General features: G+C 41.3%; 1 protein-coding gene and 2 long non-coding RNA genes across 11 annotated transcripts; 1 reads left to right on the top strand and 2 right to left on the bottom strand.

Moving 5' to 3' along the window:
• Positions 1 to 74,289: 74,289 nt before the first annotated feature.
• LOC102900805 lies at positions 74,290 to 94,802 on the bottom strand. Of its 8 annotated transcripts, XR_006594941.1 has the most exons (6): positions 94,375 to 94,802; positions 89,355 to 89,419; positions 89,000 to 89,144; positions 80,364 to 80,556; positions 79,444 to 79,656; positions 74,290 to 74,648 (listed from the first exon to the last, which is right to left on the bottom strand). It is a non-coding gene; the product is annotated as an uncharacterized LOC102900805 (long non-coding RNA). The 8 variants fall into 8 exon arrangements; XR_006594935.1 differs by lacking the exon at positions 89,355 to 89,419 and having other exon boundaries at positions 79,444 to 79,810; positions 94,375 to 94,796; XR_002741179.2 differs by lacking the exon at positions 89,355 to 89,419 and having other exon boundaries at positions 94,375 to 94,773.
• A 16,605-nt stretch (positions 94,803 to 111,407) lies between these two features.
• On the top strand, positions 111,408 to 130,065 carry LOC109498125. 2 transcript variants are annotated; one of them, XR_006594948.1, is made up of 3 exons: positions 111,408 to 112,828; positions 124,660 to 124,844; positions 126,158 to 130,065. It is a non-coding gene; the product is annotated as an uncharacterized LOC109498125 (long non-coding RNA). The 2 variants fall into 2 exon arrangements; XR_006594947.1 differs by lacking the exon at positions 126,158 to 130,065 and adding an exon at positions 125,891 to 125,952 and having other exon boundaries at positions 111,492 to 112,828.
• A 184-nt stretch (positions 130,066 to 130,249) lies between these two features.
• On the bottom strand, positions 130,250 to 130,493 carry SMIM2 (small integral membrane protein 2). Its single transcript, XM_006944347.4, is given in 2 exon segments — positions 130,250 to 130,288; positions 130,290 to 130,493. Coding segments are annotated over 2 exon segments (243 nt in total).
• Positions 130,494 to 144,179: the final 13,686 nt, after the last annotated feature.

Raw genomic sequence — 144,179 nt, 5'->3', positions numbered from 1 at the left:
CAAAAATGAGAAGCCAGTGAGTGCCCTGGAGATAGGCTGGGGGAAGGGGAAATCAAATTGTGGGGCCAAGTGCATTGGATTGTTTCTCCAATCTTCCATATCAGAGAGTTTGTTCCTTTTCCTCTGAGGAGAAGGTCAGTGAAGGAGATAGAAGCAAGGACGTTCTTCTCATCCTTTCCCTCCTAGAAAGTGGGTGGAATCTCTCATCTAAGGAAACACGAGGAATGAAAAATTGTTGCTTCTTCAAGCAAACTCTTTCACCATACTGTTTCCAGGGATTGAGGCCCATGCACTGCTATTGAATTGTGCCTGGGGAGAACACTGTAGATTCTTTTCTCTATTCTAAGCGTGGCAGTGTGGCTTGGTGGTTAAAGGCATGGAGTATTGAATCACTGACCTGGGTTTGAATGCCGGTTCCACTGGGTATAGGGCCTTCAGCAAATTTCTTTGTCTCTCCAAGCCTCATTTTTCTCAGTCAAAAATAAAAATAGTTATCTCCTCAGGGGGTGGTTGTGAGGACAGTGACTAACACTTAGTATGTATTTTATATGTTAGTCAGCTATTGTCCTGAACGTAATTTCTTCTAAGCAAAGCCTCTAGCAAGCACATGATGAACCAATTGCAAGGCCTAGTTTAAGCTCTGAGAGGTTATTGCTTACAGTATTTCACTCTGTGGTAGATAGGAAGAAACGAGGTAACAAGTTTAGACCTGGGAAGGCATAGGAAAGGTGAGCTGTGTTTGCCAAACAACCCTGCCAAAATGCTCCTTCCACATTCCCTCTCTTCCATATCATAGTTTTTTCTTCTTTCCCTGTTCTCCTCACCTCTGCCCGTCCCTTCACTCTCCTTCCCTCCCCTCTCCCCCATCCTTCCCTGCTCTTTTGCCTCCCTTTCCCTTTCGGGAACCTGAATTCCAGCCTTGGTAACCATTAATCTCATCCAATACAGTAAAGCAAACAAACGTCCTCCATTGTTCCTTCCTGATTTAATTATTGTAGGACCAGAATGTAACCTCTTCCTCTGGGAAAAACAAAACAAAACACACACACACATACATAAAAATTCAGAGACAAAGTTTTGGGCTAGTTTCATTGTTTTCAAGAGAAGGAAAGGAGGAGACTCATGTGGAGGAGACACTGGGAGGCACTGTGTGGTTGAGCCTGGCAGAGGCTCTAGGTGTTAGTTAGGTCTTAATTTGAATCCAGACTCAAAAAACATTACTTTCAAAAAGTCTTGAGAGTTTGGGCCCACAAAAGTCTATGTGAAGAGTGACTAGTTGAGAAAGAATTTATGATTTTCCAGGATTAAAGAAGAGTAAAATTTCAACTGATACCTTTTCTGTCCTACTGTAGGATATCTTTGTTCTGTCATAGTCTTGGACCAACCCAAGCTACTTACAAGAGTAGACATTTATAATTTCTTGCCTCGCCAGCAATTCGACTCTAGAAAGGGAGCTCAAAGCAGCTGAGGGAATGTTACTCTTCACCACAGCAGGCTTTTAGGTCTGCTTCTGAGTTAAATCAAAGCCTTCTAGAAGACTCCTTGTAACTATTAAGCATGACTATTAAAAAATAATTTATCCTTGGGGTGCCTGGGTGGCTCAGTCAGTTAAGTGTCCGACTCCAGCTCCGGTCATGATCTCTCATGGCATGTGAATTCAAGCCCCACATCCAGCTCTGTACTGACAGCACAGAGCACGGAGCCTAGAGGCTGCTTCAGATTCTGTGTCTCCCTCCCTCTCTGCCCCTCCCCCTCTCATGCTCTGTCTCTGTCTCTCTTTCTCTCAGAACTAAATAAACATTAAAAAATTTAATAAATTTTAGGAAAAAAAATTATCCTTCACCATCAAATGCAGAAACAGTATGTCAATTTCATTATCATACAAGCATAAGTGACCCAACATAGCCTCCTCATTTCTTTGGAAATCATGTCCTATCTAGTCTGTTAGGGATATAAGTGTGAAAAAGAAGAAGAGAGCAATTGCTGTTTAATTGCCTGGCTGCCAGGAACAGAAGGGACTGAACTAACATTTAATGAGCACCTGCTGTATGCCACCTGTTTTGCATAGCTTATCTCAGCTAATCCTCACAAGCACTTTATGAGGTAGATACGTCTTATTCCCATTTTAAATGGGGACATCGTGGCTCACAGCGTTTTGTCAAAATACTATAGCTAGACAAGCAGAAAGTGAAGGGGCCAGAATGTTAACACTTATCTCATTGATGCCAAAGTCCTTGAGCTTCCCAGTGTCAAATGGTGCTCGTCAAAGCAGAGTGGAGTGTGGGCTCCAGTCCTGAGCTGGATTTCCCAAAACAATGAACACCTTCCCGGAATTCATAGTAAAAGTCTTTCCATTTACTGTGGTTGAACTATTTGCAAAATTATCAAGCTGGGCTCAGTTGTCCTATATGTACGTGTGCTGGTGCAGCTGAGAAGATGAACAGGTTACTGAGGTTCTTTCCGCCCAGATTATTACTGAAGTCTGTTCCTTCATTTGCAGCTCAAATCCTGCATTCCAAGTCTCAGACCAAGCTTGGGTTTCCCTCCCTTCCTTAGCAGCTGCCCTTTTGCTTGAAGTGAGATGATCCCAGATCTGGTTGCTGTGCGTAGTTCCCTAGTCATGCTTCTTCTTTTTTTTTTTAATGTTTATTTATTTCTGAGACAGAGAGAGACAGAGCACGAGTGGGGGAGGGGCAGAGAGAGACGGAGACACAGAATCTGAAGCAGGCTCCAGGCTCTGAGCTGTCAGCACAGAGCCCCACGCAGGGCTGGAACTCACAAACCGTGAGATCGTGACCTGAGCCGAAGTCGGTCGCTCAACTGACTGAGCCACCCAGGCGCCCCCCCAGTCATTCTTCTTACCCACAGGCACATATAGCTGTTGGATGTCCTAAATCCAGGAGTCCTGAGTGTTTGGAGTCTTATTACCTCTTCAGTAACATCATTCAGGAAATCCTCAGTGTATTCATTCCTAGGGCTGCTGTGACAAATTACCCCAACCTGGGTGACTTAAAACAATAGAAATTCATTCTAAGTTCTGCAGGCAAGAAGTTCAAAATCAAGGTATTAACAGGGTTGTGTTCCCTCTGGAGGCTCTAGAGAAGATCCTTCCTTACCCCTCCCTAGTTTCTGGCAATCCTTGGTTTGCAGCTACGTCAAACTAATCCCTTCCTCTTCTTCGTGTCTCTGTGTCTCTGTCTTTCCTCTTATAAGCACATCAGTCTTTGAATTCAGTGCCCATTGTAATCCCGTATGACCTGATCTCAACGAAATACTTCTGCAAAGACCCCATTTGTGAATAAGATCACATTCTGAGGTTCCAGGCACATCTAAATTATTTTTGGAAGGGAAGATACTTTTCAACCTACTGTACTCAGGGACCTTTCTGACACTCACTGCCCAGATTTACCGTACAGGTTCACCTGGTGGTATTAAGGTATCAACAGCAAAGCTTTGGTTTGTCCTGGATTCCAGACTAGCTCAAAAAGACCCTGGGCACCATATTAATATAAAGTGCTATTTCTTACTGTGGAGATTACAACAGAACATTTGCTGGGCTCCTGCTTGGTATAAAACAGGTGATAGGCTTAACTTGCTTTGAAGGCTAGAACATATTTTACAATATCTGATATATGGTCCATTACACTTTAAAGCAATAGAAAAAATACCCTAAAGATGCTGAAAATAATGCATAAAGCTCATATGGCAGTCAAAGAAGAAAGACATCAATTTAAAAGATGATAGAAATAGCGTTTTAAAAATTGCCTTGACCAAAAAAAAAAAAAAAAAGGTAATGAATTATAAATTGTGCTTGCCAAAGTACAGCTCTCATAGACCACCATGTATATGGTATTTTTTTCCAAGTTGAAAATGAATCAGGGGGTTGAAGTCACATGAAAGGAAGGTTTTTTTTTTTAAAAAATTCAGTTACATCTAAATTGTAGCAGTTTCCACCCACCCTCGTATACAATGCCAATGGAAATTCTGACAAGCTGGTCAACACATGTCTAAAGGCGGAATCAAGGTTTTATACTACACAGCTGAGTTATGTTGGAGAGAAAGCAAGGACACTTTGCTTATTATCCTCCATTAGCCAAGCTAGATTTATAGCTCCAAACAGCAGTCACGAAAACCTGGAGAGCAGACCGGGAGCTTGGATTGATGCAAATCACTTCAGTTCAAATAAACCTTAAGAAGCTTGCTGGATATAATTGTTATAATAGCCTTAAAAATATAGCTTCACCAAATGTTTTTTATCTGAAAAGAAGTGAGCCAGACTGGAAACAATCTGGAACACCCTACTTTTGCTATATTTACCTTTTCCCATAAGAATGGGAGGGCTCTGAACGGGGCTGTACAGGGAACTGGAGAGAATATGTCCCTCTCTGAATCTAGAGATTTGCAAAGAAGTGGGAGATGCAGATATTGCTAAACAGGCAAAGGGCATGAACACTTTAAAGCCTGTTTCAAAATTGTGCATGCTTTTGGACTATTGGGCTTGTCTAGCAAGCTAGATTAATGCCTTAAACAATGTCTGTCAGGAAGCACCATAGATTAGTTAACAGCATGGACCTGAGAACCACACAGACTTGTGAATAAGTTCCTCCTATGTCTCTCTGAGTAAAGAAATCAATTTCTCTGCCTTTCATCATATTGAAATCAGGGCTTGTGTGAGTATTATATGAAGTTATTATGTGGCGCAAATAAGAGAACATATGCAAAATGAATGGCACATAGTAATTCTTCAATGAATGTTAGCATTTGCTAGAAACTCTTTCCTCAATTGTTTTATTCTACTTTTGTAATATACAGAGGCTACTCTCAAAAGACTCCGTTGACTCAAATGCAATGTAAAAATCTCTTTTCAGTGGGATTTGTACAGCAAAATGCATAGGCACGTTGCCCAGAGGTTTGTGTTCCTGGCGTTGAGGTGCACTGAACTGTTATGTAATGGAAAGCGCAACGCATCCAGAGTTAGCAGATCTGCACTGGAGTCCTGCTGCCACTAAGAAGTCAGCTCTACCTCTCTGGGCCCATTCCTCATCAGCAAATGGAGCCCTTCCAGCTCCAGAATGCTAGGTCTGAAGCTATAGCTAATATGACAGGTGAGAGGGCATAGACTTGAAATGAGAACAGAGTGCCAGTAGGGTTGGGATATGCGCAGATAGTAAAGTTTAAGAAAAAAAGGGGGGAGGCAAAAGAAGAGGAGAACCAAAGGGTCATCCCCATGAGGGATGAAGAAAACAAACAGATGAGGGAAAAAGTGGGAGAAGGGGAAGGAGAGTGGAAAGAAGGAACAAGAAAGAGGGTAGAGTAAGAATTTCTGTTCTGCTTGGTTATGGAAGTGCTTCGCGGTAGCTGGATCCTTATAACCTGACTGAGAGCTCAGGGTTGGGGCTGACAGTAGGCGACCAGCCAGTCTGAGGTGTCCTTGTGAAGTAGGTATGCTTGTACCTTTCCTTTCCAGGAATTAGGATGTGGAGATACCAAGTTTGTCCAAAGGGATAAGTGTGGGATCAGATCAAAAAGAGGAGAACTGAAACGTTCTTAGAAAAGGAAATGGAAAACAGATGGGAGGAAATTGTCACAGAAATAATCCAAAGAAACTTGCCTGAAATGAAGAACATAAGAATTTGGACAAAAGGGTTGTTCAAGCCCACAGCAGCACAATAAAATGAAAGAGACAGCAAAGCTCACGGCATCCTGAAATTGCATGACATTCATGAACAATGAAACAGATTTAAGTTTCCAAGAGGAAAAAAACAGATCACATGGTAGGTTGGGAATTAGAATGCCATTAGTCTTTCAAGGATAACGTTGAAAGCTGGAAAACACTACAACAATGCCTTCTCTTCTGTAAGAGACTAATTTCTGACCTACAGTTCTATACCCAAACACTCATTTAAGCATTTTCAGATGTAGTCAGTCTCAAACTTTACTCTCCAGTTTCTTAGGAAGCAACAAGATAATGCTCTACCTTATTAAAAAAAAAAAAAGGAAAGAAGGAAGGAGGGAGGGAAGGAAGGAAGGAAGGAAGGAAGGAAGGAAGGAAGGAAGGAAGGAAGTGGGGAAGGAAGGGAGGAAGGAAGGAAGGGGGGAAAGAAGGAGGGAAGGGAGGGAGGTAGGAAGGAAAGAAGGAAACATTCAGGAAATGCGGGCTGGATCATAAGAGAGAAGAAAAGGGAATTACCAGTCTGTTGGTGAGGGTAAATCCTCAAGAGTCCTAGAAACAGTGAAGATTGGAACAGGAAGACAAAGAACTGAAGGAAGGTTGTGGGAAGGAGAAACTGAAACTGATATCACCTGATGCATCTGATCACGTTGAGTAGCTATTTGCAGTTCAGGTGGAGATTTGGAAAAGGAATTAATGAAAAATAAATAGAAAATGGAATAAATACAAAGCAAAAAAAATAACACATGAGAGGGGGAAGAGTTGTCTAAGAAAAGAATGTGAACATATTGATTACATGTTCAGGTCTGAACATTTTTCATTGTATTATAATAATATAAGCATTAAATGCTTCTTTAAACACAAATTGTGCTATGACTATTTGGGGAGGATAAATGAGGGGAAAGCATGTGTGTTGAGGGCGGCTTAGGAGAACTAAATTCCACATTCCAATTTGGGAATTCAATATATAGTTTCTAAATGTTGGAAAATATCCAGAAATAGATAGAAGCATATTATAAAAGTAGATGTCGAAGACCAAACAAACAGAGATAAAAGAGTAGTGGGGACCCTTGGGGAGCTGGAATCTGGGAAGAAATTACTGCTTTTTCCATTGTTATTGTTTTGAACCTTGTAATTTTATTTGAGTTTTTAAGTCATATGCATTGATCACTATAATGAATATAAAATATAAATTCACTATATGAATATAAAATATAAAATCACTATAATGAATATAAAATATAAATTTCAAGTGTATTTGGAATGTAGAGAAAAACATGTCTCACTGTGATGACAGATGTGAAAACTCAGAAAATCCCTAACAGATGAACATTATGTCTTCACTTTACCAGAGAAATTGTGCAAGTTGACATAGTTACCAAATGACAGAGCCAGGGACCAAACCCAGTGTTTCTGATTTCATATTCAGGCTTCTTCACAATACCTTCCTGCTTCTCATTATATTTTACCTTAAATTTGCCACATTGCTTTAAAAATCACCCACACAGTGGCAACTAAAACAAACAAAACCCCTGAATATACAAAATTACATTCTTCATTAGTCACGTCTGAGCTAACTGAACAGAATCTAATGTTATCTTTGGTCTCATTTGCACCCTCCGTTTGGCGACACTCTGAGGAACAGAGATGAACGTTTAGGTAAATAGTAGGTACAGCTTTGGGGTCTAAAGCTTTTCCTATCAGATAAATGCTTCCATTTAGACCATCCCAACACACAAGGAATAGATTTTATTGCCCTACAAACGTCCTTAATCTGATTCAGTGCACCTGGGAAATAACATTTCTATTTGCTCTCAAGCCATGATTGCAGTAAACCTTAATGATGTACCAAATGTGGGGTTTGACAGTACTATTTTGAGTGTCCCCTATGCTATTGGAGCACTCTTCCAGATTTATTTTACCCAGAAGCTGTGAACTTTGATGAACACTTGGTTCTCTTGTATTTGATAGAGCCATTGATAATACTGCCTCCTTCCGCAAGCACAAGGCTTCACTAGCCTTCTCCTTGATAACCAGGTATCTTTGGTTTCCTTCAGCCCTAGTTCCTGGAAGTGTCATAATAATGTCTGCAATTTGCAGAACGCAATGGCAGCCCCAGTAAAATAAGCAAAATCTAATTATGTCAAAATTGGACCTTGCCTGAAGTAGGATGATTGGTTTTCATTCTGTATATTATATGAGCACCTACAACGATGGTAAATGTCAAGATGTTTCTTGGAAAACTTTACAAAAAAGAAGAGTTAGTAGGGGAAATGTAGACTGACTTACTATGTATCTGATCAATTTGATCTTTCTAGTCTAAGTCCTTGGGTTTTAGGTTTATGAACCTTTGGAATTTTCTGCAAAATGTGCACGAATGTGCATTTTGAAAAAAGATGTTCCATAATTTTCACCAAGATTGTAAAAGAGGTTCATAACCCCTGAAACGTAAAGAATCATTGTTTTACGCAAAGAAATGAAATCCATGTGTCATTCTTTAATTAGATTCTTCTTGGTGGAAATATAAGGATTTTTAAAATAGGTACTAGTGAATTTTCAAGAGATAGTACTAATTATGCCCTTTATTATTATTTTCTTAATTCTTTTCTATTTCTGGAATTATGAATCTTGAAGTTCATCTGAGACAAATTTCATGTCCTCTCTCACCTCTCTCCCCCAAATTTCTTTTTTTTTTCTAGCGTTTGAGGATTCATGTGAGATTACCAATAAAAAGTACTTTTTCTTGTGGCTTCCTAATTAAACTTTCTACTTCTTTCTCTGGGTTGCATACTGGACATATTTAATAGAAGAGTGAAAATCTCAAGCGTTATATGATTTGGTGATGTCATCAATGTCACCCTTCTCATCTCCTTGTCTCATTGTCTCCTTGTCTCATTGATAGGAAGGAGCTTTTGTGCCATCTTTGCTAGAGCTCTCAAAAAACATTTTCCTTGCAGCAACTATAGAAATATAAAGGGTCAGTTCAGTGATAGGTGTGTGGCCTGGCATCTTGCACTTCCTTTTTAATATCCAAGTGATTTCATCATTGTTAAATATAATTTCTAATAACCTGGAAGCATGACATAGCAGATGAGCCGCCGCACTGTGGAATCACTCTTAAGCTTTTCCGGGTCCAGAAACTAAATTTTAATAGAGCATCCAGGCTTATTCGTTTCTTAGATATCAACTCATGCTAACCAAATTAGTGAAACAGTAAAGTATAAATTAGATGCAAGTGTAATTATTTGTCAAAAGCGGAACATATCTATCAGTGTCTATTACACTTCTGTCTACTGCTTTTTATACCCACTTCCAGGAGTCTGAGAAACAAAAACAACTAATATTGAGACCTGGGTGTAGAATTACAACAGAGGAGACTGGCTATGCAAAAGTGAACATTCTTGCCTCCACCAAAAACAGCTCTCAGAGAGGAGTGGTTTTATAATTGGCTTGGTGACTCTTGGGCCAGATCTCCTACTTTTGTAAACTGGGTCTGCGTTTTCTTGCAGTAACCTCTTAGGTGAGATATTTAGCCTTTTTGGGTTTCGTGTGCCTCAACGTTTAGTAGAACAACAGTATCTATTTCATAAATTTGAAATAGATAATGAATGTAATGAACTTAGCATTACGTTGGTAGATAGCTAATAAATTGCATCCATAGACCCCTCTTTTCCCTCTAACCCTTATGTGTTTTCCTTTCCTTTCTTCCCTTCATTCTTGATAAACTACATCAATTTTTCCCTGAAAAATGAGAGATAAAAAAGTATCTGAGAAATACTTAGTGTTGTTTTAAACATATGGTTTGAAAATTTTACATAAATGACATTGTGCTCCAGATCTCATTCTGTTTCATACATTTCTCATGTTACTATGTGTGAATTTCGTTTATTGCCTCTGACAGTTACATAGAATTCTATCATGTCTATAAACCATATTTTATGTATCTATTCACTTAGTGATGGATACAGGTGGCTTCCATTTCTTTGCTACTCCCAAACAACTCCCTGATAAATCAAGTATGTAGTTCCTTATGAATGTGTACACATTTCTTCTGAGGTACATTTCCAGGGGCAAAATTGCTGGGTCATAAATACATATGCTTACAGACGGTGGACCTGGAAGGACAGAACATACTTTTTTTTTAAAGTTTTTAATTTCAGTATAGTTAACATACATTGTTTCATTAGTTTCAGGTGTACAACATAGTGATTCAACAATTCTATACATTACTCAGTGCTCATGGTGATAAGTGTATTCTTTAATCCCCATCACCTAATTCACTCATCTCCCAGCCCACCTCCCCTCAACCATCAGTGTGTCCTCTATAGTTAAGAGTCTGTTTCTTGATTTGTCTCTCTGTTTTCCCCCTTTGCTCGTTTGTGTTTTAAATTCCACATGAGTGAAATCATATGATATTTGTTTTCTTTGACTAACTTATTTCACTTAGCATTATACTCTATAGCTCCATCCGTGTTGTTATAAATGGCAAGATTTCATTCTTTTCAATGACTGAGTAATATTCTATTGTGTGTATATATCACCTCTTCTTTATTCATGTACCTATGGAGGGATACTTGGGCTGTTTCCATAGTTTGGCTATTGTAAATAATACTGCTATAAACATAGGGGCGCATGTATCCTTTCAAATTAGTGTTTTTGCATTCTTTGGGTAAATACCCAGTAGTGCAACTACTGGATCATAGGGTAGTTCTCTTTTTAATTTTTTGAGGAACCTCTATGCTGTTTTCCACAGTGGCTGCACCAGTTTGCATTCCCACCAATGGTGCACAAGGATTCCTTTTTCTCCACATCCTTGCCAACACTTGCCGTTTCTTGCGTTTTTATTTTAGCCGTTCTGACAGGTGTGAGGTCAGAATATCTCATTGTGGTATTGATTTGCATTTTGATGAGTGATGTTGAGCATCTTTTCTTGTGTCTGTTGGCCATCTGACCATCCGTATGTCTTCTTTGGAGAAAATGTCTGTTCATGTCTTCTGCCAGTTTTTTAAGTGTATTATTTGGTTTTTCGGGTGTTGAGTTGTGTAAGTTCTTTATGTATTTTGGATAATAACCCTTTATTCATTAGGTCATTTGCAAATATCTTATTCCATTTAGTGGGATAGTTTTTAGCTTTGTTGATTATTTCCTTTGTTGTGCACACAGGATAATCAACAGCTTTGTTGATTATTTCCTTTGTTGTGTGTGTGGGGTTTTTTGTTTTTGTTTTTTTTTTTGTTTTTTGTTTTTTGTTTTTTCTTTATGTAGTCCCAAATAGTTTATTTTTGCTTTTATTTCCCTTGCCTCAGGAGACATACCTAGAAAGATGGATGTATGGCCAATGTCAGAGAAATTACTACCTGTGTTCCCTTCTAGGATTTTTATGGTTCCAGGTTTTATATTTAGGTTTTTAATCCATTTTGAGTTTATTTTTGTATATGGCATAAGAAAGTGGTCCAGTTTCATTCTTTTGCATGTAGCTGTCCTGTTTTCCCAGCACCATTTGTTGAAGAGACTGTCTTTTTCCCATTGCATATTCTTAGGATAGCACACACTTTTATATGTATTTTCCAGGAGAGTAGGGAGGGGAATGGAATTGGAGATGGAAATGAAGGGAAAAGGAATAAAACGAATCAAGGATTTTTCTCAGATGGATGCTAAAAGTGGGCCTTGGACTAATGACAAACAACTCAGTCCTGTGTATCTGAGATCCTTAAAAATGATATAAAAAAAAAAGACTGTGGCTTAATGCATTATCAGTATAAGTGCAATGCCTACTACAATGGCTTAGCATCCTCCTCTGTGCTCCAGGGCCAGGATGCCAGCCTTCTACTACCTTATTAAGATGCTACAGAAAATCATTAGATGATGTTTGTGAGACCCTTAAAACTCTTGAGACTCAGGCTCTTTATGAACAACAAAGACTTGTTACTCTGCATTGACACCTGTCAGAATTTTAATAATAGATCTCTTTGTTAATCAACATTGAAGATAATTATTCCCAATTAGCCTATCAATGTGTCTTAGAAGTATATTGTTTTGACAATTTCATCCAATCAAAGATTGGAAGGGGATTAAGTTATAAAATAAATAAATCATGGGAATAGAAAGTACAGCATAGGAAATATACTCAATAATACCAGAGTAACTTTGTATAGTGGCCGAGGGTAACTACACTTACCATGGTGAACATTTTGTAACAGATATAATATTATATGTCAACTACGCTTCAATTAATTTCTTTTAATTACACTCATAGATGGCTATGACATTAAAAAAAAAAAAAAGGAATGGAAGCTCATTCAAGTAACCGTCTCTGCCAAAACATTGGAACACTTAAGCCTTTCATTTTCAATAGCACTTTCTGGTTTTTCATAGGTCCAGTGCTAAATGACAAGTATGACAGCTTTTCAGATCTGGATAAGGTGATTATTTCTTCCGTAATGAGGAGAGAGAGACCTGGAAATGTGGCTGCAATGATTTTCTTCAGAACTAATAATAAGAGAACTGAGTAAAATAGAGGAATCTTCTCTGTTCCATGTCCACAGGCTGCTCAGCCCTTTAATTCAGAATAGGATTATTTTAACATTAATAGTTTAGGACATAATAGACAAGTTAATTAAATTAGCTCACTTTGCTCAAGCTATTATAATGTGGATCCATTGTTACTTTTGGTAAAGCATATCACTGTAACTCTTTTACAATTTAGAAGCCAGGAGTATGCAATAGAACAGTACATTTAGAAGTAAACACCAGCACAGAATTTTTCAAACCTCTCCATTTTATTGAATTGAGTTTTATTTAATTTTTTCTCTTCTTTTCTCTTCACCATTTTTGGATCTAAAATATTTGTATTCCTCAAATCTGACCTGTATGTGTTCTGTTTATAATATTTAATAATAATTATTATATTGCATTACTGTATAATAATATTTTATAATAATTATTGTGTTGTAGTCCATACAATAATTATCCCACGTATTCCAGATAAAGGACATTTAATGTCTTTTATTAAATGTAGGTGGCAAAGAGTTAATTTTATGCATCAATACCATTCTTATTCAGATATCTTTATCCAAGAAAGGCAACGCTTCACTTGTAAAACCTTTATGAGCGTTAACTGTACTTATACCAGAGGCGAGGAAGGGGACTGGGGACAACAATTTGTGGTTAAATCCAATCTTTTAATCCGGCTGTTGGGAGTTGTTTGTGAAATCCCTGTCCTCAGAGCTTTGCCTCCTTTTAACTCTAATTAATTGTATAGTCATTGATTTAGGGAGCTGGAAGATTCACCTCCCCATATAAGGCAGTTCCTGAATTAGAATCCTTTGAAAGGGATGTTTGACACCTCACATAGCTGCAACCTTTTTAGTAGCAGGTAATCACCGGGATAAAAGCACCGGTTACATCTGATTTCACCTCTGTTCCCCCTGGAGCGTTTGCTTCCATATCCACTATTGTTTATTTGTAGTAATAGCCTCATTTTCCAAATCTAATCTAGCCTGATCCCCTTTTCTGTGGCAAAGAAAATGTAACTTGTAAAATAACATCTCCATCACGACCTTCAAAGAGTATCTTCTGGGCTTGAAAGCATACTGGAGGTCCTGTGTGTTGGTTCACACAGCTCGACAGGAAGTCTGCACTAAATTTACCTCCCTGTTACACCAGGAAATACATCCCAGAACATTCATCAAATTGTCACCTGCCTTGTGTCATTTAACCCTAAAGAAGAGACTGTACTGTTCAGAATAGAGACACCTTAATTCTATAGTTAAAAGTTGGAATTTGACACAAAAATCAACTTTTTCTCTATCTAACAGTTGTGGTGAATGTTGAGAGAAGGTACAGTTTTGTATTTTGTTTTTTAAAATATGATCCAGCTATTCTCTATAAGCGAAGCATTGACAATCACCCACTCGCTTGGCCAGCACTCCGCTTTGGGTCATCTGAAGTTGATTACCACCGTCCTTGGAGGGTGGTGTGAAATGCCAATGAAATCGTGAACTAATTCAATGACATGCCTGTTGTTCCAGTTATTTAGGCTAGTGGTTTTCTGAACAGGAAGCATTTCACGTATTCCCAACCATACTAACTGGGAAAATGTAAGGATTAGACCCTTTGTTGTTTATCTCTACATCTCAGCTGTCATACCAGGACGCAAGACCCGCAGGGTCTTTTGATCACGAGGGAACTTGTGACCATTCAGAGAAGGCTAAATTAACTATTGTTAGGTCACAGGGGTTTGGAAGCTAGAGCAGATTTGGTGGCATTTGTGGTATTGCCTCTGTAGAACTGATAGCCTATAGGTGGAGCTGCGAGTGAACGAATGACCTTCTAGGTCCAGTCCTCAAGCTGACGTGGTATTAGCACAATCTGCAGGCACTCACGGTCCCTCAGCTCCAGGTCAGCCTGCAATGCTGGCGAGGGGCCTGGGCTATTAGAAAGCTGCTGGCTCAGCCTGAAGGCCCAAGCACAGATAAACAAGGGAGAGGCTCCTTGCCTTGAGAGTGTTAAGTACTTGAGTGCTAACAGAAGCTGCCATTTCCTGGATTTGGTAGAGATGGGCAAGAAAGGCTACTCTGGAATATAAGACACCAAAGACTCAGCACCTGATGAGGATAAGAAACGGGCCAAGTCACAGGAAGACAAATACTTCATGACAATCACTAGTGTGAAGTATCTAAAATAGTGAAATTCACAGAATCAAAGAGTGGAATGGTGGTTGCCAGGCGGCAGGCAGAGGGGAAGCGGGGAGTCGCTAGTCAGCGGGTGTAAAGTTTCACTGAAGCAAAATGAATAAGCTCTAGAGACCCGCACACCAATACTGTGCATTTAAACATTTGTTAAGAAGGCCGATCTCGTGTGAAGTGTTGTTGCCACAGTAAAATAATATTCAAAGCATAGAACAGCAGAGCCAGATTTGTCTATGCTTATTTTGTATCCTTATCAACCAGTCGTGAAGCATGACCCCGGCCTGAGGAACAGCCAATAAGAAAAAAGATGGTTCACTTCTCAGAATAAGAATTCTCTGCCTTCAGAGAAGGCTGGTTGCCTCTTTAGCCCACATCCCTATTGTGAAATGCTTTTCTCGTCTACAGAACACTGTGGTTTACAGTTTACCTGCACCTTGTTATTGTTTCTCTCCCTAATAACCCACATTTATAATTTCTTCTAGAAGGGCTGCATTGATGGAGATGGAGTGTAACACCTGAAATAATAGGATTTTACAGGAAATAATGTAAATGAAGCCTTTGCCCTTAATGACCCATAATGAAATGCTCTTGTTACCAAGCTCTGCAGGCGAACCCAGTGCAGGTTGCCATGGAAACGCCCAGCTGCGCCTCCACACTGTTGCTTAATGATCAGTGTGATGTCAGGCTCTTGACATAACCACAAGCTTAGACAAATCTTTCCAGCCACAGTGACAGTCCACTCGGGATTTCAGTATGTCTGGGTGAGGGCTCCTGTGTCCAGGTATAATTAAAATACATTCAGACCTATGATTGGAAATGCTTTCAGCAGAGAATTAGGTCACCTTTTAAATTCTCCATTCACTTTCATTTCTCCACGCGAGTGCCCAGTTGGAAGCAAGCCAGAAACAGGGTAGCCACAGCGCATTACTGAAGATGACGCTTCACATGCCTGTGTCCAGGCTTACCCTTTACCCTTTGCGTGGGTGGGTGAGTGGCTGGTCCACGCTGGTCCACACCAAAAAAAAAAAAAAAAAAGACACCACGAAGACCTTTTTGTCCCTTTCCCCCATGTTCCCTGCATTTACCTTCCACCACGACTGAGCCTGAAATTCTATTACTCATTACTTTGATTTAGACAACAAAGTCAGGCCCTTTTACCCCGAATGTAATTCTCAAAGCCTATTATCTAGAAGGAAAAGACAGACCCTAGGGAATCTGTCCTTTCCTTCCCTCCTTTTATTTCTTTCTCCCTTCCCCCTTTTCGCTCTCTCTTAAAACTGTTTATTAGGTGCCTGTTATCTGCCGGGCAGTTACCAGAAACACAGGATGAGTAAGGTTCAATGCCTGTCCTCTAGAAGCCCACAGGTTATTAGACAGGGACATGGCATGTAAGCAATGCATAAACTGAAGAGACAGAGGTGTGCACAAGGCCCAGATGGAGACATGTACCTGAGAGAGAACAGGACAGGCTGCGAGATGAGGTGATGTTTGGGCTAATTTTGAAAGGAAATCAGTGGGACTAAAGTGAGGTAGAGAGACACTGTGAGACAAGAGTGAAGGTATGGAATGATCTTGGATGTTTGTGGAATTGCAAGCAATTCAGAATGGCTAGAGCTTTGGCCATTTGACTATACCTTGCAGGCAAATAGAAGCTCCTTAGGGTTTTAGGGAGAGAAGGCAGAGAATTGCAACTGCCATTTAGGAAGATTATCCTTCCAGAAAAGAAAAGCATGAACTGGGGAAAACACGGGGGCAATTAGGAAGTTATTGAAACACTGAGGCTATAGAAGATATCTATTGCATTCTGTCTTGTTTTAATATATATATATAATAGCATCTGTCTTTTATATATATTATATATATATATATATATATATATATATATATATATATATACACAATAGCATCTGTCTAACATCTGCCCTCAGCCCCTGGCCCACCCTCACAGGAGAAGTGGATGTATGACCAAAACCCAGCCTATTATAGTACCTTGTCACTGTTTGCTGTGATTGGTCCAAGGATGGCCACATGATCCAAGCAGCACCAATGAGATTTCTCCCACAAAATTTCACATATAGACTTCTGGACATAGGATTATTATTTTCTTTCTTTCTTTTTTCTTCAAGATGAAAGGATGTAGCTTTTGGCTTCCAGAAACCATCTTTCCTGATACCTGGAGAGGGCTCTCTGATCATTAGGCCAATAGATAGAGAAAAATGCACTAAGAGATGGGGAAACAGAGATTTGTTGATATTGTTTGAGCCGCTAGAATCTAGGACAGAGACCCAGCTGTGTCTAAAGTCAATATACCAACGAAATTTCCAGTTACACACGCCAGTAAATTTCTTTAGGCTTGAGCCAGCTTGAGTTAGTTTTTTTGTTACTTGTAACTGAATGTTTCTTGAGGAACCAGGTAAAAATGATGAAAACATGAATAGAAGCTGGAGAGGCTGGAGAAGGTGGTTTCAGTGAAATTTCAGTAAAGTTAACTCAAGGATTGGAGAAGTGGGCTGAGTGAGACATGCTGACAGAGGCACCTACAAAGTCCTTGGGACACAGAGTTTGGGCCCATTAGCCATGGACCTCCAACTCCTGAACAACCAGGGTTGTGAAGTTTCTGCTTTGGCAAATGGGTTGGTGAATAACATTTCTTCTTTTGATGGAGACTACTGTCACCTGTGGAGTGGCCAGATTTATAGGAAGGTTAATGTTAATGTTGAGTTGATTCTGTCTTCATGTCTCTCACTGGCAATGGTTCTATTTGCCAGGTCCTTACAGAATATATTTAGTGTCTCCTTTGGAACATCCTTCTCATATGTTAGTAAGACATTTGCATGTCTCTTACATCTTTACAGTCTCGACATCCTGTCTCTAGTTCCTTTCCATTGTACTTCATGGGACATGGTTTGGGTGGTTTTTAAAGTGGTGCTTATCAGGGGCGCCTGGGTGGCTCAGTCGGTTGAGCGTCCGACTTTGGCTCAGGTCATGATCTTGTGGTCCGTGGGTTCGAGCCCCGTGTTGGGCTCTGTGCTGACAGCTCAGAGCTTGGAGCTTGTTTCGGATTCTGTGTCTCCCTCTTTCTCTGCCCCTCCCCTGTTCATGCTCTCTCTCTCTCTCTGTCTCAAAAATAAATAAAATGTTAAAAAAAATTGAAAAAAAAAATAAAGTAGTGCTTATCAGTATGTAAAGTTATCTTATCAACTATTTGTTTATCTCCTGTTTTCATTAAACAGTCATCTCCATATGAATAGGGACCTTGTGTGTTTTGCCCCTCATTTATCCCAAGCACCAAAATCAGTGACTTAAACAAAGTTGGCACTCTATAAACATTTCCGGGTGTATAGTTTCTAGTTCATCAATGGATGTCTCATTTGTCTATGTCCCAACTAATAGGCAGTGTCCAATGCAAAGTACAATATTCTGATATCAGTAGAAACTGGAATGGAAGGGGGTGGTTGCCAATTTTATCTGAATCCATATATGCATATAATGCACCCCAACACTTCACTGGTTTGGGGGGAACTACATCGTATCATTACCCTACACCAGTCATCTAAAACCATTAAGTCTTTTTAATGAAACAGTTGCTAAGCCATATCTTTCCATTCTATAGTGGCATTGCTAGTTTATTATATTTTTTGGTCCTTAGTTGAGAACTTCACGTATATCCCTGCTAAAATTTAGCCCAATGAATGTCTGCATGTTTTTTTTTTTTTCTTGTGATTCTGTTGTACGATATTTAGTCTCCAGGCTTTCTATGATTAGCATAACTAATGAGTCTGACTGTAGGCTTCCTGCATCATTTATGTTGCTATCTCCAAATCCTAGCTCATGACCCGTGACCAGAGCATACGCAGTTAAATGTTTACTGGACAAACTCGAAGACATACCTTCACTATTTTTCAAGCTTTAATTAAAATGTAAGAAAGGTTAGATATTTTACCTGTCTTCTAGAAACATCTTTCTTTTGGTATCTATCTCTCAATTAATCCAAATATATGTGGATTCAGCTCATTTTTCTCCTTCTTTTTTGTCATAAAGTTTCACGGTGTTTTGCTGTTATCAAGATACACTGCACTTACACTATAGAAACAATTTCAATGAAAAATTAGTTTAGACTGACATAGCTTGATATTAAGGAACCTATACTGGCTTCTGGTGATTGCCAATTCCCTCTTCTATAGGTGCCTCATTCTCCCTCTTTGGGAAGAATGTCCCGCGAGCCCTCTTGTGGACACTGACTGGGGGTAAGAATTTATAAAAGTTAATTGTGAAACTGCATTGACCTTTCAGGTTTCTGCAGCAGATCAGAATTCATGGGGGGAAGTTGGAGTAGAGAAACAGCTACAAAAATGCCGGAGGGTATATGTATGTGTATATATGTACATATATGTATGTGTGTGTGTGTGTGTGTGTGTATATATATATATATATATATATATATATATATATATATACATATATATGTTTTTTAATGTTTATTTATTTTTGAGGGAGAGAGAGTTGACGGGGGACAGGGTGGTAGACAGAGAAAGAAAAGGAGGCAGAGGATCCCAAGCGGCTCTGTGCTGACAGCAGAGTCCGATGTGGGAGTCGAACTCAGGAATCAGGAATCATAAGTTCATGACCTGAGCTGAAGTTCGACACTTAACCATCTAAGCCACCCAGGCACTCCCCCCACCACACCCCCCCCCCCGTCAAGGGGGCATATTTTTAAAGCCTATTATTAAACTATAGAAATTTTCATTTTGTTTAGAAAAAAAATCACACATGCGTGTCTATTCAAAATGTACCCGCTGATGATTATAATCAAGGATGTTCAAGATGGTGCCTCTGTCCTTTCTTTCATATGAAGATTATTTCTGGCAGACCGCTCATCCTAGAATTGGGCAAGAGGATCTGAACGGAGAAGGCAGGAAGTGGGGATGGGAGCTTACTGTGTTCCACACCCCTGTCTAAGGCTCTATTTGAGTTGAGTACGTTGGTTACATAAGCACCACTTTTTCTCTGTGTCGAGGTAATGATTCTGGAACACTATGAAGGACTTTTCTTAGATTTCAATGTCCTTTAAAACCAAAGAGCATACGGCACTAAACCAAGCCAATAGCCCCTTTCAACATAAAACAGTTTGGTCTTTCTGTATCGAGTACTTTCATCTAAAATCCACTGGCATGAAGAGTCACATTTCCTTGAAATGTACAGGGCATTTATTAACAACCACAGTATCTCCTACATGATTTATGGCTGCCTTTTCTCTGTGGGTTTTGGAAAGAAGAAGGAAATTCAGATTGGGCTGTGTATGGGCCAATTCAATAGGCTTGTAACATCATTTTGCTAAAGCTAATTTGAGGAGGTTGTTACGTTCCTCAAATCTGTGGTGGTTCGTATACATCTCTGCCATCACATTCCTACTCTCTATAGGCTGTAAATTAGGAATGGATAAAAACGCAGACAGATTACAAAGATGTGTTTTTCTCATATAGAGATGTTTTAGGCACTCTTAAGTGCTTTACTGAAAAACGTTCCCCAAACTTTATTTTTAGCTTTGTAAGGCATGAGAGAGTTTCTTGCCCCTCATCCGCCTACCCTCTATCTCTCCCCCTCTTTATTTCTCTTTAGAAAATTCTCAGAAAAGTACGAACCTCTTAGGGTCACAATATCATTATAAAGTAAATTGCTACTAAAAAAAGTGAAGTGGTAACCTGACAGTCTTAAAGGGTCCCTGCTCTATCCTATATGTTGAATCAATTGCTGGAAAATAAGCTATAGGATAGCTTTTATTGTTTTATTATTATTATTTTTTAATGTTCTATTTTTATTTTATTTTTGAGAGAGAGTGAGACAGAGCATGAGTGTGGGAGGGGCAGAGAGAGTGGGAGACACAGAATCCAAAGCAGGCTCCAGGCTCTGAGCTGTCAGCACAGAGCCCAATGTGGGGCTTGAACCCACGAACCATGAGGTCATGACCTGAGCCAAAGTCGGACACTTAACCGACTGAGCCATCCAGGCACCCCTAGGAGCGCTTTTAATTAATGTAATATTTCACAGCCCTTCTGGGGACAGAGACTGAGTGTGGCTAATTCTCATAGTATGGTCCTTAATTGTACCAAGTACCTCAGTGCCTACTATTTGAATACAAAATGATGAATAATAATAATAGCCCCATTAACATTTGTTAACTGATGTGTTTATGGATTCAGCCAAGTCCCTCTTGGTTCATTACTTAATTTCACTGCTTCCCCATTTCTCCACCAGATGGCAGAAGAAGGGCCTGATTATTGAGTTTGAGATATCTTTGATTCTTAGATATTAAATATGAGATGGTATTCAGAGGTAGGAAAGAATGCTCAAATATGTGGCTATAATTTTATTTTTATTATGCTTCCTACATGGAAATGTCTTGAAATACAGAAAGGATTGTGAAGAACTTAGGTGTTAGGTTGGAGGTTAAAAGTTAAGCAAGAGATTATAGACCAAGGAATGTGTTGATATTCTTTCTGGTATCCTTATAAAGTAGGCAACAGGGCCAAGGAAATTACTCAGTGAAGATTCTTCACTAATCTTGCCTCTGCACTTGGAAATGTAAGTAGGAAAGACGTACGGATATAAGATATCTCTTGGCCTTACGGGGATTGCATTCTCTACTCCTATATAGCATTCATTTTGAGGATAAACCCTTAAAATTCATCTCACAAGATAGTTAGAATGTAGAAGGAAATAAAAAGAGTTAGCCAGGGACCAAGAGCCATCAGCAGACAAAAGGAAGGGTTTGAATCCTTACAATTGATAAATGTTTAATATCTTGGCACTTGCAAGTATTGCCCAAGTTTATTTACCAGTTCTTAAACAAACTGTGGAAAATATTGTATTATCCCCCTACAGAAGAATCTAAACTGGAGATTTGAAAAGGACAGTGTTTCAATCAAAAACCAACTTTATTGAACCCCACTCTCGTTGGCATGTCCTATCCACGTTTGAAAACCAAAGCATTGCTCATGACTTACATAGTCTGTCTTTTGAGATAAGTAGCCATTAGATTACAGTTTAGACAAAAAGGAAGTGAGTTGAAAGAGATTGTTTTGAGAATATTCTTTTTGGGTAACAACCTGTATGCTAGAAATGTGAAATTAACTTCAAGGCAGTGGTTCTAAGATTTTTAAATCCATATGTGAGAAGAGTATTTTAAGAAACACACACATATTTATGATATTTTATTGCTCAGCCACTGTTTTCTGAGGCTTTGGCTTTTAACCTTTTCTAGTCACCATGGCAACAAGGACACAAATACATCCATACCATGAGCTGGATCTATGAGGAAGAATTTCCAACTGTATACATAGTATGAATATTTGACCTACGCATTACAAAGAGAATTTGATGTAATTTTAAATACAGTAAATTGTCTGAGTGAGTCATAAACTGGAAATAGTGTACATGGTAGGAAAATGTAGTCTCATAAATGAACCAAGGGAAAACAGCGTTGGATTTCTCCTCTCTAGAAACTCCATCTTGCCTTCCCACATCTCCCTTTCTGATGTAAAGAATGTCATGGGAAACTTGAAGAAAATCATCCTAAGACCTAATTTTTCTCCTTTTCAAAATCCAAGCCTAAAATAAATGATTTCTTTTTAGGCAAATCGTAAACCTGTAATCGGAGACATTGGTCTTGCAAAAACACTGCAACTCCAATTACTGGCTGTAAATTGCTTTCCTAAAAATCCTTCTAAAATATTCACTCTGCATTCTGAAAGAGGAAAATAGATGCTGAAATTTCACCCCTTTAAGCTTCAACTACTGGCTAAGGGGCTCCTCACACAAAATCCCATGAAAACAGGGATGGGTGCATAGCTTTACAATGGAATAAATTCTATCCTGGACTTTGTATTCAAAGTCTTAGGAAGAAACAGATAAGGATAATATCAGCAAGGAGGTGCATGCAGCATAGCGGGGGTGGGGGGGTGGGGGTGTGGGGGTGTGGGGAGGTGGGGGTGTGTGGGGGGTGGCGGTTTCTGGGGTAGGGGTGAAGAGCCACATGAGAGAGGCAGGGAGGTGTGAATGCCAGAGACACAAAGGGAAGCCCCAGCAGGGGGCCTTGAACTGATGCTTAATAAATGCTTTTTGATTTGACTGAATGATCAAAGTGTGGTGTGTCAGGCCCCCTAGTACTATTGCCTACAAATGCCTTTGGCAACCCACATCTTGGTTGATTTCAGGGAATAGGACTGTCCAAAGAGATGCCTTCCCCGCCCCCTGCCCCCCAGCTCTATGTGAATGAGAAGTGACACTTCCTGCTTTCGCCACATTTCTCCATAGGAAGCCTGTATTGAGCACTTGCCCTGTGAAGAGCAGTCTCGAGTGTATTTTTGAGATTCTGTGGAGGTTGCTGCAACTCAGCACCTCAGTTTTCTGATGTGCTGAGTTGCAGCAACCCCTACAGAACAAATTAATAATAAGTAATAACATTTATGTACAAAGTCGGACTCATAACATTGTGTGATGCTTAAGAAAAGATTTTATGCAGCCATGGTAAAAATTTCAGGTCCTTTTCATCCTTCAAGGAAGTGGCATAGCTGAGTGGAAAGAATGTTGGCTTGTGAGGCCAGAGAAGCAAATCCAAGTCCCAGCTGGGCGGAGACCAGCTGTGAGACCTGACAAAGCTTCTCGGCCCCTCTGGCGTTCAGTTGTCTCAACAGCAAAGTTAACATGCTAGTCTAGAAGATTGTCTATCTAATATTTCATTATTCTAGACAGAACTGAAAAAGACATTGAGAGCCCAGGTCAGTTGTACTTTGGACTTCCTTTGTGAGCCCTCTAGACCTCTTGAAAAAGGGGAGAGGCATTTATATTCAAATTTTCTAATTGGGTTTGAGAAATCAGAATAAAAGCCCGGAAACATAGCCCTGGGGTGGGAAGGAGAGCAAAGCAATTGATACACAGCAAATGCCCACCCTATCTCCACTCCTGACCTGCCCGGGCCACACATGCCTCTCCAGACGAATCATGTGGCATGGGCAGCAAACAAAGAACCAGGTGCAAAAAAGACCATGGGGATGGAGGAGGGGAGAACAAAAACACAGGATGTTCTGGGCCCATGGTAAATAGGATTTCTTTGATACTGAAGGGAAAAGGATAGGCATTACTGTTGGTTACTCGTCTGGCTTTTGAGACTTTCAACACTCACATAAGTTTTTCAATTAAAAAAGAGGAAGTATACACATTGACATATATATGCGTATAGGCATGTATAAATCCCATCCCACACGAGAATCCCACCAAAGGGCTCATCTCCTCCCCCGCGGCCCCCAGCTCTTACTCTTACTTGTACATCTTACTCTTTGTCGTTCACCATAAGGTATAAACCCAGTGAACTACAGAGATTTGAAATGTGCAGAACTCTCTTCTAGATGTTCTTCTTGTTGTGAACACTCCTCTCACCCTGCCCTCTGCCCTGTGCTTCCACCCCTACAAGAAGGACAGAATTTGAGAATTCTGACTAGTTTGTGAAACTGTAAACACCTCAACTTTTTTTTACATTTGCTACTGTTTCCATGCCAGAGTTTTCTTTAAGAAGCTTTTCTTTTTTTTTAAGTTTATTTCTTTATTTAGAGACAGAGGGAGAGAAGAAGCATGAGCCAGGGAAGGGCAGAGAGAAAATCCCAAGCAGGCTCCACGCTGTCAGTGCAGAGCCCCTGTGGGACTTGAACTCATAAGCCATGAGATCATGACCTGAGCTGAAATCAAGAGTCAGATGCTTAAATGATTGGGCCACCAGGTGCTCCTCCATGACAGATTTTTCTTTTCAGGAGATAAGAACATTTCTAAAAGATCAAAATTAAATCCCTTTGAAGGATCAAAAAGGACGGTGGCTCTGGGAAAGTATTAAAACAGAACAACCCCGTGTATACCTAAAATTGTACCATTTATGAAATTCCTAAGCACCTCAAATCTGCTAAGGTTAAAACCCAACCTTCGCCTTGTGTGTTTCCTTCTTTTGGCACAGAAACACAAATATCTCTTTAACTCTTTGGCAAGACAATAAAATTTGGATTCATTGAAGGAGATCATTGCTAAGTGGGGTATTTTATGCTGAAGAGGTGATCACTATTCTGGCATAGAACAGAGAAGCTATATCTATATCTATATATGTGTATATATAAATACAATTATGTATACTTATATTATTATATATTAATATGTTATTATATATATATATATATGTATATCTGCCTTCAGGCAAAATTCCTCTTTTCCTTCCCCATATTATTCTCCAGTTATTCACACAAGGATTTTACCAACCTATCAGTCTATTTGCCAATTCTTTATATAATCTCAACATCAGTTTTGGTTCTCTTCCTAGAAACTGTTGTGGAAGGTGATGTGATGGATACTAATTCATATCTGAAAAGGATATTCCTCTTCAGCCAAGACAGACAGGATCTGATACTTTGAGGAGATCTGGTTCATAATATACAGGGAACTACCACCACCACCGCCACGCGCGCGCACACACACACACACACACACACACACACACATTAATAGCAACAACAAAAACAACTCCTCTCTTCAGTCCTCCTCTCATGTCTCTCTTCCTGATCTGCCACCAGTGCAATTAGAGATAATGTAAGAAAATAGGATAAAATATGAATGGGAGAAAGTTCTCATTCTTTATCATATCCTTATATAAAGCAGCCCATCATCAATTATGAATAACTGTGAATGAGTTTACCATAGTCTCTGGCCCTGACCAAAAGGAAAAAAAAAAAAAAAGGCAGATAACTTGTTCTGGACCACTTCATACCTGAAAGGGATGTGGGAATGTTAGGAGAAAAGATTGTGAGAGTGGAGAGCATGGAGAGAAGGAGAGAGAAGGGGGTTGAAGAAAACTTCACGGTATCATATGGAGTCTAACAGGATGGGCTCCTTCACTGAATGCTTGTTTTTTATGCCTGAGTCAGTTACTTAATCTCTATGATCCTCAGTTTATTCACCTGTAAAAAAAGAATAAAATATCTACATGACCGAATTGTTTTAAGGATTATGTTAAATTATAAGTAGAAAGCATATCATACAATTCCCTTAAAATAATTTATTGTCATTAATTTATAATTTCCCAGGGATAACAATTATGCCCATATAATCATGGAAGAAGTCTGAAGCATCTCTTGTTTGAGGGCTGGAAAAGAATTTCTTATTCTAAAAAAATTGAATATCTGGAGGATAACTATCCACAGAACAATGTGTAATATAAATGCCCAACAATAGAGAAACAAAAGGTAAATTATGGCAGGTTTATGCTACAAGGGACATCTCTGGATATATATACTATGCAAACAGTAACCATAGGGAGCTGGAATGGCTGTACTAATATCAGACAACATAGACTTTAAGACAAGGAATATTCTTAGAGAAAAAAAGGTAATGACAGTAGTAGTAATAGTCATCTTCGTAATGATAGAGGGAAACAGGGAGATATAACCATTATAAATGTAAAGCTCCTCATGACCAAGCCACAGAGTACATGTAGCAATAACTGACAAGATGATAGTAGAAATAGACAAATCAACAATTACGGTTGGAGATTTAAATACTCCTCTCCCCATAATGGATAGAATGAGAAAGAAAATCAGTAAGGAGGATTTGAACAATATTAAACAAGTTGGTCTAGTTGACATATATAAACATACTACCGCCAACCACAAGGTGCGCATTCTTTTCAGGTGCATGTAGAAGATTTCTCAGTATATATCATAGGCTAACTCCATAAAACAGATAATAACGAATAGGACTGAAACCATACAAAGTATATGCTCTTGCTCCAATGGACCTAAATTAAAAATCAGTAACAAAAAGAAATTTGGAAAATCCTCAAATATTTGGAAATTTAGTAGCATATTTCTAAATAGCCCATGTGTCAAAAAAGAAACCACAACAGAAATTAGAAAATATTGTGACCTAATTAAAAAATGAGAGCAGACAAAATCAAAATTTATGGAATGCAGCTAAAATAGTGCTTAAAGGGGGGCTTATAGCAAGTTTCAAAGATATGAGGCCAGGAAAAGAAGAGCAAACCAAATTCAAAGGGAGTAGAAGGAAGGAAATAATAAAGATCTGAATGGAAATCAGTAAAATGAAAAATGCAGCGTAATAGAGAATTTCAGTTACATTAAAATGTGGTTCCTTGAAAACATCAACAAAATTGATAAACCTCTACCTAGCCTGACCAAGGAAAAAGGTAAAAGCAGACAGAAACTCCAAAAATCAAGGATAAAAGAGACACAATAACACAGACCATAGAGAGATTAAAATAGTTATAAGGGAATATTATAAACAACTTTATGCTAACAGATTAGATAATTTAAATGAAATGAATTGATAAATTAATAGAAAAATTCCTAGAAATACACAAATTACTAAAACAGACTCATAAAGAAATTGCAACCGAATATATGTATATATTAAGTAAAGAAATTGAATTAATATATAACACTCTTTCCACATAGGAAAGCCAAGTCCCAAATGATTCTACTCATAAAATCTATCAAGCATTTAAAGGAAAAAATAACATAAATTCTATACAAACCCAGAAAATAGGGGAGGTAATACTTTTTCTATTGATATAATGATGGTATCAGAAGAAAAATAAATAAATAAAACTATGGAATAATAATCCCGATGAATATAAACACAAAAATCCTTAGCAGAACATTGGCAAATCAAATCCATCAATGTATGGAAAGGATTATAAACAATGAAAAAGTGGGATTTGCAAGAATAAATCAAAAATCAATCAATGTAATACATAATATTAAGAGGATAAAGGGCAAAACCCAACTCAACAGATGCAGAAAAAAATTGGAAGGAAAATCCCAACACATGTTAAAAACTCCCAACAAATTAGAAAGAAAAGAGAACTGCATTAACTTAATAAAGCGTATCTATTTAAAAAAAAAAACTCACAGTTGATATCACACTTAGTGGTGAAAGATTAAATTCTTTCTTTTTTAGATTGGAGAAATTTATTGTATTAAAGGCTCTAGCCAGCGAAGTAAGGCAAGAACATGATACTAAATGCATATGGATTAGAAAGGAAGAAGTAAAATGTTTTATTCACAGACAAAATGATCTTTTGTGTAGAAAATTCTAAGGACCCTAAGAAAAAGACTAATAGAACTATTAATAGAGTTTAGCAAGGTCATAGGATACTACCTAAATATACAAACAGCAATGTATTCCTATATACCAGCACCAAACAATCTAAAACTGTAATTAATAAAAAATGCCATTCACAATAACATCAAAAAGAACAAAATACTTAGGAATAATTTTGTTGAAGATAAGACCTCTCTATATATTGAAAATTATATTATATTACGGAACAAAATGAAAGAAGACCTAAATAAGTGAGAAACGTACTATGTTCATGGATTGGAAAATTTGACATTGTTAAGATATCAAGTTTTCCCAAATTGATATGGAGACTGAAAATAGTCCCTACCAAAATCCTAGCTGGCTTCCTTTATTAATTGTCCATAAGCTGATCCTAGGATGTATATGTAAATGCAAACAACATAGAATAGTCAAAGTAATTTTGAGAAAGAGGAACAAAGTTGACTCACACAGCCCGGTTTCAAAACTCAACACAAAGTAATAGTATGCAAGACAGTGTGATATTGGCATAATGATAGACATAAAGATCAATAGTGCAGAACAGTCCAAAAATAAGCCCTACATATATATGGTCAATTTATTTTCAACAAATGTGCCTAAGTAATTCAATGGGGAGACATAATCTTTTCAACAAATGGAGCTCCATCCATTTGCAAAAAAAAAACCCAAACAACCCCCCCCCAAAACTAACCCAAATTTTAAGTCAATTATCATAGATGTGAATGTAAGAGCTATAACTTTGTTTAGAAGAATACACAGGAGAAAAATGTTTGTGATTTGGGGTTAGTAAATATTTCTTGCATAATGACATCAAAAGCACATCCATCAGAAAGTTGATAAATTGGACTTCATCAAAATAAAAAATTTTTGGTCTTCACAAGATACCACTAAGAAAATAAAAAGACAAGACAGAGATTGGGAGAAAATATTTACAAAACATTATCAGATACAGGACTTTTATATAGAAAAAATACATTTTACCATTCAATAATAAGAAGACAAATAACCCTCATAAAAATGAGCAAATAGGAAAGAAAAAAATTAAATTAAGAAAATGAGCAAATGCAATGCACCTCAATGTTTATAGCAGTATTATCAACAATAGCCAAATTATGCAAAGAGCCCAAATGTCCACCGACTGATGAATGGATAAAGAAGACGTGGTATATATATACACAATGAAATATTACTCAGTGATCAAAAAGAATGAAATCTTGCCATTTGCAACAACGTGGAACTAGAGTACTAGAGTATATTATGCTAAATGAAATAAGTCAGTCAGGGAAAGACAAATTTCATAGGATTTCATTCATATGTGGAATTTAAGATATAAAACAGATGAACATAAGGCAGCAAAAATTATATAAACACAGAGAGGGAAACAAAGCATAAGAGACTCTTAAATACAGAGAACAAACTGAGGGTTTCTGGCAGGGTGTTGGGGGGAGGGGCTAAAAGAGTGAGGGGCATTAAGGTGGACACTTGTTGGGATACGCACTGAGTGTTATATGTAAGTGATGAATCACTGAATTCTATTCCTGAAATTATTATTGTACTATATGTTAACTAACTTGGATTTAAATTTAAAAAAGAAAAGAAGATGAGCCAATGATTTGAATTTGCATTTCTCCAAAGAAGATAGGCAAGTGGCTAATAAATATATGAAATGATGTTCAATGCCATTAGTCATTAGGGAATGCAAGTTAAAACCACAAGATACCACCTCATGCCTGCTAGAATGGCTAACCTCAAGAAGACTAAGAATTCCAAGTGTTTCTGAGGATGTGGAGGAAGTGCAACCCGCAGACATTGCTGGTGGAAACAAAATGGTGCAACCATCTTGGGAAACCAAAAGTTTCTTAAAAAGTTAAATATGACCTTACCAAACATCGGTTCCACTCCTAGATATCTACCCAAGAGAAATGAGAACATATGTCTACATAAAAACTTATGCATGAATGGTCATAGTAGCATTACTCACAATAGCAAGAAAAATGGCAATGTCCATCAACTGGTGAATGCATTAAAAATGTGGTAAATCTTGACAATGGAATACTGCACAATAATAAAAAGGAATGGATTACTGATACATGCAACAGCATGGCTGAACATCAAAAACATAATGCTAAATGAAAGAAGCCAGACACATTGGACTATGATGACTATATCTATAAATAATTTCTAAAAAAGACGATACTGCCTGGGATTAAGGAAAGAGCAGGGATAGACTGCCAATAGTTCAAAGGAATTTTTTTAGTTGATGGACATGTGCTAAAACTGGATTGTTTCTGAATTCTTATAGCATCTTTTTTTTCATAATCACCCAAACCTGGAAATAACCAAGATATTTGTCACTGGATGAATAGATAAACAAACTATGGTACATCCATGCAGTGGAATATTATTCAGCCATAATAAGAAATGTGCTAACAAAGCACACAAAGACATGGATGTATTTTAAATGCATGGAGCTTTATAAAAAGAGACAGCCTGAAAGTACTCTATACTGTATGATTCCAACTATATAATATTCTGACAAGGCAACATTATAGAGATAGTAAAATGATGAGTTGTCACCAAAGGCTCAGGGGTGTGGTGGGGGGGGGTAGTGTTGAATATATGCAATACAAGGGATATTTTAGGGTGGTGAAACTATTCTGTATGATACTGAAATTGTGGATATAGCACTATCCACTTGTCCAGATCCATTGAAATTTATAGCGTGAAGAATGAAACTTAGTTTGTGTAAAAGTTTAAGAAACCATTTATATGTCAAAGGATACCAGGGAGGAATGTAGACTATCATAAGAGAATTGAACTGTGTTACAGCGTATGAAACAACCTCACCAAGGGAGGTGGGGAAAAGGTGTTGACCTAAGTAATATACAGAATGAACAGCGTCCGTAAGATTTCAAAGCAAAAGAAACTGTACACAAGCATTGTACTCTAGTTGGTAAGGTTGTTCCCCATTAAAGGATGGGTTAATAATTCTGAAACTACTATACATATATACTGGAACTGAACAAGCAAGGCTTCATACTGTTAGAATGGAAACTGACAAATAAGCAAGTGGAGGAGATCACAATGATCCATGTGATAATGGACTGGGGTTGGAGATGCCAATATGAACTCATGTTTAGCTTAATATAGATAAAGGCAATTATATATAAAAATATTTTTAGAGATGTGTAAATACATGGGTTAATATATACGCATATACTCCCTTGTGCTGTCAGCTGGGAGTTCCCAGAAGCACCAACACTCCATAGCAACAAGCACACCTATCACCCAGATCTTGGTTTCTAAATGCCATTCTCCAATAAGAAGAGCCAGGACTCTTTGGAGAAATGGCTGACTCTAGGGCTGCACCAGGAAATAAGCTTGGAGCATTTTACAGTGCCAGGAAGTGTTCAAAAACCAGAAACCCAAACAAAGTAAACAAAATCCCATAATGAGGGAGATACTGCAAAGAGATTCAGGAGCCAACTGAAAGAGTTCTAAAGCTGGAACAATTTGGGCAAAAACTCGAAGTAACATTGGATTGTAGTCCAAAGTATGAAATAAATGCCCACGTGTCCATACTGATGTAAATAATTGAGTAAGTAATAATTGAAATGGAGGAGAAATATCTCCCACACATAAGAATTCCAAATAACTTATGTAGATACCCCGTCCTCAAGGAAGTGAGGCATAACTCCTCATTCCTTAAGTGAGGCTGTGCAGTCTGCACATAGTGCCTTCCTTAAGAAGCGTACAGTGTGAAAAGGAGGAACAAAAAAATAACTTTACAGTACAGAAGGCTGACAAACACTACCTCAGTCAGGTGATCAAGATGAACAGCAACAATAAGTCATGTTGATAGAATGCACCCTTAATATGATATGATGCAAATGGTATTTTTACCTCTATGGTCCTTGTCTGAAAAATGAGACAAATTCCAACTAAGGGACAGCCTGCAAAACATCTGACCAATATTTTTCAAAGCTGTCAAGGCCATCGAAGACAAGGAAAATGTGAAAAACTGTCACGGCTAATGGAGGCCTCAGGAGAAAAAATGAGAAAATACAATGTGGTATCCTGGATGGGACCCTGGAACATAAAAAGGACATAAGGTGAAAACTAAGGAAAACTCACTCAATATAGACCTTATTTAATAATAATGTTTCAATGTTGACTCCTTAAATTGCAACAAATATATGAAAGTTAATAACAGAGAAAACTGGGTTTGGGGAAATGGAAACTCTCTGAGCTACCTTTACAAGTGTTCTATAAATCTAAAACTGTCTAAAAAATGAAGTTTCCTAAAAAGATGAAAATTCTCTCTTTTCTGCAATATTACAAGACTGATCAGAGAAGATCTACATAGAAAGTCTGAGATAAAATTAACTGATATCACACAGATATGTTCCAGAAAAATGTGTACTATTTGGCTCTGCGCTGGCTTAGTGCTAAAGTGGCAGCCAGAAAAGGTTTAGCCAGCACTATCATTGTTACATATTTGGCAGAAATATCCATGATTAGCAGCTGAAAAAACATGACATGGAACTCTTGAACAGAACTGAAGAGGGAAATGCAAACTCTCTCCACTCAGTTTTCTGGATACAGCTGACATCTCCTATGGAACAAATAGCTGGATTTTTCTTCTCAAAGCCTGCAAGATTTGTTTCTTTCAGGAAAATCTAGCTTTTATGACCATACCACACCTTCTAGTGCTCAAAGCCTCAACTCATTTGATACGTAAAAGGACTCGGTAAAAGTGAGCTGTGTGGTTACTAACTAGAGAAAGAAACACGTTCAGAGATGATAAGTGATTTGCTCCAAATACATATTTCAAAAGTAATGGGGTTGGAACTTAAACCTGGGCTTGCAAATTAAAATCTAACACCCTTTCTACCGCTAAATGTTTTGAGAAAGTCTTGGTCCTGTTCTATGACATGTCAGCAGACAGCAGGCATCTAGGCTTTCACGGTCTCTGCTTCCTGTTTGAGTCTGATCCGACTTTTCTGTCTCTGATTCCTGCCCAGCTGGTGAGAAGTTGCTCTATGTTTTAAGCGATTCTTCTTCCACACTGTAATTCAGCTTTTTTAAAAAAAATTATCTTTTTTTTTTTGTGATAACGTTGAAATTCTCCTCTCTTAGCAAGTTCCGATTTTATAACACAGTGTTATCAACTATAGTTACCATGTTTTACTTTAGATCTTCAGACCTTATCCGTCTTACAGCTGAAAATTCTGCTTTAAACTTCTTACTCACCTGCCTGATGCTGAGACCCTGGGCCCTGTTGCTGTCCCTGTTTTGCCTTGGTCCTGACCAGGAGTGACACATGGTAGAGTACTAGACTGTTATAGACGACCCAAATGCTATTTTAAATAGGCTCCCTGAACTATTTTTAAAGGTTCACTGAAAAATGAAGTACTTGAGAATTCTAAGTTATTATGAACATCTAATTCTACTTCATCTCTCTTCTCAGGGAGGTAGGTCTTAATATGTGTCATTTGTCTTGAAGGTGATGAGGAATTGGGTCATTATTTTCAACCTCACAGTAATATTTCACTGACTTCTAAAAATACCTACTATTAAAATGGTATAGAAACTAATCCTTTAGCTGAATCAGTCTTTAATAGAAGAGAGGAATGATACTCTACATTGGATGAACAAGCTTTTCTTCAGAATAGGACCTTGAGCTTGAATAATCTAACCTGTTGAGGTACAATGGGATACTAGGAGATGTATTTAGCTCCTATCCTTGTTGAGGGTATTGGCAAAGAGATTCACATTTCACACCATGGTGTGAGGGGCCTGGGGAAATGGAGCTAATGACATTTGAAGTCAGTCTTTTAAATCTATGTTTGAAATGAGATTTCATATTGGGTCATTGCAATCCATGAAAACTCATTTCATTTATGTTGCCTGAGTGCTGTTTTCCCTGTGTAGTACTTTGTCAAATCTCATTGCCTTTTGCTGCTAATTCTGAACTTGAACCTGTGTCCTCTCAAAAGACATAGAGCTTTATACTACAGGAGGTTGCAGAGTCCATGGTGTTGTCTCCCTGTGACCATCACTGAATGGCAATGTTCTCTTGCCTCAAGAGGCCGCCAGGTAGCCTTGGAAGAGCATGCTGGGAAGGATGAAGATTTAGAAGAAGGGATTAGGGAGAAGGGTCCAGCTACTGGTGCTGAGGAGAAGTGTAGTTTGGAAGATAGGACACTGCTTCAGAGAGTATAGAAATAAGCCCCAGACATGGGGAAAGGGGGATCGGAGGTAGGAAAAATGTGTTGAAGGGTAGGGAACTCAAGAAAAAAGAGTAGGGAAACCATGAGAGACAGGCAGAGACAGGCAGTGAAGACTGAGGTCTGAAGGGATACTCAGAATTCCACTCAGGCAGAAAACATAAAAAATTTCTTAGCAAGTCGCAGGGCTTCATCTCTCATATCAAAGTTCAAAAATAACCTTCTGGTCTCTGACCTGTCCTTGTGGCTAGGGAATGAAGAGGTGGGCAGGCAAGATCAAGGCAAGACTCAGTGCAAGACTGTCTAGAAAGTAAAAGAGGAGTTACCTGGGGGTAACTCCGGGGGTAAGAGAATGAGGAATTCGTGTTTCATGGGTACAGAGTTTCAGTTTGGGATGATGAACAGGTTCTGGAGAAGGATAGTAGTGACAGTTGTACAACAATGTGATTGAACTTACAATGTGAATGGACTGTGCACTTCAAAATGGTTCAAATGGGAAATCTCATGTCATGTATATTTTACCATAATAAATGAATTTTTTGAGAACAAACTGAGGGCTGCTGGAGGCAAGGTGGGCAGGGGGGTGGGTTAAATGAGCGATGGGTACTAAGGAGGACACTTCCCGCAATAAGCACTGGGTGTTATACGTAAGTGATGAATCACTAAATTCTACTGAAACTAATATTACCCTAGAGGTTAACTAACTAAAATTTAAATAAAAATTAGAAATATTAAAAAAATGAATTCTTTAAGAAAAAAAAAATTCGAAAAAGAGAGACAATGGTAGCATCAGGTTCCCGGTACAGAAACTTGGGCACAAGGGATGAGGAAGAAGCCCATTTTTCAGAGCTGGCCCAAGAAGTGGAGACTGGTTCTTGGGTAGGAGACAGAAAGGCCTGGGCTTATGTAGCCTCATTTACAGAGGGAGAGGAAGCCTGAAGAGGCTGGATATTGAGCAAGACTAATCCATGTTGGTTTTCATGTGATCTCACTTTCCTGACCTAGAATCCATGTTAGGGAGGACAACAAGATACACCAGCCCTGAGGAAAACCAGGTCCCACTGAAGGAAATAACGTGACAATGAAAGGAGTGGAAACAGGATATAGAGTTCCTAATATTTTAGGCCGACTCATTAACTGGTAGACAGTTCTTCCTTTTAAAGAACTCTATGCCTTTTCTCTAATGAATTCATGCCCCCATAGAGCCATAAAGGATGAGAATTTGGCCCAAATGTACACTTAAATTGGATCGCCTTGTAAGAATGCTTTAAAAAAATAAAAAATGCAGCCACCTGTGACCTATTAAGACTGTTAATGTACTCATTGACATAAATACCTGAAGGGTTTCTACAGCAGCTGGAACATGGCTGAAAGACCTTTTGTGTCTGCTTTTTAATGTACTTCCAAAGTGACTTCATAAAATTGCAACCACTCCCACCAGTGGGACTGAGGTTTTGTTTAACTCCCTGAGACTTCTTCCACCACTATTGATACGAGTGATTATTAATGCTGCCTACTCTGTCTTGAAGGTAAAAATCAAACCACAAATAAGTTACTTATTGAGAGACAAGGCTTAAACGAGTCAAAACCTACATGTGCCTGGCCACAATGCTCACAAAATGGCATTTTTCTAGCTCTACCCTTGCTCACTCTGTAGAATCTTCAACCCCCTAAAATTCTTCCCTTTTGGGTCCTAGCAAGGCCCAAATTCTTCCCACGTGGCACCACTCAAGGGTTCAAAAAACTAAATTTCTTGGCCCTGATGGGACCCCAGCATGTTTAGCCTTCCATGGTGCTGCATCTGTCTCTCCTGTGCCTCGGGTGAGGGGTTGGCCTCCATTGCTCAGAGAGAAGCAGATTGTTGCTGATGTCCACAACAAGGCTCATGGTTACCAAGGCAGAGGGAACTGATGTCTGGGCCACTGCATGTAGTTGCAACAGATCCTATACCGTTCTCAGAACTGCCCTTCTGTTCTATCCCCACTCCATTGCCATTGAGCTTTGTTCGTGTTCTTTCAGCCAATAAATGTTTATTGAATAACTGTTACATGCCGACCACATGCTCATGGTGAACAATTATGTGCAAAACAAGCACCATGACAAATTAGTAAATGTGTAACTCTCTGTATGAAATGCTAAGAAGTAAATAATTGAGGTGTTATAATGAAGATCAAGAACTGGGGTCACCTGAGTGGCTCAGTGGGTTAATTTGATTTCAGGTCATGGTCTCATGGTTGATTTCCCACTGTTGATTTCAGGTCATGGTCTCATGGTTGTGAGATCCAGCCCCACATTGGGCTTTGCACTGGGTGTGGAGCCTGCTTGAGAATGTCTCTCCCTCTCCCTCTGCCCCACCACCTACTTGCGCTCTCTCTCTTAAAAAAAAAAAAAAAAGAGTTGAAGCATGGTCCATTCCATGACCTAAAGTAAGCTTAGAGTGAGCGTGACTGGAGCTGAGTGAGAGAGGCAGCAGGAGGTAGGATTGGAGCAGTAAGGAATGGCTGGGCTACATTTGGGGTTGTGAATATACTGGGGTAGCCCTTAAAGAACAGAGCAATGGGATAGTTGTCTTTACATTTTGCAAAGGTCACCTTGACTGCTCTGTGGGGAGTTGGTAGTCATTTAGCAGTTTACATAGCAATAGGAGGGAACAGAGTGCAAAGAGGCAGTGATTTGCAGTCATCCAGGTGAGAGACAACGGTGGCTTGAAGGAGGACGGTGACACTGGGGATGGCTATAAGGAAATGGAAGATGTATTCTGGAAGGATTTGCTAATGGACTCAATATGGGGGTGTGGTAAAAGAGAAGAAGAATCGAGACCAACTACCAAGTTTCTGGGCTAAACAGCTGGATAAATATGGGTGCGTTTATTAAAATGAGGAAGATGAAGAATAGACTTCAGAGGGGAAAATCAGAAGTCTGCAACATATTCAGTTTGATGTGCTTATGAGTCTCTCAAGTGGAGTATTTGCATATACTCATTTGTTTATTTAACAAATATTTTTGAGTCACTGTTGTGCATAGGAACTGGGCCAGATTCTGGGGTAAAGCAGTAAACAAAACAGGGATGGTCCTGACTTCAAGAAATTTATGAGCAAGTAGGACAGACACTGGACAAGAACTAAGCATGATGTGGGTACTGATCAGCAAGCTTTAGGGGGGACGAACGAGGGAGGCTTATGGTCCGGGTGGCTAGCAAAGACTTCCTAAGGAAATGAGATTTAAACTCAGCTCTGCGACATAAATGAAATTAGCTCAGGACAGAGGTGGAGGAAGAGTTTCAGGCAGAACATGTGCTCAGCATGTGTAGTGGCCTGGAGGCAAGAGAGATTAGGTCTTTCCAGGAAAGAGTCTTGTAGTACTAATTCTTTCCCCAGAGATTCTCCGTCCTCATAAAAACAGCCCGTAGTGTGCTGGTTCCACTTATCCTCCAGACATGCCAGAGTGGCCATAGGGTCCCCACAGCTGCACCCAAGCCAGGACTCCTGCTGTACTATATGAGCTAAAAGATCTAAGCTCATTCTTGCAATCAATAATTTCTGGAGCTCCTAACTATGGATTGTGGAGCTCTCCATGAAACTCTTGCCTTTAAGAAAGGACTTCTTACTTAGTAGAGGAGTGAAAAGTGTTATATTAAAATTATGTAGGGAACTATGGGAAAAATGAACAAGGAGTGACTCACTCCCTGGGGCCACAGAGAAGATGCCACTGAGAAAGAAGAGAAAGAATGAAATGGGAACACGGACATTGGGATGAGCACATGGAAAACATATGTGAAAGAAAGAATGAATTATGTGCTGGGGAAATGGCAAGCAATTTGGGGAAACAAACCATTCTTACGAACTTGATGTATACAATGAACGTAAATAATTTCCTCTCATGAATACATTATCTTCTTCCTTACCACTCAGTAGACTTCTTTGCAGTTAGCAATAGCTGTGATTTCATAACTGCCAAGCTTCTCCAAAGAGAGAGCCTAGTACTGAAGACTAATGGAAGGATCCAATGCTGGTGGTCATATGAGTAAAGGAAGGAGGTACCTCCCCCACCCTCACCCCCACCAGGAGCTAAGCTGAAGACCACAAAGCCTTACTCGCCCTTACAACATTTCAGTCCCTTCATAGGTATTAAATAGGATAGAGACCCTCTCCTTATCAGGAAAGACAACTCATTCACTTGGCAATTCCCCGGTCCCCATTCCCACAGAAAGACACCTGGGCTTTTGTGGCTCTCCCTATTCCTGACCTCCTGTCCCTAGTACTCCTACTAGAGCATGTATGATTTGGAGACTTTCAAGCACAGCTTCCTCCCAGAATTGACTGGGAAAATCAATTTGCTTGTGGCTGTTTCTTAATTAACATGGCATTGCATAAAAACAGGTTTAGAAATCTCAATAACTCAAGCTTGTTAGAAAATGAAGATGAGGGGAAAAAAAGTGGGAGTGGGGAGAGCCCTAGAAGGAGGAAATGAATCTCTGTGAGAAACGATTTCCCAGTGAGTCCCTCTATTCATCACAGCTTTCCGACGTCAGCCTCTGGGACCACAGCTGGGTGATAATTAGGAACGAAGCAATCTTTTTGAAAGGAGAACGAGATGGAACATTATTAGGTGAAGTGGTTTTTTTCTTCTTTCTTTTTTTAAACCCAAGAAATGTGCTGCAGTTCCTTAATAGCTCTGAAAGGCAAGAACATTCAGCCTGAAGACAGTGCGTGAGGAGCAGCAGGAAACTCACACATGGGCTTTCTCATATTTGTCCTAGGAAGCATCTAGTCACCTAGTCACATAAAATTAAAACACTCCAGGAGTTGGCAGAGGTTGGGAGTAAGGAAAGAGAGGTGACTAGGTGGAGCACAGGAAAATTTGGGCAAGTGAATCTATTCTGTATGATACCATAATGGTGGATACGAGACATCACGCATTTGTCAAAATCCATAGGATGTACAATACAAAGACTGAACCCTAATGTAAGCCATGAGCTTTAGTTATTCTCATGTATTACTATTGGTTCATCAGTTACAACAAATGTGCCACACTAATGCAAAATGCTAATAATGGGAAACTAACTGGAGAAAGTATACGGGAACCCTCTGCACTCTCTGTGCAATTTTTCTGAAAACCAAAACCTGCTCTGAGAAATAAAGTATTTTCACTGAAAAGCTTAAAATACTCTGAAAGTGAATCACTGAATCTGATCTCTTTGACTGCATTCAATGTTCTAGATCACTTATTGAATTTCTAGTATGTGCTATTTCCTATTTTAGGCACTCGGGATTCAACATTTAATGACACAAAATCCCTGCCCTCTTGGTGTTTTATTCTGGTTGGGAGACAGATAATAAATTAACTCATAAAAGCTCAAATAATGTCAGACAGTAAGCTCTGGAGGAACATGAGTCAGCACCACACAATTGCAGGGCAGGCAGAAGCAGCCCTGCTTTAGATGCAGTGGTCCGGGGAGTGCCTTCTCCGAAGGGACGTTTGAAGGGAGCCCTACGGAAGAGAGAGAGGAGCCATGTGGGCTATGCACAGAGGAGTCCTGGGAAAAGAGGAAACAGCAAGGGTGTGATGGAGGCTGGGGTGGTTGGAGCACAGTGAGGAGAAGCTAAATAGGCAAAGAGGCCAAGGTGATGGCTAAAGGCCCAGATCATAAAAGGTCTTGTAAGGCACCGTAAGGACTTCAGATTTTATTGCAAGCATGATGAAAAGCCATGGGGAGACCAAACGAAATGTCCATTGACAGGCCAATGGACAAGCAAAATGTGGTATATATGCAATGGAGTATTATTCAGTCTTAAAGAGAAAGGCAACTCAGACACATGCTACAACATGGATGAACCCTGATGATACCACACTAAGTAAAATAAGCCAGTCATGAGAAGACAAAAGCAGTGTGTTTCCATTTACATGAAGTCCCTAGAGTAGTCAAATTCATAGAGACAGGAAGTAGTAGGGTGGTTGCTAGGGGCTGGGAGGAGAGGGCAGTGGAGACTTGTTTAATAAAGATACAGTTTCAGTTTTGCAAGATGGAGAGTCCTAGAGATTGGCTGCACAACAATGTGGATGTACTTAACAGTACCCAGTTTTTCGAACCAGGTCACAACTTCTGTCTGGCTGACAACAATTCTGCCACGATGATTGTTAGATGCCTCCTGAGCTCAAAGATGTTAAAATATAAAGAATAAAGTGTAACTGTTCCCTAAGGCTGCTATAATGAATTGTCACAAACTTGATGGCTTGAAGCCACACAAATTTCTACTCTTACAGTTCTGGAGGCCAGAAGTCCAAATGGTCTCACTGAGTTGAAAGGAAAGCCACATTCTTTCAGAGGCTCTAGGGGAGAATTCATTTCCTTGCTTTTCCAGCTCTCAGAGCTGCAGTCCCTGCATTCGTTGGCTAGTGGCCCTCTCCTCCATCTTCAAAGCCAGCAGCATAGCATCTTTCTCCTGCCATCACATTGCCTTCTGTCTCTGTAGTCAAATCTTCCTTTGCCTCCCTCTTATATAGGCACTCGTGGTTACATTTAGGGCCCACCTGAACACCCTGATCAGTCTTCCCATAGGAAGATCCTAAATTTCATCACATTTGCAAAGTCCTTTCGGCCAATTAAGGTAACGTCTACAGACACCAAGGACTTGTGCCAGGATATCTTTGAAAGACACTATTCAGCCTATCACAGAATCTCAGATGAACCACGTAGATGCTATTTTAAGCCACAGTCTGGATGAGATGATCAAGAGAGTGGATGTGGATAAAGAAGACTCTGAGGACTTGTCCCGGTGGACTGCAACATTGAGAAATCAGGAAAAGGAAAGGAGGAGGGAGAGTCTCAGAGGAGTCTGAGGAAGAGCAACCTGCGAAGTCTGGGACAATTATGGGCAATTATGTGTCCCTGTAGCCAATTAAAGGAGTTTTTTTTTTAAGTAGGGAATTATCACTCAACGTGCTGCTGAGTAAGATGAAGATGTGGCATTGACTCCTGGAGTTGATGCCTTGGATATAAGCAGTTTGAGAGGAGTGATGTGCACAGGTCTGGTTGCTTGGAGTGGGCTTACTAGGGAGTGAGTGCAAGGGGAGGAGGGAGAACAAGGAAACAGCACTCAAGTTTTTCTATAAAGAGGAATGGGGCAATAGTGAGAAAGTTGATGGTTTTTCTGGGGCGGGGGGGGGGGGGAGAGTACCAGAAGGGGAGAGACAGAGAAAGGGGGACAGAGGATTTGAAGTGGGCTGCCGGGAGGCTGACACCAGTGAGCCCAATGTGGGGCTCAAACTCATGAACCATGAGATCATGACCTGGGCCAAAGTTGGATGCTCAACTGACTGAGCCACCAGGGTGCTCCAGAGGTTGATGTTGTTCTATGCCTTCATAATGGAAGGGGAAGGAGCAAGGAAATTGAGTGGGAGATAGAGTGATTATGAGTGGACCAAGGATCCTAACCTTAGTGAGGCAGTAAGTTGAGGACATGAAGGAGGTGATGAACAGTGGTGGTAAAGTCAATAAAGTAGATGTTCTTGTGTATGAAGAATCATCAAAGTTGTGGTACCAGAAGGAGTATGCTGATCAGCGTCAAGGTCGTTGTGCCACAAATTAATTTTGTGTTTCCAGTCACCGAGGACAAAGAAGCCTATATTGAATTCTAATTGTATTCAAATGATAAATGGAAAACAAATCATAATGACAAAGGCCTTCCTTTGATTTCCTTTTTTCTCAACCGTATAGTGTTTGTTTCTTTTCTCCACGTGAAATTACTAAAAGCTCCGGGGATGATTATTATGAACTCTTCTAAGCTATCATTAGCTAACCCTTTGCTAATTTTACATGGCTCTTTTAATATAAACATTGAAGGAATTCTGAAGGAATCTCTAAGGCAAATTGTCTTCCGTGTAAAGATTACACGACAACGGGTAATCAAATATACATTGTTATCCTGGTGATTTTGAGAAAGAGATAACGAGACTACCAATTACTTATTGAGATTCTCTTTATGTCTGTCATTTTGCTAGGATAATTCTAACCTGTGCAACAGCGTTGCATTTTACAAATGAAAAATCAGAGACTCAGGCAACACGACTAAGACCACATAGTTAAGAAGTGACAGAACTCAGGAATTTGAATCTTGATTACGATGATTCCTAGACTATGATTCCGAGACCCTTCTCATTCCTCTCCTCTCCTCTTGGATTTCTTCTGTATACTCTCTAGTATCACCTGTTTGGTAAACTGTGACATCGTTCTCCAGTGGTTTAGCATTTTTATTGTGGGAGGACAGGTCAGAAGTTCGCTGAAGAAGTTTGTATTTGTTCATTTTTTCCCTCATTCACTCATTTCCATAACGGCTCTGGCTATAGATTGGGCACAGAATAGTGCTTTTCCACCGATATTACCATGTTGTGCTGTCTCGCGTATAACCGATGCAGCTGTGATTTTTAAAAAAAAAAAAAATTTAACGTTTATTTATTTTTGAGACAGAGAGAGACAGAGCATGAACGGGGGAGGGGCAGAGAGAGAGGGAGACACAGGATCTGAAACAGGCTCCAGGCTCTGAGCTGTCAGCACAGAGCCCGACGTGGGGCTCGAACTCATGGACCGCGAGATCGTGACCTGAGCCGAAGTCGGACGCTTAACAGACTGAGCCACCCAGGAGCCCCAGCTGTGATTTTTTTAATGGCTGAGGAAAGGGAGACACTCAGTCCTGCCACCTTATTTTCAAAATTTCAGCAGGCACAGAATAATTAATATCACCTGCCTTTCAATCAACTTCTTTTATCAAGTTATACTGAAAGATCATAGTGCTACCTGATAAACGGCCATATTTTTAGAATGAAAAAGATACATTCTAAAAATAAATAGGCTATTAATGGTTCTCTTCCTCCTACATACACCCACACTGACATTGCAGAACTTGTTTTCCAGTATCTTTCCCTTTGGTTTCAACTAACATTCTGCTGGTAATATGATCTCATGGTTTATTTCTCTCCTCCTATCGCTCGCTTTCCAGCATGACTACAATGCAGTCATTCTTGAAAAATGTGGTTGTCAAGTAATAGGTGTCCTGGCTTCATGTTGTTATTTTACTTGGCAGAAACATAATGATTCTTTGATATCTAAATAATTGTTTTCATCAAAATTATATTTAGAAAAAAATTAAAATTACATTAGTCTACATATTTCAGAATCAGAATAGTTTATGTCAAATCGACTCTCCCTCTGATAACATCATTGAAAGCTGCACAAATACTAAAATGTAGCAATTTGAAGGCACTAGAGAACAATCAAGGGGGAGAAAGGGTTGGGGATAAATATTCTGGAAGGAAAGAAGATGCAATGGGACTATTTGACATTCTCTGTTGCTTTCCCCCTTGAGACATTTTGCCATTGCACAACTGTGAAAAGTGAAAAGTTTAGAAGGCAACCATAACGACACACAAAAGAGGTGAATAGCCTAGCAAACTTTTGTGGATATCATGGTGCTGGGGAGGCACAAATGGGAGTTCACGTCCCAACCAAGGATGAGCGGCAATGACGACCATTCTACTCTTTGAATTGAGACCCATGAAGAACTACATGCGGAAAGTAAAGACAGACTAGAAATAGACAAGCCCTCAAAAAATACTAAAATTCCACCTTGATTTCTCACAATACCCATTGAATCAAGGTTACATGCTCCTACTCCAATTGCCTGCCAGAAGAAAAGTAAACATTTTATGGAAGAAAATAATATCACGAGAGCCTCTACAGTTTTTCATAGTTAATACCAGTTACTCAATTGAAAATTACTGGACATGCCTGAAGACTAAAATAAAATAATTGAAATGGATCCAGAGGCAACCCAGATAATGGAGTTTTCTGAAAGAGACTTCAGATTAACTGTAAACAGTACTTTTGGAAAAACTGATACAAGCTGGAGAATAGGAAACTGGAATCCTTAAATAAAGAATCTGATATGTATTGTGAAATTAAAAAATAAGGTATTTTAGATTAATAATTCAATAGATGGACTTAATAGAAAATTAGAACAGAAGAAGAAATTAGTGAACTGAAAAATGGGAAAGTGAAGGAAAATTCAGACTGAACCACAGAAAGAAAAGAAGACCAAAAATACAGAGAGTGTGTAAGGGTATATAAATACCAAAATACAGGTATAAAAAAAAAAGAGAAAAAAATGCTAACACTTGTGATAGGGTTTACAAAAATAGAGGAGAAAGAAATGGGAAATAGCACAGGAGCAATATTTGAAGAAATAATGACTGAGAATTTCCAAAACCTGATGAAACATATCAAGCCATGTTCAAAAACCTCTAAGAATCCTAAAATTATTAAACACAAAAAAACCCATCCGAGGTAGAATGTATCCAAACTGCTATAGATAAAAGCAAAAACTAACATAATTTAAATGTAGATGGGGAAAAAAAGACATTACTTTCAAAGTCAACTCAAAGTCAAAAAAAGACATTACTTTCAAAGTCAATGTCAATTACAAATTGCTTCTCAACAGAAATGATAGAAGTCAAGAGGACAATTGGGTAGCATCTAAACAGTGCTGAAATAAAATAACTGGCAATCTAGCATACTATATTTGAGTGAAAATATTACTCAAAAAATGAACGGAAAATACACTCGGGGCGCCTGGGTGGCGCAGTCGGTTGAGCGTCCGACTTCAACCAGGTCACGATCTCGCGGTCCGTGAGTTCGAGCCCCGCGTCGGGCTCTGGGCTGATGGCTCAGAGCCTGGAGCCTGTTTCCGATTCTGTGTCTCCCTCTCTCTCTGTCCCTCCCCCGTTCATGCTCTGTCTCTCTCTGTCCCAAAAATAAATTAAAAAACGTTGAAAAAAAAAATGAACGGAAAATAAAGATTGTTTTCATACGAACAAAAGCTTAGAGAATTAAGTACCAGCATAAGTACACAATAATAAATATTTAAAATAATTCTTCAGGAAGAAGAAAAATGTTTTTAAATGAAATCAAAGCAGTGCACAAAGATGGGAAGAACACTGGAAAGGGTAAATATGTGAGTAAATATAGTGACTTGTATAAAACAACAAAATGAAGCAATAATATAAAGATAATACCTTGTGGGGTTGAAAATACAGGCAGAATTGACGTATATGCAAACAACACAAGAGACAGTAGGGAGTAAATGAATTTAAAATATTCTAAGTTTCTTGCATCATCTGGGAAATGCTAATTTTATTATAGACTAATAAGTTTAATGTGCATATTGCAAATCTCTAATCACTTGAATGGTAACTAACAAATGATTGGGGGAAATAAAATAATAAAAATATTTGATTACTCGGAAAAAAAAGGTATGAGATGAGAAATTAAGATATGGTGGATCAGTTTAAAAAATAATGTAATGGGGGGGCGCCTGGGTGGCGCAGTCGGTTAAGCGTCCGACTTCAGCCAGGTCACGATCTCGCGGTCCGTGAGTTCGAGCCCCGCGTCAGGCTCTGGGCTGATGGCTCGGAGCCTGGAGCCTGTTTCCGATTCTGTGTCTCCCTCTCTCTCTGCCCCTCCCCCGTTCATGCTCTGTCTCTCTCTGTCCCAAAAATAAATAAAAAAACATTGAAAAAAAAAATAAAAATAATATAATGGTAAAAGCAGCTTAGTGGCTACAGCAGAATAAACCTAAAAAAAGACACAAAAAGTCATAAAGGCATACTGCAATTGAATTTCAGAACATCACTGTTCAAGGAGAATCTTAAAAGCAGCAAGAGGAAAAAGACATTATGTAACGAGGGTCAGATATAAGAATTATAGCAGAATTCTTTTCAGTATCTATACAAGCCTTAGTGGACCATGGATTGAAACACCAGGAGAAAAAAAATGAAAAATCTAAGTAGAACTCTACACCCAGGAAAAAGTCTTTGAAGAATTAAGGGAAAATAAATACTTTTTTTTTAAAGAAAAGTTGAGAGGATTCATTGCCAGGGGTTCTATAGTATAAAAAGAGAAGTTGAATACCAAAGACATGGTATTATGTGAAAATTTAGATCTACATTAAAAAATGAAAAGTGTCAGAAATAATTACTATGTTTATTCTATTTAAGAGACAAGTGATTATTTAAAGCAAAATTAATAGCAGTGTATTGTGGGGTTGATAATATGTAGAAGAAAAATTGACCATAGCAATAACACAGAAGATGGGAAGAAGAAGTGCTCTGACAGTGTGGAGCTGGCTTGGGATTCTCTCTCTCTCTCTCTCTCTCTCTCTCTCTCTCTCTCTCTCTACCCTACCCTGCTCTCTCTCTCAAAATACACAAATAAGTGTTAAAAAAAAAAAAAAGAAAATATTGAAGCAAATTACCTCTGAACACGTTTTATATTGTAGAGTTTATAATATATTTGGAAAGAATTGTGAAATTTGAAGTATGTGAGGGATATATGAAAATGAAATGACAGGTACCTGGGTGGCTCAATCAGTTAAGTGTCTGACTGCTGATTTCAGCTCAGGTCAGGTTTGTGAGTTCAAGGCCCACATCAGGCTCTGAGCTAATAGCTCAGAGTCTGCTTAGGATTCTCTCTCTCTCTCTCTCTCTCTCTCTCTCTCTCTCTCTCTCAAATAAATAAATAAATATTAAAAAAAAAAAAAAAAGAAAGAAAGAAAATGAAAGGGTATTACCTAAAGTGAGTGTTCTCTCCCCTGAGCTAGGCATAGGCCTTCCACTGTCAGAGAAAGAGTTTCTCTGGGCAGCAGGTATAATAGTTCTGGGCTTTAAAGACTCTCCACCTTCAAGGCACACATCTGATATTAACTAGTAAGTAAAAATTGTTCTTGTCCTTTTCAGGGGTAAACTCTAGCCTCATTGGTCTCCTTGCTCTTTCTCAAATAAGCTGCACAGATTTCTTGCTTAAGGCCTTTGCACTGGCTGAACCCTCCATCCAGAACATTTGTCTTCCCCCATACTTTTGCACGGCTCACTCCCTTGCCTCCCTAAGTCCTTGCTCAAATGTCAACTTCCCAGTGAAAGCTTCTCTGAGCCATGTATCACCTTCCCTGATGGTTTTTCTACCCTAGCACCCTCGTTCTTCTAGTCAGCCCTTACTTAATTTTCTACCCCCGTAAAAATGTAACTTCTAGAAGGACAAGAACTGTGCCTGATTTGCCCACGCTATATCCCTAGTACCTAGAATAATGCCTGCCACATAGTAGGCTACACACTATTCCTACCATCTGGAAGGCTCCTTCTTACCATCCAGGTTTCAGATTAGATACCACCTCCTCTGAGAAGGCCACGCTATTTGAAGTACCCCCCTTCCATCCTACTGATCTTTCTCCCAATAGCACCCTTTCACATTTTCGTCACATGTTAATGCATATCTGAAATTATCTTACTATCCGTTTACTTCTCTGTTGTCAGTTTCCTGGGCTGTAATATAGAGGACAGAGTACTTCTCCACCTTGTTCACAGCTGATCCCCAAACCTAAAAGAAAACACTGCCTGCCACATAGTAGGTCCTCAGTAAATATTTGATGAATGACTGAATGGACTCGAGTCTTTTGTGCTTTTTGTTACTTTTGCTATGGTGCTCATACTAAATGAGCAACCTCTAAATCTTTATGCCTTTTTGCTCTGAGTAATCTGACCTGTAGTTTCTGTATGAAACATAGCCTCCCTTGTTAGCCCAGTGTCCTCCACTTTTGTGAAACACTTCCATCTTAACATAAACAGCAACAATAACAAAACTCCACTTTGAGAATTTTATCCAACTACCTTGGCGCTAATAAAGATAAGTTTCTCCTGTTTCTCCTGCTCTTCCACCCACAGACATCCTATGTCTGGGTCTTTTACCCTTCTGAGCTGAATATACTCAGCAGCAAAAGTAAAATCCCTTAATCTTCCATTTTGGGGCCCATGTTCGAAATGGATTAAAGAGTCAAACAAAATTAGTTTCCAAACCTTCAATTTTCCAGGCCCATGGGCTTCTCCTTCTTACTCCGAAATGAAGGTGGCTTTGAGCCATCTGTTACTTTCTGTGAAACATTTCTCTCAGCTGTCATTGCTGATTATTCTATTTCTTTTTTTATATAGGAGAAAGAGAAAGAGGAGAGGAGAGGAGAAGAAAGGGAAGGGAAGGAAGGGAAGGGAAGGGAAGGGAAGGGAAGGGAAGGAAAGGAAAGGAAAGGAAAGGAAAGGAAAGGAAAGGAAAGGAAAGGAAAGGAAAGGAAAAAGAAAAGAGCCAAACACATACACACACGTGCACACACACACATGCACACGCACAAAACCCACCCTCTCCTGGCCACCCGCATGCACAGCTTTGTTTACTGGTCCTATAGTGTCCTTGGGAGACCCTACCAAGAAGAAGCTCCATTCAGCTGACAACAGCCATTTCTCATTAAAACCCCAATTGAAGCAAGACCCAGAGTGGAAAATTGCAAAACAGGAAGCTTGCAAATTGCATCAAAGCAATGTTATTAGAGATGCGTGTAAAAGACCCTTTCTGATGCTGGTTCTTGGGATGAGACCTCGACTTCTATAGGGGAAAATTAGGGTTTTGTGTGCCGGGCTTCTGTGGGATCTAGCTCCTGTTCATAGAGTTACATAGATTCTGAAGAAGTGTGTGCCTACTGGCCGGAACTCCGGTTGTTTTAAGAGGTAAAAACGCTGAGTAAAGGTAGAGTGACCCTGTGTCCTCATCTGCCAGCAGAAACAGTCTCATATTATGCCTAGTGTCCTAAGGTAATTATTAAGCGTACCTCTTTTCCCTCTCAAAGCCTCTCTGTTTAAATAATCAATCATCATGCCATCCTAACTAAAGATCAGTGTGGCTGATGAAGCAATAAACGCCTCTTATTCTCATCCATGCTGGATTGCAGACTTGTTTGGATGGCAAAGAGAAATCTTGCCAAGTTTCAACGGTGTGCAACCACATCTATTGATTGACCTTTGGCTGGCTGGGATCTTGCATAACCCATTTCCGACTGTTTGAATGCAGACTTCCCAGCTTTGGTGTCTCAAAATCTGAAGGCAACCAATCCCAGAGAAGCAGTGACACTTTGCCTCATGAGCCACCCAGAAAACTAAACGTAGACTCTCTGCTCTTTGGTTACTTTCTCCTCTGGGATTATTATTGAGCTCTATGCTGTCCAACACGGTGGCCCCTAGCCATGGATGGCTACTGAATGCTTGACATGGACTAGTTCAAGTCCATGTAAGTTGGAGTCAAGTTGTAATACAAAATGCACGGTGGAATTTGGAGACTTAGGACAAAAAAAGTAAAATATCTTGTTAATAATTTTTATATTGATTACATATTTAAATATTGATATTTAGGTAAATTAGGTTAAATAAAATATATTATTAACATTAATTTCACTTGTTTCACTTTTACTTTTGTAATGCAGCTACCAGAAATTTAAAATTACCTGTGTGGCTTGCATTATTTTCCTATTAGACAACACTGATCTAGCCGTTTTAATTTCTACCCAGGGAGACCTGCTAAACTGGAACAAAGGAAAAGATTCAGTTTATTTCAGACTGCTACTTGGCAGGTTTTGTTTTCCTTGTATCAGGTGTTTACTAACACTTCCAGACTTAAGTGAGGTGACGAATATTAATTATCTACCATAGGTAGATAACTCAAGAACTCAGTAAATGATAATGAACTTCTCCTTTCCTAGAGCAAATGTTTTAATCTCTCTTCAACGATCATAGTGTTTGCTACTTAAAGCACATCCTTCCTATATAATCAGTAAGGAAAAAGCTGCTTAGCATGAATTCATCTTGTCAATCATTCATTCATACTCCCTTACTTCAGTCTCTATTACTAGCAGCATTTTTAGGTGATTTGTCTTATTTGTACCTATTTTTATGTGGGTGGAATGTGAAATACACATATGTTCTAAAAGTTGCTGAAATTATCAAGTCGGCTAAGCTGTGAGTGTTAAATATAATTCATAGTCAGGGTTTAGTTGGAATCTAGTGAACTGAAGAGCATAAATAAGATGTAAGTTTAATTTCAGAAAGATAATGGTGAATTTCAGAAGAAATGGGAAATCCTTTAAATTTGTACTCAGTAAAATAGGACCTGTGTAGCAGGTCCAATCAAACAGGTTATTGTCAACAGGTCAGAGATTTTGGATTTTATTCTAACTGAAGTAGAAAGCCAACTTAATTTAAGAAAGGTCCAACTTATTTAAGAAGATCACTCTGGCTAGTATATAGATAATGAACAAAACATATAATTATGAAAAAGGAGAGATTGGCTAGGGGGCTATTGTAATGGTCCAGGCAGGAGATGATGACGGCTTGGAATATACACTACAATAAAAATAATTTAGGGGGGGAAAATCATGAAAAGAAAATCTCATATTTGTGGCACCCACACACAATCAGAGATAACACTGAGTAATATTTCTTTCCAGTAATTTTTCTACATAGAAGGCTTGGCCTGGTTGCATTTATACTTTATGTGTAATTTAGAACAGAGCTTTTAAAACTTAATTTTATAGGATTTTTTTTTCATGTTATAAAATGCTTTATAAATATAACCTTTCATATCTGCGTAACATTTTGTCAACAGCTGGCTTTGGCTACACAACTATCTCCTACTAGTGGTTATTTTAGGTTGCACACAGCATTATGCTATTTTAAGTTGCATTAAGATTTTATTAGCATATTCTCAGTGGTGAATGCCAAAAGTATAATTACTAGGCCAGAGGTGATGAACATAGAATGATTAAGTGTTATGAATTAATAAAGCCAAAATTAATATATTTTACTTTTGCTACAAAGGAAAGTGCTGAAGGCTGTAGTTTTGTCTAAGATATAAATAGTGTCTGTCAATGTAATGACTCCAGCTAATCAAATGAATAACTAAACTTTTATAGACGCTGCATATCCAAAATCTGAATTAAGAGCCAGCAGCCACTTGCGTGATGTTTCAGGACGCTAACTGACTTTATATTTGAGGCACTAGATTCAAACACCAGGAGCTAAAATCTTGACACAAGGGGCAGAAGCTTTCTCCTTTTACCTCCTACTTTCCCCTTTCCCCCTTTCATTTCCTTAAGTTAAAGAGAAATTGTTAGTAGATACCAAACAACTCACAAAATTCACGCGTCTTGTTTTTCTGATCACATCTTTTGCATTTGTTCATTTTCAGAGTATTCTGACATTTTGCAGTTGACATGTGCCTGTACCCATGACTGTTCTTGTGTACGAGGCAGAGGCTCCCTGGTTATTGCACAACAAGGTATTTTAAGAAGTTTTTTAAAAATGTTTTTATTTATATTTTAGAGAGAGACAGAGTGAGTGGGAGAGGAGCAGAGAGAGAGAGAGAGAGATGCAGAATCCGAAGCAGGCTCCAGGCTCTGAGCTGTCAGCACACGGTCCGACGCGGGGCTCGAACCCACAAGTCCTGAGATCATGACCTGAGCCGAAGTTGGACGCTCAACCGACTGAGCCACCCAGGCGACCCATTCTCACAGCAAGGTATTTAAAAGAGCTGTCAAATTTTAGGATGAGATTTTTCTTCTATAAAAAGATGAATGATCCAAAATTGCTTACCATTTCTACCATGACAAGTGGCTGATAGTAAGCTAGCTGTTCTTTAAAAACATGAACACACATATTGTAGTGAGGAATGAAAAAGTAATTGCTTTTGAGGAAGTATGAGCTACATAGAGAAAATTTGAAAAAAAAAAAGATACTTGAAAATGCTCCCTAGTTACGTTACATGATCTTGATGCCAAAAACAGTATAGACAATCTATTTTTTAGAAATTGATCTGCACTATTATAAATACTGAAGACAATTTTCTAATCTGTTAAAAATCTTTTGGACAGAGTAGAATTTTAAACCCACGTTCTAAAAAATAAAAAGTGTAGCACCTTTCAGTCTGGGGTAAAAATGGATTGATAGCAGGGAAGGGAGATCCCAGCAACCTATGCTGGTAATGAGGGGATCTGGAGACCCAGGGAATTATTCCCATTCTTTTGATCCTAAGAGTGTCCCCCCCCCCATGATCATCCTAATTGTCTAGACCATAAACATGAGCTAAGAAGAAAGGTATGTAAAATTCAGGGTGGCCAACAATTATTTTATGCCAAACAGAACTTTAGTTAATACATAAAAATAAAATCTATAAACGTCTACCTCATTTGCATTTGAAAAAACAAACCCCTTTAATGGTCATTGTCTATGTGTAAATCTGTTACTGATTCTACTGTGATGTGAGAGTTGGCATGGAGTAAGTCCTTTTTATCAACCACAATTCCATCCACAAAGCAACAGGAGTGCTCAACTCCAGTCACACCCATTTTCATATTCAGTTAGCATCAGTATTCTTCTGAAGAACTTTTATTTGCTTAGTTATTTCTTCTTATTCATAAGTACACTGGATAAAAAAAATTAATCTCTGCATAAGCAAAATTGGCATTAATCTACCTTTCTGTCTGATCATCGTCTTCCAACATTAGCTATACATTGCTATAGTCTTTTCAGGCAAAAATGCTTATTTTGCTGTAATTGTTTTGTATACATTTAAGCAAAGACTACTAGAATATTAGTGCTTGAATCCCATTGTGCTTTATTTAGACGAGGACACATCTATTTCTCCTGTTTTTATAGTACAGATGAAAAAGCAGGGGCGCCTGGGTGGCGCAGTCGGTTAAGCGTCCGACTTCAGCCAGGTCACGATCTCGTGGTCCGTGAGTTCAAGCCCCGCGTCAGGCTCTGGGCTGATGGCTCGGAGCCTGGAGCCTGTTTCCGATTCTGTGTCTCCCTCTCTCTCTGCCCCTCCCCCGTTCATGCTCTGTCTCTCTCTGTCCCAAAAATAAATGAACGTTGAAAAAGCAGAAGTACTCTAGTGATAGAGTTTACCCAGGCTTCACAATGAATGGATAGCAGATATCTTAAATGGAACCCAGTTGCTATGTCATTTAGACTTTCCTCATGTATAATGCCTTTCGCAGGATTTGTAATATATTGTCTTATTTAATTGCTTATAAAATTTAATTCTGTACAGAAGAGGGTCTATTGGTTCAAACACAGGCGTAAAAAAAAAATCAGTTATGAATGGCTGTTGTCTGTTATAAAACAGCCTTTTTAATAACCTTGATTCAAGGTGTGACAAACATTATCATAAAGAGTAGGCTTATTTATAGTCATTTATTACAGTGAGAAAGTCCTGGCAGCAAATTTGATTTATATGGATTTTCCTGAGCAGGAGGGAGTTGGTTTAATTGCAAAAGTTTCTATTTTAAAACACACAAGATCTGTGTCTCCCTCTCTCTCTGCCCCTCCCCCGTTCATGCTCTGTCTCTCTCTGTCCCAAAAATAAATAAAACGTTAAAACACACAAGAGTTTTCTATTCTCTGGCTTTGAACATGAAAGTCTCATTGTCTACTGCTCTTCCTGCCTATACTTGATTGTATTAAATGTTGCATAATAAGAGCAGAAATTTCAGATTAGAAAGGTACAAGGGTCTCACAATGATTTGAAGAGACGGAATTGTAGCAATTTTATATCAACCCATCCTTAAACATTATAATCTTCTAAAATTTTTTTAATGTTTACTTATGCTTTAGAGAGAGAGAGAGACAGAGCATGAGCAGGGGAGCGGTAGAGAGAGAGGGAGACACCAAATCTCAAGCAGGCTCCAGGCTCTGAGCTAATAACTCAGAGCCTGATGCAGGGCTTGAACCCGTGAACTGCGAGATCGCGACCTGAGCCAAAGCCAGACACTTAACCAACTGAGCCACCCACATGCCACTATAATCTTCTGTATTAAGTGATTTCATGTTTTTGAGCAAAGGCCCAACACTAACTCTGTCTCAGAGGAATCAAAAGAACACATTTGTATTAGGACTAAGACCTTGGCCTCATGAAACTACGTCAAGCTGTATAGCTGGATTGCACATTTGAGTATACAGCACCGAGTATCCACATTTCCATCAGGAGCTATTTGCTCAAGACAGGGTGCCTGCAAGTGTCCTGGGGACTGTGCATAATGCACTGGAGGCACAAATTTCTTCTGAACGTCAGTTCTAACTCGTGAAGAAGGCTCATTTAAATGGCATCAGATAAATCAGAAACAGACTCAATCCAGTACAAAACCAGCTACAGAGACTTCTCTGCTTCATATTTATTTTTCAAAGAGATGCTGGTTTTTTGTTTTTTTGTTTTTGTTTTTGTTTTTTTGGAAAATCAAAGGTCCTTCTTAATGTGAGCATCCTGCTATCCCGGCTTCCTCCCTCACGACATCTACCCCAAACTTATGTCCCTGCTTTAATGTTTTCTCAGTCTTGTCATGCTTCATCACATTGCTCATTCTCTATTCACGACATCCTTTTGGACTGGAATTCCTATGGCTCCTGCTTCTCCAACTCTGAGCGGCAAATGTCTGTTCATTCTACAACTCAACCTTCAGGTAATCGTGAAGGCCTTTCTAGAGCATTTTTACTCTCTATGCCTCCCTGAGAATGGATCCCTTCCTGTGTATTAACCTGCTAAGGCTGCCGTGACAGAAAGTACCCCAGCCTGAGGGCCTTAAACAACTGGAACTGATTGTCTCATGGCTCTGGAGGCAGAAATCCAGAATCAAGGTGTCAGCAAGGCCGCCTCCCTCTGAGGTCTGTGGGGGGTAGATCTGTCCCAGGCCTCTCTCCTTGGTTTACAAATGGCCGTTTTCTCCCGTCTCATCACAGTGCCTTCTCTCTACATGTGTCCAAATTTCCCCTTCTTACAAGATAATAGTCCTATTGGATTAAGGTCTATCCTAATGACCTCACTTTAACTTGATTACCTCTGTAAAGACTCTATCTCTAAATAAGGTTACATTCTAGGGTGACATTCTAAGGTTACATTCTAGTCTTAACTTGGGGTTAAGACTTCAACATATGAATTTGGGCGGATACAATTCAACCTATAATATCCTCTTTTATTCCTTTCTCCCCATTTATGTTGTAATAATTTCTTGCACTACTCTGTTTTTCTCCTACCTGACATCTCCCACAAGGTCACAAGACTTCACAGAGTGGGAACCACATTTGATTTTTCTATGTACCCGTGACCTAGTGTAATTCCTAGCACGTGAGCCTGCTTACTAAAGTCACCTGGTTGGCTCGCTGATGGAATGATAAATCAACAAAGACTCAAATGATAGTAGTAAATAGCCTCTCATTTAATTTATAGAAAAAAAAAACTATGGAAATAAATGTGCGAAATTCCACATTTACCTTCTTTATAGGTCCATCTCTCTCGCCAGACTATGAAATCTTTGAGGACAGAAATCATGTTTTATTCTTGATTGTAATAGAAATCATTAATTAGTGGCTTATCTAATATCCTAATAAAGCTATTCCTCCTTTTCACAAATAGAAACTAAATTTTGTTTTGGGGAGGCAATGCATCTCAGGCTGCCTTGCAGGTAAGTGAGACTATGCGATGGAGTTTTGGCCGAGATATGTGGAAGTATGGATGGGACTTCCAGGAAAAAAGGAGGGTAACTGGCCTATTTTTTTTTCTTTTGCTGTTTCTCTTTTTCCTACCACAAGACAGAGGTGAAGCAACTGTCCTGAGACAAGGTAAATAGCACGCAGTAAGAATGGCTAAGCAAAAGGATAGAAAATATCTTTATGTCACCTCAATCTAGAAAGCTGTGTTCTTAGTATAAGATTCCAAATTCACATGTATATTCTCTCAGCTTGAACAAATGATTGTTGCCATTGTTGCCTTTGAGGAGTTAGCCACAACTCTATTTGCTTTAGTGCCGTCTTGCTGGCTGCCTGTTTTTAATCTCTTTTTCTTTGGTGTTTTGCTTTACTATATGTTCAGATATAAACATTTCTCTTGTTTATCATACTTGTGACTCATTTGCCTTTTTGGAAACGGGTATGAAAGTCAGCAATGAGAGAATATTCTCACCCATTAGCTCTTCAGGTAATGCTTTTTTCTCCGTTATCTTGATGATTGCCCTCTGAAACTTTCATTAACGTACCTCAGGCATTCCTACTGTATCTTCTATGTCTTTGAACTTTTTCATATTTTCTATCTCTTCATTTCTCTGGACTATATTCTGTATAGCTTCTTTAGCTATATCTTCGAACTGACTACTTCTTTATCTGTGTCTATCTCATCTGCTGTTTATATTGCCTTATTAATTTCAATTTATATATTCATGACTTCTAGAATTCTTGAAGATTTCTAGTTATTCTTTTGCAAATATATTTGGTTATCCTTTTTAAAATTTCTTATTCTTTTTCGTATCCTCAAGCTTTCTTTTATTTCTCAAAACATGAAATATACTTTTTTCTTTTTTTAATTAAAAAAAAATTTAATGTTTATTTTTGAGAGGGAGAGAGAGAAACAGCACAGGCAGGGGAGGGAAAGAGAGAGAGAGGGAGACACAGAATCCAATCCTAGCTCCGAGCTGTCAGCATAGAGCCCGAGGCGGGGCTCAAACTCATGAACCATGAGATCATGACCTGAGCCGAAGTTGGATACTTACCCTACTGAGCCATCCAGGTGCCCTTAAATAGAGTTTTAAAAAAGTTTTTAGGGGCGCCTGGGTGGCGCAGTCGGTTAAGCGTCCGACTTCAGCCAGGTCACGATCTCGCGGTCCGTGAGTTCAAGCCCCACGTCGGGCTCTGGGCTGATGGTTCAGAGCCTGGAGCCTGTTTCTGATTCTGTGTCTCCCTCTCTCTCTGCCCCTCCCCCGTTCATGCTCTGTCTCTCTCTGTCCCAAAAATAAATAAACATTGAAAAAAAAATTAAAAAAGGTTTTAGTGATAATTCCAATATATGAAGTCTTTGCAAGTCTGAATCTCCTGTTTATTGTTTCTGCTGGTTTTACTCATGGTGTCTTGGTTCCTGTTTGTCTTGTGAACTTTGACTGTAGGCAGATCATTTTTCTTGTAACAATATCTGTAGGAATTCTTAGAGGCCTCAGTTGAATTTCTTCTGAGGATTTGGATGTTTTTACTTATATAATATGCTTAGGGGCACCATTAACCTGCATCCACATTAGAGCTGACCCTTGAACAATGTGTGTGGGGGGAGGGTAGGGGTGCTGACTTACTGGCATGGTTGAAAATCTGTGTATAACTTTTGACTTCCCCCAAACTTAACTACTCATAGCCTACTGCTGACTGGAAGCCTTACTGGTAACACAAACACTTGATTAACACATATTTTGTATATCATATGTACTATATGGTGTATTCTTACAATGAAACAAGCTGAAGAAAAGAAAGGAAGAGAAAATACATTTATAGTACTGTATGTATATTTATGGGAAAAAAATCCATGTATAAGTGGACCCACATAACCTGGGTTGTCCAAGGGTCAGCCGTGTGTTTATTTTTATTTTTGTCTTTTTTTATGTAAATTCAAGTTAGTTAACATACAATGTCATCTTGGTTTCAGGAGTAGAACCCAGTGATTCATCTCTTCCATATGACACCCAGTGCTCCTCCTAAAAGTGCCCTCCTTAATGCAGCATGAGCTATGTATTTTTGACTTGATGTTTTTTGAAACACAAAGATATCATGAACTAGATGTCAAACCCACATGAAGTCAGGCTTGTGGTTTTAAACTCTTAGGAGAGATTACCCTCATCTCCTACCATGCACCCAAGTGAATTGTCCCTTCGAGGGACACTGCCACACTGAAGCGATAGTCCTTAGGATGACAGCTTTATGTGGGGTGTTTTCTATTGGCTTTGGCTCCTTGTACAAACATTAAGTCTTACTTCTTGGCTCCTGCACCTCACCAAGCAGTAGCTCAAATTGTCCAGGCTTCAGTAGAAAACCTCAGAAAGAAAGATAAGTTTGGCCATCTCTTGCTCCACAGGGTTCTTGCTTTCACTTTGTCTTTTGACCCTTGAGTCGCCCTTCTTTATGTGCAAGCTGATGTACCCTGTGTTTTCTCCAGCATTCTGATTGTTTCAAGTAGGGCATCATCCAAGTTTACCTATCTGCCATACTACCAGAAATAGAAATAAAAGTAATTGTTTAAACTGGTGAAAAATTTGAAAATAAACTGAATATCTACCATTAAAAAAATTGGAGGTATAGGAGCGCCTAGGTGGTTCAGTCGGTTAAGTGTCTGACATCAGCTCAGGTCATGATCCGATCCCAAGGTTGGTGGGTTTGAGTCCTATATCAGACTCTGTGCTGATGGCTCAGAGCCTGGAGCCTGCTTCGGATTCTGTGTCTCCCTCTCTCTCTGCCCCTCCCCAGCTCACACTCTGTCTCTCTCTCTCTCCTTCAAAAATATATAAACATTAAAAAAAAAAATGGGAGGTACATATACACCATAAATGTCATGAAGCCTCCAAATGGAATGTGGTAGATGTGTATATACTGATGTATATACTGGAAATATCTCTAATACATACCTTATATTAAAAAAAAAAGCTAGTGCACAATGGTATGCATAATATGATTCTGGTTATGTAGAAAATAAGAAATGTATATGCTTTTGCAAGGAAACATTTTTATTTAAATGCACAGAAAAAGATATAGATGTTTATGCTAAAATGAAAGGATATTTTATAGGTTTGTGGGTTTTTTTACTTTTTAAAAATGAGAATATATTCTTTCACTACTTGGGTTTATTTAAAAATAAATACAGGGCCCCTGGGTGGCTCAGTCGATTGAGCGTCCGGCTTCAGCTCAGGTCATGATCTCACGGTTTGTGAGTTTGAGCCCCGCGTTGGGCTCTGTGCTGACAGCTCAGAGCCTGGAGCCTGCTTCGGATTCTGTGTCTCCTTCTCTTTCTGCCTCTCCCCAGCTTGCACTCTGTCTCTCTGTCTCTCTGTCTCTCTGTCTCTCTCTCTCTCTCTCTCAAAAATAAATAAACATTAAAAAGATATGAATAAATAAAAATAAATACAAGTTCAAAGTAATAAATGGAATAAAATATCTACAGCCCTTAGTACAGTACCTGACACATCATAAGAACTTAATAAATTTTCACTTATATTATTATTTTCATTTAAAAGTTAAAAATATTGGAGTGCCGGGAGGCTCAGCTGGTTAAGCGTGCAACTCTTGGTTTCTGCTCAGGTCACGATCTCATGGTTTGGGTTTGAGCCCTGCATTGGACTCCATGCGGACAGTGAGGAGCCTGCTTGGGATTCTCCTCTCTCTCTCTCTCTCTCTCTCAAAATAAATCAATAAACTTGAAAAAAAAGTGAAAATTATTAATGAGATATAGCAGGATATAATGGTCATTTGTGATGTACTGCAAATCAGTAGCAGACCTTAAGTTTGAAAGTTTTTCTTTTGATTAAAAGTACTGATCTGCTCCCAAGCTATAGCTTATAGATCATTTACTTCACTTGCTACTTTCAGATATTAGTATTATTTTTAAAAAAAAATGAGTTTTAAAATGTGATCTGTGATCAAATGAGTTTCTGAAATGCTAAGATTACACGAAGTGCAATAGTTTTTTCTTTGTTTTGTTAGTTGTCTGAGCTATAAAATTCTATTATGCATTGTGAGTCTCAAAAAGGGAAATCTTGTGTGACACACTCCCCAAACTTACTGAACTCCACAATTCCTTCTCTGAAGTATCTCCAGGGATTTCTCTTCCATGAAGTGCTTTTTGGGAAATACTTCACTGGACCATGATACAGATTACAAATATCACAATATCCGTTTACTTGCTCCAAACAAATTGTGAGGTTTCACAGTCAGGCTATCATGATGCTTAAAAAAGTCCAGCGCATTCTCTTTTGTCCTTTACTTTGTCTAGAGCAGATTCCAAGTATAAACACGGACTTGTTTTGTAAGGCAAGAGAACTTTCCTATCCATGCCTCATGCTTTTTTGGATTAGCATTGATTAATGGGTGGAAATATGATGCATCTAGAGCTGTTTCTTGGCAAAATAACCCAAAGCTGAACAAAAAAGGGAGGTCATGAAAAATAAGGAGAGAGGAGAATGAGACCCCTGATGTCCTTATTTCTGCTGTTACCACACACCCAAGGACCCTGCTAATTGGGAAAAATACACTGCCATATGTAATTGGATGAAAAAGTATTTCTGTACATGCTTGGACTGCATAAAAGAAACCTCTATGAGGTCAGAAGATATCAAAACAAAATATGAAATTGCTAAGCTGTAAGCTATTAGTAATGAGTGTATACACGCCGAATATCCCCTTCCTCCACTTTTTACATCTGCCCATTGTGCTGCATTTGCAGAGAGCTATTGTCTTGGCATTCTTCAACCCTTTGAAAATATGTCATTCAAATTTGTAACTTTGTTCACACAGTACCAGCTAACCAAAGGGCAGGCATGGAAAGAAAGAAGACACAGAACAAGAGCCCCGATGTCTTTGTTCTTGCTGATTGTTAGCACCTGCAGATACAGTCACCCCAAGAGCACAAACATTTGAAGAAAGACAAATTACAAAGCTGGAGATGTACAATGGGTATTTGTGATTTAGACAGAAAAGAACTGTTCCCATTCGTAACATCGAGGGTTAGCATAGTTTTGCTTCTACGTTATGTTACCTGGGCTTGACTTAGATTATTCCAGATTTTGGAAGCAGGGAGTCCTTACCTTCAAGAGCTGTCTTCAAAGCAGAGAATCCTCTCCTCCTTCTAGAAGGAGAAATCTCTTTGGTCCCATCAAAAGGACTTCCTTACTCTAATCCACAGAGAAGTTGAATTGAATGGAAGCTTCTTCACTGCCTGAAATTAAACCATGACTTTTTTTCTTCTTAATTATGAAAAGCAAAAAAAATTGATGATGTTCTTGATTCTTCAAATATGAAAGTGCTAACTAAATTCATTATTGCCTGTCCCTTGCTTCTGAGTGAGCATGATGTATTGAGGACACCAAGGAGAAGAAGGTATTTGGGTTAACCTGTGGACATCCAGAAAAGTCTCACTTCTGATAAAGCTGAATTTGATCATTCAATTAATAACAAGAAACAGAACCTGGAATATGTCTGGTACTGTCCTACATTTGTTAAAATTTTTCGTCTATTCTCTCTTGCTACCCGTGAAAGTGACAGTGAAAAATAGCTGTGCATTAACACAAAAGCAAAACGTAATGCAGTAATGATGCTGAAGCTTCCTGCAGTGCTGGAATTTTTAGAAGTCATGAATAATAAATTACCAGCAATGCCAAGAGAAGCTGATAGCTCTTCTCTTTGGTAGGTAAAACTCTCCATTATAAAATAATAATACACTGGGTCATATGTCACAGCCTCCAGCAACTCTCTTAAAGATATTTTACTTTAATACCAGAGTCACCAACATGGAATTCATTTTACAGACGGGAAAACTAAGACTATTCTATCAAATGATTGTTCAGAATGAATCAGAGTATTTCAACTGAGATCACCAGCTTAGCTCTAGATTTAAGTTAAGGCCCCCAACATATTTGTTACTATGTCAGGTACAAGTAGAAGTCATTGGTTCATGAGTTGGGGTTGGAGTGGAGATGGGATTCCATTACTCACAAACTCTGGGTCATTTGTTTCATCCATTGAATTCAAGAATAAGCAACAACATGATAAATTATTAGAAGGTAGAGTGGGCCCATTTTTCCTAGTATGTGGTTGGGGGCCACAAGGGGACTAAGCAAGTATTCTCTTAGAGGAACAGAAACAAACACAAAGCTTGCAAACAAGAAAGCAAAACACCCAAGTCCAACACCCTTGTTTATCAGTTCAAGAACTCCATACTCAGTTATCAGTGTATAGGAGGGGTCCAAAGCAAGGAGGAAGTTCAGACAGGCTCTGAGATGCTTCCTTCCTCTCATTTCCCTCAATTCTACTCAGCAATTGTCCAAGAACCTGATGGCATCCTCCAAATTACAGAGTCTATAGGAACCCAAAATGGAAATAAGGTGTCCTAAGCACATCCAAAGCCCAGAACCCCCAGAAAGGGACTTCATGTAGGATAGTTCTTTCCAGTGCTATCATTTGAGACTTTCCCTTTGTAATATGCCTAATCAGTCTGTTAGAATAAAGACTGGCTCAAGCTCTTGCTTCTTTTCTCTGAAGAAAATTCATAAGAGGATGAATTCTGAGATACAAGTCATGTGACATTTACTGGGACACCTCCCCTCTGGGAATTTGTTCCCCCTATGGGTAATAGGAGGTGGGGAGGATTAAAACCATGATCCCAAATCAGACACTCCAGAAGGCCTTGGACTACCTGATGATTTAAGTGTCTCTGTGCTTCAAAATTCTATGGTGCTTTTTGGTTGAGCAGCATTGGTAGAATCACAACTCCTTGACCTTTCATTTTCTAATATTTTAAGTTAATGATCCTCAAACAAATCAGAAATACATAAAACCACATAAAATAACAAATCCTGAACATCTACCTCCTTTCCTTTTTTGACAATTGACTTAGGTTCATAGCTTGTGAAATAGCTGTAAATCATCTGTCTCTTACCTTCTTCATATAGTTACAAGATTCAGTGTTCTATTCCAGGCAAGGAAACAGATCTTGCCCTCAGTTTGACAATTGTTGAAACTGTAGGCAGACTCAATAATAATGATTTAGGACAAAAACCTTAAAACTCAAGCTGTCATAAAGAAGAATACACAACTTAAACCTCATATAATCTATGAAACTTATTCCAATCAGATACCATAACCAAACTTCTTAAAAGATAGAAATTCCATTTCTTCTTTTAAGTTAAGCCTCAAAAGAATTAAAGGACGGGGAAGAAGGAGGGGGAAAAATGTGTTTTTAAAAGGGCTTGATATACCCTCATCAGGTTGCTGGTCAATGCCGAGACAAAGACAGAGAGAGAGAGAGAGAGAGAGAGAGAGAGAGAGAGAGAGAGAGAGAGAGAAATAGCCATGAATATATATTTCATTTTTCTGGATGGTAACTAACGGTACAGGCTGTCTTCTTCACTTTGTTCTCTCTCATGGAAAGAATTTCAAAACAACTTGCCAACAGGATCTCAACCACCTTGGAGTGAGGGAAATGGCATCTTCTATCCTGGAGTTCTAACAGGAAATTGCTTTGAAAGAGTTGATTGGGCTCTCTTTCACATGACACCTGATTCATATCCTTGACAGATTTAATTTTCAATGAAGGGAGAGCTCATTAATGTTTCTCTGAAATTGCCCCATGTGTTGAGAGCCAATTCTCCTAAACTTGGCTTGCTCATCCTTGTGCAGCATCTTAAAGGAAAGTGATCCTGCCACATTAAATGGCCTTCGACAACCAGAGCCAGGAAAGTTCTCTGACACATTTGGACTCTAACTGGGGTCAGTGCCCAGCATCCTGCAGGCACTCCTGGGGATCGCAAGAAATTTTCCATCTTCTCTCTTATTTGCATTACTCCCTGGGAAGGTTCAAATTAGGCAAACGTCAATATTTTGATGCAGTGACATGATAAATTTCCACAGTTAGGACTTGGCTATTCCATTTTTGAAATGTTAGACTGCAGGGGGTAAGACAAGCAAATAAAACAAACCAAACACCACAAAGAAAACTCAATTAAGAGCCTAGAGGAGACGTTCTACAGAACAATCTCTAACAGAAACAACCCTCAACCTCAACACACTCAACGCTGAATTTGTGGCTTGCACTCCAAAATCTGGCTCTCTTCCTGATTCTTATCTTGAGAATTGCATCGCTATTGGACCCATTTGTACAAGCAAGAACCTGAGAAGACATTCTTGATGTCTCCCTTGCTCCCAGGCACCATGTAGAATCCTTCACTAAGTTCTGTTGCTTTTTACCTCTCAAGTGTCTCTTGAATCTGACTCCTCTCCACCTCCACTGTCTCCACCATCATTGGTCATCTGAGGAATGCTGAGTTGTTTGGCCTCCTCTGTTGACTCTGACCTTCCACAATCAATTCTCATGCCACAGCTAGAATAGTCTTTTCCAAACCTGAATCCAATGACAATATAAGCCTGCTTTAGCAATCTTGATTGCTTTCCCATTACTCTCTGAAGGCCAAGATCCATAATATGGCCTGCAACGTTCTCAGTGTTCTGGCTCTGTTCACCTCTCCAGCTTGATTTGGGGCTACTTTCCTTCATATACCGTGTTTCAGTCACTCGGGCCTCCTTCCACCTCCTCAAACTGACATCCTCCCTCCTTACTGGGGGATCTCTGCAGGTGCCACTATGCCTGCTGTGTCAGCTCTTTGCTTCAGACTTCCCTTTCTACTCACCTGATTAACACTTACACATCTTTTAGATCTGAAATCAAGGGTCACTTTTTTAGAAAAGATTTTTTGATTCCCTCAGTTCAAGTCATGTTCGTTGATACAGAATGTCTTCCTTTCCTGCAGAGAACTCAGCCAATGTGCAATTTTACATTCATTTGTGTGCCTGTTTGATTACTGTTTGTGTCCTGTACCCTAATGCAAGTTCAATATGGCAGGGATTTTTCTCACTATTGTATTTTTTGTTCTATCAGGTTCAGTGAGAAATGTGCTTAAAAGTTTCTAACTTGTTGTGGGTTTGCTTATTTCTCCTTTAATTCTATCATTTTTTCTTTATAGATTTTATTTATTTATTTATTTATTTATTTATTTATTTATTATTAACAGGTTTTTTTTTAATTGTCAAATTGGTTTTCATACAACACCCAGTGCTCATCCCAGCAGGTGCCCTCCTCAATGCCCATCACCCACCCTTCCCTCCCTCCCACCCCCCATCAACCCTCAGTTTATTCTCAGTTTTTAAGAGTCTTTTATGGTTTGGCTCCCTCCATCTCTTTTTTTTTTTTCCTTCCCCTCCCTCATGGTCTTCTGTTAAGTTTCTCAGGATCCATATAAGAGTGAAAACATATGGTATCTGTCTTTCTCTGTATGACTTATTTCACTTAGCATAACACTCTCCAGTTCCATCCACATTGCTACAAAAGGCCATATTTCATTCTTTTTCATTGCCAAGTAGTATTCCATTGTGTATATAAACCACAATTTCTTTATCCATTCATCAGTTGATGGACATTTAGGCTCTTTCCATAATTTGGCTATTGTTGAAAGTGCTGCTATAAACATTGGGGTACAAGTGCCCTTATGCATCAGCAGTCCTCTATCCCTTGGGTAAATTCCTAGCAGTGCTATTGCTGGGTCATAAGGTAGATCTATTTTTAATTTTTTGAGGAACCTCCACTCTGTTTTCCAGAGCGACTACACCAGTTTGCATTCCCACCAACAGTGCAAAAGGGTTCCTGTTTCTCCACATCCTCTCCAGCATCTATAGTCTCCTGATTTGTTCATTTTAGCCACTCTGACTGGCGTGAGGTGGTATCTCAGTGTGGTTTTGATTTGTATTTCCCTGATGAGGAGTGATGTTGAGCATCTTTTCATGTGACTGTTGGCCATCTGGATATCTTCTTTAGAGAAGTGTCTATTCATGTTTTCTGCCCATTTCTTCACTGGATCATTTGTTTTTCAGGTGTGGAGTTTGGTGAGTTCTTTATAGATTTTGGGTACTAGCCCTTTGTCTAATATATCATTGCAAATATCTTTTCCCATTCCGTTGGTTGCCTTTTAGTTTTGTTGATTGTTTCCTTTGCAGTGCAGAAGCTTTTTATCTTCATGAGGTCCCAATGGTTCATTTTTTCTTTTAATTCCCTTGCCGTTGGAGATGTGTCAAGTAAGAAATTGCTGCGGCTGAGGTCAGAGAGGTTTTTTTCCTGCTTTCTCCTCTAGGGTTTTGATGGTTTCCTGTCTCACATTCAGGTCCTTTGTCCATTTTGAGTTTATTATTCTGAACCTATATTATTAAACACTACAAACTTAAGACTAGTCTATCATTCTAGAGGATTAATCCTTTTGTTAGTTTTCAATGGTCCCTTTCTGCCTTACAATTTACTTTGTTTGATACTAATATGCCAATGCCAGCTTCCTTTTGGTTAGGATTTGTAGGGTGTGTCCTTCCTTATTCCTTACTTTTATTATTTCTGGGTTTTTAAAATTTATTTAAGGTGCTTCTCTTATAAGTATTATATTATTGCGTCTTGTTATTTTTAATGCAGTCTGACAATATACATTTTAAAAATTGTTTATAATTGTTAATTATATTTAAACAAATATAATTGCTGGAATACTTGGGTTTAAATTTACCATCTTACTGTTTGTTTTCCCCCCCAATTTATCCCATTTATTCTATGTTCCTTTTTCCCCCCCCTTACCTTCTTTTGGGTTAATCAGGTAGGTTTTACTACTCCAGTTTTTCGCATGTTGGCAGTTACAAAATCTTTGGCATTCTTCCAGAGGCGACTTTAGAGATTCAATATGAATCTTAATTTTATCGAAGTATAATACATAACAGTATATTTTTATCAATTCCTGTACAGTGAAAGGACATTTATAAACACTTTGACTTTACTTACTTTCCTTCTGAATATTATGCTATCATCACCGTTTATTTTAATTCTACATATATTTAAGACCCCATGTTATTAGTATTGTTTTCATATAGTCAATATTTATTTAGATTTGCCTACATATGTACCTTTTCCCTTTTCTTTCATATATGTATGTGTGTGTATATATATATGTAATGTGTATATATATATTTGTGTATATATATATATATACATTATATATATACATATATATTTGTCATTTAGCTTCACTTTTTTTCTGCTGAAGACTTTCTTTGTGTTTTTCCTTTAATGCAAGTATCGGTGATGAATTCTTCCAGAAAAATATAGTGTTCAAGGCTCTGGATCCAGCTAAAAATTTGCAAGAAACAGAGAGGAAAGGGACTTGTTGAACTGTACCACAACGTTAACAAAATCTAGACTTTGGGAAATTCTATGGGTCAAACAGGCCAGGATCTTCAAGATAGAGTCTAGGAGAAGAAAAATAGAAGAAGCTCCACGAGATAAAAGAGACTTACAGAACATGTCAATTTTTTTTTCTTTTTTTTAAGTGGGCAAGACTGCACTATAGCGTCTAGGGATGCATATGTGGATAATCAAAGTATAAATACCAGGAAGAGATTACAATAAAAGTATTAAAGGGTAAGGACTGCTCTGAGGGAAAGCAGTGCATTGTGATTAGGATAGCACACAAGGAGAGGTTTCTGAGTGGCCAGTCAAGTTCTATTTCTTTACAGTGATTACAAAGCTGTTAGGCTTAAAATCATGTATTAAACTATATACTTGATTTGGGGGGGTTCTGTATCTGTGTTTTATTTCATAATAAAAAGATAAAAGTAAAAATAAATTAAAAGTTAGTAAATTTTATATTCGATATTGAAAGGCAATTTTTATTTGTACTTTGTTTCTCTTGAAGGACAATTTTTATAATCCTAGTTTAGAAGGAGTATTTTGCACCTTAGAACAGTATACCAATGTCTTTGGCTTCCATAATTTTTCTTAAGAATTCAGCATTAAGTCTTGTTCTTTTTTTTTTTTTTAACGTTTATTTATTTTTGAGACAGAGAGAGACAGCATGAACAGGGGAGGGGCAGAGAAAGAGGGAGACACAGAATCTGAAACAGGCTCCAGGCTCTGAGCTGTCAGCACAGAGCCCGACGCGGGGCTTGAACTCACGGACTGCGAGATCATGACCTGAGCGGAAGTCGGATGCTTAACCGACCGAGCCACCCAGGCGCCCCAAGTCTTGTTCTTTTTGAAGACCATGTGTCTTTCTTCCTCTAACTGCTTTTAACATTATCTTTGTCTTAGGTTTGCAATAGCTTCATTGTGGTGTAGCTTACCGTAGTTTACCTGTGTCTGTCCATCATGGAATTCATAGGGTTTCTTGTGTATGTGGCATAATGCCTCCCTTCAGTTTTGGAAAAATCTCTTCAAATATTGCTACTACCCATTCTTTTGCTCCTCTTTCTGGCAGTACCATTCTACATTTATATATAATAATTTACAATATCCCATATATCTCTTTCCTTCTTTTGCTCTATTTTTTGCATCCCTTCTTTTTGTGGTTCAGTATGGATATTATCTACTGACCTACAGTCTGGTTCTTCATTTCTGTCTTCAGCTATGTTCAGTGTGCTCCTAGTTTACTTATTAAATTTCAATTTTATTTATTCTCTTTTTTCAGTTCTAGAATTTCCTTCGTATTTTTTAATTTGATTCCTTTAACTTTTAATTTAATCCCTTCTTGTTTTTTTTATTTATTTTTGAGAGAGAGAAGGAGAGAAAGAGAGACAGAGAGAGAGCGAGAGAGCACACACAAGTGGGGGAGGGGAAGAGAGAAAGGAAGACACAGAATCTGAAGTAGGCTCCAGGCTCTGAGCTGTCAGCACAGAACCTGACGTGGGGCTCGAACTTGTGAACCATGAGATCATGACCTGAGCCAAAGTCAGATGCTTAACCAACTGAGCTGCCCAGGCACCCCCCCTTCTTAATCTTTTTTAGATTCACATATAGATTTATAGTAACCTGTTGAAATTCTCCATCTTGCTGTCATTTCTCTTTAATAAATTTAACATAGTATTTAAAATGTGTGTCTGGGGGCGCCTGGGTGGCGCAGTCGGTTAAGCGTCCGACTTCAGCCAGGTCACGATCTCGCGGTCCGGGAGTTCGAGCCCCGCGTCGGGCTCTGGGCTGATGGCTCAGAGCCTGGAGCCTGCTTCAGATTCTGTGTCTCCCTCTCTCTCTGCCCCTCCCCCGTTCATGCTCTGTCTCTCTCTGTCCCAAAAATAAATAAACGTTAAAAAATAAATAAATAAATAAATAAATAAAAATAAAATAAAATGTGTGTCTGATAACTTCCGTGTCCACATAATATCTGAATACTCTAGAAGTCTGTTTCTACCATCTTTTAATGGTTTTTTTTTTTGTTTTTGGTCATTATATTGCCCCATTTTTTTTATTCCAAATATTGGACATTATGGTATGAAAAATTATAGGGGTGACTTGAGGTTCTGGATAAAGTTATCTTTCTTCATAGGGGACAATCTCTCGGTGATTAAGCTACACAAATCACCTTAATTCAACCTCAGCTGAAGCTGCTTTTTTTTGGTGAGAGCTGGTCTGTATCTACTTTGCCTTTACTCCCAAGACTGTTGCCTTTTACATCTCCCAACTGAAAGCTGGGTGTTTCTCAGTTCCCCTCCTCCTTAGCCGGCCATGAACTCCAATTTTGTCCCATGAGATTGCTGAAAATTCTCCATAGCCACTTAGGATCTTGCCGAAGCTTCCAGGAGAAAGTAGAGCTGCATGTTAATCTGACCTCTTCCCATTTACCTTGGTTCTAGTATCTTCTCTACTAACTAACTAACACCCTTGAAGCCTTGGCAACCCTTGTGTTCCTTCAAACACATTTCTTCTTTTATTTATTTTTTTAATCCAAGTCTTCCCAATTATTCCTTGTGAAAGGTTTTAGTCTGATAGAAACTAATCTGTCACAGTTGCAAAGAAAGGTCTGTCTTGAAATGATTGCTATTTACTGACCATGGGCTTGGAGGCCCTGCTATTTTCTCACAGGCTCTGAGTTTTTTCTTTGTAGAACACCTCCCAATTTGTAACTAAGTATCTTTATGTTTCCTTGTTTAACATTTGGCTCCCCCCCCCCAGTTGTGAGCCAGGAGGCATCACATCTGTTTTGTCCAACTTGGTATCTATCTAGCTCATAATCAGCAACTCAAAAACTATTTTTAATGAATGAGTGCAGACTTTGGGGCTAAGGATTTTATATGCGTTGTCATTTAATCCTCATCATAAGCACGGGAGGCAGGTATCATTATTCACATTTTAGAGAAGAGATAAAGGAAAATTAGACAAGCGAGCCACTTCCCAATGTTACTATATATTGGCCGTTCTGTAAAGCCTCTCTTCTCTGGCACTTAGATCATTATGGTTTTTGCAACCTATGCAGGCCGTTAAAGCATCCTTCAATTCCTTCTCTTCTTTTCCTTTTCCTCCTTCTCCATATTCCATATGTTGCTTTTTGAGACAGTAGATGCTCATAAGCATTTCATTAGCAAGTGACCTAGGGAGGAAAAAATGATGGCACTCACCACAGCTGGGCAGGGTGTCTGTGCTCCGGTATACCAAGAGACGTCACATACTCCCCTCCCCTCGTGCCTCAGGGGACGGTGTTGGGACCTGCTCTCATTCATTTAAAATAATTTTTTCAAGTTGTTTCATTTTACTTCTTTTTACAGTAGACTTTATTTAAGAGTAGTTTTAGGTCCACGCAAAACTGAACAGAAAACACGGAGTTCCTAGTACCCCTCCCTCCCACACACACACGCTCACACACACACACACACACGCTCACACAGAGTGGTACATTTGTTAGCTTTGATGAACCCATATTGGCTCATTCATTTTTATCCCGCTGTCTGAAACCATCTGGGACTGTGTGTTTGCTCAATTTCAGCCATCTTGTGTTAGGAGCCCTCTTTTGACCTGCAGTGAAAATTTAAAAATCTCTGCTTCTTTGTCAGCATTTATTCTGTTCTTACCATGTTGCGGTAAAGTTCACTTGCCCCTGAACTTTGGCCCTTCTGGCACAATTTCAGTGTTTGCATGCTCAAAACCAGGCAATTAACTTGAATACTTCATTCTTAAGGGAGATTGGGTACCATCTCTAGGAGCCGTGAATGATCACATTGTCGCGTTGTCTCTGAAATCTTTGTGATGCCATTCACACTCACAGTGTTCTTGCATCCTGCCCACCAGACCAGGCTCTGGCTCAGATCCTACCACATCTGTGAAGCCTGGTCTAACAAGCTCCACGCCACACATTTTTTTTTTCTCTCTTTGGTTCCATATCCAGCATCAAACTGTCTTTGGGAAGGTCACTAAGTCCCTCTGAACTTCAGTTCACTCATTGGAAAGTGCGGCACAAAACACTTCCAGACAAATTTGTAGGTAAATTTGGATGTATCTAAATGTGCCCATGTGCAACACACAGTAGCTATGCTGCAAACACCAGGACTCCTGCTCTCCTTACCTGCCCACTTGTGTCTGGGGGGTAGGTGCATAGTGTGAGAGACAAGACTATGAAACCATGTAAAAATGTGCCTGGACACAGGGTGCAGCAGACAGCAATACCTCTGAGACATCAAGTCCTTTCTGGGTTTGCGAAGAAAGCGGACTATGAAGGAGCTGAAGGGAAAGGAAGAGTGGGGGACAAGGGGCACCCATATTGGGCAAAGGGAAGCAGAGTGCAAAGTGATAACCCCATGCATATCTCGGGGCGGGGACTGTGCTTTCAGCTCAGGAGTCAGAGGACATGGGTCGGATTTGCCCCCACCGAGGAGAGGAAGGATTTCTGAACAGGGGGGATATAGAAGGATCGATAACTCGAGGCACAAAATGAAGCAATTGCAGGGCTATCATGGGATAAGAAGTAGACCCATTTGATAGCAGTGGGGGCCCTGGAAGGTCAGGAGGACCCAGAGAGTAAAGCACCTCGAATGTCTGGGTGAGAAGGATGGAATTTATCCTGCAATCACTGAAAAGCTGTTGGGAAACTCGGAGCTGACATGTCTCGTGATGCCTGAGATACTGGCGGGAGCAACACAGACTGCGAGGGAAACAGCCTGGAGGCTGGGAAACCAGCATGAAGCTCTTGCTAAGGTCCTGTACGAGCTGATACGGCCTCACCCCAAGGGCGACGGTGGGAACGGAAAGGAAAGGATTTCTGTCCAAGCACTGCCGTCTAAAAGATTTCTGTGGCCTCCACTTCTTCTGGATTTTTTTCCCCCCATCACCATTATAGGACAGAGTACAGGTGTTTAAATAGGCTTTTCATTGGATGAGCACTAAAAAAAATCTATTTAAAATAGAAGACAATAAAATGGACCTGGTTCTGGGAGCTTATTTGCAAAACATTGTAAGGGAGTGAATTAGAAATCCTCCTCTGCCACCACCATCCAGGAGAGATCCCTAAGATAATGATAAATGAGGTAACATCAGAGCTGGAGCCGTTCCATTCAGAGGGTACAGAGCATAACAGTGACAACTCTTGTGATTCCTCTTCAAAGGTGGACAGGCTCAGCGCAGGCAGGAAGAAACAAACGCTTGTTAACGTGAGGGCGCGCATTGTTCCAAAACGGGCCAAGCGAAGGTCAGGGCGGTGGGGAAATTAAGTGACCTGGTGAGAGCATCGGCTATGGCTCTGTCAGGCAAGGAGGAGACAGAAATGGAGCTGGGAGGCCCACAGGCTTCACCCCTGCTCCTGGAACCACAGCTCGCCCCTCCTTCCCTGCACTCGGTGCGCAGGGACCCAACAAAGGCGTGTCAAGAAGCACCCCACCGAGGAGCCTGGGGAGGAGCACGTTGGGGTGTATCAGGAGGCAGAAAATGATCAAACTGGAATCATCACTTTTGGGAAAAGACCAACATTTCTGAGGGGAGGGGTTGGGTTATTAACGACTTGGGGGGCTCTCTGGTGAGTAGGCTGGAAGGAAGAGGGTCACACCAGGCATGTGTTGAGATCCCCTCTGTGCCAAGCCCCAGGCCCCTCCCGCTGTCATCCCACCTAATTCTCACCACCACAGGGGATGTGGGGATGCCCTCAAGCCCTGTGTTATGTACGAAAACCGTGAAGCTCAGAGACCTGCAGTAGACCATCCGGGAGCCTATGTGGCAGGGCCCGGTACATGTCCCTCCATGGATCTTTTTGTCTGCCCTGTTATGACATTTCATATTATGACACATGAAAGAGGGACAATGACTCCTCTATGCAGTCTCTGTACTTTGGGTATCGTCAGCCTCATTTGAGTCGGGTTTTTTGGTCCAAAACAGAACAGTCCTCCCCTTTCGCAGCTGCCTCTACCCGGCCCAGGACTTCTTGGGAGAAGCTCTTTGGTGCGGCCGGCAGGCCTTCAGAATTGCATGTGTCTGTTGAGAAAAAACCTGAGTGAGGAATTCAGTGGCGCTTTAGACTCAGTCCTTCGACCTGAACATAGAGAAGGGAGTCCAAAACTCTGCAACCTAGAGAGGGAAGAGCTCTGCTCCTGCAGCTAAGTCAACTGTGACTTTCCAACAAGGGAATGTCCTTTATTGAAGCGAGGGACAGAATCTCTGCTCCCCTGGTGAAGCTGCCCGCTTCACTTAGAAAACCATCTCTCCCTTTCTGACATGCAGTAAGTCTCCAGAGAGGGACTGCTCTGCCCCGGACCCTGGCCCCCTCTTCTGACTGGGCCCAGGGCCTCTCCCCGTGCCCCAGCCACTCCACTGCTTCCCCCTGCCATTATGTTGCTGTCTATGTGACTTCATCCCTGCTGAAACCGTGAGCTGCTTAAGGTCAGGGATGCGTCTTCCTCCTCTCAAATTCCCAGTGTAACAAACCCTTAGTAACTGTTGAGTAAACACATGAATGAAGCTGGCTAGCCCAAGCCTTTGTGCAGAGTATGAAAGTAGAGTTCCGACCTGAAGAACACAGAGGCGCAGACACTGCCCACCTCAGATTCCAGAAACTTCTTCCCTCCTTCTTTTATGCCTCAGAGTGTGATCCTTTCTCAGCCACTCCCAGCAACGATATATCAGAAAGAGCTTGGGAGAGCCACCTTGATCTAGGGAGTAGGTGGGTACAGAGGAGCTGAGCTCCTTGCTTTGTGTCCAGGCTTCATTCTAGGAGGCTGTGAGCGGAGAGCCTAGTCCACGTCTCCCAGCAGCGAGGAAGAAAGGTGCGGCTTCACACTCGCACGCGATTATATTTGTTTCAGGCAGTTATGGCTAAGGGTGCTCACGGCTGGGAGAAAGAGCCAGAGGATGCCTCCTTTCCATGCAGTAGTGTGCGTATCCGCGTGACCTACGTGAGTGAATAGCAGGTTTCAGAAGTACGACGTAGAGGTGGCTGGGGAAGCTGGCACGGCCCTGAGCAGACACGGCGCAGGATGGCAAGGCAGAGGCTGAGGAAGGAAGGTCATCTCCCTGCAGCAGTATGACAAGGCGAAGGGTAAATGAGTGCATGGGGCTGCCCGGCCCAGCCCGGCCATGCCCTGTTCAACTTTCTGCCAAGTGTCTCCTCTGTGCCATCCCCTGGGGCTTGGAGGGAGGCCAGGGCTGCTGCAGCCAGGAAGGTGGGTCGTTTGCCCACTCGGCTCCTCTCCTTTACGGATCTGCACCCTATGGGCAGCATGGCTGGCTCAGGGTGGGGCAGAGCCTCCCAGAGGTCCTAGGTACCCACGGGGAGCCCGTGACTGCCCTTTCTCCTCTGTGTGCCCTCCCTGCTTACTCTTCACCCAAGGATTTCCTAAACTGTGTGCGAAGCAATACTTCAGAGGGAGGGTTGGTGGCCAGACAGACTCAAGGTTGAAGTTCCTCCTCTTGCACTTGGGCAAATTACTTGTTCTTTCTGGGCTCTTTTTTTTTTTTTTTTTTTCTTTTTTTCCTCATCTCTAAAATAAAGCTACAAATCCCTACATTGCAGTTTGCCATGATGATTAAAGCTGTGGTTCTCAACCCTGGCTGCACACCAGAATTCCCCCCGGGGGCCTTAAAATGCCCATGCCTGGGCTCCACTCAGATCAATTAAATCAGAGCCCTTGGAGGGTGGGCCCAGGGGTTAGTATTTCAAAGGTCCCCAGGTGATTCATAGGTGCACCAGGCTGTGATGGCGGAGTAGAGGTAATGTATATCACCTGAAAGACATAATGCCCCCCAGATATAATATGCCATTAATAAATGAGACCAATATCACTATTATTACGTGTTTATTATTGCTGCCCTTAATCTTCTGCCAAGAAAGAAAATGCGGTCGTGGGAAAGTGTGGTTATAAATCCAAGTGTAAGTAGCAGAGCACATGTAAGTGATGACCGCTAGCCTCCAGGCTGCTCAGTGCAGCGGTGAGAGTGACCAGCCGGTCAGCTGTGAAGACCCCGGTCCCTTAAAATGTGTGCATGTGCTCACTCAGCTCTCCGTGACGTGGCCCTCCATCCATCTTGGGTCTGTGCCAGTGTAAACATTTCCGGTTGAAACCCAGGGCCCTGATTTCCAGGTCCGACGGTCTCCCGGGAGGTGGCTGTCAACCTTTGCATCCCACATTACCTCCGTTCTGCAGTAAACAGATGAGTCATAGTTGGTCTTAGCAGGTCAACCGACAAGCAGTCCTGGGTTATCCTGTCTGGTGGCTTAGGCTCTTGAGACAATGCCCTTGGTGCCTATGAGGGAGTCATAAAGTTGGGCTTGACACTCTTTAAAGTTATCTTCGTTTGCTGATTGTTTGGCTAGAGGGACTGGTGTTGAGTTCTCTCTGGCTTCTCTGGGACCCGGCGATGGTAAGCATGATGATAAGCATCATTGGGGTGGAAGGAGGGCAAACAGCCCTTCGTTAGCTGAAGCAATGGGTCAAGCAGATTATCAGATAATTGGCATGGGCAACCCCCTAGCTCCACTTTGGATATCAGTTCCCTTCTTTTTTCTTTTTTTTTTTTTAATTTTTTTTTAACGTTTATTTATTTTTTGGGACAGAGAGAGACAGAGCATGAAGGGGGAGGGGCAGAGAGAGAGGAAGACACAGAATCGGAAGCAGGCTCCAGGCTCTGAGCCGTCAGCCCAGAGCCCGACGCGGGGCTCGAACTCACGGACGGCGAAATCGTGACCTGAGCCGAAGTGGGACGCCCAACCGACTGAGCCACCCAGGCACCCCTCTTTCTTCTAATCTAAATATGTTCTGGGTATTGTTTGCAGAGGGCAGCCTAAAAGTTACGGTTTCTACATATCCCATCCCTATCTGGGCGGTGTCGGGGAGTGGGTAGTAGCTTTAGTTTGAAGCCAAATATATAAATTCGTCTCCAATCTATCCATTACTTTGCTTCCAAACTGCCCAAGTCTGGGCCAGAATCATCAAAGATGAGGCATTTATGCCTCCTACCGGGATCCCCACATTCCCTCTTGCCTCACCGAACAGCCAGAATGATGCTTCCTAATCTCAGATCAGACCATTTCACTTCCCTGCTTGAAACCTGTCAGTGATTTCCCCGTCATTCTCTGGATCAAGCCTCACCTTCTGAGGTTCCTCCAAGCCTACACCAGAATCTGGCCACTGTCCACCTTGCCATCTCCTGTAGCTACAGGCAGGAGGAGACGGCTCCTCTCAGCTCCAGCCTCCTTTTCCTTCTAGATCTTGGAACCTGATGCTCCCACTCACCTGGAGCGCCTTCTCAGGTGTAGTTAACCCTTGAATCCTTCAGTTTTCAGTGTAAACTTCACTGCGTTAGGGAAGCTTTCTCTTTCTCCTTCCAGGTCGTGACACCCTCACACTCTGAGTTTCTGATGCTAACACTTCTCAGGCTTTGTTGTCGCCGCCTGTCTAACCATAATTTAAGTTCCATGAAGGAGGGACTATGTCCCACCTATGTCCCATCTCTCTCTATTCATAGCACCTGGTGGGTAGATGTATTTATTTATTTTTTTAATGTTTATTTTTGAGAGACAGAGAGACAGAGAGACAGAGCATGAGCGGGAGAGGAACAGAGAGAGAGGGAGACACAGAATCCGAAGCAGGCTCCAGGATCGAGCTGTCAGCACAGAGCCCGATGTGAGCTTGAACTCATGAACCATGAGATCATGACCTGAGCTGTAGTCGATCGCTCAACCAATTGAGCGATCCAGGCACCCCTGGTATATGTATTTAGAATGATCCCTGTAAGTACTTGCCAAAGGTAGATATTTGTGATCCTTTCAACACGTCGACTATCGAAATTACTCAGAGACATGTTATCTTTTCACACAGCAATCAAAGGGTCAGTAGCAACCTATTATGTCTAAGGGACAATGTAAGATATTTTTTAACAACTTTATTGAAATCTAATTAATATACAAAAAGCAAAACCAAACCACAATGATATATATCACCTTATACTAGTTTGCATGGCCACTGTAAAAAAAAAAAAAATAAACAAGATAAGTTTTGGGAAGGATGTGGAGAAACTGGGACTGTTGGTGGGAATGTAAAATGGTGCAGCCACTACGGAAAACAGTATGGACATTTCTCAAAACATCAAAAGCAGAACCACCATATGATCCATCAATCCCACTCTGGGTATATATCCTATTAGATAGTTTAGTTATGAGAAATACACATTTTATTGGTATGTGTTTTTTCTTTTTTCAAAAAATGTATTCGCCAGACTGTCAGTAAGTGAAGCCATCATTAACTACTTGAAAAACTGGGCGTTATAGCTGACAATCATTTAGTGCCTACAGTGTTCCAGGCACAAGAACCGTAAGAGGTAGATGCTGTTATGCCTCAGTTTTCTGAACGAGAAAACCGAGAATGAAGCAATTTGCCCAGTGCCATGGAGACCACATCTGAAACCCGAAGCTGCTCCTCCAGGGCGGGCACCCATCACACTGTCTCCCTGCGGAACTGCCTACCACCTTCCCAAGTTTAGGGTCTCATACATTTGTAGGAAAAAATCATGGGCTGAGGATGTGTAATAGATGTCATTCCAAGAGTTGGAGCCACTGCTAAGGCCTCAGAACATAAAAGGGTGGGGCTTGATTTCTTATCTGCTTGAATTATTTCTGAAGAGTTTGCTGTATTATCAGTGACTAAATAATAGTGGCCATGAGGAGATAGAAGGGTGTTTCATTACAGAAGGTGTGTGATCTTTCATTTCCTTTAAACGACCCAGAGCTCTGCGGCTCCCCACCTGTTTCGTGACCCAGAATTGGGCTGATCTGCAAGTGCTCTGTGACTGGGGGGTTGACAGAGCTACAAGCGCCCTCGGCAGGATCCGAGGAGGCCCACAGCGTCAGCTGTTTCCACGCCAGCCTCCCGGTCTGGAGAATTCACACACCGCCCTGCCTCTCCAGTTTGAGTCAAGAGCCCAGTGGGAATGTTGTTATAGTCCTTTCCACTTTAATTACATTTCCTGCAAGGGGCATCTGCTGGGCATTTTCTGGCTGTGCTGGTGCCTCTCGTATGGTTAGTGCCGATCTGCCACCTCTGGGCAGTTAGTCGCCAATTCGTTGTTGAAGGCGATGAGGTGCTCCGGCGGCTCAGCTGCCAACAATGTTGCAATTATTACTGTTTATTGGCTGGATGTCCTCTTCCCCATGCTTTGTAGGCCATGTGCTCCTGAGTTACTGGAGTCACATTGACTTCCACTAATAAAATCGCCTGCTCTAAGTCTGATGACAATTTCTGCCGTGATTAACACTTTCCCAGTGTCTTAAATCTGAGAAATAGATTATTCTACAACAAGGGGCTAACAAAATGCCATATATATATATATATATATATATATATATATATATACACACACACGTATACATATGTATATATACATATATATATACACACTTATACATATGTATACGTGTGTGTATATATATATGTGTGTATATATATACACACGTATACATATATATACGTATATATATATCTATATATCTATCTACATATATATATACGTATATATATATATATCTCCTCTTGATGATAGCACACTTTTACAAAGTGTCAGACATCTTATATGCACTTTCTCATTTATTCTTCTCAACATCCTTATGCATACTTACTGTTATTACGCTCATTGTATAGGTAGGAACACTGAACACACAGGGTTTGCTTGTCGGTTGGTTGGTTACTTTTTTAAACTGTGTTTTTAATTCCAGTCTTTTAAAACACTGTTTTAATGTTTATTCATTTTTGAGAGAGACAGAGACAGAGACAGAGTGAAAATAGGGGAGGGGCAGAGAGACAGGGAAACACCGAATCCTAAGCAGGCTCCAGGCTCTGAGCTGTCAGCACAGAGCCCAACGCGGGGTTGGAACCCATGAACCATGAGATCATGACCTGAGCCAAAGTCCAAACGCTTAACAGACTGAGCCACCCAGGCGCCCCACTGTTCGTTTTTAAGTAACAGTTAAATGACACATAACCAGTAAGTAGCAGAACCGGAATACATCGAGCAACCTGAAGAGCCAACACATTTGACCACTGTGCCATGCTATTCTGTCTTACTTCTCCCAGACTGTTTTTAACTTCAGTTGTTTTATCCATTATAGTGGTAGCCATGAATACTTGATTGCTTGTTTATTAAAAATATGGTCCTGGGGCTCAGTCGGTTAAGCATCCGGCTTCGGCTCGAGTCATGATCTCACGGTATGTGAGTTTGAACCCCGCGTCGGGATCTGTGCTGACAGCTTGGAGCCTGGAACCTACTTTGGATTCTGTGTCTCCCTCTCTCTCTGCCCCTCCCCTGCTTCCTCTCTCCTCTCTCTCTCTCTCTCTCTCTCTCTCTCTCTCTCTCTCTCAAAAATAAATAAACATTAAAAACATTTAAAAAATATGATCCTGAGAAATCAGGATATATTTTTCAGCATCATTCAATTTCTGTTCCACACATTCTTCCCTCACCCCCAGCACACACACACCTATGTCCGCATATACCCTCAAAAGTCTTCCAAGGTGATCTAGAAACTCTTACTTGTAAGCCTCTTTGGAAGTTACGGTGACTTTTTGAAAAGGGAGAAGTTGCTCTGATAAAATATGGAACCCCAGGGAAGGTATACACAAGGTCTAGAGAGCTGAACAGGTAGTGCTTGTCCCTTCAAATAGGTGAAAATAATGTCTGAAGCCTCTTAGGATTATTTCTTTTCCCCATGGAAACCACATGACATATTGGGTTGGATAAACATATTCTCTGCATCTCTTGGAGAAGAAGCAGTGTGGTGTTTCCCTTCTGTGACAATAACCAGGCAATTGTATGTAATATGACAAGCAGGGGACCTGGGCCAAGCCTCAGTCTCGCCCCTCACTCGCTAGTCTTGCAGCCTTGGGCACATAACGACCTGCTACAGCCTTGGTTTTTATTTCTTTAGCATGAGCCTGGCCGTACCTGTTCTCCCTCTAGACTCTTCAAAGTATCAGATAAATCAACCTGGGAAAGCTGCTAAGCATGGTGGCTGCCACACACGAGGCCCTCAGGAAACGTGAACTTGAACCCCAGCGTGTTCCTGACGCTCACTCCATACTCCGGGAAGTGTCTGAACACTCTTCCAGTAAGATGCGTTGTTAAAGGGAACACATCGCCGGGTCTCAGATCCCCAAACTTCCAGAGGTATAGCGGAAGTGAAGTTCCAGGCAGTCCACGTGGAACAGCCAAAAAACGAAGTGGAAAAATAAATGATTTGAAGACGTCCAGGGAAACAAAAAAAGCATTCTCTAAGAATCATTTTCTTATTTCTGGATTTCTTTCTTTCTTCCTGGATTGGGGATGGGGGGGGGGGTGGTGGAAAGGTTATTCTTTTTTCTTTTTCTTTTTTTAAGTTAATTTAATGTTTTTACAGTTGGACTGCGTAGGGTTAGAGGAGTGAGGATAATAGAGGTCAACAATCATTTGATAACTGGACAAAAGTGTAAATCATCGTAACTATTACAGAATAAAATCCACCCTCCCAGGGACAGAGACTATTGTGTGGACAGAACCCAGGGAAAACACTTTAACAGCACTGTTTGCCGAATAGAATTCCTGTAACTAAATCAAAAACATTATTTTCATGGGCGGTCTACCAGGACATAGAAATAATTTTGTTATGACAGGCTCAACTTCCTAGAGATGATTTTGTGAGAAGATTTGTGAATGATCATTTTGTCTTTTAAAGATCAATGTTGATGAATATAGTGAGGAGTCAACCATACTCTTCGAAACCTATGTTAGACTCAGACTCAACACCTACTTAATCTGTGTCTTTCTCCCCCCCAGAAAGGGGAACCTCTCCTATGTGTCTGTGATATTGTAATGAAGCAAAATCTCACTTTCTGGGCCGCTGCGTACTGGGTAGTATCGTCGGAGGAGCAGACTCCCTGACGTTTGGTCTTCCAGCCCTCTGCCATCTTCCTCCTCCTGGAGGCATTGAGACTCCTTCACTGCACCCATCTACAGAACCTCTGATCCCAATATTCTGGACTTCCAAAGAAGTAATTCTTATTGTCAGTGGCTCACAGTTCACTAGAAGAAGGTGAAAGATAATTTGGTAGCCCTGTGACTATTTAGCTTCTTGAGAAGCACTTATATTTATGAAATAAAGCAAGACTGGAGGAGGTGCTCTGTGACAGTGAAAGGGTCCAGGATCAATGATTTTAATTAGCGGGAGCAATGCTGACGGCTACTACAGACAGTCACTCCAGGCCACTATAATTTCCCCACGTAGATGTCATGGTAGATACTAAATTGTGGGTCAGGTGTCATTTTACCTTCAGGAAAAAGAAAAGAAAAGAGCATCTAAGATATCTCTGCTAGTATTCATTCATTCATTCATTCGTTCATGAAATATTAATTGAGTGTGTATCGGAGGGCAAAGGCCTGTGCCGGTTGCTATGGTGATCAGAGCCAGGGTCAGGGTCAGGCAAGGGAGGCAGTGGCCAGAAGCACAACATTTAAGGGGATGCCAAAAACGTAGGAATCAAGATAAATAACACCTTAATGAAATATATTTTAAAAACTCAAAATGAGGGGCGCCTGGGTGGCTCAGTCGGTTAAGCGGCCGACTTCAGCTCAGGTCACGATCTTGCGGTCCGTGAGTTCGAGCCCCGCGTCGGGCTCTGTGCTGACAGCTCAGAGCCTGGAGCCTGTTTCAGATTCTGTGTCTCCCTCTCTCTGACCCTCCCCTGTTCATGCTCTGTCTCTCCCTGTCTCAAAAATAAATAAAAACGTTAAAAAAAAAAAAACTCAAAATGAATGCAAAAATCTATGATGAACAAAATATCAAAATTTCCAATAACCACCGAATCAATGAACAGTGCTTGGCCATAGCAGACCCTCTGGCAAAAGAAAAAAAATCTGAAAGGAAAAGGGCGAATAAAAGGAAAAAGACTGATGCCATCTTTCTTGAAAATGTTGGTATTTTGTTAATGGAAAAATCATGGATTTTTTTCACTAATTCTTTTTTTTTAATGTCACATTAACAACATGATTTACTTTCACTGGGGTTTGGCTCCTTCCCCTAAATTTGACATCTGACACAAGTCCCTTGTCTTACACAGTCCCAGCCCTGGTGGGGAGATGAAGATCTTTGATCACTTTAAGAAGTGATAAATGCAAGAAGAAAGGTTACGGAGAAATGTCATAGGAGATGAGGAAGAACTTATTTCCACAGTAGGGGGATGGGGTCAGCGAGGGCTTTAGACAAGGCTGTGTTGAAACAAGACCTTACCATGCTCTGGCATGGTAAAGCATTAATAGAAAGAAGATCCCAGAAACCCATTCACACTTTAAAGTAAAGAAGGAAGCATTACTGGGTCAGAATCAGAGAAGGGAATCCACAGGCTATAAATGGAGAAAGTGTGCCAGGGATAGATGAAAAGTGTGTGTTTATACAGTGCAGAGCATGTCTGGGAGTCCTTCCTGTGGCCAAGGGGCCTTGTGGGGATCGATTCATTTTACAACACCTTTATATAAACAAGACCCTGTTTTCTAACTCCGTGGATGAAGACAGAAGCCAGTGTGTGGAAAGAAGTGAATAAATCGTGCCTGTGAGTGGGGAAGGAGATGCCTTGCACCTCAAAGGTGCGTTCATTCACCAAGTGAATTCTTGCCTCAAGGGCGGGTTTCAGACACAGCAAGAGGCTTCTGTTGTCAAGATGTGGTGAGGGGCCACACCAACGACAAAATTCCTGATGTGAAAAATCAAACTTTTATAAGCCACAGTTACACAAACACAGAGAAGAAAGCGTGAATTCAGAGTCTTCTAAAAATTCATATCCAACGTGGAATCAGGGCTCTCGGCTAGGGGGTTTGATTTCAAATTCTGCGATTCATCCAGAGTCCACCATCCTTTGTTTACTACTAACCGCCTTCATTTGATCAGGTTCAGAAACAGAGATTTCAGGACATTGTTTTGACCCAGTTCTCTGAATGAGCTGAGTCACCTGTGAACCTATACCGACCCAGCCCGGAAGGGGCAGACTGCTGGCAGAGAGAAGGTGCAGTAGGCACTCAGTATGCAGAGTGAAAGGGAGTGTGGAAAATAATTAGTAGAGATCACCTGATGCACAAAAAGTCATCTAACCTGGACTGTTTTAGGGCAAACAGTGGTATGGTTACTATAAGCAGTTGAAGTAATAAATGAATAACACAAACCTACAGATTGTAGTTTTCTAAAGTTAGTTCACAGTCATGTCATATTTAATTGGGAGGGGGAGAATGAAGCCACCTGAAAATGATATCTATGGTATTTGATGCCCCCCCCAAAGATGTTCACATTCCTTTTCCAGGAGGGGCCATAGCTTTTGCCTTCACCTGGATAGATTTAACACCCATATCATGAAAGCTTTTACCTCACCCAGAGGCTCTACATTCTCAGAAAACCAAACGATCAAGTGACCAGACCAGAAAAACAATCTGTTCTAAGAATGAAATAGTTGTGGCCTAAAGGTTATTTATTTTGCTTTCAACAATGATAAGAAACAGGTTTTCAAAGATTCCAAGGACATGAGCATTGAAAGAGAATGTGGACATCGCTTAGTCCATGGCTTTCCCCTAACCCCAATGGAAGCCAGCTTAAAAAGAAAGAAAAATCTGTGAAGAAAAAAAATCCTCGAGGAAAGAGAAGTCTAGAAAGTTTAGATGATTTGCTCAAAGTCACACCTACATAACGGACGGGTTTGGAATACAGCTCCTGACTCCAGCCTCCTGGTTTTTCCTGCTGTGCCTACAGGATTTGGTGACACCAAATCCAAATGGAGATATTTCCCATTGTAGTGTGTGTGTGCCCACATGTTCATGGTCTTGCCCTATTTGACTAAGTACGGCCAGTGCTTCCCAACTTTTTTCATAACAGGACACACACGCAGTGTCCGTGAAGCACACTGGGTTAACACCCAGAGGCCTAGGGGCTTGGGTGTTTTGAGCCCGGCCCAGATACTCTGAGGGGTGAGAGGAATCCCTCTCTCCATACATCACTGTGGGGACACAGGTTGGGAAACTCTAGGCTCTTCAGCCCAGCTCACTACTCCTCCAGAGAAAATTAGGAGAGGAAAAGACTTTGACCTGATCATGTGCTAATTATGCCATCAGTGCCATTTTCTAGCACTTTTTCAGTAGCAAGATCTAGGCATGTGGGACAGGGCTGTGTGCTCAGCAAAGTCAGCAGAGTCTTATTGTATTAAGGCATGTAGTCATATTATTTCCACTCCACACAATTTTCTTAGCACCAATTTGGCCCATTGCCAACTCGAAAGGCGGTGGTGAACATGGAAGGGAATGAGGTCATGAAATAAGTGTCTGATCAATGCTGCCAAAGACAGATGAACCAGGTGACAGATCAATCAGAGCGTGGGGAGGCTTCATAAAGAAGGGACATCTGGACCGTCTCTTGGAAAATGAATAGTGTTTCAACAAGCAGAGAAATTAAGAAGAGCCGTTCAGCTGAAAGCAACAGACTGGACAGAGAATTTCCCCATGAGTGGGAAGATTCAAGCCTTGTTAAGGGAAAGGTTTGCTTTGTATTTTGCAAAGGAACAGCAGCCATTAGGAGGCATACTGAACAGACAGGGCAAGCCAAGATTATGGAATGCTTATAGTGCTATACCAGGGAGACTAGATTTTCTCTTATATTCGTTCCTAAGACAAGGTATTAGGCATTCATTGGATGCTAGGCACTGCGGTACATGTTGGGAATACAAATGCAAAATTACAGTCTTAGAAGTAAGAGAGAGATGTAAAGAAATAAACTGTTATAGGTACTAGGACTGAAATCTATATTAGAAATAACAGATAAAATTAGGGGTGGTCAACCCTATCTGGAGCTTAGGGTCACCTCCAGGGACAAGGTGGGAGGGGACATTGAAGTTTAAGGTTGACGATTTAAGAAACAGAATAGCTGGGCCAGGAACATGATTAGAGCTGCCTTTTAGCAAGATTAGCCTCACCGGGTCAGATGGGACGGTTTGGTGAGAGAAACAGTTGGAGATAAGGACCCTGGTTGGGAGGTCATTGCATGTTCTGTGAGAGAGACAATGAGGGTAACAGACGTCAGTGATGGGAAGACATCAGTGGCTTTGGCTGGTCCCAGTGTCAAAATAGATCATGCACGGCAAGCCGCTACCTGTAGTAATATCAGATTCACACAATTAACCTATGAGACCAAAGTTTGGTCTGTTTCTCCACCAGCTATGCAAGAGTACCACCGAAGTCTGATTTCATCAGGGACTCCGACTCATAACACTTTCCCCATTGCTGTAATGATGGACTGTCATTTATCTACTCAATCCCACATAAATGAGTGTTCTTTCTAAATATACCCCTTTTAAGCCCATCTCCTGACATTTTAACTGCGAACCTTTACCTAGCTCTCCACTTCTTGCTTCCAAAGTAAATAAATCTTTCCAAATAAGATTTATGGGATACAGGGTGTGATCTTCAAATATTTTAAGATTTAACCATGAGGCTGATACATTTTTCTGTGTAAACGAAACAAGCCTTTCTACCTCTGACTCCCAGGAATTTGCTATGCATTATGATAAAAAATCCAATAAATCTCTCAGCAACCCTCTATGCACCCCCATTACAATGTTATAGCTCAGAAATGAGTGTAGAGAGATACTTCAAGAAATGACTTGGAAAGCAGAGCTCAGGGTAGAAGTGAGAGAAGCTTGGAGAAGCTGCTGAGAGTGTGGACTTAGGAACAGCATTTTTCCTCCTTTATGTGTGAGAAGAAGGTCCCTTCATGGGAAGGTGAGCATACAGGCTGTATTGGAATCAGTGAGAGTGATTTGTGCCTAAAATGGTGCAATTTGCACCTAGTAGTCACTCAATAAATATTTATGGGAGCAAATTTCAGTGGGGCAGGTTTCAGATGAATATGGGAAAAGACTTTTCAACAGTTAGAGCTGTTCAACCAGGGTGATTAAAGAAGCAAATGAGCTCTCTAACCATCTTTTCCTGCAACGTCTCCTCCTCCTCCTCCTTCATTAGCAACAACAACATCACGATTACAATTACCACTGCATGGGAAAGACCCTACTGGAACTATAGGGGATGCAAATTCTCAACCGCCAAGGAAATGATAATTTACTGGGAGATGGGAGTGGGGGAGGGGAGGGACAAAAGGCCACAGAACTGGAGATAATAATAGAAATCACAACACAACACAGCGATTTCTGCTCATTTTATGACAGAGGGTCCAAAGGAAGAACGATTCCATTTGATTGAGAATCAGGAGACAAGTTTTTGGAGAAGGATGAGCAGAGTAGTATTTTAATCAAATACAGAATGGATGAGTAAAGAGAAACACAGTCCTCAGTGACATTTTGGCTGGGGCATCGGGTACAGGTAGTACAAAGGTGGCCGGGATTGAACAACAAGGTTTATTAGGGGCTCAAGTGAGGAGTGGTAGTTTTTTAAGGTTCTGTTACAATAAAATGATAGTATTTAAACTGTATTTGGAAAAAATAAAAATCAACTGTATTTGGGGAGACTCATCTGGCAGAAGTGAAAATAAAAGATTATAGGAAAAAGAGAAAAGAGGCGGGGAACCAAGTTGACAGACGATAGTTTGGAAGTCACTATGGATGGAGGAGAGAGACCAGGTCTGAGAGAAATCATGGAGCATGAGACTGACACTATAATGGCCCTGAGGTCCTGAGTCTGGACAACTTTGAGTAAACTAGTTCTAGTGATGGAAACGGAGCACAGAAAGGAGCAACACAGAAAAAAAGAAAGGATAAAAAAAGAGAGGAACGTGCAGAATTGTTCCTTTGGAGATGCGTTGAAATGTGCACGTGCCATGCCTTTTCACGTGTGAAAAGTAAGCGAACCACTGGTTTAAGGGATTAGAGCCTGTGAATTTCTTTGAAAAGAGTCAAAGATTGTTGAGTAAACACGTGAGAAACAATCTGACCTAACCGTAGGCCTTCGTCAGCTGTTCGTTCAGATCTAAGGGCTCTGCGTGTTCTGTTTGTCCGTCTAGCAATTACTTGCAAGTACCTGAACTTCCATTTCTTTACACACATGTACATGCATCAGTTGAGTTTTACAAAAGCAGCCTGGCCTGGGATTTAATTTAATGTGGATCCGTCTCTAACTAACAGGGGCAAATTATGAATAACAGAAGTATGGACTGTGGAGTCCATCCTTGGTTTGAAGCCTGGTGTCCCCACTTAGTAGCTGCGAGAAAATGAGTCAGTTGCCTAACCTTCCTGTGCCTCGGTTTCCTCACCTCTAAAAAAGAAGATGAGAGCACCCCCCTCCGAAGATGGGAGGCGGGATGGGAAGGGACGGTGGCTGCCAGGTGTCAGGTTGACACTGGCAGTAGGAGGTGCTCCATGAAGAAGGATTCTGTCCTGCCTCCCAGCCACCCCCAGAACCCAGATCAATATCGGGCTGTAAGTCACGAGGGGGATGTGAAAGCTGCCAGTAAGCCAGGCTTGCCCAAATTGCTTACCAAGAGGAAAAGGAACTTTTACTATAGGCATGACTTTAAGGAGAAACATTATTTTTCTTTCAGCTAATACAAATGTATTCAGCATGTGAAATATTTGCTAATTATCCTCTCACTATTGTTTTAAAAAATTCAAGCAACTAAAGACCAGAAATTGAGAATATAGACTTCTGCTGACCCTGCTAGCTCAGCCACACTGCTTATCCTGTGTGGTTTCCGCTCAGAGATTAACTGTAAGGATTTCACTATATTTCACACTTTCCCATTTAAAGTGCTGTGTGTCTAAGCTAGTGCACTTAACATAGCTATTTCCTGTTTGGATTTCCATTTCTAGTTAAATGCCATATAAGATATTGCGCTATTCCCTGTGTGAGCTGTGTAATCAATAGTTACAATTTTTGCTGTATAAATTTATGAAATGAGTGACCCACAAAGGCATCTGCTTCTAACCAGTTGTGTGACCTTAGAAAATTTACTTGTTTTCCTTGGTCTCATGTCTTCAGCTGAGAAGATATTGTCCCTTTGTTATGAAAATTAATTGTTGGGAGGATTGAAATATGTACATGAATTTTCTAGTTCACTTCTGAATTATTATTCTGGCACGTTTTGAATGTGCCAGAAATATTCTAAGTGCTTTCTGCACCCGAACTCACTTCATCTTCTCAAGGACCTTATGAGCTAGGGGCTATGACTAGCCTCGGTTTAGAGAAGAGGAAACTGAGGCGTAAGGAGGTTAAGAAATTTGCATAAGGTCACTTACAAGTAAAGGGGGTTCAAGTCCAGGTAACTGGTTCCAGAGGTTGGATTCATATGTTGTATGGCTTTTGTCAAATTTAAGTTCATGACAACATTTGCGGATGATTCCATATACCTTTGATCCATATATTTTTGTGAAAGAAGGCAATCTCTTTCAGTAGGGTCAAAGTGCTGATAGAAGTTTACATTTTCTTTCCATTTGTGTCTTTTCCCAGGTAATACCGCTAGACCCAAATCAAGTCAGTAAATGGCTGCCCAGCCCTGTCTCCCTACTTTACTAAATGTGCTCTTCATTTAACCAAGGCATCAGAGAAAAACAAAATCTGTCTTTTGAGTATTAAATGAATTGCTTTTCATTGCCACCTGAAGGAGCTCGCAAACCTTCTGCTTCTTGGATTCTGGATGCATAAGGAAGGTATGCCTTTCGATATTGCTGATCAGATTCCAGTCCCTCCCATTGACATATTGACTCTGTGTTTCAATATGTGTATCATCTCATTGTCCACTGTGGGCTTTCTCTAACATGTGGACCTGAATGTAGAAAATCCAGAAGGATCCCTCGATTTTCACACACACACACACACACACACACACACACACACACACACACACAGAGTCTTTACATGTACTTTATTGTAATTCATATGTACTTTATGCCCTTTACTTAAATAGAGGAGTTTACATCATACCAGTGCAAACAAATAAAACAGTTAAAAATGATATGACATAAACATTTTTTCCATCAACTGAGATCTACTACCTGGTAGCTCAACACTCTACCCCCATCCTCATTAGCAAAAAGTATTACAGTTTCATTGTTTTGTATAGTCCTCTCTTCGTTCTATTTTTTCCTTCCATAACTTTCCTGGGGCCTAACCTTCCTGCTCAACTCTTCACATCAGGCTGGTTCATCAAGATAGGAGAAATTCTGAAGCCAGCTGCGGAGATAGTGCATTTTCTCCCTATTCGTTTACATTTTCTCCCTGTTGTCCACAACTCAAGGGAAGAACACATGTCTGTGAACAGCCCACCTTGACAATTAGGTGGCAAGTGCTAACATCCCTAAATCTCCTTCTTACCACTCCAGGCAGCAACCTCTTGTCCTACATTTGGAAACCCTGGGGGCAAGATTCAACTAGCTACATGATACCCCAGCCAAGAGATTTCCTGCTTCTAATCCCCCCTTCCCCCCACTCCCATCCCAAGGCCAGTGGCTGGAGGGAAAGAGATAGGATGAGAGATAGGGGAGGCACTTACCCTGGAGGTTCTCAGCACCTTGGGGTGGGAAAGGAAGGGTGCTGATGGACGACGAATGGGCAGAGTAGAGAGGGCATCACTGGAGGCGAATCAGAGAAGGGATCGTGGCAGAGAGAGGCCTGGAAACTTCTCTTGGCTGTGAGGCCTACAAGAATAAGAGATGGAGAATCAGGTCCAGCTCTCCTGGATGATCAACCCTGTTTTATCCTTTGCTAACCCGCAGCGAGCTGACATATTTCTCTCCTCTCTTCCATTTCTGCTACCTTGTGGTCAGCATTTCCAATTAATATTTATTTAACACCAAGCGTGGGGTAGATATCTGGAGAAGAGATTAAGAAGAAAAGCTGGACCCTACCCTGGAAAACTTCTGGTGTCTTTCCCGGAGAAGCATGCTGATTCTTTGGGAGTCGCTGTGCTGGGCTGCTTGAAAACAAGTACAAAACCCATTTAGCTCAGATTCAGTCCCAACTACCTTTCAACCAGGCGAATAAAGAACACGCTAGGAATTGATGAAATTGCCAATTCTGCCAGGTACGTGGACTTTGGCACACAATGGAAATCTACTGGTGACAGTTAAAAATGCCTCAAGAAGGTATGCACTTGCTGAGGGGAAAGCCGTTCGGCCCCGTGAGCGCAGCCAGCCTCTGGGGGAGTTTGGGTGCAAGACAAAGGTGGGTAGCTGCTGTGAAGGCTTCCAGCAACACGGGACTCGGTGCCGTCAGCCAGTTTCTCCTCATGGAAACCATTTTGCCATCAAAGAAAAATTACATTTTGCCCTCCTTTCACGATGTGGACTTCTGCTAAATTAAATGCACGAAAAGGCTCAGAGCCAACACCTATGAAGGAGCAATCTCAGACTCCTCTGGTTTCTGCTGATCTGTGCTTCCCTGAAAACAGACAGCGGGTGATGGAAAATGGGGGAAAAGTTTTAACGTTCCTGCTAAAAGGAAAAACACGTTTTCTTTCTTTATGTTGGCCAGCCGCACCTGGCAAGGCAAAGACCAGCTGGGTGAAAAGTCACTTGTGCAAAATCTAGCTGAGATGTCAGTTGAGTGCGGCAAACGGTGACTTGGAAAGAAAGAAAGAAACAAACAAAACCAGGGGAAGGAGCCACCAGCTTAAAGTACAGTGCATCTCTGGTGTCAGGGTATATACATATATTCAACTTTTTGTTTGAGTTGACAAGAAATAGGCCACCCACCTCCAGAGAAATGTTCTCAAAAAAATATATCCCCAAGTACACAATTTTACTTTATGCGATATTAATGCCTGGCACACAATGTGAGAAAACTTAAAGTAGTGAAATCCATTCTTCATAAAGGAGAACATATTTGGTCCCGAATCTTCAATGTGATACCTGTCCTGTGTCAAGATGAGTAGGGGAGATGAGAGGTGAGAGGAGATGGGGACAGCTAATAATTCCTGTGCATCTTATCTCTGATTTGGCCAGGAAGGAATTTATATATCTCCTTTGCTTGATCCTGGGACATGTGTCCTCAGGTGGGAGAAAGAAGTCTGGTTGTGGGGAAAGGAGGAAATTCTGTGCTTAACTTTTCCACATGGCTTTATTCAAATATTGTTTAACTTTGTTGGAAACAACTAGAAACGCAGATGCTTTCTTACAGACTCTGGCTGTCACATGTCTTGAGATTGAGGTGAAGGAAGGGGAAATGTTTCTACCTGCTCTCAGATGAGTTTGGTGGCACCACAGAGTCACTGCCCCATCTCCCAGGCCCACCGGAGATGTACTGGGAGTCTGTATATAGCATTAATGAAGGCTGCAAAAGTTTTCCCTAACGTTCAGTTCCTTAGTCAACTTCTGGGCCCCTTTAAACTGTGAACAAGACGACCCTTGTTCTGAAAATCTATCGCCTCTTGCCAACACACACACATATACAAAAACATGACTGTTGGGCAAATAAATCTTTCCAGAGAAAATAGATTCCTTTCCAATTCAGTCAACTGTACTGAGCTGGAAAGGGAGAAATGTTATTTTTCCAGGACGAAGAGAAAACAAGACCTCTCCTGTTTACCCTGTCTAGCCCCTTTCAAAAGAAGGTCAGTTTAATGCCTTCGTAAAAAAAAAAAAAAAAAAAAAAAAAAAAAAAAAAAAAAAGCTCAAGTGTTGTTTATCAGAACAACAGTTTATTGGTCCCTTTCAGGCTGGGAATCACAAATTGGAACTCTGTGCCTTTTCTCTTTGAGCTAAGCTGCACATGGCAGGATTGCATTCCCTGCTGCTCTGGAGATACCAAGTGTTGGGAATGGGAAAGACAGAGGATGGGGACAGAGTCTGGTGATGTGAGATTCTTTGCTGTTGGCCAGCCTATCGCCGGTGAGCCACCCAAATCACTGAGAATGAAATAATGAGTTTACGAAAGGATCTCCACCTCATTCAAGGCCACACGCATATTCCGTGCTTACTTTTACCTATGTTCTCCATAATCCGTGGACCTGAATCAGCCCCTAGGGGAGTGAGAAAACACGCAGTAATGAAGCGTCTGGCTGAGGAGCATGGATGGAATTTAAATGGGACACAATGCGATGTATCCCCTGGCCTGTTGTTCAGAGCTTCCTGGAGTAAGTCTCAAGGAAGTCCCAACCGTGGCTACATTAACTTGAGACGGAATATTCCAGTTTTCAAGCCACTTAACATGAAAATAGATAGAGCATGTAGCAGATAGTGGTTGCCTCGTAAAAGTTTGGTGAATCAAGCCAAATGCATTTTTTAAAATGATAGATCTGGAAAACTAAACTCAAAAAGAACGTTGCCACAGTGTGGATGAACCTTGAGGACGTTCCGCTGAGTGAGATAAGCCAGTCAGAAGAAGACAGATAGTGTTTGATTCCATTTATATGAGGTATCCGGAGCAGGCTAACTCCTAGAAACAGAGAGTAGAGTGGTGGTTGTCTGTTGGCTGGGGGGGTGGGAGGTGGGGAAGGGCGTTTTCATTGAATGTGGGCAGAGTTTTGTATTTACAACACAAGAAAATTCTGGAGATTTGTTTCATAATAATGCGAATATGCTTAACACTACTGAACAGTACGCTTCAAAGTGGTTAAGATAGGAAACTTCATGTTATGTGTTTTTACCACAAGTTAAAAAAAAAAAGTTCTCGACATAATTATTTCAAAAACAAGAGAATCATAGACTTAAAATGGATCTGAGAGAAGTCACCCGGTCACACTCTCACCCAAAGCAGGGTATTCCATTAGATACTGCAGGGAAAGGTAGTAATTTCATACATTTTCATGTTTCAAGTATTGTTAATACTTGTCTTATCCAGTTTGTGGTTCCCGTAAGTTTATGTAATATGTATTTCTTTCCTCTCTGTCTCATTCCAAACTAATTCCAAACAGAACAAATGGTCTGCTTGATTGCACTGGAACGTGAGTGAGCCCCACATGGAAAACTTTGCCTCCCTCCTTCCCATTGGTTTAATGGCTACTGTGGTTTGGATCTTCCTAGGTCTGGGAGGGAATAAGATCTCTTTTAGAATTAATATTCTGAACCTCGAGGAGGAGAGTCAGAAAATCCTCAGCCCCTCAAAGTGCAGCCAAAACTGCTCTGTGGGCTGGTTCAAGAGATCCTTCCAAGGCCATGTAGCCGCCAGGAGGGAAAGGGGGGAGATTTGCAAAGACCACTTGCCAGAAGTTCTATAAACTTTTTTTTAACGTTTATTTATTTTTGAGAGAGACAGAATGTGAGCGGGGGGGGGGGGGGGGGCAGGGAGAGAGGGAGGCAGAATCCAAAGCAGGTTCCAGGCTCGGAGCTGGCAGCACAGAGCCCGACGCAGGGCTCTAACTCATGAACTGTGAGATCATGACCTGAGCCAAAGTCAGACTCTTAACCAACTGAGCCACCCAGGCACTCCCTCTTGCCAGAAGTTCAAACTACCTAATGAGTGTTCCAAAGAATCTCCATTTCTAATGGCTGAGGTGGGGGAGAAATGCCATGCTGTTTGTTAGACAAACTCTTACTATCTGAGAACCATACAGAGGAACTTGGTGATTTTTAAGAGAATGTTTAAATAATGCAGGATTTAAACATTGGATGTAGACCCATTTAACGAAGTAACCACTAGTCACATGTGATTTTTAAGCACTTGAGGTGTGGCTCATCAGAACTGAGGTTATGTTTCATGTATAAAGTACACACCAGATATTGAAAACAATACAAAAACAAAAATGTACAATATCTTATTAATAACATTCATACTGGTTACATGTTGAAATTGTATTTTGCATATATTGGGCTAAAGTGTATTTATTTTTTTTATTATTTTTTTAACATTTATTTATTTTTGAGACAGAGAGAGACACAGCATGAACAGGGGAGGGGCAGAGAGAGAGGGAGAACAGAATCGGAAGCAGGCTCCAGGCTCCGAGCCATCAGCCCAGAGCCCGACGCGGGGCTCGAACTCATGGACCGTGAGATCGTGACCTGAGCTGAAGTCGGACGCTTAACCGACTGAGCCACCCAGGCGCCCCTAAAGTGTATTATTAATACCAATTTGGCCTGTTTCTTTTTACTTTCTCAGTATGGCTACTAAAAATTTTAAACATCCTATATGGCTTGCCTTGTACTCCTATCGGACAGTGTTGATGTAGACTATTCTGTGACATTTAGAATTATTGAAGATAAGGGTCTACAATGGTATAGAAAAAATAATAATTAATAATAGCCTTTATGACACATTTATTATGTGTCTGACACTTGATTTATATGATTTTATTTAACCCTAATAACATTACAAAAAGGTAATTTTTATTAGTTACATTTATTGAAAGGCTAAATATCTTCCCCCAAGTTGCATGGCTCTCTAGTGGCAGAGCTGGTATTTAAATTCAGGTTTTCTGGCACCAAAACACATGAGCTTTTCAGTCTGACATGATGTCTTTTAACCATTCTTTACCTCACTTAAAATAATATGCCCAAGAGATGCCTGGGTGGCTAAGTGGGTTGAGCGGCTGACTCTTGATTTTGGTTCAAGTCATGATCTCATGGTCTGTGAGACTGAGGCCGGCATTGGGCTCTGCACTGGGTGTGGAGCCTGCTTAGGATTCTCTTTCCCACCCTCTGCCCATCCCCCCCCCTCAAAATAAATAAATAAACATAAAAAAATATATGCCCAAGAATGTTGACATTCGGTGACTTAGAAAAAGTAGGGATCTCTTCCCACTCAGTTCCTAACAATAGCTTAAACGTTTTGATGATCTTAAAAATCAGTGTCATCTATTCATTCTTTTATTTTTGAGAAGGTGGGAGTAGAAACGTTGGTCCTTATCAACAAAAAACTAACAGCATTTAAGTTGGAGAAAATTACAAAATAAAATTCAGTCTTTCCTAAACAGAGAAGAAAAAGGGAACTTACCTGATTGGAGAGAAGATAATATCGATGGAGTGTCTACTATTCTCCTCAGGCATCCCCTGAGTTCATAATTCTTAACAGATCCAAATTGGAAAACATCATCTTTACCCCCAGACCAGCTCTTCCTCCTTCTTCATTCTGTACCTTGGGTAATGTCACCTGAATCTACCCAGTCAATTAAGCCAGAATCTTTGTTGTTTTCTCTACTCCCATTTCCTTACCCTCCTCTCAATCTTGCCAGCTCATAGGACATGGGTGTTCGTACTTTGCTTGAGTAGTACAGATTGTGCTTTCCAATCACTGTGTTGGTCCTTACTCTCGCCAGCAGGACCTAGGTCCATATCCAGCTCACACAGAGTGTAGTTCAGCTTTTGAAACCTTTGCAGTCAACTGGGTATAAAATTATAGCTCATTGTTATGTCAGTTTGCTGAGTTATTTATGATGTGTTAGCTTTCTGAGTGTATCTCTCTGTAAGTTGCCTGTTGACCTACTTTGCCCATTTTTCTATTGAGGTCACTGTCTTTTTCCTGTTGATTTGTTTATTAGATTTCTTATTTGATTTATGTTCTATATTCTAGATGGGAATCTCTCATCCAGTTGACACATTGTAAAGGCTCTTCTCCCATTTTGAAGTATGTTTCTAACATTATCCATGTTCCCTTCGCATAACATAAATCCTTAACTTTGATGTACTCTCTAATCAACTTTATCCCATGTTTTTTGGAAGCTTTTGTTTAAAAAGTCCTTCACTGCCTCAACATCAGATGCATTTTAAAATAAATTTATCATGGATCTCAAAGATCCATGGAATTTTGTTGCAACTACAACAAATATGGGGAGAGTTGATATCTTTACGATTTTAAGTCCTTTGGGTCAAGAACAAGGAATGCTACTCATTCACTTGTTTTTGTTTTTGTTTTTGTTTTCTATGTCCTTTATTAGAACTCTTACGTTTTCTCAAAGAGGACTTATATAATCTTGGTTACGTTAATTACCCAACATTTTTCAGTTGTTGATATGTGAACGGTATCTTGCCTTTTTAAAATAACATTTTAAAGCTGTTTGCTGTTGGAAATGCTCTCATAATTTCATCACATACCCATCAAGTTCTTATAATTTACCTGTTGATTCTACTGGTTCTTTTCAGTAGGTAAGTATAGCACCTGAAAAAACTGATAATTTTCTTTCTTTCCAATTCCTTTATTTCTTTCTTTTATTCAGGGCTGGCCAGGATTTCCAACATTATAGTGTTAGTTGTAATATATAGTGGTTTTTGACAATATTTCTCTTGTTCCAGTCTTAGCAGGAATGGACTTAAATTTTTTCCATTAAGTAAAAATGGTTTTGGAATATAACCATCATCCATTTAAGGGAATTAAAGAAATCCTTTTCTACTCTTAGTTTGCTAAGAGTTTTTAATCATAAATAAGTAAAGAATTTGTTGAATGCTTTTTCTGCATCAAATGAAACTATCATGAGTTTTAAAAATTTTAATCTATTAATGTTCTGAATTATGTTGGCAGAATCCCTAATGACTAACCATTAATTAATCAAGCTGTATTATTTTAAAACATACTGTTGGAATCAAATAGCTGATATTTCAGAAGATTTTTCATCTAGTTGCATAAGAGAAAAAGGTATATAGTTTTCTTTCTTTGTTTATACTGTGTTCATCTCATTTATACCAAGTTTATGAAATGAGCTTGCAGCATTTGGTTTTGTCTCTTCTGGAATAACTTACAATGCAGATAAAAATGTATTGTTCTTCAAGACTTTGATAGAACTCACCTGAAAAACCATTTGGGTCTATAGTGTTTTGAGAGGGAGAAGTTTAAGCAGGGTCGGGCCTGGTTAGTACTTGGATGGGAGAGGGAGAAGTTATCAATTGTCACTTAATTTCTTTAAAACTTATTAGTCTATTCAAGTTCCCTATTTCTTATTTCAGTTTTGACATGTAATATGTTTTCCATTTTCTCTAAATTTTCAAATTTTTTAGTTCATAACATTTCTAGTATTTTAATTTTTTTTGAAAATGTTAGCTGCTGCTAAAGATTTCAAACAACATAGAAATGTTGAAAGAAGAAACTGAAAAACCCACTTCATATCTTATGCCCCTGAAATAATTGTAATGTAAACATCTCAGTGTATATAGTTATACAGACATTTTTCTGTATGTACAGAGTTATAATATTATCATTAATAATATTAGCAAACACGTATAGTACTTGATATTATCACAACAGATACAGATAGAACAATCACATACATGTAAAGATAAAAGAATGGATGCCTGGACAGCTAAAAGATGATGAATAGATAGATAGATAGATAGATAGATAACTGATCATATATTTGTATTATAAACCCATAACGAAAAAGGCATTTTTACATTTGTTGATTACAAATGCATCCCTCCCCATGGTTCTGTTTATCAAACGCATGAATGAAAAAATGAATAAATGTGCAATGCTGTGTGCAAACACTGTTAGGAACCACATACCTTTTATTTATATAATCTTCCCCAGACCCTTGCAAGAAGATAGTATCATCCCAATTTTACAGTTAAGGAAAATGAAACTGAAGATAAACAACTTGCCCAGGGTTAAAAAAGTGACGAGAAAAGGGCAGGATTCCGGCATCAGGTCTGTCCAACTCTGATACCCGCTCGCTTTCCACTGTACCTCACTGATAATCAGAATAGCCCAGAATAAGGGAAAGACAAAAATGCAGAGGGGCCAAAAGAAATACCAGGAATCTGTAGTTCCTTTTTTGAACAAGGATTTATGAAATTCCTCCTAGACATCAACCCTAGGGACCGGCTTTCAGTGGCTCCTAAACAGGACTCCCACCTTTTATCTCTACAAAGTGAACAGTGTAACCCTTAGCTCTGCTCTGGAGCGTGGGGCGGAACAAAAGGGAGATGTAAAAGAAAAGAGATGGTTCCCAAAGGCTTCCTGTGTAAAAACAGGGGGAAAAAAAAGGTAGGTAACTGGAGGAGGGAGGGACAGTGCCCGACATCAACATTGATGAGCAGAGAAAAGGGCCCTGTGGGGGACAGAAGCAAGCTGTATCCCTGTCACATCCTCTTTCTGAAATAGTACCCATTTAGGTCCACCAGTTAGGAAAAAGGCCCTCTCTGCGTTGACCACATAGAAGTTCCTCCTTCTTCCTGCTGCATGCGCTACACTGGATGCAGTGTATCAACCTGACCGGGTGGCCTTACCAGGGCAAAATTACACCACCGTCCTGCCTCCTGCAGAGAAGCTTCCGATAAGGCCGTCCCCATCATGGCTCACTTTGTATCCGGCCACTTTAACAAGTCATTAGAACACACAGTTGGCTTTATGATATCTATTATTTAAGATGAACAGATACGTCAATAAAAAGAATGATAACCCAATTCAGGGGTGGATGGGCAATTATTTTTGGTGATTTGCATATTATCAAAAGCCCCAATTGAAAATTGCAGATTTCTCAACATTATTTTTTTTTTAATTTTTTAACGTTTATTTATTTTTGAGAGGGGGAGCAGAGAGTGAGGGAGACACAGAATCGGAAGCAGGCTCTAGGCTCTGAGCTGTCAGCGCAGAGCCCGCGAGGCTTGAATTCATGAACCGTGTGATCATGACCTGAGCCGAAAGTCGGCTGCTTAATCGACAGGGCCACCACCCCAAGCGCCCCTCTTAACATTATTTTAAAATATCACCAACTCTGTAAAAAAGGTATGTGCTCTGGAAGAACACAATACATATCTGCATTGGAAAAAAATGGGGGGCCCTGCTCATGTCTTTATGTAAGCCTGAAATTTTGTTGAAGTATAAAACATACACACAGAAACATGCACAAATTATAAGCGTACAGCTCAGTAAATTTTCACAAAATGAGTACATCCCAGTAGCCAGCACTCATGTCAAGAAACAGAGTTAGTGCTAACTCCCCAGAAATTGCTTCACGTTTCAAGTCACAACTTGCCATCGTAGACAACCAGTGCTCTGACTTTGAATGCCCCAGGCTCACTTTGTCATAAACCCACATTTATAAACTCTGTAAATGAAACCATTCAGTGTGTATTCTTCCCTGTCTGGCATCTTTCCCTCAACCTTATATTGGTGAGATTGATAGATGTCACTGCCAATTAGCAATAGTTGATTCGTTCTCTCTGCTGTGTAGTATGCCCTTGTAGGCAACTACCAAAAATTATTTAATTCACTCAATATGGGTGGACATTTGGGTCATTTCCAGTTTGGAGCTAATGTGAATGGTTGCCAGCCGTTTTTTACCATTTGATGGTTGTTAACATACTCCTGCCAAAAGTCACACCACACGTGGATGTGAAATTCCAGGGCTGATAAATTCCTATGGCTATAGGAAGCAAACACAACTGCCAAAGAGCTTTTCCCTTGCCTGGGAAATTTCAAGATATGGTTACTGTATAAGGCAGTTATATGCAATTCACTGCATAATGCTAATAGTCATAAGCCAGTGAGAAGCAAATAAGGTTGGTGAATTTGCAGATAAAGAATATGGATCTATGTGGTCCCAGGAATAGCTGGCTATTTTTAAAAACCCTCTGCCTTTAGCAAAGCTTGGTAAGTTTTTCATGTTATGATAATGTGACACTCCTAGGATTTAACATAACACCACAATGATTGACTTAAAACTCTGCGAGGTAGGTGGCAATGGGCATTGTTCCCATTTTCCAGAAAAGGGAGTTTAGGCAAATCACTTTCTCTCCTTCTCGCACCATTCACGACAGTCAGTATTGGCATCGCATTGTAAGCTGCAAGCTGTCCCCATCGGTCCTCCATGAAGTCAGCCTGGCAGGATGCCCCTCATGTTGCCTGCAAGGCCGTGGGCGGAGCCACAGCCTTGAGGTGGGAGGAATTCTATTAATACTTTAGACTTTTATAGTACTCTGCCTCTGGAGGACTTAGAGCATCCTTTCACAATTGCTGGCCAAAATTTGTGACTCATATGCCAGCACTGAAGAAATGTCGTTTTGGAGACAGGCTTTCATGTGGCTCTTGCAGGGACTTCCGGGCTCCTTATAGGAGCTGATATCTCATCCTTGGTTATTATGTTCAGAGTCAAAAAACTGATGACCTAGGCAAGGGGTAATTCCCTTTTCTCCCCTAAACGTCACTCACAGCATCCCAGCTCTTAGGCTTTCTGGAGTCCTCATCTTTCTCTTTGGGCCATGCATTCCTTTGGCTGTCTGGCGAAGCCTGCAGACTCTTTCCCAGAAAACTGTCTTAAAATGTATAAAATAAAATGCACGAGGGGCGCCTGGGTGGCTTAGTCAGGGAAGCATCGGACTTCAGTTCAGGTCTTGATCTTGCAATTCCTGAATTCAAGCCCCGAATTGGGCTCTATGCTGATAGCCCCGAGCCTGGAGCCTGCTTCGATTCTCTCCCTCTCTCTTTGCCCCTTCCCCACTTGCACTCTGTCTCTCTCCCTCAAGGATAAAATAAACATTAAACAATTTTTTTTAAATAAAATGCACTGGACTACAAAGGAAATCAAGTGTATCAAAATGCAGTTGTCTAATAAAAAAGTAAAACAAAACAAATTTGTGATATAGTAATATGTGTGCTTTCTTATTGAATATAACAAGATTTAGGGCTGGGAAAATGATTAACATCATTTCAAAGTAATAATAGGCATTTACAAAATTTGATGACATCTACAACAATTGTAATATTAAAATATATTTTTTAAATATTTTCATTTCTATTGGTGACAAAGTCATAGATACTAATACTTCTGTGGTTTGTTGTCCATATTTACAGTTGAAAGAAATTTTGAATTTCCATTAAAGGTTCCCATCTAAATTCATAGCCCTCCTAAATGCCATCACACCCCTCTTGAAATCTATTCCCACCTCCGTGCCCCAGAGATGGTCCCTGTGCTAGACACACATATACACATTTCTACACAGCATTAGCTGTCTGGGGCCCACCAACACTTTTCCAGAAAGTTGGACTCTGAGCCAGTCCTACTTGAGCCTGTGACTATGATTGTCAGACTTGGCTAGTATGGCCAAACAAAAGTTGACCTTGACTTTAATTGCTGCCTTCTCTTGTCAGTTCCCAGCATGACTTTCTGTGATGGGCTGAGAAACAGGCCTTCTTTTAAATGATGTTCTTGCTCTTTGGTAACTAGCAAGGAAGTTGAGAGAATATCCAGAAATTGTTGTTAATTTTAAGTTGATGCTAATCAGGTTGATGAAAACATTGTGGTTATGTATATAAGAAAATGTCCATATTTTTTAGAGATGCTTACTGAAGTACATAAGGATAAGTAATATAACTGGGATTTGTGATTAAAAATTTTAAATTACTCTCAGTAGAAAGGAGACTGAATGAAATGAGACTGGTGAAAATTTGAAAATTCTGGACTCTGGGTGATGGCTGTATGGGAGTTAAACTATTTTCTCTACTTGCGTGTATGTTTAAGATGTTATTATTAAAATCCTTTAAAAATAGTTTCTGGACCAGGAAATTAGGTAAAGAATGCTTTTTTTTATAGTGCTAGTTTGCTTCTTTACAATACTTATTATTTAATTTCTTTCCATGCACAATACAAGTTGATTGTATTGTGTCTCATATATGCACATTTTATTTTTATTTTATTTTATTCATTTTTCATTTTTTTAATGTTTGTTTATTATTGAGAGACAGAGACAGAGCATGAGCAGGGGAGGGGCAGAGAGAGAGGGAGACACAGAATCTGAAGCAGGTTCTAGGCTCTGAGCTGTCAGCACAGAGCCCGGCGTGGGTTTGAACTCACCAACCACGAGATCATGACCTGAGTCAGACGCTTAACCAAATGAGCCACCCAGGCGCCCCGATTTATTTTTACTTTAGAGAGAGAGAGGAGGGGAGAGGGGCAGAGAGAGAGAGAGAGAAACCGACACAGGGCTCGATCCATCCCACGACCCTAGGATCATGACCTGAGCAGAAATCAAGAGTCAGACACTCAACCGAGTGAGCCACCCAGGCACCCCACTTCTATATACAAGTTTTAAAAATTGGTTTCACTCATACCCTTTGCCAGTTGTTGGGCATGGCCTTGCTCTCTAAGAGTTTATATTCAAGTTGGGAAGAGATCATGTATATACATGAAACCATAGTTGGGAAGCAACATAAGACAGAGTACGGTATAAATGCCAAAACATGTAATAAAGATGGGAAGTGTGATAGGAGTTCAGGAAAGGCGAAGTCTGTGAGGACTGGGGGCCGGGCTGGTGACTTCAGGTCAGCAGTAGCTGTCTATCAGTCTCAGAAATTTGCATTCATTGCCTCTTGCTGGTTTAGGCTTCTTTATGTGCACTCATTTCTCCAACAGTGGAATTGTTGGTGACTTCCTAAAGCTCAGAAGCAACAACATTCTTGCTCCCCATATCTCCCTGTCCCCTTCCCTCAGAAGCTGTGTTTAACACATTCTGAGTCTCCACATACGTGTGCCCTCCTGTTCAGGACTGCTCTGCTTCACCTTTCTGTCCCAGATGGCGAACTACAACTCAGATGCTAAGTACTACCGTGAACATTCTTACCCACTCAACCCAGAGTGGTCCCTGGCCTTGTGTGGTGGTGGCAGGAAGCCAGGGGACTACTGTGCCTGAACCCAAACATTGCCTCAGAGGACAGCCCCCTTCTTGCCAAGTGCTGGCGAAGGGGACTCTGACCAGCAAGAAAGCTTCACACAGATCTGCCATGAGGGGACAATGAAAGCAAAGGTGTGGATGCCTCAGCACGATGGTGGAGACCAATGGCAGAGCCACTGGGACCACAACCACAGCCCTCAGGATGGGCTAGAAATGATCTCTCAGAGCAGGAGAAAAAAAAAAAAAGAAAAGAAAAGAAATTACTAGAAGGCATTCAAGAAGGCCTAAGTCCTAGATGATCTAAATTAAAAAATCAATAAGTAAATAAATTTAAAAGTTGTTTTTTCACATTGCTTAGATCATTTAAGCCAAAGTAACTTTTTCTTTTTCTTTCTTTATTCTTTTTTTAATCTTTGTTTAATTCTCATTCTGAATTATCTGAGGCATCGTGGCCAGGTTACTTGGCCAGGCTGAGCTAGCAAGGAGAGAAGGGGTATGTCCATATAACTGTGCTGCCATCCACACAAAAGCTGGAGACTGCCTTGGTTGAAATAGCCTTTTGATCCTTTCAGGACTTCTTCCTTGGCTTAGAATGACAACCTTGAAGTACAAGAGAAAACATGAAATCCATGGTACTTAAGAGAGGTAGGATTCAAGGAATCTGCCCAGGACACACGCCCTGACTGACAGATATGCAAAACTTCCACCTATCGGGGCACCCAGCGAGGCCACCACTCTCTGGGACCTGTCTTCCTTGTCTCCACATTGCTCCCCACACCTTCTTGGGTAAGGGGGCTACATAAGAGACTCAGATCTGTATGCCTTCATTTTATTCCATCTCTCACCTTTAAGGGGGCAAAACTCACATCGTCTTAACAACAACAACAAAATGACCGCTGCTGTTCTGTGTCTAGGGGAGAAGCTCCTCAAAGGAAAAGTCATCAGGGTCACCTTGATTTTTGAAAGTGTCCTAGAAGGTGACCCTGATGGCAAGATGGGAGAGGGAAACTAGTTCTTACTGGGAAAGGGGCTATACTATCAGGAGACACATGGATCCTTGGGTTACATATGAAACAAATCACATTTCCCTGCTTTGGTTGAGAACCCCCTATACACATGTGCACACACATAAAATACAATCATTCCTATTTCTTGGCTTCCCTAAAGTTCTATTTACCTACCGTTACAGCAATGATCACATTATACTATATTATTTCTGGCATACTTGTATGTTTTTATCATGAAACTTGTGAATGTTTTCTTTGTATCTTTCACCTATAAAATATGGGCATGTGTTAAGAATTGTGTGTTGAATGAATATTTGAGTAAGTGGCTACTATACATGTTTTTAACAAGATGGAAATCCAACTCACCCGTCGGAGTCAAGTCTTATTTTTCACGAAGGACCTGATGACAGGTGTGTTCTTACCTCTCTGCTTGTCCCTGAACCATTTAGATGAACCCAGGACTTCAGAAAGCATTACTTCTGTGATGAGCCACACATTCCTCCATGTGTTTTAGTTTCTGGCAGAGGAAGAGGCGTGGACAGGCTGGTGTGGGTATGTCACGCTCACTGGGCCTGGCAGAGCTGGCCCGGGTGCACTGCCCAATACAGGGATCAGCTGATTTCCAAGAACAGCAATGACCTGGTGAGTAAAAGAAGTGGGCAGGCATGGCTTTTGAGTCATTTGGTGAATGCCTGGAAGCTTATCCTTCCTGCAGCACCCCCTCCCCCCATATGGAGCTTCCTCTTTCCTGACACTGTATCCAAAATTCCATCATCATTAGTTATTCAGGCTTTGGGGTATTTCGGAGCTTCTAATTAGCAAGTGATTTCTTAACTTGGTATCTGTGTAGGATTTTGGAATGCTGAGGGACATGGGGAGAGGTGAGGAGGACAAAGAAAAAAAAGAAATGAGAGAGAGAGAGAGACAGATTTTGTCTCCCTTCCAGTAGTCGTGTGCATAGGATAACACTTTCTAGAACACCGTCAGCCCTTCCAAAATTGTTCAGACAATATTGAGAAGCAGTGGGGGGAGGGGGGGGCGGGCCGGGGGTGGGAGGAAGGTCAGGACTCACCACACAAATTCTTAAACACATGCTTTGTCTCTCAGCCTCAGAGCACTTGAAAACTCAAGCACAGAAGAGAAATGAAAGAAAAGAAGGCACTGCAGTGTTAGCACGCCCCAGACACACACTTCCAGGCTCCCCTCTCCACCCAGATGAGATCTGAAGGACAGTCTTTTTTCTAGGTGAAGGCTAAGAATTTAAAAGGAAACACAGGACTGTATTTTCCAATCCCAAATCGGAACGTTGGTTCGGACATACATAAATTTATCTGTGAGGTCTTAAAAAAAGGAAAATAAGTTGTGTTTAGTTTACATGTAATAAATCTTCTTTATTGACTAGTGGATTTCATGTTGTTGGCTTCCGTTCCAGGAGAGGGGTCTCAATGCAGTTGCTCACTCTGTCCCTTCTGCAGCTGCTGTTCTTACCACCTAGACCATCGCCATGTGCACAAGCTGGCTCCTGGAATCTGCATTTCCCTTGCCTCCCATGCAGGACCAGCCAGTAATTTTGTTGTGCTTTCTTTTCTCATTGTAAGTAGATATTCACTCTTGTGCCTCTTTTTGTATTTGTGATTTGCACTCCTTTTCATCAAGAGGACCTCCATCTTAGGTGCGTTTCAGTCCCCACAGAGTCGGATTTGCCCTTTTATACACCTGCTAACGCAGTACACATTATTAAATAGAAAATCTCAATTTATAAGTGTCCTGACAACCCTGGTTCTCAGTTAACTGGAATGTTCTCTGCATAACTTGTCCTAGGGGCAAGTAATGAAATTAGAAGGGAGAAGCAGATGGTAGGGATTTCTAACTTTAGAAACGTAGCAAGTGTTCTACCTGGTTCCCAGTCATTTGTCCACCTCTCTGCACAGAAGTGCATGGTAACATCTAACACTTACCTTGTTAGTAAGCTGGGCACCTTTTAGTCCTCAAGGGCACCCCTTGAGGTGGGTACCCTAACTGTACTCACAGATAAGGAAACTGAGGCATAAGAAAGTCAGCAAATTCCCCAAGGTTACACCTAATGTACAGGGTACAACTGGGATCTGACCAGGCGATCAGGTCCAGGATCCAGGGTCCTCACCTCTAAGCTATATCACCTGTATAGGATCGTTATTTACGTTTGAAATGTTAACTCAGTACTACAGAAACAAAATCTTTTACTTGGTCCCACAGGGCCATGCCTCACACCCTTGTATTAGGTCCTCCAGTTAATCCCCCTAGATAAAGCAAGAAACCGAGGTCACACAACTACTAAGTGACAGAGCAAGAATTTAAACCCAGGTCTGTCCAACTCCAAAGGCCATGAACAGAAACACGACACTATATGGTCACTTCCAACACCTTACATAGAGATTTATTAACCCGAAGAGACAAACTCCAACAATCCTTAATGATTTCTCTGAGGCTAGATTTACTAATTAAACTTTCCTTCTTCGGCCATATCCCTCTCACATTTGGTTATTTATTCGTTCTTCTTAGTGCCACTTCAAAGAAATGAGATCCAAACTACTATCAGCCCATTTTCCAAATGGAGGAAACTGAGACGCAGAAAGTTAGGTCACTTGCTGGGACTCATCCCCCGGAGGCTGGTCCCGGAAAATTTTGCTTTGACCACTACATACTCCTCCAGAATCTCGGTCTGAGTCTATCAGAAATAGCCGCTGGCTCTCAGTATTTTTAAGCAGCTTTTAAGTTCGTGGAGTAGATGTACCAGATCTCTGTGCGCAAAGGTTAATTAAGCCACTATAAAATGCAGAAGCAGCCAGGCCTTTGTCTCCAAGGTAATAAAATCACAAATGATTCCTGTTCAAAATGAAGCTTATAATAATCTGTTGCCAGTGGGTTGTGTGCGTTTTTCTCATTTTAACAACATGTACTTCTCTCTTCAACAGAAACATTAGGTCACAAAAGCCGATCTCATCTACATCTTTACAATATTGTTTATCGTCTTTTTGCATACCAGAGATAGAACTGGTAATGAACCAGCCAAATTGGATTCCAGGGAGGATTTGTACTGACTTAGAATACTTTCAGAATCCATTCACAATGCCTCTGATTTATCATTATACCCTCGGAAGCCATTTATCTGGGGGCCGGCTTTTCAGGGATAGCACATCAATTGTGTGCCAGTTATTGGGAATTATAACACAGCTGATGAAGTGTGACAACACAGAGTCCGTTGGATTTGCAGTAGATTACAGGAGAGTGTTATAGAAGTCAGCAGCTATTAAGCTGAAAATGTTTCTGAGCAGAGAGAGCATGAAAATAAGGAAATTGACTCTATCCCGTCATCTGACCTCCGTCCTGTGGTCTCTGGGTTGAGCACAATTCCTTTCATCTCTGCCGCTGAGCTTTTTTTTTTTTTTTTTTTTGTACCTGCTTCCACCCACCCTCTCTCCCCCCCAAGTAGGTATCATACAAAACTAAGAACAGGGACGGAAGGTAGGTTGATACTTGTGGCTGTGCCATTTTGGGGGGTAAATTCAGCCATGCCACAGACTCAGTTATGGTCAGAAAAGGGAAGGCAGTATGTGATCTGATGAGGTTTTAGCCAATCGGTAAAATCCAAAACACCTTAGCAACCATGAATCATAGTCTTGTTATACTCACAACTGCATCCACTTGAAAGTAGCCCAGGTCAGGCTGCCCCTTCCCACAGTACACATGATATTCTAAGGAGGAGCTCATGGGAAGGGCAGTGTTTCAACCTTTTTGGAGATATCATCTAAAAGTTAACAATGGGGGGGGCGCCTGGGTGGCGCAGTCGGTTGGGTGTCCGACTTCGGCCAGGTCACGATCTCGCGGTCCGTGAGTTCGAGCCCCGCGTCAGGCTCTGGGCTGATGGCTCAGAGCCTGGAGCTTGTTTCCGATTCTGTGTCTCCCTCTCTCTCTGCCCCTCCCCCGTTCATGCTCTGTCTCTCTCTGTCCCAAAAATAAATAAACGTTGAAAAAAATAAAAAATATAAAAAAATAAAAGTTAACAATGTACATACTTTGTGATCCAACCATGGCCTTTTCTGATTTTATTCTAAGAGGAAAGAAAAAAATGCCCAAGTAACACACAAGAGTGTTTATTACAGCATAATACTTGGTGGTTAAAATATGGTAGCAGACAATTTGCATTTCCTGCAACAGGAAATGGCTGAAGAAAGCATGGAAATTATATACTATGGAATATTATGCAGGTATTAAAAAGAATAAGTTAGAGCTATGTACATGAACCTGGAAGGAGGTCCATATAGATCAATAAGTTACAAAAAGTTGGTTGCAGCCTAATGCACATAAGCACATAATACTAGATGACCAAACTTTACATCACCAGGACTTGGTTTCTCCAGAAAGAGTACCATCATGACGATATCATTTGTGAGTTTGAGGCGGGCTCATCAGCTCATCATAAGGCAGAAGAAGTCTGAATCCTAACTTAGGTTGGTTTTAATCTAGCTAGGGAGCTAGACTTAATAATATGTACATGCGCTGCCCATGTTTATATAACCCTGGTAATCCTCACGCAGTAAAAATATCTTTCATCCTCCAGGGAAATCCCTTAAGGTAGGGTTCCAGTGGGGTGTTAGGTAGAGGGGCAAAATGAAAGAAAGCATTTTAGATATGTTTTTCTTCAAAATGCGCATCCCTAAGTTTTACCCAAGACCCACAGAATCTGGATTTCCAGAAGGCTGGAGATAGGAGATGGAAAGGAAGGCCAGAACATGTCAAAGTGCCCCAGGTAATCTCACTACTGTTTTCTCCATTTTTAAAATTTTTTTCATTTTGAGAGAGAGAGAAAGGGAAAGTGCAAGCACGCGAGCAGTGGAGTGGCAGAGCCTCAATCTCACAACTGTGAGATCATGACCTGAGCCAAAATCCAAAATCAGACGTTTAACCGACTAAGCCACCCAGATGGCCCTCCTCCATTTTTTTAAGCAATTGCAAATGACTCTCTTCAAGTAAATGCCCTGCTTCAATGATCAAGAGGCAGCTGTGATGATGTTAGTAACAGTAGCATTTACAATATGCCAGAGGGGAGGTGTTAATTATTATTAACCCCATTTTACAGATGCAAATAGGCAGAAAGGTTAAGAATCATGCCCATGATTACAGAGCTAGTTTAGTAGCAGAGCCAGGGTTTAAAACCCAGGATGTCTAGTTTAAATGAGTTTAAATGAAGAGATGTGAGGGGCGCCTGGGTGGCGCAGTCGGTTAAGCGTCCGACTTCAGCCAGGTCACGATCTCGCGGTCCGTGAGTTCGAGCCCCGCGTCGGGCTCTGGGCTGATGGCTCAGAGCCTGGAGCCTGTTTCCGATTCTGTGTCTCCCTCTCTCTCTGCCCCTCCCCCATTCATGCTCTGTCTCTCTCTGTCCCAAAAATAAATAAAAACGTTGAAAAAAAAATTTTTTTTAAATAAAGAGATGTGAGCCACACTAAGTGAAATAGGGAAGGCTCATGAGCTCAATAAAACCTTTCCAAGTCCAAATTCCTCATTTATCTTGTCCTTTGGATGAAATGTTGAGAGTTATTCTATGTCTCAGAGCTCACCTACTGCCACACTCCTTGTCACTGAACTGCCCTTGCCCTTTGAATTATTCAGTGTATCTGGAGAAATGATTTTGAGAAAATACATTTTTACCATTTTTTTTTCTCTCTTTCCTCCCTCAGTTCCTCCTCTGCCATGGAAACAGGTTCCTTTCATAAGCAGAGAACTGTACTGAATCTTCCATTAGAAGTCTGTGCCCAAATGGGCTGAAATCTCATTATGTCTAGTTCTTCTTTACCATGTTCCTAACAGGTGTCACTTTCCGGACCTGTCTTTAAAATTAGCCTGTGAGTACTGGCTTGCTTCTGAAATCACTTGCTTAGGACAGGAGGAGGTGGTGAAGGAGACAGGCATGTAAGTGTTCTTTTGAAGGCCTGTTCTCAGCCTAAAATGTGGAAATTAAGTCTTTCTTACCTTCAAGAATGATGATGTTGTGAGAAGAAAGATGTTGTAAAAATTAAAGTCAGTTCTGTCACTTTTTAACAGTGTGTATTCCACACCAAGCCACTTGACTTTCTGAGCCTCAGTTTCTTCGTTTGTAAAATAGGACCAATAATTGCTGGTCTACTTCAAAAGGTTATTGCGTTGATCCAGATAAGAACCCAGATCAACCGGCTTCATGTCCGTTGGTGTCCATCCAGGCATCCATCCCTCCCTCCATCCATCCATCACCCTTTCATTTCTTCATTCATTATCTATTATACCTTCTGATAGTTAGCTAAGTGAAAAGTATATGTTAGGAGGCTAGGGGAAGAAAAGGAGAGATGAATCCCAGATTTGGAAAGAGCACTAAAAGCAGAGACAATGAGGTGATTAAGAACATAGAGTGAGCAAGGACCTACAACAGTCCATAATCCCATATTCTAATATTTTACATGCTATTCCAATTCCTCTGAAAGCAATCATTACATCTTGTACAAAAAGAATTAATTTTCAAAGTTTTCTTAAGACAGAGCCATCTTTTTTTTTTAATTTTTTTTTTAATGTTTATTTATTTTTGAAACAGAGAGAGACAGAGCATGAACGGGGGAGGGGCAGAGAGAGAGGGAGACACAGAATCGGAAGCAGCCCCCAGGCTCTGAGCCATCAGCCCAGAGCCCAACGCGGGTCTCGAACTCACGAACCACGAGATCGTGACCTGAGGTGAAGTCGGACGCTCAACCGACTGAGCCACCCAGGCGCCCCAAGACAGAGCTATCTTTATTTTATGCGGGCAGGACTCTTTAGTTGACATCTTCTATCTTACCTTTTCTCTAGGTCCCTCCGTTAAGTACAGTAACAAGTGAGCATAAGTGGACAAGGCTTGTAAGTCAGGCCTGCGCCTCTGATCCAGCCAGAGTAAATGGTATCTGTGGGGTGCTTTAATTCATGCCTGATATAAAGATAAACCTTAGGGTTACATACACAATGTATATAAAATACAGATTCTATATGACCCAGAAAAATATCTTAAAGGTAATTAATGTTGTATATCTCGCTATGAAGGACATATATTAATAATTTGAATTTATAAAGCCCTTTTCCATGTATTGTTAGATTTCTCTTTGAAGTACCTTGAGAAAGTAAAAATAAGAGAGTAAGAAACACGAGGTGCCTGAGTGCCTCAGTCAATTGAGCCGCGGACTCTTGATTTCAGCTTAGGTCATGATCCCAAGGTCATGGGATCGAGCCCTGCATTGGGCTCCGCACTGAGCACAGAGACTGCTTAAGATTCTCTCTCTCCCACTGCCCTTCACCTGCTCTTTTGCACGCATGTGCTCTCTCAATAAATAAATAAATAAATAAATAAATAAATAAATAAATAAAATCTAAAAAAAAGAATAGGAAACATTATTTCACTCTCCCTATTTTATAAGCAAAGTAACACAGAGTGAAAGAAACATGTGGCAGATTACACAGTAAAATCAGAAAATGAGCAAGAACTAGATTTGAGGTTTCTTAGATTCCAGACAGAGCTGATATCTCCATTTCAGGTGGTTACTGAACCCAATGAGTTTTCAGATTATGGAGGACTTCTCTTCTGACAATACTGCTGAATAATTCTAGAAATAACTCATTTTTTTACTAATTTCACAAGCCCTTAACCTAGGAAAGGGGTGGAAAGTGTCTGGAGACAGGGCTGGGGCAGGAGGCCAGAACCTCTGCTGCCCTGAAAGCCATGTCCAACGTTAGTTAGGCCTTTATCCTGAGGGCAATGGGAAATCGCAGAAGGGTGATGGGATATCACAGAAAGGTTTTACGCAGGGGGAATGTCCTGACCATTTAGCACCAATCACTGTGGACCTCAGTGGGCCTGCTGGAAGATGCACATCTTGGATCAGGAAGTCCAGTCGGAATTATAGCGATAAAAAGCATGTGAGAGAATGGTGGTGGCAGCTGTAAGAAACAAAGTGAATCGATCATATAAAAACGTGAGAACCAAGATGTCGTCCTTGCCCCAAATCCCACTGTTCTCGGATTTCTCCTTCTAGAATAACTGCACATGTGTTTCTGGTAGGAAAATCGTCCCTGCTCTTTCTCCTGCCTTCCGTAGCTCCCCGTCGGGCCCAGCCCCTGCAACATTCAGGAATGACAGTGGATTCAGAAGGCCCGGGGATCCCTGGCTCTCCATCACAACCACCGATTGCCCAGACACCCGGATTCCACAGCCCTTGAGCCAGCCGAGGCCGTTTGCACCACTTGGTGACTTTGCCTGCTGTCCTCACCAACGAGATTCTTTTAGTCTCCTCACACGAGGCCAGGCCTCTCAGCGCAGGCGGTGAGGAAGGTGATAAGGCCCCACAGATGCGCGCTCAGCAAACCCCGGGCAGGGCTGAAACTTGCGGCCAGCTTCTGGCCCGCTAGCCCTCTTGCGAGTCCGAGCACGCCCTGGGGAAGCCCCGCCCCCGGCCGCCTCCGCAGCCCTATTGGCTTACTCTCCTGCCACTCAGCAGAGCGCCCGCCCCTGGGGTCGCGGGGAGGCGGGATCCCGAGTCTCCTCCCCGCGTTGGCGCCTCCCAGCTCGCCTTTCCAGGCGCTTCCCTGGCGGTAGTGTCTCCGACCCTGTAAACGTTTCAAGGCCTGCTGCCGACTGGCGTAGCCGCTTTCTCTTTGGATTCTCACCCTGTGAGATGAACACGGCAGGGAGAATTCAGCTTTACAGGTGGGAGAAGTAAAGGTCACAGAGGTTGAGTGACTCTCCATAGAAGCACGTGCTGGGATTTTAGCAATGGTTCCAGACAGCCCCGTGTTTTCTCCTTCCTAACGTTGGCCCAGTCGTTAACCGTTCAAAACTTATTTCGTCATCTGCGAAACGGGGACAATGATAGCCACCTTGTGAAACTGGTGTGAAGAACACAGAAAAGAACAGGAGAAGAATCTAGTGCGAGGACTGGCCTGTGGTAGGTTGTTCATGAATAGTATGTGTGTAAGCCTCAAATATTCCCAGATCTTCTGACTTCCAGTCTGGGACTTTTTGTGCTAAACCAGTTTCAGAGGTCCGGAGAACTCGGAGGGTTCGGGGGTATAGTCAAGGGATTCGGTGAGTTGCCACATAGGAGAGACCCCGCAGCAAAACACACTACTCTGAGGCAAATACTAAACATTGTTTTTACTACTATTATTAATTAGATTATACTTTATTTTTTGTCAACTTTTGTCAGGCACCGTTCTCAACTTTGTTTGTTGACTCTTCACAATGCCCTGTGAGTTGCCTCCTATTAAAACGCTCACTTTAGAGAGGGGACACTGAGGCTCAGAGAGAGGTTAAATAACACATTCATGCTTAAAAAGCTGAAAGTCGTCAGAGCTGAGATTTATACCCAACCAATCTAGCTCATAAAGCCACGCATACTGATATTTGTGTTTCACGCTGTGACAAAATGGGGTTGTGATAAGATCTGTCTTTGATAATACATACTTTTGTCACCATCTACAAGATGCCGCTGACTTTTTTAAAACTCCTAAAGGGCAGGAGGAAGAAAAAACGAAACAGAGAGGCACCTAACTAAGTCCTTGACTGTGGACGGACTATATATGGGCTGATTATGAGAAACTCACATGCAGGCGCTATGTTTGGAATTCCATTTTAGCTGAATGTTCCAGACTGTCACATCCCTCAGTGTCTCCATGGAAGTGCCCACTATGGGAGAATGGCCGAATGACATGATTGGAATGGAATGCAACAGTCATCTTATCTGACCACACAGATACCTGCCAGGGGAGGAATGCCTCACATCCTCATGATAATTTTGAAGACTTTCTGAGAAGGTGATAATATTATCCAATTACCTCACGATCATAAGGTGTACTGTGTTGACTGCAAACCCTGTGGGCCTCATTCAGCAGGTATCACAGAACAAGGAAAAAGAAAGATTGAGAGGGAGGGGGGACCTGGTAGCTAGGAGGAGACCAAAGACTCAAACTGAAGGTTAAATCCTGTGAGATAGGAGCAGGGATTTGTCTAGAGGACAAATCTTGGATCAGGAAGTCCAGAAGGGATAATACCTACAGGGGAAAACTACAACTACACGGGAAAACTACGAACAGTTCGCCCTGGGAGCCAGGTCAGAGTTCCTGCTAAAGTGACATTGGCCTCTATAGCTGTGGTGGCCTTGAACTACACAATACGCTTCCATACACAGCTTCTGTTTGTCCAGAACACTCCTTTGACTCTTGCCCAATAAGAATCCCCAAGGTCTGGGGCTTCACCCTGCTCTTCTGTCTTCTCTTCCTCCACCTTTCCTGGTAAACCTGGGAAATTTGGAGCGTGAAGAGGGAGCCGAGTGGAGGCTACGTTTTGGCCAATAGTAGATGTTAGATGACGCTTGAACCTGACTGGTAGCAAAAGGAAGATACTTAGAGGGCCCTGTGTTCCCTTCCCCTTCTCCATCCATATCTTTGTTAGGGGCAAAAATCACCCGTATCTGGGGCTGGGAAAGAGCAGAGAGGTACATAGACAACATCAGACAGGTCGGGGTGGTGCTGGGGGTTGGGTCTCAAGCGCTCTGTCAACATCCTGAGATGACATTCTAAGTGACCAGAGAAAATTCAGTCGCTATTAAAAAGGGAAATCTAGGGCAATCCTGGTAGAGAAATATTGGTTATGAGATTTTAGCAGTGTAATTACAGCAGAGACCGATGAGGCAAGAGGCTGTGAGCTAATGACACCATCTGCTTGGAAAGTGGAGTAAAGGGTGGCATGAGCAATAAAGTCTTACGAGACTGTGGATTAGACAGGTCAGAGGACAGCTCTGGCCTGTGGCTGCTGGACACATGAGACAGGAGCAAGGCAGTGGAGCTAAAGGCCCAGGGACAGATAGCCAAGCAGTGTGGCTTCTATTCCAGAAATGAAGGGGCTTCACCAAACCACCATCCCCCAAGCTCCTCCATCCCCACCAACTGGTGATTTTCTTCGTGATATAAGTCGTGTCTACTGTGTTGCTTAGTATTCATTCCAAGAATGTCCATGTCCTTTTTCTTGGGCTTTTGTTGTACATCTGCTTGATTTTGGGTGCATTTACTTTGTGCTGGGCTTTTAGTAATTGGCTATAAAATGCTAACCTTTCATGAGTGATCCTAAAAACATGATTTCTACACAGTATTCTGTGCATTTACGATCTTAGAAAGGGAGACTACAGTCTTCTTCTTACAAGAAGCAGTGGGCTTAGCAGACCCTTCTTTTTTTTTTTTTTTTAAATATTCTTTTTTTTTTTTTTTTCAACGTTTATTTATTTTTGGGACAGAGAGAGACAGAGCATGAACGGGGGAGGGGCAGAGAGAGAGGGAGACACAGAATCGGAAACAGGCTCCAGGCTCTGAGCCATCAGCCCAGAGCCGGACGCGGGGCTCGAACTCACGGACCGCGAGATCGTGACCTGGCTGAAGTCGGACGCTTAACCGACTGCGCCACCCAGGCGCCCCTAGCAGACCCTTCTGAATAGCTTGGAAGGCATAAGCCAGGGAGACCCAGGCCGAGATAAGGAAAACAGTTCTTTCATTTGGAATCCGAAACATTTAAATATAGACACTTTGATGTTCACCTTGACACCATCATTAGCAAGTGGATTTTCTAAGTATTAAGTTGACACATGTGAAGTGCTGATACTCAGTTGTTTTTTTTTTTTAATGTTTATTTTTGAGAGAGAGACAGAGACAGAGACAGAGACAGAGGATGAGCGGGGGAGGGGCAGAGAAAGAGGGAGACAGAATCCGAAGCAGCTATCAGCACAGAGCCCAACGCAGGGCTCGAATTCACGAACCACGAGATCGTGACCTGAGCTGAAGTCTGATTCTTAATCGACTGAGCCACCTAGGCACTTCCTCAATCATTTTTTGATGCACAACAATGGTAACTTTATGTGGCTAAATCTTCTAGAATCTCAAATATATTAGGGGATGCTTAGCTTACCTGACTGAAGGAAAAAGACTGAGGAACTTCGGAGATCTAGATCTCTGTAGAGTGAGTATTCCTAATTGTAAACAATCCACTAAAAATAGTCTTGCAGGATATCTAATTAAAAACACTAGTTGTATTCATTTACTCATTCACTGTAACAGTAACAAAAATCATTGAGCATCTCCTGTGTCTCAGTCACTGTGCTGAGATAGAATAAAATGATGGTCCCTGTCCTGAAGACCACACCGAATAGGAGTAAAGGAGTAAGTATGACACTGTGGACAGTGTTATGGGAAGGAGGCCTGGGAGAACAGGAGAACAGCACAGAGAAGGAGCCATGAGGGTAGGATTCTGGGGAAAGAGAGGAGGGGATGAAGGAGGGAACGAGGGTGTGCTCTTATTAAAAGGTTTTGATGTAGGAGAGAAGAATTATAATTAACCAAATGGTCCAGGCAGGGAAGAGCATTCTACACAGAAAAGGGCAGAGACGACCACATGATTTAAAGAAACAATTTGTGCTTAGAGTGAGCATGAATTTATTAAATCTACAGAAAGACATTTCTTAAAGGGCTTTAAGTCAGGTGCCTTGTTGTATTCATGTTCGTAGACCCTGTGTTGAGTCTAGGACAGTGCCTAGCACATAGTAGGTGCTCAGTAGATGTTGAATTAAACTGATATGGAAGAATAAGCCTGAAGTTGAAATTTACTACATATTTAAAGGAAATTTTCTTCTCCCCTATTCCCTTTAGTCCATATTGATGAAGTTTCCATGTGTTCCTTGAAATCTTCTGTAAGAAAACATGCACTTCAGCTTATCTCTGAAAACAGATGTAGTTATGTAACCTTTTAATGTGTGCATCTAAGTAGATATCAGAAGTATGTCTTGCCTTAGGGGCTTTTTCAGTTCCTTATTTGGAATATTTATTGTATACTCTCTATAGGCAAGGCAATATGCCAGGCCCGGGAACATAGTGGTGAATAGGACAAATATAGCCCCTGCATTCAAGGAGTTTAATATTTTGTAGATAAGACAGTTATTAAATAATTAAACAAACATTTTCTAATTATAATTTACGTTAATAAAATGGAAAACAACACACAGATGCCATGGGAATTTATAACAGAGGGCATAGCCTAGTCTGATAGCAATTAGAAAGGTGCTCAATCAGAGGTTCTTTAAGGAATACATTTAAACTGGAATTAAATGGAGAGGAAGTAAGAGTGTTCTAAGCAGAGGGAACAGCATATGTGAGGACCATGAAGAAAGGGAAACTGGCCTTCTAAAAGAAGTGATTATGTGACTGCAACTGTACGCTGATGAAAACATCTCGTATGATCCTTGTAAAGTAAAATTGATTTATCTGTCATTTTAATCCAGAAGAACCTAGCACATGAGAAGGAAACCCATTTTGTTCATTTATTCCAGCACATATTAAATAATTGCTATGTGCCTGACACTTTGCTGGGCGCTGGAAATTAAGAGAGAAGAACCTCATGAACCTCTAGAAGTTTGTGGCCTTATGGGGAAACAGGTGAACCAACACACCATTAGAATACAGTGTGGTTGTTTCTGTGCTTTAGGTAAAATACCCAGTGCGCAGGAGTGATACGATCTTGTTTGCCTGAGAGAGTCAGGGATGGCTCTCAGATGAGGTATCTGAGATCTGAAGGATGAGGCCACTCCAGAGAGTAAAAGCAGCATATGAGGAAAGGGCATGATGAAGCTGGGGAAGAACAGTGAGTCATTGGGAATGACAAGGGAATGGGAAAGGAGGTGAAGTTAGAAGACTGGGCAGAAATTAGATCTTGAAGCATCTCAGAAAGAAGTTTTTCTTTTATTCTGTTGCCAATGAGGAGACTATAGAGGAGAATATGAAAGAGAGAAGAATCTAGACAAACTGCAAGGCTTACAACTCAGGCAACTGAGTGATAAGAGGCATTCAGAGAGACCATGACCTCTCCTTACTTATTTTTCAGACTTCAGCACATGATCACCAAAAGAGCTGACATGTGCATTAAGACCTTGAGGTTTTTGATCACCAGATCACTGGTATTCTTAGGACTTCATATTCTTACAGCCAAAGAAAAGTCTTTGCAAAGACAAAAAAAAAAAAAAAGTCTCAAGAAAAATAAATTATTTATCAAGTCCCAGCCTCTCCCAAACACCTCCTCCTTTTTGACTCCCCCCAGTTGTATAGCTGAGGCAATATTAGTTGCCATGCATTATGTCATTACCATCGATAGCCAAATAACTACATAACCACCAGAGGGCAAATGAAAATGGCCATAAAGACACAGAGTAGTAATTATTTTTGCATTAGCACCAGCCACACTAATATCAACATAGAACAATTACCATCCCTAACTTCATAGTTATGCTATAACCTCCACATGTCTTGCAGGAGTAGATTGATGAATGGCATGGGAGGAATACGCGACAATGGGCAGTCGTGCAGTGAGACCCCTGCATCCTATGTCTGTGGGCCATCAGCCACAACGTTGGTGGAAAGCCAGTGGGAGAAGTTGGCTTTGATTACCACTGATCTAGCCAGTCCCCAGGCAGAAACCATAATTCAGCTTCCCTTTCTTTGGGCCTCCAGGAAGTGAGCATTTGAGTGGGAGCAAAGCTACAGCAGTAATAACACAGCAGGCAGCGTCCTTTGCATTTATATCTTGTTATTCTTCCCATCACTAGGCAACCATTCTTTGTGCTTAAAACTACACATCTTTCTACATTGTAACACCTTATTCTTTGAAGTAACCATTCTGGTGTGCAGTGTTCTTAGGGGATATCTATTCTATGTATTTGTTAGGTTAACACAATAAAAAAAACCAAGCCGTTTTGAACCTCCAGCCTGATTTAGTAGCTTTTCTGTGTTCTCCTAGCATCATATTAGAGCATGGATCATAAACTTCATTTACAATCTCATATTTGTCCATTTCTCCCTCCAGAATGAGTTCCTGGAGGGCAAGTACTATATCCTGTCTATGCTTGTAGCCACATCCAGCATCTAGCACAGTACCTGGCTACTTGAACAATCCTCCATAACTGCTGGCTGGCTGGCTGGCTGACTGGAGATGAATGAATGTTTTCCCTGAAATTCAAGTTTGGTGGTCAAAAGTATCATTATTTGGTTTAAAGAGCAAGCCAGGCTAATTGGATAGACTTGGCCAGAAAGAATTAGGCAAAATGTAAGATAAAGAGATCTTGGCCTCTCTGGTTGGGGAGGTCTGACGTGGATGAGCCAGGTACCAGCTGCAGAGGCAAAGCCATTTGACTCTTCTGGCTAGGAATATCAAGTGACTTACCCAAGGATCTGAATAGCAGAATCACAATGAGCAAAATGGCTCATTATTGCTTAGGCCAGGAAGAAGAGCTCTCTCCAAGTAACTATTTGTGTCTTAAGTTGGATACCCTAGAAGCAGAGCTTGAGACAAGGAGTCTTGTCTAAGTGATTTATTGAGGACATGCTCTCAGAAGAAAGGGAGTGAGCAGAAAAGGGCAGAGGAAATGCCAGGATGTGACCCCAGCTGCAATTTGATTACCATGAGCTTTAGGATTGGTACCATCTTAAGACAAGGAAGATAACTCTTTATTTCTCCTATACGCCAGTCTCTGGCTGTGAATTGTTGGGAGGAGGGAACCATAACTGCCTGGTGAATACAACCTTTGTTTTAATGGAGAGCAATTCTCTGGGGAAGGGGGCAGCTGTGAGCTGTTAGTACTCAATTCCCAGAGCTGGGGGATGGGTACAGTGGCTAGTAAAAGTAGTCTAGGTATGGCACCAACAGCAGCTACTAGAATTGGGTAGTGTGAAATGATGTGGATTATAATAACCACTACCATTTATTGAGCACCTATTATATGTCAAGTGTTGTGCTAAATGCTACATCTATATCGGTCTATCTATCTACCCATATAGTCCTTAGAATACAGCTATTAAATAGGTGATATACTACCATTTCCATTGGACGGATGAGGAAACCTAGAAAATACCATATTTCATGCTTAAAAGATTTCCTTTTTGCATCTACATTCCTATGGATAGAATCAGGATATTGCATATTCACCTAGCCTAAATTCCATGCATTCATTCAATTCATGAATTCCACCAGTGCTTTCGAGCACCTATTACATACCACAACCGGGCTAGGCCCTAAAGAGTTATCAGTGAACTGATAGTCTTGGATCCTATCCTCAAAGGGCGGAACTAAGCCTCAGGCTCAGTTCTAATACCCATTGTGACCCATTTAAAAATATTGTTTGGACACCTGTTGTGTACCTTATGCTCCATCAGGCCTTGATCAACAAAGAATCTAGACCCCAGGCCTCTGTAGCAATCCCTTTGAATTCCTCACATAAAACATACTTCTGGGTTGGGAAAATCAGTTTTCAAGATTTTGTACAAACCGAGCACCACAGGCCCTTTCCCTGTGTGTGGAAGGATTGAACTTGGTGGTCTCCAAATCCCCTTCCAGCTCTCACAGCCTAGGATACCTTCTGATCATCCACTCTGCTCATGTCCAAATCCTTTGTGGGGGGACTGTTGTGGTCAGAGTCATGTGTCTACTTGGCCAGGCTGTAGTCAGGTACTGAACTAGGGGTTGCTGTGGAAGTATTTTGTAGATGTGATTAACATCTACCTAAATTGATTTTAAGTAATGATTATCTTTGATAATCTGGGCTTTATGTAATCAGTTGAAAGGCCTTTAGAGCAAAACTAAGGTTTCCCTGAGGAAAAAAAAAAATTCCATCTGTGGACTGCAGCATCAGCCCCTACCTGAGAGTTTCCAGTTTGCTGCTGACCTGCCTTATGGATTTCAGACTTGCCAGTTACCCTTAGAATCCCTTAAGCCAATTGCTTGCAATAAATCATTTTTCTCTTTGTCTCTGTCTCTCTCCATATATACATATGTATGTATACATATACATACATATATATAAATGTATGTGTATATATACATATATATATACAAAATCTCTCTGTCTTTCTGTACATATGCATGTGTGTGTGTGTGTGTATATATATATATAATATACATATATGTGTACTATAAATATACTATATATACCATATATATATATATATATATATATATATATATATATATATAATCTACTAGTTCTGTTTCTCTTGAGAACTCTGAGTGACACAGGGATCCACCGTGTCCTTTTTTTCTTATAATATTGTCTGATATGGATCAGTCTCGTATCTTGTGGTATGGATATTTAAGGCCCCCATCTGGGTTACTAGGAGGCAGACAAAGCACGTGCTTTAATCAATAACACAGGGGCACAAAAACATGAGAAAAGTTCAGCTTCTATTCAACTAACTTGTCCAGAATTTTGCAATCAGAAAATCATGCATGCAGTTCTGTGTTTTACACTTTGCTGGGATCTTTAAATTTTTGATCTGTATATGGGTGGGAGGGACTGTATCTTTTCATGTTAGGACCTATAAAGGTTTCATCCAGCTCTGTGTGTCCTCAAGTAAAATGTAAGCCCTATGAGGTCAGAGGCCAAGTCTTGTTTTTGTGTGTGTGTGACCCTACGGTATCTATACGGTGCTTAATAGACACTCACATACACAGGACATGCTGCATCAGTGTAGTTTCATTTTATTTTATTCTCCAGAGTATGTTACCTTTGGGAAACAGAAAACTGGCTCAGGTAAATGTAGGTTTGTTTGTTTTTAGGCAAATCAGTGTACCATCTCCAGGGAGAAGCTCTCCTCAGTTGGAGATTTATATCTGAAAAGCATTTGAGAGACTAGCCCTTCTCTTGTTTCTCTGGCCATTGACAGGGAGCAGGTTACTGATATGCATCAGGCTTTGCAAGCACTTAAAGAAAGATTATTTTTCACAGCAGCACATGGGCTGTTCTAAGATAGGGACAAGCATTGCTGGCAGTGGGAGGAATTACAAGGAGCTTTTGCCGAGACTCAGTCTAGGCTCTTTCTTGAACACAACCTGGAATAGTAGTGTGATATGTAAACAGCAGGTGTCCAATAAATCCGTGATCATAGGTGGACTGATTATTAACCCTGTATTATTAACACCCTTGGTGGAGAAATTAGGGAAAGGTCGAGGTCCAGAGCAGAGCTTTCTTCGAGGCCTCCTGGAGAGCACTTCTATTTATCCCCTTTCACAGAAATTGTTTGGAAACGACATGACAGTTATCCCAGGCAGGTGTTTGTGTGTATGGAGTCTGAGGATACTGAGTGATCAGCGGTCCTCCAAGCAAGTGAGCATGACTTTGCAGAGGGACAGATGTTCACCATCAGCTCAAGGTGGATGAGGTCAGCACCAGGTAGGGACTGCCTATTGCTATGAACACCTGACCTGAGCCTTCCTCATGGTCTGAACCTTCCTTTGGCTATTGAACACAACACGTAATGTTGATGTGACCCAATATTTAATATTGGGTAAACAGCAGACGTCCAATAAATCAGTGTTCATAGGCCAGCTGAGACGTGATCCCTGAATTATTAACACCCTTGAAAGAGAAACTAAGGAGAGATCCATGTCCTTATACAAATAACTTCAGCTTCACGTGAGAAGTTGTCAACTCCAAAAGACAAAGCATATCTATGGAGATCATAAGGGAGGGACTTCAAGTTGAGTCTAACCTATGATATGAAACTTCCATTAACCTGAGTGTGCACCCTGGGGTCTCCCATCCCTGGCCAAGGACGAAAAATAGTGTGCACCCTGAAATTGTGAAAATAGAGGCTAGATCTCGAGGCCCAAGAAGAATGTGGGGGCAGGTTTCCAGAATAAGCAGTTCCAGAGGATCAATAAGAAAATATCTCTGTGGAGGCGCCTGGATGGCTCAATCTGCTGGGCGTCCGACTTCAGCTCAGGTCATGATATCGCAGTTCACAAGTTCGAGCCCTGTGTTGGGCTCCATGCTGACAGCTCAGAGTCTGGAGCCTGCTTTGGATTCTGTGTCTCCCTCTCTCTCTGTCCCTCCCCCACTTGTGCTCTGTCTTTCTCTCTCTCTCTCTCTCTCTCTCTCTCTCTCTCTCTCTCTCTCTCTCTCAGAAATAAACATTAAAAATTTTTTTTAATTAAAAAAAAAAAAAAGAAAGAAAACATCTCTGTGTAACAGTGCCCCCAAAGCACTGAAAAGACAAAGAAAGAAACATGAAGGTCGAATAGCCTCCACCTCATAGGTCTCTGGAAGCTCCTTCTGCCGCACAAATTCTGTCACTTTCCTACTTGTCTCTGGTTCCTGCCTTCCCCCTGTCAATGGATTCCCCTCCACACTGGCAAGAGTGAATCTCTTAATGCCCTCTCCCCACTTAGCACCTTTGAAGTAAAAGCCCACATCCATCACAGGATACTCAGAACCTTCCAGAACTAGCCCCAACCTCTTTCCAGCCACATTCCCTCTGTGCCTCCCTTCACATTCTCTTTGGTCACAATGGTTTCACATTCTTTTAATGACTCCTTATTCTTTCAGCTTCTAGGCCTGAAATGCCCTCAGCAAAGTTATCAGAAGCTCACCAACCCTTCTAGGCCCAGTTCAAATGGGGTTTCTACCTCCTCGGGCTGAGTCCATCTGTCTTTCCTTGGTGCTTTCCTAATATTCCTCCTTTCTGTGTGCTGTTATACTCTAATTGTACAGTACATTCATACTTCAGTTCTCACCAGCGTGTGAGCTTCTCAAAGCCAAGGGCAGTGTTTTATTCTTTTTGAAAACTCTTTGCCTCATTTGGTCCTTGTCACTTAATAGATCCTCAATAAATAGAGTTGGACAAATGAACCAAATAATCAGTCCAGCAGCTTAGATCTCCAAGCCCGACCTTCTGACCTTCAGCTCACACTCAGGTATTTTTCTCAAGCATTTTCCATTTGACTGTTGCTCTGAAAATCCATGCTCATTGCTGTGTCTGACTTGCACCGCTCCCTCATATTTCCATATATTCTGTATATTCATGGTGCCTCAATGCGTAATTTGTACTCATATTGCAGGAAATGATACAGTCTTCTCAAAGACTATATTTCATCCAGCATTAAGCAGTGAATACTACTTAAGTCAATGATTTGTGATGTTTTTCTGTCATTCAATTCTGTGCTCTGAAAAAAAGAGATAATGGCAGGCAGGATCAAAATCTGGTTCAGAATTCCAGGAATATCCACTATTAGAGGGATGGGGACTTGGATACCCTCACTGCCTTCCTGCACTTATTCTGTATTTGAGAGTTGCCCTCAAATACACACGGACCCCGCTTTGATTCCTTGTTCAGGGAAAGGCTGATTAGTGACCTCCCAGAAGTCAGGTGCAGCCCTTGGGCCAAGACAGAGGCAAGAAATATGCTGTGACACCCCCTCCCGGCCTCCAAAGACCTTGCTTAGTAGGAGTGGGGTGTGGGTGCTCTGCTCTTCAGAGGAGAATCATGTTTGTAACCAAGGCATAATTCAGCTTGAATCAACACCCAGAACAAGCAATAACAAACGAGAGCTTTTTGTCATTGCTGTAGCTCCATGAACAAGATTATCTAAGCAATTAGAAGATAATTATTGTCTACATTCAGAAGGACAGAAGTGTCAGAATGAGACCAGCAGAAGCAGTGACATGGTGGATAATTTATTAGTTGTTGAGTGGCTGTTTTTCTCTCTCCAGGCCTTTGTGAGAGAAACATCCAAATGCCACAAGTACATCCCCGGGGAGCCGCAGGGTGGCAGGAGCCCAGGGTGTGGGAACATAACTGCCTTTTATCTGCTCTGATTTGGGCTTTATCAAATCTTTTGGCTCCCAAGGCATTCTGCGGCAGCAATGTTCATGATGTCCTGGGACTGGGCCCGTTCTGCCAGCTGCAGAGCACACGAGAGCCCAAGGGTCTGCAGAGGCTTCTAGCTCTTCCTCCTCCTGGGCCTCAGAGTCTGTGCTGGCTGTACTTCGGATAAGCTCTGACCAGGCTCCTTTCTAAGTTCTTCTGAGGCTCCAGCCTTGTCTCCTTTCATTCCAGATTGATTTCTTCTGGGCTCTGTGCCTGTGGGAGACTGTAAGGCTAATGATAAACAAATACAGGGGTAACGATGGGTTTTGCCCCCTTAGGAGAGAGTGGTGGGGCGTAAAGACATTTGTAGGACTCTAGACATCTACCTGTCCATCTGTCTGTTCATCTATCCATCCTCACCTAAATCTATACATCCATATATGCATCTATACACACATACATTCGTTCAGTAAAGCTCTGTTGTGCTCATTCTGCTCAGAGACCAGGGAGATTTTGCACTGAGGTTGCTCACAGCAGAGAGGAACACAGACAAGAAACCACATAAGCATCAGAGATCATTCTCTCCCATCAGCTTGGACGCTCTAAGGAGACGCAGAGATACCCACACACTCCGCAAAGACCAAGCAATAGTTTATACATAAAGTTTCAGCTTCCCAGGAAGATTTAAATAGGTGAAACCTACTGTTGCCAGTGTTTGGTCATATAAAGGACACTCTGAGCCCTGTGGTGACCATCCAGAGCTCTCTATCTTGTCTGCGTTTTCTCGCACCAAGGCCCCTACTTTCCCTATATCCCCACGTTCCTACACACACCCAGACACACACACACACACACACACACACACACACACACACACACACACCCTTTCCATTTGCACCAGCCATACCCAGGCATTGCAGCTCTCTGACACAATGAGTTGTTTCATACCTTTGTTGTCCTTCTGTTCTGTCTTCCAGGGCCTGGTGAGACCAACACAGCTCCTGGACAGGGTCCACCACCTCCATCACTGTGCCTTGTCCCTGTCTTCCTTGCACTAGTGTGTGTGTGTAATCACAGGTCACCTACTGACTATGTGCATGGAAAGCTCACTTATCTTTGCATCTGTGGGACCCAGAACAAAAGCCATGAAGTATTTTGAAACGTAAGTAATGTTAAATATTCAAGTATCTTTATTGCTCATTATATTTCTCTTCTATTCATTTGTTCACTAATACAATGTCAGATGCTTATTGAATACCTACTGTGTGTCAGGCTATATGCTCAATCCAATTTTCATGGTCTCTTCCCTTAAAACTGTCCTAAACCAGCATCTTAAAGGGTTGTGCTAATAGTGTGTGTTCAGGTTTGGGGGTGAGTAGGAGAAAAAAATTACCAGCTTATATTTACACAAGTGATTTATGCTTTTTACAAAGCATTTTAGAATCCTTTGATCAAGATCATGCATGGTCAGGTAAGGAGGGTTTTGCTTATTCCAACTCGGTGACACTGGGAGGCAACATGGTTCTAAAATCTGAGCTATGTGTCCTCTCTGGAGCGAGTATATGTGCTCACCAGCTCCGGATGCCACTTTGAATCAGGGGTGGGTAACAGATGGCATTTGTGCCACTCAAAGCATTGCAGGTGGCACTCAGCCACTTTGCCACATTACTATCACTTTGTACTCTTTTTCTCCCTTTCCCTTCTTTCCCTCTCCTATTTGCTGTCTTTCCTTTCCCTTCCCCTTTCTCTCTTCCAGATGATACTATTATCCCATTCATAGGTACCCTTAGGTTTTGCTTAGCATCTGACACTTGATTTACTTTCATTCCTAAACTGGATTACACTGAAACTGCAGAATGTGAAATGAGGGGAGGGAAGAGACAAAACTGGTCCAGCTTCTGTGTCCCTCAGGATGACTCTATTCCCTGCCCGACACCCTGAGGTGAAGGAGCTGCACCAGCTGCTCAGCCTGGGCCATAAACCAAGAAGGACCCAGGAAAGGGATAGTATGGCATTGTCCGGTTTAAGCTGAAGAACTTCAAAGATACACTCAGCTCTGTGCAGACAAGGGTCTGGAAATGGAGCCTAGGCTTTCTCCTTAGGGCTTCACATTGTTGCAAAGCCAGGCAACAGGAGCAGAAAGGCAGTGCTTGCTGGGCGCCTGGGTGGCTCAGTCAGTTAAGTGTCTGACTCTTGGTTTCTGCTCAGGTCATGATCTTGCAATTTGGTGAGTTCCAGCCCCGGAGCCGGCTATGCACTGACAGTGCAGAACCTGCTTGGTATTCTCTCTCTCTCTCTCTCTCTCTCTCTCTCTCTCTCTCTCTGCCCCTCCCCTACTTGCGCTGTCTCTCTCAAAATAAATAAATAAATAAATAAATAAATAAATAAATAAATAAACTTAAAATTTTTTTTAAATAAAGAAAGGCAATGCTTGCTTTCACCCAACACACACAGAAAACCCCTTTCTCCCAGCAGTGGTTTCTCCAAACCCTGCCCGGGAATAGTGAATCTTGACTGACCCTGATTTATTGGAGCAGAAGAGGAAAAGAAACAGCAGGCCCTAAATGTCAAGGTGAGGAGTGTAGCCTGGCAGAACGAGAGCCAAGAGTGTTCTGTGGGGTGGAGCACGTGACTAGGATCCTCAGGCCCAGAGGGACCAGGAGCCAGTTCAAGTGGGAGGTGTCGGGAATGCAAAGTCGGCTGTAGACTCAGCACATTAAAAATGTCAAGAACAAGGCAGAGAATAATGCGAGGGGAAGAGCGCCTTCTGTTTTGTGGGAGGCAGGTTACGAAATGTTAGAAGCGCACGTTTGCTTTCACGTGTCTGCTTGATTGCAAGTCCAATGTGCTGTCTGCTGAGACCCAGGAGAACTGATGGGGAAGTGGCATCCAGGAACCTGCTCCCATTCCAGGGAGTTCTGGCTCTGCCTTCCTGTGCTCCAGAGATTCTCCTGCTGCTGCGTAAAGAGGAATTTACAGAGCAAGTTGATCCAGACATGCTCAACGAAAAGTGAGCATTTATGGTGCTACTCACCAGGCCTGAAAGCTAGTAAGGAGTAGCTGGCCCTGCACCTGCCCAGAAGTCCATGTGGCCAGCAAAACAAGATAGAATAGGGAAACTCCAGGCTTACTTCAACTTGGCATCATTATTAAAGGCATTGAGGGGTGGGGAGCCTGGGTGGCTCAGTTAGTTGAGTGTCTGACTCCTGGTTTCTGCTAAGGCCATGATCCTGCAATTGGTGGAATCCAGCCCCACACTGAGCTCTGCACTGACAGTGCAGAGCCTGCTTGGGATCTTGCACTCTCTCTCTGCCTCTTTCTCTCTCTCTCTCTCTCTCTCTCTCTCTCTCTCTCTCTCTCTCTCTCAAAATAAATGGATAAACTTAAAAAAAAATAAGGACAGTGAGGTCAGTTCTCTATATTTCTTACCCCTGCAATCCTGATGCAGGGGCCCTCCTGGATATGTAGGAGAAGAGATTCTTCCAGCCTGAAAAACTCTATAATTTATGACTACCATAGCACAGTCTTCATGTCCAGTGGCTGAAAAGGAGCAACACCCAACCAGGAAATGCACCCTTGCCACTCTCAGCAGGAACCTGGCTGTGTTGACAGCCCCCACATTTGAGGTGCCCCTGGGAGGAAGGAGCTGGGCCACTGTCTTAGGGCCAACCAACAGAACTTAGTTTCCCCATTGGCAAAACCGGAGTAACAACACCTGCCCCATTCACCTCCAAGAGTTGTAGGCAGACTCAAAGAAGCCCACTCATGTATCTGGAAGCACCTTGAACTGGAAGGGATGCTCATTGCTCAGCCTTGGCCTGTTACAGTGGTTTTGGGCCCTGAGGCAGCGGTCTAACTAACTGATCTCTCAAAGGGATCTTTCCCTCATCCCTGAGTGCGGTATTCTGCTCTGGGAGGGCTGGATGTCCTTTGGTCTAGAGCACACTAGGCCATTGTTTGCCATAGGTCCAGGCAGACCAAGTCCAAGGCCAGGACATATTCAGGGGACTTCTCAGAACATCCTCTGGGGATGGGATGAGCAGGTCTGCTTGCTGCCTGGGTGGTGCCCAGCCCCTCCTATCTCTTCTTTTACCTCTGTGTCAAACAGCAAATTCCTGAATCACTATACAAAGTGGTGGTTGGAGCGATGTAACTTCCCCCAAACATGGCTCGGGACCAGTGACAACACCAGCCACCGTGCTTAGCATGTGTTATTAAAGCCCCTGTGATGTCAACAGAGAAGCACATGTCAGTTGGGCCCAATCTGTCCAGCTAAGTCGGGGAATGCTTGCCAGTCCCTCAGGATGGGCTGCCCTAAGGGTGAACTCGATGCCCGAGGGGTGGAAAAACTAACCATGCTGGAAGAGGACTGAAGGTTTATCACACAAGCAAACAGTGGGGACAGTGCTCGGGTCTGTAACAATGGTAACAGTACTAATTGTAGTATTCAGTGTGGGCTCAGCCAAGGTCCTTGGGGAGTAATAGTGTGGGGAGGTGCGCCGAGCCCTACACCCAGGCTTCGAAAGAAAAGCTCTTATCGTTACCCAGTTAAAAACAATGTAAGCAAAGCAACTCTGTGATGGAAACATGTTGACGGTGAGGGAGAGACTTGAGGGAGACGCTGAGCAGTTCCCAGAATACATTCCCACGTAAATTCGAAGAATGCTAGTGGAGAGAAGCCACTGCTCGCTCTCCTTTAAGCCAAATAATATCTTCCTGCCGGAACAGAGTTGTTCTTGGCAATTGGAAGTAAATGTGAGGAGGGAATCAAAACATGATGCCTGAGAAAGGAATCCATAAGAAATCTGAAGTCAGGGACATGGTGAGATATAACAAAGAAAGATGAGTTGGTGGCAGGAACAAAGGTTAACTGTAGTGGTGGCGCATTGGCTCCTAGGATAGTGTTGGTGACGGCATGCACTTGGTAGTAAGGCTGGGGCAGGAAGGCTGCAGTGCATCCTTGCACCTCCATTCTGAGGGCTCAGCAGAGGGTCCCTGTCCAGCCATGGTGACCTCAGGTCGGGTGTCCAGAAGCTGAGGCCCTAGCCCCTGCTGCCTCCTTGCACCATTTCTGAACGACCCTCCAGGACCTAATCAGTGAGGCCTCACCTTGCGATGCAGAAGGTCAACACAGAAGGTAGTGAAGCCTGGCAGAGAGTACTTCCTTCCCTCCACCTTCAGTTACTGGAACTGCCTCTGGTGGACTTTGGCAAGTTTGACAAATGGCAGGAGAATCTGGAAGAATTTCTTGGCTGGCAAAGGGGAATGGATGGTTGGGCACAGACCTGCTGCTGTAGTTCTTTGTACTAAAACTGTAGATGGCGGGCAGAAAGGGCAGCTTCCTTTCACTTCTTGTCACAGCTCATCCCCTCCTGCCTATGTGCAAACTCCTCAGGTATTAGCATTTGGGTAAAGATGAAGTTCTCTGCGGTGGCAAGAACAAATTCATCCCAAACACTATACATTCCTGCTTAGAGGCATCACGGTGTTCGGGTGAATCACCAGGCAGAGACGACTACACTTGCCCAACTCCAACATCCTTGACTCACAGAGCCACTCATGTAGACTAATACCCACTGTTTATGTGGGCACCTTTCTCCAAGTGGCTGGAAGTGGTTTACAAGCTGCTGGCTCATCCTCAGCATGTCCCCTGCAGGGAGAGCAAAAGGTGGGGAAGGATGAAGGGTAGACATAATCGTCTGCATTTTATGTGGGGAAACTGAGGCTCCATCAAGCCCTCGAGTGAAATGTGCAGACATGTGTGAGTCAGACACTGCCCGTGGAAGAGCAAAAATGAGTGATTCTGAATCCTACGTGGACTGTATTCTCATACAGCCTTAAAACAGGTGAGCCAAAATGCAGATTCACTGTATTTTATGTTTATAACCCATTTCCCAGTCCTCATACCATCTGTGACTTCTGCTCCATCTCAGTGTGACGCTTTTATTAACTTTAGAGGCCTCTTGACCATCCTCTCCTCCTGACCTACCCCCAGCTCTGACAGGTACCCCATTCCTGACATTTACTTCATTCTTGGTCATCACCTGATCCTCAGTATTTCTCCCATTGTGAATCTCTACCATCCTTTCCCCTTAACTGTTCCTAATCCATATACCTTAATTCCCCCAGGTGGGAATGGCAATAAGGTAAAGATTTGGGCTGGAGGGAAGTTCACAGATGGAGTATAAAGTGTCCATGTTACTCACCATTTGTTTCTGAAAATCAGAACATTTATTGGCTGAAAATTTAGGCCAAATCTAAATATCTTCATGTCAAAATAGCTGTAATAAAGCAGCTCTATTAAAATAGCTGCATTCAGGGGCACCTGGGTGGCTTAGTTGGCTAAGCGTCCAACTCTTGGTTTCAGCTCAGGTCATGATCTCACAGTTTGTTAGTTCGAGCCCTGCGTCGGGCTGTGCACTGTCGGTGTGGAGCCTGCTTGGGATTCTCTCTCTCTCCCCCTCTTTCTCTGCCCCTCCCCCGCTTGCTCTCTCTGTCTCTCTCTCTCAAAATAAATAAACTTAAAAATTAAAAAAAAAAAAAAGCTGCATCCAAAGGACTGAAAATCTAGATGTCACCTGCTTCTGGCACCTGACTGTGGTCCTCTTTCTTTGTGGCCCCGTCTTCTGTTCTGCTGTATTTCGGTGTGTGGTTATTCAGAAGACAAGTTAGCACCAGGGCAGCTTTACACTGTGTTGTTCCAAGCAAGGACTATGTAGGTCTCCCAGATGAAACCCGTCTAGAAGCCGAACAGGAGGCTAATGGCATGGCCATGTGTGTCTAGCTCCCCATGAGGCAGCCAGGCTGGCATCAGTCCTTTCCCCAACCTCCTTCCTGCCCCCATCCACCCACGAGCTCTTGTTGGGTCAAAAATGCAGTTCTCTGGTGGTGCCAGACAGCCAGATGATGCCGGAAAAAAGAAAGAAAAAGCAAAAGCAGATTTCTAAATTAAGCACAAGTCTCATTTATAAAAATAAATAACCACAGCCTAGCAACATGCTGACAGCTCAGCTTCCCTTCGTGATGTAACCTCTGTGGCTGGAGCCGGGGATGACACAGCCTTCAGAGGGCCCCACACCCTGGCCCCTCCCCGTGCAGAGTACTCATCTGGAGAGTGCTGACAGTAGCACTTTGAAGACCCAGCTTCGCATTCAAGGCCAACCAAGGGCCAGGCTCCATAGGGAGCGGAGAAGAGCCAGAGCTTTCCAGAGCTTTCCAAGCTTAACGAGGCTCCTAAACACCTACAAACTCTTGGCAGTAACTAACACACCTGAAGCAAAAGCAGATGAAGTTGTTTGGGCCGTTCTGTTGAAACAGACGCCCCTCCTTGAGACCACAACTTCTCTGTTCACCACTGAACGCCCAGTATCCAGCTTAGCACATGGCACATGCTGGGCCCTCAATAACTGTGACGGAAGACTGGATGGAGGTGGACATGAATGGGTGGGTGCTGCCATCCCATCATCTCTGCCCCTCCAGCTCTGCTCTAAGTGGTGTGAACCCCAGAACACGAAGAGAGGCATAATCTCCCAACTATGACATGTACCAAAGAGGCAGTGCTCCCTGGGACTTGAGCCAGCAGCTGGGGCGAGCACCTGCAAGGTGATTAAAGGGTTTAGTCTTTTACTTCCCCAGGGGCAGGCAGTGTGGCCTTCACACATGGAGAGGGGCACAGGGGGTGGGATGTGCACTCGGTAGGAATTGTCAGTTCTCCTGCACCTTCTCTCATCGTTTAGGCAGTATCAGCTCCATGGGTGAGGTATGGCTAAACAGAGAAGCTACCGAATAAAACAGTACATGAGTTTCGGGTGTTAGTCCTTTGGGAAACCAAGTGGAGTCCATAATGCCCTTGGAGTCTCAATGGGCCAAACGCATCAGAAATGGAGACAGTACAGAAGATTATATCCTATCTCTGACCCTCTCAAGTAATGAAATTATTAGGTGAGGCCAGGGTGATTCTGACAGTCCCCAGAACACTGAATATTAAGTTATCTTCCGAATCCCATGAGGATCCTGGTGAGGTTGGAAGGGACAGCCTTGACTCCTGGGAACAGTGTTTCTGGTGATGTTTCACATACTCCCTAGTGACCAGAGAGTGGTTGAAGACAGCATGCCAGAGTCATAAGTCACCATCTCAGAGCAGGGGCCCTAGGTTAAAAAGATCAGAGAAATTAGCCCACATTTCAGAAATCTGTCTTCAGACACCCATGTCTGGTCTGGCCAGAAGCAGTAAAACCACATCTGTGTCACTAAGAAGAAGGTTCTTAATTAAATTCAGATGTACAAGAATATATTACCAGTCTATTTTCAGAATAATAATCTATAATGGACAAAAAAAATCTAAACTGCAGCATAAGTGGTATAATAGCATTGGGCTATTAGCACACAACAAAAAAGCAGGACGCCTCACAGGCTCAGATCATTTCAATCCCACAGCCTTCCGGAGCACCACAGCTGTGGCACTCAGACATTTAGGAAGAGGGACTCCAGCAGTGACCTGATTAGGGGTGTGACCACAGGGACACAGCCCCAGCATATAGAGAGGGTAAGCATGTGGACTGGTCAGGGTACCCTCAAATCTACAGTGACATCTCTTTGGTGACTCTAAGAGTGATCCTCTCCAGAGCAGACCAACTGTGGCCTTCACAACCACAGTCCTGGGCTCTAGCCTGGGGAGGGCACCGTGTGTCCCATGGGTTCCTAACGCTCTTGCCCAGGGCTCCCACTTGTGAAATGGCTGCATAGTGATAACATGCCATTTACCCCATTCTCTATCGGTGTTACAAAGATTTGTGAGAACGGAATCCAAAAGTCAGCTTTGTGACCTTAACTACTTGGAAACTCAGTTTCCTCATCTGTAAAATGGGGAGAATAGAAACTCTGCCATCTGCCTCCCAGGATTGTGTGAGGATCAAATGGTATACTGTTCTGTTCAAATACTTCTCAGTCTGCAAGCTCTCGTTCTGTGTGGTGACATTGTCTAAATTGTAAAGGTATACAATGAGAAGTTTGTTTCTGATGTGGGTAATGAGACTTCCTTCATCAAAAAGTTCCAGGGTGCTGCCTGGTTTTCAGTGTGTCGGGGCTTGGTCCATTCTAGGCATATTTCTTCTCTTTTTTTGTTTTTTGTTTTTTGTTTTTCCAGAGACCCTTGGCCTCTTCCCTTGGCCTCACATACAAAAGACTTCTAACGTGTGTGTGTGTGTGTGTGTGTGTAGCTGTTTCTCTCCCCTTACCATCCCTGAAAAAGTGCTAGGATTCTAGAATGCATGTGAAACTTTGAGGGGCATGCTTGGTCTACCCCTTCACTCTGCAGATAAAGGCCCAGGGCACAGACACTTCCACACTTAATGGCAGTCATGCAGTCATACGCATGCATGAAACTCATGGAGTTTCATTCGCCCTGTTCCTGGCTTCTCTTACAGCCTGGTGATGCCTGACCTTCACTGGGTCTTTGAGGCCACGGCTCACATTCAGGTCCTCCCTCCCTTCATAATAGCCACATTTCCCCCAATTTTGAGTGGGTAACTATGACTTAGGTTTGTTATTTAGGATATGGGGGAGGGCTCACTGAGTGACAGTTTCTCTACCATCTGTTTACCTTCTTCTCCAGCAGATGAACTTACATCAATATTTTTACTAAAAATTGAGGTTATTTTGTGTGAAACTCTCCCCTGGTTTTCTTCATACTTACCTGTCCATATGAAGAAGGGTCTTTTATTTTGTCTGTGACAACAACTTTACATGTTTGCTAGGCATAGGGTGACTAATTATCCTGGTTAACCCAAGACTGAGGAGGGAGTGCATGGGACTTTCAGTTCTAAAAATGTCTCAGGTAGACCAAAACAAGTTGATTTCCTCAGTAGACCACATACCCTGTCCCATTTCCAAACTCAAATTATTGAGTGAATTGATACCAAATAATACCACATTGCTATGTGAGATTGGAAGCCAGGAAGAAAACTGGAATGGATGAATGAATGAATGAATGAATGAAATTATTTGTTTTTAAAAAAAACATCCACGAATGGGGGGAGAGAGAGAACCAGGAGGAGAATATCCTACTATCCAGGTGAACAGAAGAAGACAAAATTTCCATTAAAGGATTCATGTAAAAATGTAGATCCCATTCATCAAGAAGAAAAAACCTTGATGGTAAATCAGGGCAATTCATATTACATAAGAAGCAGACCACAGTAGTGCCTCCCAATTGTTTTAACTTCATGGTACACATTTTTAAAAATTGTAATGTCTGCAGCATGGAGTCCACTGAAAGGAGGTGCTACTTTGGCCAGGTGACCAACGAGGGACTTCAGGACCACAGAAACTCTCAGCCGGCTGAAAGCTGAAAGGGTCAGTATCTCAGCTCACTTGTAACCCACTGACCTCTTTGAACCATAGGACTACAGCACTTTGGCCTAAACACATACGTCTAGACTCTGCTCCATTACAAATCCGAAATCCACTTCTGGGTTTCTGGTGAAACTAGTAAAGCCTAGTCAGTCAAACTCCCGCTGTTGACCCAATATTTCAAAGCTTCCTTGACAGGCATTTACTGCAATGGGACTAGTGTGGGTTCCTGTTTACATTTCTACTTCTTTCATCTAGGTTTATCCCATATGTACACAGAGTTACAGGTTGAGCAATGACCCAATGACTGGCAAGAAGGAAGTGATCCTAGATTACATTCAGCCTGCATTCGGTTGCTGACCTGAAATAAGTGTAACAAAAACATTAAAAAAAAAAAAAAAAAGATACTGCCAACAAGTTAAATTTAAATATTCAGATATTTCTTATTAATGAATCCAAAACAACTGGCTTCCTTGAAAAATGGGAAGACCTGACAACACAGAGCCCAGTTCCCCCCATGAGACTCAGGGCCCAAGTACAGTGCACAGGGGTGCTGGCTTCCAGGATTCAGATCCCATCCCTGCTACTTCTAGGTAACTGTATTCGTGAATTTAACTCTCAAAGTCTTAGTTTCTCATTTCTAAAGACAACATTCAACGGATAGTATTTATTTTTGTGTACAGAAAAATCCTTAAAACAGTGGCTAACATATAATAATCGTTCAGTATATGCCAATGATTCCCCCACCTCACGTCCCTTACATAGGTAGCTTTGCTATTTTTCCTGGCCCCGTGAGCATAACTCTTAGCCTGGATAGTTCAACCAAATGAGTTTGGCAACCGTGGTGCCTCAGGTCACTAGGTAATAATAACTCAAGTCTACATCCTTTCTGGGTTGATTGGCCCCATCCCCAGCCTGACACATACCCCTTCTTCCTCTCTGAGCTTTCTCCCACATTCTGCTGGGGCCCATAATGAAACCTGACAGTAGGGCAAAGGACACACAGCCATGCTGAGTCTTCAGACTTCCTAATTAGAGGTTTCTGGATAGAAGAAACATGGTTCTCCCAGTTGCTTCAAGGTGTCTCACTCACTTTCTAATATCACGTCTTTCCTAGCCATTTTGTCCCCTAGGTACCCCCAGCACATATAAAGAGAAAATCTTTTGAGTAATTCAGTTAGCAAGTCGGTCAACAAGAAGACATGAATCCACAGGAAAATGCGGGGGTGCTTTCCTCACAGAAAGTTGTTTTTAATAAACCAATTTCTGCTGCTAAGCAACTTTGATGAAGCTAAAGAGAGTCCTTGATTGTCTACAGTGGATTAGGTAGATGTTCTTATGAGTCAGAAGAAGGTACCGGAGAAAGTTTAACTCAGGCTGGGATGAGTGTAAAATATTTTGTAAGAAGCAAAATAGGAGTGGCATACACAGGTCGTGATGTCTAAGAGCTGTAGTTATTTTACTCACACTTTGGGGTGTCACGCTTATTTGGGGAGTTCACTGCAAAGAGCTGGATTGTTCATTCATAGCTGAGTAGATGGAGTAATGGTGTGAGAGACAGTCTCCCTGGTTCTCTCAAGAAGACTAATAATTAAAGTTGTGGTTAGATCTTACACCAAACTAAGGGAGGTCCGGTGGAACTCCCTGGAAGTGAGAAAGAGGCTTTGAGGCAGATTCGATGTTGCAACTGTCAAATCCCACAACATAGTCATTATGCTAAGGAGATGAGGTGAACTATGAGCCAGCCAGTAAGAACAGCTGGAGAGTGGTACCATTTCCGATTGCTCCAGTCTCCTGGCTCCATTTGGAGAGGTAAGGCAGGGGCAAAGTCAGCGCCACAGTTCCTTTTGCAAAATGTAACACACTGGGTGTCTACACTTCCCATTGCTGAAAACATGGAAAATCCTCAGGCGTAATTTCCTAAGCCTCTAAATATATATTTCCCCTAAGAACTAGATGTGGCTATTTCAACAAAGCCAATCAGTTAACATAAAGAACAACATTTGGAAGGAAGAATGTTTGTAGTGGGGAAGGGGGATTTCTTAGAAAATTCAATGACTTCTTTTAAAAAAAAGAAAAGAAAAAAAGAAAACTCAGTGACTTCTTTATAAATCTTTTAGGCATCTTTCTGATACTGAAAGAGTCTAATTAAAAATGTCTAGGGGCGCCTGGGTGGCTTAATCCGTTAGGCGTTTGACTCTTGATCCCAGCTCAGGTCATGATCTCACAGTTCCTGAGTTCAAACCCCACATCGGGCTCTGCACTCATGGCACAAAGTGTGCTTGGGATTCTGTCTCTTTTTCTCTCTGTCCCTCCCCCACTTCTGTGCTTTTCTTCAAAATAAATAAACTAAAAAAATGCCTAAATAAACTATAAGCTTAATAACTATAAGTTGAATATACAACTGCCAGAAGTGTTAAGAACTGCTATTGTGACTACTTTTTGATCACCTTTGACTCTTGGTTCTTTCTCCTTTGCTGCTGATCTCTAAGAACATCAACAAGACCCAGGGCTTCTCATACCATATCTCTGTCCCTTCCTACTGCTTCATCTCTCTCCAGGCCGCTCTTTCCTCACACCTGAACTATAGAACAGCCTCTCAAACAGAGGTGAGAAAATTGAGAGGCTTAAAGAGATAACCACCTTCTGAACTCCGCCATACTCTCCTTCCTGCTGAAGGAGATAAAACAAACTCATGGCACCAAGCTGGGTCATATAATTCTGAGTTAGTGCCAGTCTCATTGGTCAGGAAGCCATTTAACTTCACTTTGCTTCAAGGTTTCCATCTGTAAAAGCAAAGGATATGACTTGCTCCCTACTCAGTATTCAGGACTATGCTGGAAAGATTCACGAACAAAGGTTTGGAGAGCTCCTCGAAGGAGTGGGGAAATCTGATCACCATGTGTGTTCAAGGAAAAAATGGAAACAGCCCTTGTCTGGGAAAATGAAAGAAGTCACCTCCAATCTGATGACAACTGTGTGCCATAAGGTTCAGCAGAGAGAAGGTGCCATGAACGCCAATGGAAGTTGCCAGAAAGTAATGGAGATAAGAAGAGTGAAGCAGACACCAGGATCCATTAGCTGGCCAGCTCTCTTGGGAAGCTGAGCACACTGTCAAGGACAGCCAAACATTCAAGAGACTTTCCCACATAATCCGTGCTTTGGACGCCTTGTATATCTTGATCAGTTTGTTGGTTACATGGGTGAGTTCATCAAACTGTACACCTATGTAAATTTTATCTTAATTTAAAATCTATCTAATTCCACACAAATAAATGAGTTCCCTGCCCATGAACAGCTATACTCCAATTACCGATTTTTTCATAGTCCTCATATTTATATTTAACAAGATTAATGTATGCAAATATGAATTCATGTATATCATAATCTACAGATTAAAATTGGCTGTCATTCTCTAGTAACTTATCTCTGAACATTTATAATGCACTGATAACCTTTCAAATGTCAGATATCTTTGGAATTATCAGAAATAAAATTAAACTGTGAGCAGCACACTTTTAGTGTTAAATATTGTTTTATTGTTTTCTAATTCATTAAAAATTGGTAAAGCATGTATGGAAATGTAACAGCTCTATCAGAATACTGGTTTGCCCAGGGGTGCCTGGGTGTCTCAGTCGGTTAAGCGTCCAACTTCGGCTCAGGTCGTGTTTTCCTGGTTTGTGAGTTCAAGCCCTACATGGGGCTCTGTGCTGACAGCATGGAGCCTGGAGCCTGTTTCAGATTCAGTGTCTCTCTCTCCTCTGCCCCTTCCCTGCTCTCTCTCTCTCTCTCTCCCACCCCCTCTCAAGAATAAATAAACATTAAAAAAATTAAAAAAAAAAAAGAATATCGGTTTGCCTAAATGATCCTATACTCTTACTAAGCCTAGTAATAAAGTTTACCTATATATGATTTAGTCGTGGAGAGAAAATATATAACAACACTTATAACTGAATCCATGAATTAGTTGTTGTTTGGTTTGCAGTTCTAACATAAAAGATAAATATTGCCTAAGGTTCATGTGTGATTTTCCTGAGAACAACCAATTTCTGAAAGGAGTCTGAAGCTGGGTCCTTATTAAAGAAAGATCACACTTTTGTAAATCATATATACTTGTGAAATTCGAGTTTGTGTGTTTTCTTTCTAATAGGAAAATCAAATAAACAAAAAAATAACTTATTTGAGAATAAATAATAATTCTCAAATTATTGCTAGCCAGTTAATTTGCTAGCTGTTTAATATTCTTGTCAGTATGAGTTCAGGTTTGTTCTTTAAAGGTGGTGAGGTATAATCACCACACCATCTTTCTCCTCATCATTACAGCTTGAGTCATCTAAGACTCTGAGATTTTCATGCTGAAAATTTACCCAGGACTACTCTAGGGAGTAACGTCTGTGGGAAAGCCCCTGAAATGGGATTGGAAGAAGTTGAGCCCCCTTGCAAGGAAAAAAATGGAAACAGCCCTTTTCTGGGACAATGAAAGTAGTCACCCCCCTTTGTTGCCTGCAGTGGCAACAAAGACCCAAACTGATCCTGAGGAGGAACTTTGAAGATGGAAAGAGACTTTTCTAAAGACCCTTTTGGGGTAAAGGGTACCAGAATTTGTATTCCCACATCAGCTTATCATTGAATGTGGGCTGCCCCAGAAAAGTGTCATGACCTTGAGCAAGAAAGCATCCTTTGGCATAGGGAGCCATTGGTAGCCAGGAGAATAAATGCCTTAGATGTGAAGGGGAATCTGATGTTGCTCCACAACATCCACTACAATTGTCATGATATGAGTCTACTAAATGCCTGGCTATGTGCTAGCTTCTGACTATTGTCCTATTAGGGACAGAATTTTTAATCCCTTTTGTAGTTGGGGAAACTGAGGCTTAGGAAAGCTGAGTAATTGGCTCCAAGATCACCCAGCTACTGCTTAGCAGTACAATCAGAGTTCAGACACAGGCTACATGTCTCCAAAGCCCTTGCATTTGACCAAAACTGTCAGGGGGCTGGGGTCCCCTCCCACTGATCCGTTGTGTAGTCTTCACTAAACAATAGTTTTGAATCTCTTCTTAACCTGCATATGGAGACATCTTCCTGAAGCATTCACGGACCATCTAGGTCATCAGAAAGTGAATAGGAAGGGGCCGCTGGGCCAGAGATAGAGGAATAACTTTCCTATGGATCTGCTTTCCAGGGCTGATAGTGTCTAACCATCAATTTGGAGGTGTCTACAGGGGGCAGTGAACTTGAGTGCCCGTAAGGCCAATGTCAATATCCAAAGAGCTTTTGGGCAGTACTGGTACCTGCAGTCAGATGGATGGGAGGGCCATAGCTCTGGGTTGTCCATCCACCTGGAACCAAGCCTCCAGGCAGTAGACAGGGGCAAGGAATATGGCAAGAGGAGGATGTTAAGGGTCCCAGCTGACAGGTGCCCATAGGGGAAAGTCTGGTCAGGCTGGACTAATAAACATTAATCCTGGCTTAAAAGGCCAAGATGACCTTTACTTGCTGACATATTTTTCCTACTACATTTATTACTGCTCCTGCTCCTGCTCTGCCCCCAGCTATATTAAGCTGTTTTCCCTTTCTACAACATTTACCATGTGCTTTCTCAGCTTCAGGCTTCTGCCTGAAAGACCTTTCTCTCTGGCTCCCTTCTTTATCTGGCTAACTCCCACTAATCCCTTAGGATTCTTCCAGGAAGCCTTCCTTGACCTTTCAAGACTAGGTTAGGTGACCCTCCTGTGTTAAGCCAAAGCAGCATGTGTTAGGAGGATTATATAATGACTGGCACATAATAAGCACTCTAAAAAGAGTGGCTGTTATTAATATTATCCTTCCTTGATGGTACCTATCACTCTGAATTGGAGACTATACATGCGTTGCCTGAGATTAAGCCTTTACTCTGTCTCCAGCCTGAGATTAAGCCTTTACTCCGGCACCTAATAATATTTGTTGAAACAATAAAAAACCTCAGTTACACAACTGGGTAAACACAGACAGGAGAGTATGCAGGAGGGAATGGGGAAGGGCTCTTTTGCAACCTTCCAGAGATTGTCCCACAAAACCAATGCCAGTCTCTCCCCAGAGGTGGGTCTGAGCTTCTATCTATGTTGGCTATTCTGCTCAAGATTGTGTGAGCAATAGGGAGGAATCAGGCCTCTTGGCTGAAGACCTCAGAGCCTATAACTGGTCATGTGGGCAGAACCGCTGTTCACAAAGTGATTTCATCTCTCATTTTTTTAAGAGGCAGTGCAGCTTATGGAATAAACATGGGATTTTGGGTCAGACACACATGCATTCCAATCCAACCCCCCCCCCTTTTTTTAACTTAGAACTGTGGGATAACTTTAAGAATCTTTGGGACAAAGATCTGAATCCCAGCTGGATATGAATCCCATTTCCTTCACTTCCTTGCTGTGGGACATTAGACATGCTATATAACCTCTCTGTGCCTTAGTTTTCTCATCTGTAAAATGGAAATAATTCTTCTTTCACAGGTTATTATGAGGATTGAATTAGTTAATCATTGTAAAGCTCTTCGAACAGGGCTTGGCATATTGTAAACACTGTGTCAAGGTTTATCATTCTAAGCCTCAATTTTCTCATTGGAAAAGTGGATATAAGTAGATCAGTTAGTTCAGTGCCTAACATAAGGCATGATCTCAGTAATTATTATTATTATTTCTATTACTATTACTTCTTCTATAAGTGGAAGATACTTTCTTAGGGTGAACTTCATTGCATAACAGAAACGTTTTTCCTATGGATGCTTTTGGTCTCTGTTGATGATTGGGAGAAAAAGAGCTGTTTCTGTGTGGTTTTGAACCAGTCTCTTCCCTTGTGCCTTGCTTGTCTCACTAGTCCCCTGAAAGCCTCCTTTATGGACCCAAACACTCCAATGCATACTTATTTCTCTGATCTATAAGCAAAGGAGGAATGTATTAATTTTCTTGGACAACCATAACAAAGTACAGTAAACCTGATGGCTTAACACAGCAGAAATTCATATTCTCACAGCTCTGGAGTCAGAAGTCTGAAATCACAGTATCAAGGGGGCCACACTCCCTCTGAAAGCTCAATGGGAGAATCTTTCCTTGCCTCTTCCAGTGTCTTCTGACTCCAAGCCTTCCTTGGCTTGTGGCAGCAAAAATCCAATCTCTGCTTTCGTTTTCACATGACCTTCTCCCTCTGTACGCCTCTGTCCCAAATCTCCTTCTGCCTCTCCCCACTAAGGACATCTGTCATTAGATTTAGGATTCACCTTAAATTCTGTAATTTTTTTTCTTGATATCCTTAATTATATCTGTCTGCAAAGACACTTTTTTCCAAATAGTTTTGCATTCATAGGTACCAGGGGTTATTGCATAGACATGTCTTTTGGGCCCAACTGGTCAACCCACTGTAAGGGGTAATGGGGTTCTAACTGGGTCTAAATAGAACCCATCCCTGTTCCTTTTCCTTGTACACTTGTTCCAGTCTCATCCATACCTCTTTCATGGTCCCTCACAGCCAGAGGGACCTAGCAACAAATTCACTCCTTCCTGGCCTCTACTCTGGCCCACATCTGCACCTGTTTCCTGCCTCAGGATTCACTGTGAGCAGCACACGGACACTTGAGCCCATGAAGGCTTATTCTGCTCTGCCCACCCAGTTGCCTTGCAGACAGCAAGGAGAACCAGATGTCACGCTGGGACCTTGCAGTGCCAGCTTGCCCCACCTGGCTCTTCACCAGGGTCATTTTGGCCACACATCAGGTTTCATAGATGAGCCCAAAGCAGGAGGCCCTGGTGAGCTGGAACAAGTAGAGGCAGTGGATCTGGGTCAGATCAGGAATTATGTTTGCACTTGGACCTGGAAAATAGGCTCAGAGAAAGAATCTGGGTCAGAAGCTTGGCAGACTGGCAGGAAATACAAGGCCTGATACACAAATTAAAATAGAGACTAGTTTTTATCCACACAGGCCATTTCTTAGTCTCCAAAGTCTTCTTGGGGTGGGCCTGTGATATGTGGTATATGCTGTATTATAAGGACCAACTAAATTTAGCATATATTCATGGAGCATTGCTACATGCTAGGATCTTGGGAAACAGAGAGAGGTAAGACATAATCCTTGTGTCTTCAAGTTCATTAAAGAATAGCAGGGGACACATACACATAAAGAATTGTCATAAAATGTGATAATTCTATGTGCACAATGTTATAAGAAGTCCAAGGAGAGAGTAACTCATTCTGCCTGAGTTAGGGAATGCATCACGATGGGGGCACAGAGGAGGTCACATTTGAGTGGGAGTCACGTTGTAAGGAGAATCTGGGAAGAGCAGGAAGTGTACTGTCCATCCAGCTGATCAAGTGAGAGCCTCTTCTCCTCCTTCTATTTGCTGGCCTCATCCAAAACCTGGACCTTGCATGAAAAGAACCACTTTTTTTGATTAACAATCTAGAGACAGATATTAAACTTGTCCTGCAGATAGGCTATGGCCCAGGGAAACAACCAACTAAAAGCCTCTGGTTTTGAGGAAGTGTTTTGGTGGGTACTGGCTCAAACAGTAGAGACCCCATAGCCACCACTGATGCTATCCAGATAGTAGTAAACTTTAGAGCCTCAGCATGTTATAATCATGTATCACCACTGAGATTATCATGTGGCCTATTTGGATATTTTTCTTCTTAAAAATGCTTTCTAGGAGCACCTGGATGGCTCAGTTGGTTAAGGGTTGACTTCTGCTCAGGTCATGATCTCACGGTTCATGGACTCAAGCCCCACATCAGGCTCTGTGCTGACAGCTCAGACCCTGGAGCTTGCTTTGGATTCCGTGTCTTCTTCTCTCTCTGCTCCTCCCCCACTTGCGCACGCTCTCTCTCTCTCTCTCAAAAATAAACATTACAAAATTTTTTAATGCTTTCTATGTATTTTACATATAACCTTGATGTCTCTAAAACCCAAGAAGGCATTTATGATCTCAGTCTCTAATAAAAGGTAAGAAGGCTATTGCTCAATGCTCCCTGTTCCATATATTTTCAGTATTCAATGGATATCTCTTTGAACTTTCTTGGATGTGTCTTGCAACCAACATCTTTGTAACTAGTAGTAATATTTCTAAATTAGTAAATGGGGCCTCAATTTTATCTTTTTTAATTAATTTTATCTAATGGGATATTAATTTTATCTAATTATTATTGGGTCACATTAATAACCTAACTGGGTAAGTAAGTTCAAATGTATAGCAATATTAAAACAAACATGGATATATTATTCAGCATTTTATACACACACACACACACACACACACACACACACACACATATATATATATGGGGGTATATCCATCATTGAATATATATCATTTATATTTTATATATGTATGTACAAATCTACATCAGCACCGCATATAAAATTCAAATAAATTTTAGAATCAAAACAATAGACTTCAAAAAACATGAAAGAAGCCAGACATAAAAGGCTACATATCATGTGAATCCATTTATATGACATTCTGAAAAAGGCAAAATTATAGGGTTAAAATTCATATCAGTGGTTTCCAAGGACTGGGAGTGAAGAAAGGAAATTACAGAGGAACATGAGGAAATTTGAGATGACGGAAATGTTCTATATCTTGATTGTGATGATGGTTACATGATTGTATATACTTGTAAAAATTTAACCAACTGTACAGTTTAAAAGGATTAATTTTACTTTATGTAAATCAGATCTCAATAAACCTGACTTTACAAAGAGTCAGGTTACTTTGGACTCCCTTTCCAGGCTAATTCACTGCTGCATCCATTCTTTCTTATCTGATTTTAGAAAAACCTGGTGAGAAGAATTTGAGAATTACCCAACTAATGTCTCTTCTCTCTAAAGAAGGGGGTTTGAGTACGATTTGAGTGATATGGACTGCCAAACCTTGAACAATTTAAACTTGAGCAAGCATTTCAGGAGTAGGAGATACAAGGTGCCTTGAGATATATATAAAATACCAACAGAATTACACACAATATTTTAGAGATACATAATTATTTGTCCCAGCTTTCCTAAACTTCTTTATTTGTGAAAATGCTCACCTGCTGCTGTATACCAGTAAGGCATTTTTATCAGTTTCCTGTAGTACAAAACACCATGGACTGGGTGGCTAAAACAACAGCAATTCATTTTCTC

This window comes from Felis catus, chromosome A1, assembly GCF_018350175.1.
Source record: "Felis catus isolate Fca126 chromosome A1, F.catus_Fca126_mat1.0, whole genome shotgun sequence".
Classification (NCBI taxonomy): Eukaryota; Metazoa; Chordata; class Mammalia; order Carnivora; family Felidae; genus Felis; species Felis catus.
Note: the sequence above shows the minus strand (reverse complement) of the source record. Positions and strands in the feature narration are given on the sequence as shown.